This window comes from Barbus barbus (assembly GCF_936440315.1).
Source record: "Barbus barbus genome assembly, chromosome: 31".
NCBI lineage: Eukaryota > Metazoa > Chordata > Actinopteri > Cypriniformes > Cyprinidae > Barbus > Barbus barbus.
Genome location: NC_136759.1, coordinates 25,793,801 through 25,937,979, shown reverse-complemented (window position 1 = coordinate 25,937,979; position 144,179 = coordinate 25,793,801). Strand labels below are relative to the sequence as shown.

The 144,179-nt window shown below is 38.2% G+C and overlaps 4 protein-coding genes across 6 annotated transcripts; all 4 read right to left on the bottom strand.

Moving 5' to 3' along the window:
- Window positions 1–501: 501 nt before the first annotated feature.
- LOC306851760 (transmembrane 4 L6 family member 19-like) lies at window positions 502–12,233 on the bottom strand (the record flags this gene model as incomplete). The annotated part of the gene is made up of 6 exons (XM_079388193.1): window positions 502–516; window positions 994–1,186; window positions 1,864–2,018; window positions 2,194–2,262; window positions 2,862–3,056; window positions 12,054–12,233. The coding sequence occupies 6 exons, from the start codon at window positions 12,231–12,233 to the stop codon at window positions 502–504; spliced, it is 807 nt and encodes a 268-aa protein (XP_079244319.1).
- Window positions 12,234–22,017: 9,784 nt separating this feature from the next.
- On the bottom strand, window positions 22,018–28,421 carry LOC306851695 (E3 ubiquitin-protein ligase rnf168-like). Its single transcript, XM_079388129.1, has 7 exons — window positions 28,342–28,421; window positions 27,496–27,877; window positions 27,333–27,403; window positions 26,014–26,184; window positions 25,108–25,202; window positions 24,915–24,990; window positions 22,018–22,993 (listed from the first exon to the last, which is right to left on the bottom strand). The coding sequence occupies exons 1-7, from the start codon at window positions 28,396–28,398 to the stop codon at window positions 22,349–22,351; spliced, it is 1,497 nt and encodes a 498-aa protein (XP_079244255.1). The 5' UTR covers window positions 28,399–28,421; the 3' UTR covers window positions 22,018–22,348.
- A 25,792-nt stretch (window positions 28,422–54,213) lies between these two features.
- On the bottom strand, window positions 54,214–76,278 carry ano7 (anoctamin 7). Its single transcript, XM_079387798.1, has 24 exons — window positions 76,110–76,278; window positions 73,945–74,098; window positions 73,580–73,637; window positions 73,131–73,279; window positions 72,837–72,944; window positions 72,616–72,752; window positions 71,537–71,594; window positions 70,996–71,106; window positions 70,578–70,743; window positions 68,086–68,176; window positions 67,908–68,004; window positions 67,644–67,787; window positions 67,404–67,541; window positions 67,206–67,304; window positions 63,464–63,566; window positions 63,272–63,383; window positions 63,140–63,194; window positions 62,830–62,927; window positions 62,577–62,731; window positions 61,425–61,630; window positions 57,220–57,356; window positions 55,132–55,222; window positions 54,631–54,750; window positions 54,214–54,461 (listed from the first exon to the last, which is right to left on the bottom strand). The coding sequence occupies exons 2-24, from the start codon at window positions 74,032–74,034 to the stop codon at window positions 54,321–54,323; spliced, it is 2,664 nt and encodes an 887-aa protein (XP_079243924.1). The 5' UTR covers window positions 74,035–74,098; window positions 76,110–76,278; the 3' UTR covers window positions 54,214–54,320.
- Window positions 76,279–82,636: 6,358 nt separating this feature from the next.
- Window positions 82,637–143,556, bottom strand: ece2b (endothelin converting enzyme 2b). Of its 3 annotated transcripts, XM_079388071.1 has the most exons (20): window positions 143,482–143,556; window positions 143,307–143,383; window positions 117,599–117,685; window positions 112,890–113,034; window positions 110,415–110,630; window positions 100,203–100,327; window positions 96,972–97,118; window positions 96,788–96,850; window positions 96,487–96,675; window positions 91,784–91,926; window positions 91,398–91,512; window positions 88,431–88,541; window positions 88,132–88,230; window positions 87,901–87,978; window positions 87,116–87,219; window positions 86,927–87,037; window positions 86,774–86,841; window positions 85,534–85,724; window positions 85,266–85,361; window positions 82,637–83,819 (listed from the first exon to the last, which is right to left on the bottom strand). In XM_079388071.1, the coding sequence occupies exons 2-20, from the start codon at window positions 143,337–143,339 to the stop codon at window positions 83,643–83,645; spliced, it is 2,298 nt and encodes a 765-aa protein (XP_079244197.1). In that variant the 5' UTR covers window positions 143,340–143,383; window positions 143,482–143,556; the 3' UTR covers window positions 82,637–83,642. The 3 variants fall into 3 exon arrangements, with proteins under 3 accessions (XP_079244197.1, XP_079244198.1, XP_079244199.1); XM_079388072.1 differs by lacking the exons at window positions 143,307–143,383; window positions 143,482–143,556 and adding an exon at window positions 130,451–130,553 and having other exon boundaries at window positions 83,507–83,819; XM_079388073.1 differs by lacking the exons at window positions 143,307–143,383; window positions 143,482–143,556 and adding an exon at window positions 130,469–130,503 and having other exon boundaries at window positions 83,507–83,819.
- Between the last annotated feature and the right edge of the window lie 623 nt (window positions 143,557–144,179).

Here is a 144,179-nt window from a genome sequence, read left to right as displayed (position 1 = left end):
GGGGAGACGGAGCCCGCCAGATCCCGCCAGAATGGGCGGGGTTATCTGGCTATATAATCAGCCGTCTCGCCATAGTAGATAACATCTACTAAAACGAAGCATTTCAGTATCAACACATACACAGACATGAAATTAAATTACTATACAGTGCATAAATATTAAAGTGCATTCTGAATATATATTACAATAAAGATGATTTGAAACAGCTTATTTGTCTCTGTGCTTTTAGTGGATTATTCAAGGCATATTCAAGGATTGTTCAAGTGTTTCTGGGAGTTTACGGTCACTAAAATCACTCTCAGGAATGGATGTGTGTGATGACAGTGCAGTAAAACACTTCAGAGATGTGAAAACTGGCTTCCCTGATTCACTTCCCATTTCTATTTTTTTGTTTAAAAAATAAGTTTAAAATAATTTACAGTCATAGCTGAATTTTGAACCCCCCAAAAATGTCCTTCTCATTCTCACATGGAGAGGAAAAGAATAAAACATCTAGTCATTTCAAGCAGGAACAACCTAAAAAAAGAGAGAAAAGTAGATATTTTTAAATTGCTGTATAAATGCAAAAATGCAATTTGCTGAACTTTAGAGTGGATTTTTGAACCATTTAAGTGATACTTGCATATAAATTTATTATTTTTATCATTTATGGTTAACGTGTTCTGCCAAATGTTCTTACAAGCATGTTTGTATTTTACAAGCAATTTAAATATATATAATTTCTATTAAAATTTCTAATGTATTAAAAAATTACACTTTTGAAATTATATAGAATATTTAAAATGCATTACATGTGCTTTAGTATGCTAGTCAACACATCAAGATATAAAATGTAATATAATATTACAAAGTTCACTTAGGAAATGCAGTCATTAAGGTGTCCTTTTATTTAATTAATATTATATTATCTTACAGTAGATTACTGTGTGCTACAAGTGCACAGTGGATTCACTGAAGTGTTTTTTTTTTAAGGCTCTTTGTGAACATCAGTACCTTATTATTGCAGAAGCTGGGTCCGCACATGAACTCCAGTAAGGCGGTGAGGAGATGAAGAACACAGAAAATGAGCTGAAGGCCACTCGCTGCCATGAGGACGGAGAAAAGAGCCATATTCCAGATCACAACACCTCGAGGCTCCACACAGGCAGACGGCCACCGCTCCGGAGCATAGAGGTAAAGCTGCTCTCTACAACAACATGCGCTTGAGTTATTTGCATATAATATCATAATGCTTGAGTGCAATGGACACAAAACAAAAAACAGCACACATTAACACTACCAGTGTTGGGAACTAACTAGTCACATGTAACTAAATTAATGTAGTTTAATTGCAAGATAAATGTCATTGTAATCAGTTACAGTTACATTGAAAAAAAAAAATAATGTTAATGATTACAAGGGAGTTACATCAGATATTTTTTTAAGATCAACTGTTAGATGCCAGTGTTTCCTGTCATAACTGTGCAAATATGTGATTTCAAAAACAGTATCATAGCTACTAAACTATTTCTTGTTAATGGTTTTGAATCTGTATTTAAACACAGATTGATCAAAGTTGATCTGATTTTGTGGTGGCTATGCATTAAAATCAAATTATAATCTTATTTCAAGTAACCTTCCCAACACTGAACACAGCATAACATAAGCTTAACTTTACAGCACTTCAAAGCTAACTTCATGTGGCTTTAACTGGGTTAAAATCACTTTAATTCACACATAATGGACACCAGGTTTAATGTCTGATGTGTTTCTCAGTGAAACAAATCAATACCAATATTGACACTTTTGCCTACTGAATGAATAACAGTAAAATTAGCTTTGTAAAAATAGTGAAAGAATCTAGCGATCTGAGGTCTGACTCACCCAGTTTTGACTTGTATTAATGGCCGTCCCCACTTTAGGCCATCAGTGCTGTTGTGTAAACAGAGGGGTCCCAGCGCCAGCCCCGTCCCACTCACCACGAAACACAAGCCAGCTGCCAGAATAGCCAAACATGTGTAGCCCAACTTACGCAAAACCTGGACGCACCATAAAAAATATGATTTTTTTTTTTAAATCCCCAAAACACTGTTCAGTGATGTGGCATCATTAGGAAACAATATTTGTTCAAAGCATCATGTTAATCAATTATTGTTCAAATGATGATGGTTAAGAAAAATAAATAAATAAATCCAGACAATGCAATTCTCTTACCTCAGCAGGAAAATAACAGCATCCTTTCTTTTCATAGTGTGTTGTAAAACCTCGCGCGGCCACAAGCACCTGACAAAACACACAACAGCCATCAGAGCGATACTGGACAGTCTGACGAAAAATACACAACAGATGCCACATGACAGCTGCATCATGTAATATGACTAAAACCCTACAGATGGCCCTAAAAATAAATAAATTAAATACAAATATTTGTTTATTTAAACAAACAAACAACATATGTATATTAATAAATGTAAAATAGGTATATTTTGTTTTTTTCTGTTGTATATTCTATTATATAGTCTGTATTGTGATTGGCTGGCAGTTGTGCCTTAAAACCATTTAATACACAGGCTGTGCATTATCCCTTACTTATATATACTGTAATATACATAATTATATAATGTTTTATTCAATTATATATATAACACATACTTATAATATATATTTAATTACATCATTATTATTATTATTATAAGTAAATATATAATATAATAATTCATACTGAGTATAAATGCACAGACACACATTATGGAATACTACATTTACTATATTCCATTAATAATAATAATTCTGTAATTGTTTTAATATATAATATCAAAAGAATATAGAATAGTATCAGATCTCCAACAAACCGAACAAAACAAAAGAACAGATAAGCTCACCAGAAGCCCTGATGCCCAGATCCCAGAGCACCACATGGCCTCTCTGGTCACATGATTCTCTGTCAGGTACTGGTACTTCATATCAGGAAACAGCAGCAGTGCATTTGCCAGCATGCAGACGATGGCTATAGGGATCAGAGCCATTCCCACAGACCTGGAGCAGTGACCGGTGCACATCTCAGCCGCACAGTGATCCTGCATCAAAACACCACCAGAGAGCACATCAGCTCACTGCTTCACTGCTGGATCTACACTGCACTTTACTACTGTTGTTGTTTTGTTTTTGTGAGTATACAGTATGCAATGTTGCCCTAGTGTTCATGCAGTAACAAAACAAACTGTTACTGTATGAATTTCATTAATATTTCATTAGATTTTCATTGAATCATTAGATAAAAAAAGAATACATTATATTAAATATTAATATTAAAATACATTATAAATATATTTAAAAAAATTAAAAGCTATATAAAATGCTGTATATTCTTTTATGATCAAGTATCCAAATATTGGACTCACTGTGTATTGAAGTAATAAAAAAAAAAAAATCCTACCTGTTCTGTGACTGTAGAATGTCGTTTTAGGATGAAAAACTGCCGATAAAGAAAGCAGGTGTTGTGAGAGAAGCTCAGAAGAGTCTTCAGCCGCGAGCCTTTGATTATTCCAATATGAGGAACTTTGCCTGCTTAAATACAGCTGAGCGTTTCCTACCCACAATTATGTGACACGCACAAACAGCTGAGGATGGTGAAACTAAAGCCGTCATACTGCACTTATGAAAAACTGGAGTTTGTGTTTGCATACACACCATACTAACCACTGGCAGACAAACAAATCACCTCAATCACGCCATAAATGTACACCAGTCTGCAAAATTACAGTGTCCTAAATGTACAAACAGAGAAATCCCAGCAGTTTTACTTAATTGTGTTTTAATAATCTTTTGTTGTGCTTTAAAGCACACTTATTTTGTGTATTAACATATAAGCACATGTAAACATGACATGCAATACATGACATACAAGTTTCAGTAGAAACCACATTAGTTCAGTTTAACCACGCAGCAGTACTTATGTCCTACTTAAGTGGGTCAAAAAACACTCTTAATTTCAACTAATTGCAATTAATATTAATTTAAGCTATAATACATTTTCATTTAATTGCAATTAACATGCAGTTAAAGGGATAGTTCACAAAAGCAATATATTCTGAAGAATGTGAGAAACAGAGCAGTTCTGCGGCAACATTGACTTCCATAGTATCTTTTTTTCCTACTATGGAAGTCAATGGTGCTCCAAAACTGCCTGGTTATAAACTTTCTTCAAAATATATTCCTTTGTGTTTGGCAGAACAAAGAAATTCATACAGGTTTGGAACTACTTGAGTAAGTGTGTGCACTTGCTTGGCCATTTGTAGTTGATAAACAGGAAAGTGGGTCCAGCTGAATTGAAATGATGATTTGTTGGACTAGTATAAAAAAGGTTATTATACCGCGGCAGCGGTCGCGGCACTCGTCGTGTGAAGCCCTCCTAGTGTGAAGACCAAAGAGTGTAAAGACCATCAACTCTACCGTGCAACTCCACCGGACAGGGACACCGGCAAGGGATAGTAGTATCGCTTTTTATTTAATTGTTTCATTTATATGTTTATTATTGAAATGTTGTTATATGCATGTGTCAATTTTATTTAATTTCTTTATTTTCTTAAATATGTGGGTATATAGTATTTATAGAGTTGTAACTTTTTAGTTTTAGTTACTTTTTCTTATTTGTAAGTCGCTTTGGACAAAAGCGTCTGCTAAATGACAAAAGTAAAGTAAGTAAAAGTAAATGATCACAGAATTTTCATTTTTGGGTGAACTATCCCTAAGTGTCCAATAACATTATATTTGGTTCACAATTAAGTATATTAATGTAATGTATATTACTTCCAAGGACTTTTAATTAGAACTTTTTGACTTTATAAGTTTGCTACACTGTGCTTTTGTTCCACAAACAACAGCTTCAGATAATTATGGATAGTGTGCATGATTTTTACACCAGTGCTAGTTTAATGGTCTATTTTGAAGCTTGAAAGCTCCAGCTCCTATTCATTAAAATTGCACAGAAAAGAGTGACTGGTGCAACTCTTGAAAATTTCTTCCATGGAAGAAAGTAAGTCATACTGGTTGAGGATGAACAAACAATGCCAGAAGTTTCATTTGAGGCAACTATTAGGACATACAATAAGAGAATTGCAACAGTGTTTCTGCACTGACTCATTGTGATGCACCATTTGCACTGATCATACTTCTGCAATGTTCTTGCTTTGGTTCGAGTGTGAAGTTTGTCACATTATGCACAATCATAGACTACAACACACTCTTTATAGCTTTTTGAGGATTCCATATTTAAACTATTTTTATGTTGTGCTCCTTCCTTAAAATTTTTTTATTTATTTTTATTTAACCCTTATTTAACCAGGGAAATCCTTTGAGAACAAGTATCTTTTACGAAGGAGCCCTGGCCAAGAAAGCCGCAATAAAAGTTCCACATAGAATACAAAATATAAAAAATACATTGAACATACAAGACATAATACATTTACAGTACAATTAAAAAAATCATCATGACATCCCCCATTGTCACCATAGACTTATCCTAATTTGGGAAGCAGGGACAAGTGCCCATTGTGCCTGCTTCCCGGTACTTTACTAGCCTCTTAAATTGACCAAAGGAGACCAAGTTATCAAGTTTTAAGTCATTCAGTAACAGGTTCCACGCTGATGGGGCAGAAATTCTAAATGCTTGCTTCCCTAACTCTGTGCGAGCCCTAGGCACAACCAGGTGGAGATTATCATTAGACCTACATAAATAAGGGGGCAATGTCCCAATGATGGATTTATATATAAACAATCGCCAACGGGTTAGCCTGCGCTGAGCGAGGGAGGGCCACTGAACTAGCTTATACAGAGTGCACCATGATAAACTGAATCCAGTTGGTGCAAATATTTATTAGGGGCGTGCATATATAAAAAAAATCACCATAGTCCATAAGAGACAGGAAAGTAGCCTCGACCAGTTTCTTCCTTGTTGCAAGAGAAAAGCAGGCCCTATTCCTAAAATAGAACCCTAGCTTTAACCTAAGTTTCCATGCTAAATTTTGGATATGAGCCTTAAAAGTCAAATGGTCGTCAAGTAAAAGCCCTAAGTACTTATACTCAGCCACACGTTCTATTAAATTTCCCTGCAGGGTAACAATGTTTGGAGGGCTAGCTGTAGAGTTCCTATTATTTGAGAACAGGACCGTCTTGGGTTTTATTTGCATTCAACACAAGCTTCAAGTCAAATAGCCAAGATTGTACAGTGTCAAAGGCATCCTGCAGGTACTGAAAGGTCTGGTGAAGGGTTTCTCCACAGGTGTAAATGATTGTATCGTCAGCATAAAAATGAAACAGAGCATTGTGGACATTTGAACCAAGGTCATTTACATAAATAGTAAATAAAAGTGGGCCCAACACCGATCCCTGAGGAACCCCTGATACAACTTGTAAGAAACCTGAGGCGATACCGTCAAAGGTGACGCATTGAGTCCTATGACTGGATATCTGCAACTGCAGTCAAATGCAGTTGGCAAATGACCAGAGCTCCATCAGCTCACAAGACGGCTCATGATAAGCCCGCTCACAGGGGATTTTTGTGTCGGTCTGTCAAACCAGCAACTTCAGAATTATTTATATTTTTACTAGTGCTGTCAAATGATTAATCATAATCAAATGATTAATAATAATATATATGTGTGTGCATTGTGTATATTTATTATACACACACATACAGTACATATAAAAAAAAAACTTTTCATGTATTTACATGCAAATATTTATATTCATATAATCTATATACAGATGCATCTCAATAAATTAGAATATCGTGAAAAAGTTCATTTTTTCTTGTAACTTATTTCAAAAAGTGAAACTTTCATATATTTTAGATTCATTGCATGTAAAGTAAAACATTTAATTTTGATGAAAGTCAAAAATCAGTATCTCAAAATATTAGAATATTTACATTTGAGTTTCAATTAATGACCATCCCTACAGTATAAATTCTGAGTATCTCTTGTTCTTTGAAACCACAATAATGGAGAAGACTGCTATGATCCAGAAGACGAACATTGACGCCCTCCACAAAGAGGGTAAGTCACAGAGGGTCATTACTGAAATGGGTGGCTGTTCACAGAGTGCTGTATCAAAGCATATTAAATGCAAAGTTGACTGGAAGGAAGAATGTGTGTAGGAAAAGGTGCACAAGCAACAGGGATGACTGCAAGCTTGAGAATACTGTCAAGCAAAGCTGATTCAAACACTTGGGAGAGCTTCACAAGGAGTGAACTGAAGCTGGAGTCAGTGCATCAAGAGTCTCCACGCTCCAACATCTTCAGGAAAAGGGCTACCGAGCCACTTCTGAAACAGAGACAACGTCAGAAGCGTCTTACCTGGTCTGTAGAGAAAAAGACCTGGGGCCTCATTTATAAAGTGTGCGTATGCTCAGATTTGATCTTAGAGTATGCATACGTTTAAATCCATGCCAACGTTCATATTTATAAAAATGGTTTTTGACTGGAAAAGTGCTTAGCACTACTTCTGGTTTTGAGCAGACGTACGCACTTAGTATTGTTGGAGTATTATAGGTTTTTTAAATATAAGCTGTTCTTGCAGCTCGCTGTTCTAAATTATGATGATTGGTGATATTTTATATGTTAGTGATTGTAGTAGTGAGTGGGGCGGGGCCAAGAGCCGTGGGAGCGGAACGAGGCCGGTGGAGTGACTCACCGGTCTCGAGTCCCACGGAGGAGCTCCGGAAGGATAAAAGGAGGAGTAACGACAGTGGAAGACGAGAGAGGACCAGGCCTGGATTTTAGTTTGTGTTTTGTGTGCGGCAGTCGTCCGTGAGGGGCTGCCGCTGTACTTTTACGTTTGTTTATTTTGATTATTAAATTCGTGAATGTTTGCCGGTTCCCGCCTCCTTCTTCCGACCTACGAACTTTGTTACAGTGATATTAATTAGGAGTCGTTTACAAGGCAGAGAGCTTAAACCATTCATTTGCGCGCAAGTTCAAGATCATTTGCTATTCATAAATTTCACATCTGAAAGAGACACGTATGCGCGTTTTCTGTTCGTATGTTCATTCTATGAATCGCACGTACGCATATCTGAGAAATGATCGTAAGCTCAAATATAGGACGGTTTCTGCACAATATTTTATAAATGAGGCCCCTGGACTGTTGCTCAGTGGTCCAAAGTCCTCTTTTCAGATGAAAGTAAATTTTGCATTTCATTTGGAAATCAAGGTCCCAGAGTCTGGAGGAAGACTGGAGAGGCACAGAATCCATGTTGCTTGAAGTCCAGTGTGAAGTTTCCACAGTCAGTGATGATTTGGGCTGCCATGTCATCTGCTGGTGTTGGTCCACTGTGTTTTCTGAAGTCCACAATCAACACAGCCGTATACCAGGAAATTTTAGAGCACTTCATGCTTCCTTCTGCTGACAAGCTTTATGGAGATGCTGATTTCATTTTCCAGCAGGACTTGGCACCTGCACACACTGCCAAAGGTACCAAAAGCTGGTTCAATGACCATGCCGTTACTGTGCTTGATTGGCCAGCAAACTCGCCTGACCTGAACCCCGTAGAGACTCTATAGGGTATTGTCAAGAGTAAGATGAGAGACACCAGACCCAACAATGCAGAGGACCTGAAGGCCACTATCAAAGCAACCTGGGCTTCCATTACACCTGAGCAGTGCTACAAAATCCATGCCACGCAGCATTGAGTAATTAAAGCAAAAGGAGCCCCTACCAAGTATTGAGTACATATACAGTAAATGAACATACTATCCAGAAGGCCAACAATTCACTAAAAATGTTTTTTTTTTTATTGGTCTTATGGAGTATTCTAATTTGTTGAGATGGTGAATTGGTGGGTTTTTGTTAAATGTGAGCCTAAATCATCACAATTAAAAGAACCAAAGACTTAAACTACTTCAGTCTGTGTGCATTGAATTTATTTAATACACGAGTTTCACAATTTGAGTTGAATTACTGAAATAAATGAAGTTTTCCACGACATTCTAATTTATTGAGATGCACCTGTATATATATATATATTTAATATATAAACATAACATATTTTTCTTAAATATATTCTTGCATGTGTGTGTATTTATATATACATAATAAATGTACACAGTACACATATATTATCTAAACAAAAAACTTTTATTTTGGGTGCGATTAATCACGATTAATCACTTGACAGCACTATTTCTTACTCATTTTATTTAAAATGTTACCAATGAACTTGCAAGAAATCACAACCTCCCAACTCAGTAAACACAACTTTAGGTTGCCACAGTAGGAGAATGTTCACATTCAACATTGCATGATCAAATATGTGGCTGTTAATAACTTCAAATCAGGCATGAGATCATAACGGACCCTATTTACTGTACTTTCTTAATTGGTGTTCAGTAATTCATCCATGCTTACAGTCTACATTTCAAAAGGTTTGGAACAATATGTTTTTGAAAGAAGTTACTTATGCTCACTAAGACAGCGTTTTTGAATATTGTGAGATATATTAAAATTCAAACAAAATATTTTCTATATTAATATATTTTAAAATGTAATTTATTTCTGTGATCAAAGCTGAATTTTCAGCATCATTACTCCATCTTCAGTGTCACATGATCCTTCAGAAATCATTCTAATATGCTGATTTACATTTGATTGTAAGATTGGAAAGGAAAACTTTCATCACTTTTGATCAGTTGAATGCATCCTTGCTGCATATTTAAAACAAATAAAAAAGCTGGCCCTTTTGAATGGTTATATTTATGATTAAACATGTTTAAAAGGGTTTTTTTTTTTTGCAATTGCATTTGCTAACTTCACATTTAATAAGCAACTGTCATTCCACACTTTTTTTATTTGCTTTATTTTATTTTTATTTTTTTCAGATACATTTAACATCAATGCATAATAAAAAAATAAAAAGTAAAAAAAAAAAACATTCAACAACCTGCAGACACATAATGATGCCAATTTCACATAATTAATAGTTCAGAAATTACATGGATTTATAGGATATAAAATCCTGCCTTCAACAACTACCCATCATTCCACACTTTAAATAGAAACCATTTCCACACCATATATAGTTTATATAGAAAACATCACTGTTTTCTGTGAAGCACTGGGGGATTTTTTTGCCACCAGAAGTGAGGAATATTACTCATGTTGTATAAAGACGCACGAGACTCAAGCAGGAAGTGCTGCAACCAACTTTGACCCAAAAATATGGGAAATGCTAAAAGAAAACCATAATAGGCTATAAGCAAAGCCAGAAGGAAGGGATCTTGCCGTTTGAGTTGTTATAAAACTAACAGAGTGGAATATGATGAGGCAAGACTAGAGCGAACACACCAGCCTCACCGATCATCTGACGGACTGATTTCCAGGCTTCACATGACAGCTCAGTGGATAACACTTCTCAAAATACAGTGTTTTTGCAATCCTTATATAGAAAAATCCCACGGATGGCCATGACAATGCAGATCGTCAGTGGTTTAGGACAGGATTTGAGAGTTTCATTGTTCATATTTTGAATTACTCTAAAAATGTGGTAGCGAAACAATTATCACATGAAATTGCTACATATCAACCACATTGAATTTAAGGTGAAATTTAAGACAAACTTTATTTACTTGTAAACAGTGCATTTAAAATAATTAGGCATAAATTTAAGATCGATGTATTTAAATTGCACATAAAGTTCCATTCATTTGGATTACACAGTTTTGAAATAAATTAATAATTTTAATGTGATGCATATTTGTCTGCCATGCATAAATGAAACAGGTAGGATTTCTGCAATCTATTTTCAAAATGCTAAATGTTTAGAATCAGCATCATCTGTTCGTTGTGAAAACAATTAAACTGATTCATTAAAAAAAGTGTTGAAAAAAAATTAAATAAAATACAGTTCATGACATGGATTTTTATTATTTTAATGTTCCTTATATAACGTTTAAAAAGTTTTTCAACTGTGCATCTGTATACTGTATCCAGTGAAGACAAGATAGCGGCAGTGATTGTAATTCAGAAGTAAATGATATTTCATAAGTTATGCGATGTCGGAGTCTATAAAAAGACATGAATGAACATTGTAACTGTTACCCCTTTTGGGCTTAAGTTATACATCAGAGTAGGGATGGCAAGGCTTGATATTAACTTAGGTATAGATTAAAAAAATAGTTTGCTTTGGATTATCCAGATATATTTATGAGGAATCAAACCCAAGCTTTATGCTTATAAATGTATTCACCAACCCAAAATCTCAAACGTTTACATTATACAAAAATAAACAAAACAAAATAATAAACAAGGTAGAAAACAGGAAAACATCAATTACATCAGTCATCAAACAAGAAAAGTTAAGCGTCTGGGGATCTGGATTGGAAAAGTGAATGATTAAACTTAGCTGATGGTGAAGCTGACAAAGCTTGGTAATAGATGAAATGCCACTTGCAAAAGTCCACACTTTTAATTTGATAGTCCCAACATTGCAGATTGGAAAAGTGTCCTCCTATCTTCCACAAGTGCAATCCAGTGCTCTAGTGCTCACGTTAAACGTCCAGGCGTCATAATCCAAGCACCCAACCATAAAGCAGAAAGTTACCTGAAGCAAGTACTTTCACCCATGTAAGAAAGCACAGGAATAAAAAGGTCCATTGATTGACCAAAAAGGAAACACATTCCTCAATCATAGGACCTTATAAAGTCAAACGGAATAGCCCAAGAAAGCCATTGCTTCCTCTATCCACATGCTTGCCTACTTCTTCAGGTATAGTACCTGGCTAAATACTCATCTATGAAGATGATTAGCGCCCCCTAATGGTGTGGAAAAATATAACAGCTAAGGTAACAGAGTTAAAGCTGTTACATACCCCTCCGCTCAGAGGAAAATTTGTCATAACCATGGCACATTTTAAGATTTTGTACATGATAGGTGTCACATTTATCAGGGTGTGAGATAAAAAAACAACTGCATAGTTTACAGGTCCCAACTTTTTCTTAACCCTGGCCGGACCTTTCCACTTGGCAGATAATTTAGCCATTACACCTTCCTCAGCTCTGGATAGGGGATGATCCCGTACCCAAACCACATCTCCTTCCTGGAAATGAGCTGGTTTTCGATGCTGGTCATAGTATTTCTTCTGTTTTGCCTGAGCTCGTTCCACGTTACACGTGACAATGTTAAGAAGTTCACTTTGTTTGTCAAGTGTGGAATAGGCAGGGTGACTAGGATCTGGCGGTCTCTGGAACGCACGCTCCATTGGGCCTTTAAGTCTCCTTCCTAGGGCTATTTCCGCAGGAGTGAATCCAGTACTTTCATGAAAGGCAGTATTGAGGGCAAACCTGATTTCAGGAATCCATCTGTCCCATAATTTGTGATGGTCACCAACATATGAGGCAATCATTGTCTTCAGATTTCTGTTAACCCGCTCAGTAAGGTTAGTCTGGGGATGGTAAGCAGTTGTTAGTTTTTGAACAACGCCTCACTGTTTGCACACAAAACTGAGGAGTTGAGAACAGTGGCGGATGCAGAATGTGACAGATGGTTGGGCCTGGATTAAGTTGAGGTGGGCCTGGTGTTCCGAAATCAAGGCTGGGTTTCCCGATAACGTTGTCTCTTAGCGCGCTACGAAGACTCTTAGGGGCCATTCACATATCGTGCCTAAAAACGCGTGGAAAACGCTAGGCGCGCCGCTTTCTCTTTTTTTTCAAAGCACTCGGGCGGTTGCGCTGCAGAGGCGTCTGTCGTTGCTAAGCAACCATCAGCTGCGATCTCCGTTACAACAAGGAAATTTCAGCAATGGATTTCCAACACCGAAAAACACTTGCTGTAACTGTTACAAGATTTATTTACTAAGAAAAGTAAACGCCGCAGTGTTTGGGTGCACCCCATACTTCAAAAACGCTGCTGAGGTTTCAAAGTAACGGAAAAGGTGAGGAAGCTGATTGGTTGGTTCTTGTCACATGACCTGCGGTGCGCTTGCGGCATTCTGAAAAGTTGAGATGTTTTTATCTCGATGCGGCGCGGACGCGCCTGGAAAAAACGAGTGCGTCGCACCGCGACCGCGTTGCTTCCATTATGAGCGCGCATACCGCGCGTCTCCATTTGAAATAACGAACTTGAGCGCGCAAAAGACGCGATATGTGAGCGGCCCCTTAAGGTATAACTTATAAAGGCATACCATTTCTAGGCGTGTTCCCCGAACAATACATTAGGAAGCTGCTTAAGATATACCTTCTTACGTGCGACTCTACCAGGTGCTGTCCGTGGTGATAGTGCTGAATTGGTTGATATCGATTCCACGGCTCCAGAATCAATTATTCTCTGATGCACGGGCTGCTTCACTGCGTTATGTGAGAAAGCGGTGTTCTTATCACTTCAGAAATAGTTGAAATTGCATGTATTAGGATAGCCTAGCCTACATATTTTAAAATTGTATCATATATTGCTGCCACAATAACCATTTAAATTTTTTACATGCTTTAATCTTCTAGTTCACATTTTTTGTTTGTTGTGGTGAAGCTGCGATTAAATATTGTTCTTGTAAATACTTTCCAGCATTCCAGTAAAAAAAAAAAAAAGTGTAGCCTAAATAAGAAGGTTTCGGGAAACGCTGAAACCTTGAGTCCTCTGACGTTACTAGGTGCTGTAGCCATTAAAGAAAACGTATTTAGGTTCATATATATGTTCAATATACCTCTTCATAGGTTTGTTTTGTAGAAAGACTTTCTTTAAAGTGAATTTCGTTTTGTATAAATTGTATCTTAATTTTAATAAATTTTTCATCAACCAATTGCCTGGATTTAATGAATAAGAAGCAAATATACCAGACAATATAATCATGGAGGCGCCCGTGTGGTCACTTGCACTGCACATTAACTGGAGCGCATCTCATCCTAACTTAACCAAACTCAGTGTATGCCTCACACAGACATGAGGGATACATCAAATGCACAAAGCTTGAAATGTCTTTAAACAAAATAATTTAAAACGAAAAAAACAAATTAAGGTTATAACGTGGTGTTATTCAAAATACGTTTTCCACTTGTCTAGTTCAGGGTGCTTGCAAGAAAAGTTCTCAAAGTGATCATAGCTGAAAGCTGCTCGGGAATACTTTTCTCATTAGAACCATACTGTAACACAATGAAACATACAAACTGCTTTATTATGGTAAATAAATGAGTGAGAGTAACTTGTTTGGCCATACTAAGAAAAATCAAGATACCATAAACTTCTAGCGAATGTTATAACCATTGGTTTTTCGCGTCATAGATGGTTCGTGCCAGATTACAATAGAGCGTGCTACGTTGATGTTGCATTGACCAATGAAAACACGTCACCAACACACTTAAATTTTAAAGTTATCAGGCTTGCTTATAATTTAACTGTTTTTAACATAACATGTTCTAGATGAAATACACCACATAAAGTAGTATCCATGTTTAACAATACAGAGTAGTATTTTATTTTATTTTTTTATTTCTGATTGGGCGGGCCAGCTGTCAATGTGGGCGGGCCCAGGCCCGTCCAGGCCCACCCACAGCTCCGCGCCTGGTTGAGAAGTAAACTGTGTTCCCCGATCAGACACTAGGTATGCTGGTGTGCCCCATCGAGTAAAAATCTCTTCCACCAAAATTCTTGCAATCTGCGGAGTTTTCGCTGATCTAAGTGGGAACATCTCCACCCACTTAGAACAGTAATCTACAATGACCATAAGATACTCATTTTGCTTGCTGCTTTTAGGAAAAGGACCCATTAAGTCAACACCCAGCATGAAACCAGGTTCAACTACAGGTGTAGATTGCAGTTGACCAGAGAGTTTAGAAGGCATTGGTTTGTATCGTTGACATACCTGGCATTCTTTGCAATAATTCCACACATCTTTCCTTATGGTTGGCCAGTAAACTGTTTCCAAAAGCCGAAGAAGAGTTTTGATCTTACCAAGATGTCCACTAAGCGGATTATCATGAGCATACTGGATAAAAGCCAGACGATGTATTGGTGGGATGATAAGTTGAAGCTTCTGCCTGTTCTATCCATCAGGAATACTTCTGAAAAGAAATCCATTTTCAATTATATGATGTACTCTAGAAGTATCAGGAGGCTGGGACTGGTCACAGATGGCAGAAACTATGTCTTGATCATTATTTTGGGCAACAGCAATCTGAGTTAAATCGACTGGCATGCTGGCAGATGGAGGTACTTGATTAAGAGCAATGAGATTAGGTGAGCTGTCAACGTTTGGGATTCTGGAAAGCACATCTGGCACTATGTTACACTGGCCCTTTCTGTACTTGACAACAAAGTGGAACCCTTGGAGCCGAATGGTCCACCTGACCAGACGTGATGATGGCTTGGGATGGTTAAAGGCCCACGTCAAAGCTGCATGATCAGTTATAATTTCAAATAGGCTTCCCTCTAAATAGGGTCGCCACTTTTCAACAGCCCACACAACTGCCAAGCACTCTTTTTCTGAAACTGAGTAGGCTTTTTCTGCCCCCCTCAATAACCGTGATGCATAGGCAATGACACGCTCAATTCCCTCTACTTCCTGGGTAAGTACAGCTCCTAAACCTACTTCACTCGCATCCGTCTGGACCCTAAAAGGTTTATCAAGATCAGGTGCTGCCAGAATGGGTGCTTTGGTTAAATCCATCTTGAGTAGATCCAACGATTGCTGACACTGCTCTGACCAAATCCAGGTTGTATTTTTTTGTTTTAATGCATGAAGAGGTGCTGCTTTTTCTGAGAAGTTGGGAATGAATCTATGATACCAACCGACTAATCCCAAGAATATTTGTACTTCTTTCAGGGATTCAGGCGTGGGAAACAATTGAATAGCTGAGACTTTGTCCGGATCAGTTCTTATTCCGTCTCCTGAAACTAGGTGACCGAGAAACTTAAGAGATTTCTGAATAAAATTGCATTTTTTCATATTGAGGGTGAGACCAGCTTTGGATAGGCAATGGAATACCTGTTGGATGTGCTTGAAGTGCTCTTGTTCGTCTTTGGAGTAGATCACCACATCGTCAATGTATATCATACAGCATTTCCCCTTCAGATCTCTAAGCACATGCTCCATTAATCTTTGGAAAGATGCTGCCGCATTTTTCAGGCCGAAAGGTAAACGTTGGAATTCATATAACCCTGATGAAGTCACAAAGGCTGTTTTATGAATGCTGTCATGATCCAAATTCAAATTCAAATTTTATTTGTCACATACATATACATACATAGTATGACATGTAGTGAAATGTATTGTACGACTGTCCAACAAATTGTCCAACAAAATTAAGAAAAACCTCAAGTTTACAAAAATACAAATAGAAAAAGTACAGTAAACATATATACAGAAATAAACTAGCAATAAAATAAAATAACAAATAGATATGAGAATAAAAATAGATATGAAAAATAAAAATAGAATATGATTCTATATAGATTCTATAAAAAGTAAAGTGTATGTCAGTGATAAAGTGTCCGTGTGCTGTGCAGTGCAGTAAAGTGTATAAGTGAGTAAAGGGAATACTAAAGACAAAGACAAATGGTATGTAAGTCCCACTCATTTATCCTTACGTAACCTTCTACAAATTAGTGCAGATTGTATTTGAAAATGTGCAAAGTGGAAGTGTGGGGTGATGTGATTAGAGTGGAGAGTGGTTAAGACTCCGAATGGCCTGCGGGAAGAAGCTCCTCCTCATTCTCTCTGTGTTCGCCTTCATGGAGCGGAAGCGCCTCCCTGAACGCAGCAGAGAAAAGAGTCCATTGTTGGGATGGCTGAGGTCCTTCACTATCTTCCTGGCCCTGGTCAGGCACCGCTTGCTGTAGATGTCCTGCAGGTCAGGGAGCTCGGTGTGGATGGTACGTTCCGCTGAACGCACCACCCTCTGGAGGGCTCGTCTGTCCTGCATAGTGCAGTTCCCGAACCAGGAAGTGATGCTGCCCGTCAGGACGCTCTCGATGGTGCAGGTGTAAAAAGTCTTAAGCACCCGAGAGGGAAGTCTAAAATCCTTTAAGCGTCTCAGATGGTACAGACGCTGCCTGGCCTTCTTTACCAGGGTGCTGGTATGACAGGACCAAGTCAAGTCCTGCGTGATGTGAACACCCAGGTATCTGAAGCTGTCCACTCTCTCCACTGGAGTCCCGTTGATCGTGATCGGCTGGTATGACCGCTCCTGCTTCGTACTGAAGTCCACTATCAGCTCCTTAGTTTTGCTGATGTTCAGGTGTAGACTATTCACCTGGCACCAACTCTCCAGGTTCTTAATCTCCTGTATGTAGGCCGTCTCGTCGTTGTCTGAGATCAGGCCCAACACAACAGTGTCATCAGCAAACTTGATGATGGTGGTGGAGTTGGAAGTGGCCACACAGTCATAAGTGTACAGTGAGTACAGCAGGGGGCTCAGAACACAACCTTGAGGGGCTCCAGTGCTTAGGGTGATGGAGGATGAGGTGTGTTTACCCATCCGTACGGCTTGCTGTCTGTCCTTCAGGAAGCTGGAGATCCATTGGCACAAGTATGTGCTGAGACCAAGGACCTCCAACTTGGAGGTGAGTGTGGAGGGAATTATGGTGTTAAACGCTGAACTGTAGTCCACAAACAGCATTTTTACATAATTCCCTTTTTTCTGCAGTCCAGGTGACTTGTTGTGGTGTGGAGGAGGTGTGAGATGGCATCCTCCGTGGAGCGGTTATGCCTGTATGCAAACTGTTGTGGATCCAGTGTGTCTGGTAGTGATGCAATGATGAAGTCTCTGACCAGTCTCCCAAAGCAGGTGGGCTGCGGTTTCTTGGGGACAGGAACAATGGTGGACTGCTTAAAGCATGAGGGGACTATGGACTGTTCCAGGGAGAGGTTGAAGATCTCAGTGAACACCGGTGCTAGCTGGTCAGCGCAGGCCTTCAGAACCCGAACCTGTGATGCCATCTGGTCCTGCTGCCTTCCTGATGTTCACTCTCCTGAATGCCCTCCTCACGTCATGCTCCGTGATGGTGAACACGTTGTCCTCACCGGCTTCCTCAGCGTGCATGCAGTTAGCACTGCTAGCGCCGCTAGCGTGATTAGCTGCAGCCTCGAAGCGAGCATAAAAAGTGTTCAGCTCGTCAGTCAGAGAAGCGTCCGCATTCCCCGATCTGGAGGGTGGTGTTTTATAGTCCGTGATGGTTCTAAGTCCCTGCCACAGACTCCTAGAGCCGCCATGTTGGAATTGCGACTCTAGTTTCCTCCCGTAGCGCTGCTTCGCCTCCTTCACCGCTCTGCGCGCGCTGTAAGATGCAGCCTTGTAATCATCCATGTTCCCGGTGATGAGCCCTGTGTTGTAGGCAGCGGAGCGGGATCTCAGGGCGTCGCGGATGGTTTTATCCACCCACGGCTTCTGGTTGGGAAACGTCCTGATGATGGTTTTCTGCACCGTATCATCCATTAGTTTCTCTATAAATCCCACAACCGCTTCCGTAAACAAGCTGACGTCATCAGAGCTGCGCCGGAACATGTCCCAGTCTGCGTCATCTAGCGCGTCCTGCAGAGCGGCCACCGATTGGTCCATCCAGCGTTGGACCTCCCTCTGCACCGGGGCTTCCTGTTTCAGCCTCTGTTTGTAAACAGGCATGAGGAAGATGGCGGCGTGGTCCGATTTCCCAAACGGTGGTTGTGACTGTGCCTTGTAGCTGTTCTTGTATGGGGTGTAACAGTGATCTAATGTCCTTTCGCCCCTGGTGGGGCAGCCGATGTGCTGATGGAAGTTCGGCAGTGCACGCTTGAGGTTGGCACTGTTGAAATCTCCCAAAACAATGAATGCGGCGTCCCGGTGCTGTGTCTGGTGAAGGTGTAGTGTTTCATGTAAATCCCATATCGCAGTGTCCGTGTCCGCTTGAGGTGGAATATAAACGGCACTGACGATGACCGAGCTAAATTCCCGAGGGAGATAAAAAGGGCGACATTTGATGGTCAGAAGTTCAAGATTCTGTGTGCAGGAGCGTGAGAGGGGTACAATGCTCGCGCTGTCGCACCAGTGTTTGTTCACCATCAGACATACTCCACCTCCCCTAGTCTTCCCCGAGTCCAGCGTTCTGTCCATGCGGTAAATCGAGAAGAACTCGGCCGGCTGGATGGCGTGGTCTGGTACCGCTGGGTTCAGCCATGTCTCGGTGAAGCAGAGACGATTGCAGTCCCGAATGTCCCTCTGGAACCTGACTCTTGCCCTGAGGTCATCGAGTTTGTTATCCAGCGACTGGACATTGGCGAGCAGGACACTTGGTAAGGGAGCGCGGTGTGCGCGTGCCCTCAGCCTGTTCCTGACGCCGGCTCGTTTCCCTTGAGGACGCCGGTATGGGTCGCGTCCTTTGTTCCTCCTCAGGATCTCACTCGGCCAGGATGGGTCCAGGTTCAAAAACGGCGAAAGGTTAGTGCATTGTGCACCAATAGAAATAAGAGTGGCCCTGTCGTATGTAAGAATGGCCATCTTACAAAAAGAAACCGGTGTTTATACTTAACAATACGAAAAAATAACAAAAGAAGACAAAGTTTGGTCGGAGCAGTCGTGACGGCAGCCGATCTCACCGGCGCCATCTATATGTCTAGTTGCTCCATGTCTAGTTGCTAATACCCACTCTTCAGATCAAGGGTACTGAACACGGAGGCTCCATGCATAGACTCCAAAATGTCTTGGATCTGTGACATGGGGTACGCATCCAAAGGTGTCTTGGCATTAAGACCCCGATAGTCCACACAAAAACGTGTCCCACCATCTTTCTTTGGTACCACAACTACCGGCGAAGCCCAAGATGAGGTAGATGGACGTATGATATGTTTATCTAACATCTCTTTTACCTGTTCATCAATGAAAGCTTGCTTCTCCTTTGACACTCGATAAGCTCTTTTTCTTACAGGCACCTCATCAGTGGTAAGGATTCGATGTTTAACCAATGTTGTATGACCGATGTCATGAGTACAAACTGTAGGCCAACCCAACATCAGACCTTCTAACTGAATCTGCCCCTGTATGCTAGTATCTGCTTGGGCAGCCAGACTATGGATAGCCTGAAGATCCTCTTCATTGCGTGATGGTAAAGACAGGGCAAGGTAGAAATGGACCGTATGTGTCGTCAGGATGGTATCCTGCCCCCTAATGGTATGGAAAAATATAACCGCTAAGGTAACAGAGTTAAAGCTGTTACAACATGCATAGGCAAAAAACAGCACTCATAGGCAAAAATAATATTAATAATAATAGTAATTTAAATCACCAATTTATTTTTAGTTTTCCAGATTTGTTTTTTTTAGCCAACTTTGTATAAAGATGATTCTCAACTATGTTATAACAGAATGATTTGATATACCATTTTTCTTTCTTCAAAATGTGTGTGAAATGGCCATATATTTGGCAATATATCTATAAACTACATCTAATTTGCATATTAATGTGTTTTTGGGGCAAGAAGAAGTGTAATAATGAAGAAGTGTAATGATGAAAGTAATAATTGACAAGATTTTAATAATAATATAGAATATTTCATAGAATATTTAAATATAATTTCTTTCCCTATTCATTTATGTCTCCCAAAATTAGTAATAAACACGCTTTAAGTCCCGGTATCCTCATATGAGGACATGTATGAAATCGTCTTATTTTGATTTGAAACCCCATAACATTTTCCTGAGATGTTGATTTATGACACACAATTTAAAAAATAGGCAGATTTAAATAATAATTACAAAATATCATATTTCCACAAGAGTGTCACTAAATTAATTTCAGACATATTTGAAGACCAAGGAGAGGGAGTGGTCGTGGTGAAACATGCAATCATTTGGTATCTCTGAAAAGCCCTGAATGTGCTCTGTACAGGACATCCAGACTTAAAACTGTGGCATGTATAGAAATTCACTCAAATATAATGTCCTCGTGAGGATGCAGGGTTTCAGGAGGTTAAGTTATGAAACTTGCAGGATGTTTTAATGGTACAAAGATCAAGGCAAATTTGATTTATAATGTCATGACCCCTTTAAATTCAGGGCTACATGTTTTCTTTTATTAAATAAAAAAATCTATATGTAAGCATTTCTTTTTTATGTATTCATTCATATTGTCTAGATCAGAGCACTTATACACATTATATGTGTTCAGCAGGGTTTAGTACAAGCACTCAGTTAATGAGTGACTTGTCAGACGTCCAGAAAGAGCAACCCTGCAAACAAGCCTGCACTGGCTCTTCACGGGCCCACTTAGTGCTGCCAGCGCTGGGCCCCTGAGAATTTGCTCATTGGCAAAACGTTGGCTCCTTAGCACTGGTCCTGCATGGGCAGCCCTCACTTAACCTCCAGGAAGCCTAAGCGCTCTTTTATTGAAAATAATCAAGTTTGAAGTCACCGTTATGGAGGTAAGTGTTTGCTTCAGTTGGGTTCTTGACCCTGGACTTCTTCACTTTAATGTTTCTCCGGCTGCTATAATTGTGTTTCCGAAGCACATTTTTTATAGCAAAAGTAAGACAAACTGATCAGATGATGATGGTTATTTATTGATGATTCACTGATCTCTGAGAATATTATTTAGGTTTAACAAATTCACTTTATAATAGCCCTAGAATACCACTCCGTGAAATTGTCAATCAATGAAAAGCTTTTTTTTATGTTCAGAGTTGATCTGAATATTTTGTTGACTGTCACCATTGTTGAGATTCATGTGCTGAATCTTGATATCTGTGCGAGTCTACATGCTCCCATCCAAATTTCTACATAGCTTAAAAATGCTCAAAATATTAAAACAGGAAAAAATATTAAAACAGATCGCGGTAATCGAATATGGTTTTAATGATAATTAAAATATGAAGCGGTAATACTAACCGTGGGGAATTTTATCATGATTTTTTGTCAAACCGGTAGTCGTTACATCCCTAAGTGACAGATCCTGATGATCCAGTTTCTACAAAACCCAACATCTATGAAAGAGCTGCAACTGCTAAAACTCCCCTAAACACCCAAAATTATTTAGGACATTGCTTTTCATTCACTTGTCAAATAACCACACAACACATTTATTTTTTTTGTAAACCGAACCGAAACTCTCCTTTTATTTAATCAAAGTGAAATGCCTGCAAACGCTTACAAAATGATTTTCTTCTGCAGCATTAAAACCATTTCAAACTCTAAGCTAGTCATGACTTTAAAAACGTTCTAGAAACCGAAACATTTCATCATGACTTTGCAGTATGACCCTCCCTGGAAAGGCACTGAAGGAGTGTTAGCAACATATGAGCAGAAACCGAAAGACAACGGAAATCTTCTAAAGGACGTCCTTTAGTAGCAGCGCAGCACCTAACAAGAGTTTCAAGTCTGAAGGCCGAGTAAGAAACCAGATAAAAGCAGCAGAGCAACCTTCAGCTGCTCAGGTTGGGGAACATCTCAGTAAGGGTGGTCTGCTTCGCCCCCTTCTTCAAAGCAGGCAGGACAGTTGTAGAAAACGACACAGGGGTCGTTCCTACCGTTCCAGACAGTCTCTTTTCGGTTTTCTCGCTGTCCCTGCGTCCCGCGCTGTTCCTCGCAGTCGCCCGTGCACTGACGCTCTTTCTGGTGTTTTCCTCCTCATCTGGGTTTGTGCTTGTGGAAGGCGGAGTGGGCTTTTGCCGGAGCTGATAGCTGTCGGCTGAACCCTTCCTGCGGTCCACAGAGTTTTCACGGTCCAGCTCCTTCTGGAGTCGCGTGGCCAGTCTGCGGTCCTCCTCCTCTTGCTGCCAGCGGCTCCGTAAGGCTTCCTCGTGCCACGCCACTTCAGTCAGGAACGCGCTGTCGGCTGAAGGGGACTCACAGGGCCTTTTAGTGAGCAGATCTGCTTCAGTCTGAAGCTCCACCTCTGAACTCTTCCTTTTCAGTGAGCTGCTGTTCGGACTGTTAAAAACAAAAGTGTGTTCTGAGCAGCTGGAGCTGGAGGGTTTCCCGCTGTAGTCCTGCACAGGTGTGCTCAGTTTGCTTGTGTCCTCCACAGACTGTGCTGAGAGGGGTTTTGGAGGGCTCAGAATGTTCTCCTGAAAAACAGGAACACTTATAAACTTGTTTTGAAACTGGAAATTGTCCAGAAAGTATTTTATTTCAACTAAACATGCATGAACTTTGCACATACACTATTCATTCAAAAGCGTGTTATTTTTTATTTTTTTTATTCGGCAAGGATGCATTAAGTTGATAAACAGTGACATTTATAAAAACATTTATAATGTTATAAATGATTTCGATTTCAGTTCTTTTGAACTTTCGATTCATCAAAGAATTCTTTTAAAAAATGATCACAGTTTCACAAAAATAAATTACATTTAAATTACATAGGGGTGTAAGAAAATATCGATACACGTGAGTATCGCGATAGTTTGTTTGGCGATACTGTATCGATTCTCAAAAACGGAATATCGATGTTTATAAAAAAATAAATAATTTTTTAAAAATCATACAGGATTCATGGCAGTTGTTTCGTTTTGAGTTCATATCCCGACCGCTAGATATCAGTCTTCATCTCTGAACCTAAACAGTGACAGGAAATACTAGCATTAGAGCACACCACTAATGTCAGCGTTAATATAGTTCGCTGCCAGTAATGGAGGATGAAAGAATTGTTCCAGTTCTCGTTTCGGTTTAGAAAGCTGAAGTGTGGCGTCATTTGGCCTTTTGTGGTAACGTCCGGCCTGGGACCGCGGCGCGAGCACCACCTCGGTTCCGCCACTTGCCACATCCCATGTGAAGAGGGCAGGTGGTAGGCTCGCTGCGCGGCTGCAGCTTTCTCTCGTAACAGCTGGGGCGGTGCTCGCGTTGCGGTCTTAGCGATTCCACGCGGAACAAATACAAACTGAAAAACCTGTGAAATCCAAGTTGAAAGGTTCTGAAAATGTTCAATATCTGTATTTATTTGATTGTTTTACAGTTGTTTTGTTTTCTTTAGGAATCCTGCAATCACTTTATTTTTCATAGATATTAAGCAGATGTAATTTTTTGTTCAGATCAAAATGTTATGACATTGTATATTATAATTATAAATTTAAACTGTGAACCTTTAAAGCAGGGTTTAAAAATAGATATGGTCTTTTTATATAACACTTTTTATATAAGAATCCTGCAAGCAATTACATTTTTCCCCTTTACTCGTCCTGCACAAAAAGTGGTTCAATAATGTTGAATGTTATAGGGACTGATTATTGCAAATGCAGATCCCAGTGTGTTCTGGTTAAACTATTTCTATTTATTTATTGCTAAGGTTTGCATATAATGGTGTGCTCTTAGACAGCTTTCCTAAAAAATATATATATCCTATTCATAAAATAAGAAATATCCCAATTTATCGCCTTGCTTACAGTATCGCAATATATCGTATACAACCCCTGTATCGTGATGCGTATCATATCGCCAGATTCTTGCCAATACACAGCCCTATTTAAAAGAGAAAACGGTTATTTTAAATTGTAATAAATATACCACAATATTGTTTTTTTACTGTATTTTTGATTAAATGAATGAAGCCTTGGTGAGCAGAAGAGACGTCTCAATGTAAACACAAGTTTACGAGTTTGTTCCCAACAGTTATTTTTGTTTTTACATTTTTAGGTCTATTAGGTCTATTTTTTACATGAATGCATTTTAGAGCAAAACTAATTTTAGTTTGGTACAAAAATGAATAATGTAATTTTACTTTTATCCTTTTCTCCTGTAAACATGTGTTGTTTCCCTTACATAATATAAAATCAATGTCTTTCTTACAAGAACACAAACAAACAAGAAAATCCTCACTAAAACAGTTTACATAAGATATATCAATCAAACAAATAAATAAGAAATACATTCAAATACAATACAGCTACTGTTCCTCATGTAGTCATTTAGTTATTGAGTATTTTTCTTTTATAACTGAGCGATTCTTCTATGAATTCATTTGCAATCAAAGTCAAAGCATAAAGAGATCACCTTATTAGCCGTCAGAGAGGAGTCTGGGCTGCTATCAGAACTGCTCGGCTGTTTATGAGGCACTGGACGCAAAAACCTGACATATAAGACAAAGAGCATTAAAAACCTCTTTCAGTATGTTCAACAACAGCCAGGTCCGAAAGGATGACGAGTTACATTACTGATATACTGGGGCTCTATAGCAGCTACTCACTTCTCAATATCGCCCATGTTTGGTTTGGTCTTCTTCGCTGGTGTATTATCAGTAGGTTTGGCGGTCCGTGATGTTTCAGAGATCGGTCCTGAATTCTGCACAAACAACACAAAACAGTATTACATCCTCTCTGATTACTGACAGGTTTGCGAAGGAAACTACAACTGCAGCAGCATTTTAACATTTAATGTCATGACTTTATGAATTTAGGACTTCCTGCTCCAATTTAAGACTTTTTTAGGTCTCAATCGGTGGAAGGGCGAATTAAGACTTTTTAAATACTTTAAGATTCACAGAAAATGCGTCATTTGTTTTTGGCAAGATTCAATTAAATAAACAATGTATGTTTTGTTTAAAGGTACTCTAAGCAATTAGTGTACCACTAAGCCGAGGTTGTGCCGTTTCTTCTTGTTGGGTGAGTAACGTTGATTTTGCATCGTTTCACACAACTTATCTATGTTGGCTTTTGTTTAAATAGGTCATTTTCGCTTGTTTCTGCGATCGTCGTTATGCCAGAGTTGTGTACATATGTGTGGAGTGGAGATTTCAAATGGGTCGTGTTTGTTTTGGGGTTTTCAAATACCATCGTTTCGTTTAGTGCACCTTTAAGAACAAGTCAAACAAGAAGCAAAAGAAGGATGCAGAATGTATGCAGATTCAGCCTAAATAATGCGGTCACTTGGTAAGGGTTTGATAGTTCGTCATCCAGTTGTTTTGTAGTTAGTGATTATCTCATTAGCATAAAACATAGCAACCTATCTATAGTTTGAAGGTTGAGCTCGTCAAATGCAGTCAGTGTGTGTAAAACATGAGATTATTCACTTGTGTTCAGACAGTCCAAATGTCTGTTGTCAGATTTTATTGGTGTTTTGACATGTTCTTAAAGATAATGATGAGAAAGCTCACCAGCTCTTGGCTCAGCAGTCTGGCCAGTTTCTCATCATTCTCCAGCTGCTGCTCCTCCCGCCTCCTCCTCTCCTCTGCCATACGCTCCTCCTCCTCGGCCAGGAGGCGCTGGATGTACTCCTCACTGGCCCGCCTCTCAGCTTCCTCTAGAGCTCGCTTCTCCTCCACCAGCTGTTCAAAACCGGAAATGAGATCATTCATGACCCTTCACAACAACACAACATGAATCACAAATTATGATTTTATTCACTCTGATTGATAATGTGCATACAATATACAAAAATAAAAAATTAAAGGATTTTAGCAAAATAAAAATGTATTCATATTTAAAATAATAGGAAATTAGTCTTCAATTGTACACCACTGTTCAAAGGTTTGGGGTCAGTTTTAGTTTCAGATCAGAAATTAATACTTTATTTAGCAAGGATGCATTAAATTGAGCAAAAGTGATAAAGATATTTATAATCTTACAACAGATTTATATTTTCAATAAATGCTGTTCTTTTGAATTTTCTATTCAAAGAATCCTGAAAATTTAAATGCATCACAGTCTCCACAAAAAGCAGCACAATTGTTTTTTAACATTGATAATAAGAAATATCAGCATTTTATACTGATTTCTGAAGGATCATGTGACACTGAAGACTGGAGTAATGATGCTGAAAATACAGCTTTGATCACAGGAATTACATTTTAAAATACATTCAAACTGAAATCATAATATTTCACAATATTGTTTTACAGTATTTTCAATCAAATAAATGCATCCTTGCATAAGAGACTTCTTTCACAAACATTACACAATCTTACAGACACTAAACCTTTAAATGGCATGATTTCAGATTTCCTCTCTAATCTCAAAAGACCATGTATTGAAATAAAGTTTCCATAACTGAAATACTATAAATGGAAATATATTTATTCAGGATCCTTTAAAATGTACAACAGCAAAACACAAACAAATAAAAACAATAAATTATAATAAAAAAAGTACATAATATTAAATTAATTAAAGTATTTAACTGCAATTATCTGCACATCTAACTATAAATGATATGTGTGGAAACAAAAAAAAAAAATCAAATTAAAAGACAAAATGAACCAAAGAGTCAAAAATGATTTCCGATCTTTCAAAACGCCCCACAGCAGCACAGTTTGTATGCAGCATTATGCAGGACTGGACACACAAACAAAAACTATTGTGTTGTTAGCAGTACAACAATACGGCCCATGTGTACTCTGTAATAATGTGCATTCAGGGAGGTGCAACTGCCATTTCATCAGATAAAAACGCTTTTTAACCAGCCTGAATCTCTCACCTTACTGATCTGATCCTCATACTCTTTCCTCAGCTCTCCTGGCTGACACACGCGAGGTCTCGGAACCGTTACTGGGAAAAAAGATTGCATAAGTAATTAAAATCAATGTAAAACGCATTCATATGAAAAAAACATAAACATAAAATGAGCACAATCCTGCTACCAGCATCATCGTCGTCCTCGATTCCCTGCACTCTCCGCTCACACTGAGTGGGAAAAGCATCCTGTATGCGTTTCCACAGCTCCATATTCACCAAGGTCTTGTTGCGGCTGTTGAGTCGTGCCCAAGTGGACACACGCTTTCGGCAAAGCGGACAGCACATGTTGGATTTGTCCACGGTTTCCAGAAAGCAGGGTTTGCAGAAGGTGTGCATGCAGGGCAAAGTGACGGGCTCCAGGAATATGTCCAGACAGACCGGACACAGGCAGTCTGAACGTTTAAGACCGCCGGAGCTTTCTTCAACCGGACCCGTGTCCAGTCCAGACACAGGTGGCATCCTGCGGCCCGTCTCTATCCGGTTTCTCTCTCTCAGGTTCAAGAGCAGCTGAAAGACAAAACAACAGCAATTATTACCTACCACAACCTAGAAATGTACTACATCAAGTAGTTAACTAACTATTCTTTTAAAAAGGTAATACTTTTATTTATTAAAACATGCACAGCAACGAATGAAGTCAAACTGGTTTTGAGAGTTTTGTTTACATCATGCACAATTTATATATGCCATTAACCTGTGCGAGTTATACCATAAGACGTCCAGAAATGCTTATTTTATAAGCCTTTTCAATTAAAATACATTGTCAGATTGCGTCCAAATGAACTGATTATTTGACAAAGTTCTTATGCTAACTTACAGCTGGAGGCTAGCGAACTAGCAACTTTGTGGAAGAGAGAGTAACACTGACGTAAACCTTTCATTATTCAAAGCATATAACGCCTTTGTTGTTAAAATGGTCTATTAATGCGAGTATCAATCAGCGAATAAAAGTATTACAAATTCACACTTACTTGTTTATTTCCAGACCCCAAAATCCCGGGAAAGTTTGCGCCCTCCTCCTCGCGCATGTGAAGCCCTGAGTGCCAATGACAGAACTGCCTTTCAAAATAAAAGTCACTCGGTTTTACTGTGGACTGCATGGAAGCCCGTTTCCGCCAATGAATAAAAAATAAAACATTGTGACTTTTTTCACAGAATTCTGACTTTTTTATCTCGCAATTCTGACTTTTTTTTCTTTTCTTTTTTTGTATTATTTTAACACTATTATTGATAGCTCATCGGCAGCTTTATTTCCAGAAATCCCTTTACGTGCTGGTAGCCTACAGCAGAATCCGACTGTCCTTCAAGAGCATAATACTTCATTCATACTTCATTTATACTGCAAAGTTTAGCATCAATCCAAATGCACACGGTTCAGCTATAAATCTGAATAATAAAAAAAACAACAGTGTTTTTGAGCAGAGTTGGAACTAAATTCTGCAGGGCTGTGGTCCTCAAGCAACTGAATTTTGCACCCCTGAATTAGATGGCATTTATCTGGAATATAGGCTTCCTGTGTTTGGACATTTTCATAAACGTTTTCCTGAATAAGCTTCTAAGATTTTACACTAGTTTACAGCCAGAACTGCAACCAGAACGAGACCAACTTATATTATTATTGTCTATAGCAATGATAATTTAATCACAGATATAGGCCTATATGAAGAGTTCAGATGCAAAAGCCTCGAAGTGCCATCTGAAATTTTCTACAGGTACAGTAGAACTGGTACAGTTTCTTTTCATTGTCATTAAAGTGAAATAACTGAACATAAACGAAAAATGCTCACTTGAGAAGAACATTTCAGATGGCATTTAAGCTTTTGCATCTGAACTCTTCATATATAATTGACTAAATAATAATAATAAAAAATTACATTATTTAAAAATAATGAACCCTTAATTTATTTATAATTTTCATTGGGGATGTCTTGCTTGGTTCAATATCTTACAACATTAAATACAGGAGATAAGATAATTCTATAGCAAGAACATAGAGATGAAAGCGCGCGTGCCAGAGTGAAGGAAATTCATATCCACTCTCGTGTTACAATAATACGCTCTTTACTTGACAGCTGTTATTAAAATAACACGACAGAAGCTGCCTCAAACTCAGAACTATAAAGAAATGAAGAATGTTGTGTCTGAAAGCCCAGCGGTAATGGTACTGTCCAACACGAGCGCAAAACATAGAAATAAAGAATAATGAGTCATTTTTATGGTTGTTCAAAAATCATATTCGGACGCAACATTCATCTAGTTCAATATATAGTTCAGCTATAGCAAATTGAACAAAGTATTGCAAAGCCTTACACGGAGAGTGGTTTGCTATGGTGCGAGTAAGTCAGAGTTGTGAGATATAAACTCGCAATTGCAAGAAAAAAAGTCAGAATTGCGAGAAAAAAAGTCAGAATTGCGAGATAAAAAGTCAGAATTGCGAGAAAAAAAGTCAGAATTGCGAGATAAAAAGTCAGAATTGCGAGAAAAAAAGTCAGAATTGCGAGTTTATATCTCAGAATTGCGAGTTTATATCTCTGACTTGCTAGTTTATATCTCTGACTTGCTAGTTTATATCTCTGACTTGCGAGTTTATATCTCAGAATTGCGAGTTTATATCTCAGAATTGCGAGTTTATATCTCCGACTTGCGAGTTTATATCTCAGAATTGCGAGTTTATATCTAACTTGCGAGTTTATATCTCAGAATTGCGAGATAAAAAGTCAGAATTGCGAGAAAAAAAAGTCAGAATTGCGAGATAAAAAGTCAGAATTGCGAGAAAAAAAGTCAGAATTGCGAGAAAAAAAGTCAGAATTGCGAGTTTATATCTCTGACTTGCGAGTTTATATCTCCGACTTGCGAGTTTATATCTCAGAATTGCGAGTTTATATCTAACTTGCGAGTTTATATCTCAGAATTGCGAGTTTATATCTCCGACTTGCGAGTTTATATCTCCGACTTGCGAGTTTATATCTCAGAATTGCGAGTTTATATCTAACTTGCGAGTTTATATCTCAGAATTGCGAGTTTATATCTCCGACTTGCGAGTTTATATCTCCGACTTGCGAGTTTATATCTCTGACTTGCGAGTTTATATCTCAAAATTGCGAGTTTATATCTCCGACTTGCGAGTTTATATCTCTGACTTGCGAGTTTATATCTCTGACTTGCGAGTTTATATCTCAAAATTGCGAGTTTATATCTCCGACTTGTGAGTTTATATCTCTGACTTGCGAGTTTATATCTCCGACTTGCGAGTTTATATCTCAGAATTGCGAGTTTATATCTAACTTGCGAGTTTATATCTCAGAATTGCGAGATAAAAAGTCAGAATTGCGAGAAAAAAAGTCAGAATTGCGAGATAAAAAGTCAGAATTGTGAGAAAAAAAGTCAGAATTGCGAGAAAAAAAGTCAGAATTGCGAGTTTATATCTCTGACTTGCGAGTTTATATCTCAAAATTGCGAGTTTATATCTCCGACTTGCGAGTTTATATCTCTGACTTGCGAGTTTATATCTCCGACTTGCGAGTTTATATCTCTGACTTGCGAGTTTATATCTAACTTGCGAGTTTATATCTCAGAATTAAGAGATAAAAAGTCAGAATTGCGAGAAAAAAAGTCAGAATTGCGAGAAAAAAAGTCAGAATTGCGAGAAAAAAAGTCAGAATTGCGAGTTTATATCTCTGACTTGCGAGTTTATATCTCAAAATTGCGAGTTTATATCTCCGACTTGCGAGTTTATATCTCTGACTTGCGAGTTTATATCTCCGACTTGCGAGTTTATATCTCTGACTTGCGAGTTTATATCTCTGACTTGCGAGTTTATATCTCTGACTTGCGAGTTTATATCTCAAAATTGCGAGTTTATATCTCCGACTTGCGAGTTTATATCTCTGACTTGCGAGTTTATATCTCCGACTTGCGAGTTTATATCTCTGACTTGCGAGTTTATATCTCTGACTTGCGAGTTTATATCTCAGAATTCTGAGAAAAAAAGTTAGAATTGCGAGTTTATATCTCTGACTTGCGAGTTTATATCTCAAAATTGCGAGTTTATATCTCCGACTTGCGAGTTTATATCTCTGACTTGCGAGTTTATATCTCAAAATTGCGAGTTTATATCTCCGACTTGCGAGTTTATATCTCTGACTTGCGAGTTTATATCTCTGACTTGCGAGTTTATATCTCTGACTTGCGAGTTTATATCTCCGAATTCTGAGAAAAAAAGTCAGAATTGCGAGAAAAAAAGTCAGAATTGCGAGAAAAAAAGTCAGAATTGCGAGAAAAAAGTCAGAATTGCGAGTTTATATCTCTGACTTGCGAGTTTATATCTCTGACTTGCGAGTTTATATCTCCGACTTGCGAGTTTCTGATGTTTCGAGGTCCTGATGACCTCGAAGACCTCGGAGAATGGCGGCGCGCAGTGGTGCAGCGGCTACTCAAGCTCCCGGGATTAAGCCTTATAATAACAGTTTTGAGGCTGTTTTCAGCACTAGTTTAGCACTAAATTTGCCTATAAAGTATAGTCCAACCGAACTTATGGTCATCATGGATAGTTCGGTTATCACAATCTCACCAAAGCTGAAATCCGCACTTGGAAGACAGCGGCTTCTGAGGACAACGGAGTGGTGTAGTAGAGTACGGGGAGCAGCGGGCAAGAGGAAACGATGTGCCCGGAGACAAAAGAGGGGAAAGCGGGCGGGCGCGCTGGCACAGTTAAAGGCTCACAAGCCGCCGATTCCAACTCTTTTTCTGGCCAATGTCCGCTCTTTGGACAACAAAGTGGACCTGTTACGTCTGAGGCTGAGTGTTTCCATAGAGATGAGGAACTGTGCTGTTCTCTGTCTAACGGAGACTTGGCTAAATCACAACATGCCGGACTCAGCCTTCCAGATTGACGGACTACAGCTTTTCCGGGCGGACCGTGATCACCGGTCGGGGAAAATGCGGGGAGGAGGACTCTGTGTGTACGTGAATGAAGGTTGGTGTACAAACTGTGGACTGGTAAAAAGTTATTGCTCTGAGGTGATAGAATTTATGACAGTGAAATGTCGGCCGTACTATTTGCCACGGGAGTTTACTGCTGTGTTTATCACCATTGTTTACATCGCGCCGGGTGCAAATGCTAATGCTAACGAAGTGTTACAGGAGTTACATGAAACCATCAGCTCGTTGCAGACTAGGCACCCGGAGGCGTTTTACGTGGTTGCGGGAGACTTTAATCACGTGAAACTGACGGACACTCTGTCCAGTTTTTACCAGCATGTTACCATTCCCACAAGGGGAGATAACATTCTGGACTGTGTGTACACTAACATCCGCGGTGCATACGGGGCTCTTCCTCGCCCCCATCTTGGCCTCTCCGACCATATCTCCATCCTGTTAGCACCAGCTTACCGCCCTCTGCTGAGACGGACCAGGCCAACAAAAAAGACTGTCACTGTGTGGCCTAGGGATGCAGCCTCTGTGCTCCAGGATTGCTTTCAGTGCACAGACTGGCAGGTCTTTAGAGACGCGTCTATGTGTGAGGGAGAGGTGGATCTGGAGGAATATACTTCCTCTGTCCTCGGTTTCATTTCTAAGTGTGTTGATGATGTCGCCATCACCAGGATAGTAACATGCTTTCCGAACCAGAAACCCTGGCTGAATGCTGAGGTGAGAGCTCTGCTGAAAGCTAGGGATGCTGCGTTCAGGGCAGGTGAGGCATCAGCGCTGAAAGTGGCGAGGAAAGAACTGATGGCAGGCATTGCGAGGGCTAAAGCCACATATGCTCGGAAGATTCAGGGGCATTTTACTTCCAACGACCCCTGGACCATGTGGAAGGGCATTAAGTGCATCATGGATTATAACACCAGGGATGCACAATGCCCAAGGGATCCCTCTCTACCAGATGCACTCAACAGGTTCTATGCTCGCTTTGAGGATCCTGACACCCCTCCCCCCTGCATTAGACTCATACCATCTTTTAGTGACACGCCCCTCAGTGTGTCCATAGCTGATGTGAGGAGGACCCTTAAAGGAATCAACCCCCGCAAAGCTGCAGGCCCCGATAACATCCCGGGGCGGGTATTGAAGGACTGTGCATACCAGCTGTCTGAGGTGTTTACAGACATCTTTAACACTTCACTGTCACTGGCATCTGTCCCCACCTGCTTAAAGACTGCCACTATTGTCCCTGTCCCAAAGTGTTCGCCAGTGACAGGCCTGAATGACTATCGACCTTTAGCCTTAACCCCGGTAGTCATGAAGTGCTTTGAGAGGTTGGTTATGGCCCACATTAAAGATTCCATCGACGTCACTGTGGACTCCCACCAGTATGCCTATAAGAAAAACCGCTCCACGGATGACGCCATTTCATCAGTGGTTCATACAGCCCTCACCCACCTGGAAAGTAGAAACTCCTATGTTCGTCTGCTCTTCCTGGACTTCTCCTCAGCTTTTAATACCATCATCCCACAGACCCTGGTACAGAAGCTCTCCTCCCTTGGTCTGAGTTCTACACTGGGGAACTGGGTTCTGGACTTCCTGACCAATAGACCTCAGACTGTCAGGATCCACAACACCATCTCCTCCTCCATCACTCTCAGCACTGGCTCGCCACAGGGCTGTGTGCTGAGCCCCCTCCTGTTCACTCTGCTGACGTATGACTGCTCGGCAAGACATCCTAGCTGCCATATAGTGAAGTTTGCGGACGACACAGCAGTAGTGGGACGCATCATTGACAATGATGAGTCGGAATACAGAGAGGAGGTGGAACACCTGATGCAGTGGTGCAGAGGAAACAACCTCTGCATCAACGTGAAGAAGACCAAGGAGATGGTGGTGGATTTTAGAAGAGACAGGCGCCCTCCTCCTCCTTTGTACATTGGAGGAGTAGCTGTGGAAGTGGTCTCTAGCTTCAGGTACCTGGGTGTGTATATAACCGAGGACCTTACCTGGAGCACCAATACCATCCGGCTGGTCAGGAAGGCCCACCAGCGTCTCTATTTCCTCAGGAAGTTGCGGCGAGCTGGACTTGGGAGCTCAGTCCTGAGGAGTTTCTATCACTGTGCGGTGGAGAGTGTCCTCTGCACCTGTATTACGGTGTGGCATGGCAGCTGTACTGCTGCTGAGAGGAGGGCTCTGCAGAGGGTTGTAAGGGCTGCACAGAGGACTATGGGGAGCAGGCTTCCCACCATCACAGACCTCTACACAGCACGATGTAGGGGGAGGGCCCTCCGCATCATGAAGGACTCTACTCACCCTGCACACGGACTCTTCGAACCCCTCCCCTCAGGCAGACGGCTGAGGAGCATCCGGAGTAGGACCACCAGGCTCAGAAATAGCTTCTTTCCTGAAGCTGTTAGACTGTTGAACTCTAGCCATGCTCTGTAGGCATTCCATCTCTCCTTTTGAACACTTACATATACACACATACATACATACACACACTGATCTGCATTACAAACACTTTATCCACCTTAAATGTAATATTTATTATAGGCGAAATACTATCGATTATCTCCTTTTGACAATTTCTTCTTGCTTTTAAACCGGGACCTGAGTTCTAATTTCGTACCATAACATGGAAATGTGAGTTGGTATGACAATAAAAGTTCTTTGAATCTTTGAATCTTGAATCTTATATCTCAGAATTGCGAGTTTATATCTCCGACTTGCGAGTTTATATCTCAGAATTGCGAGTTTATATCCAACTTGCGAGTTTATATCTCCGACTTGTGAGAAAAAAAGTAAGAATTGCGAGTTTATATCTCAGAATTGCGAGATAAAAAGTCAGAATTGCGAGAAAAAAAGTCAGAATTGCGAGAAAAAAGTCAGAATTGCGAGTTTATATCTCTGACTTGCGAGTTTATATCTCTGACTTGCGAGTTTATATCTCCGACTTGCGAGTTTATATCTCCGACTTGCGAGTTTATATCTCAGAATTGTGAGACAAAAAAGTAAGAATTGCGAGTTTATATCTCAGAATTGCGAGAAAAAATGTCAGAATTGTGAGATAAAAAGTCGCAATTACCTTTTTTTATTTTTTATTCATTGGCAGAAACGGGCTTCCATAGGACTGTGTACCTGATCAAGCTACAGAAGAACGCACATTAAAGAGTTAAACAAAGAAATGCTCTTCTTCGTTTGATATTGGTTTGATTGAAGCATAAATAAATCAATCATGAATGAACTGTGACACTTTATATGTTCTAGGAAATGCCAGCATTATGTTTATTATTAGAAACCTGGTTTATTGAATGTTTACTAAAAAATCTGTGGTGCTTGGCATTTACTATGATTTGTAAACCCAGACAATGATATTAGCTGAATAATCACCCAAAACCAGCAGTTCTTGTAGAAGATTTTTTATTAGTCAAAATATGAATTAATCAAGTATAATTAATGTGAATTTAGCCATTTATGTGTCAAGTTATTCTTCCATTATAATCATATATATATATATATATGTATATATATATATATATATATTGCCTGTGTGTGTCAGAGGCCTGCATAGATGGAATGTGCAGACCCTCGAGATAAGACACATCTGTAAAAATATAAAGGGGGTCTCTTGCCTTACTATAACACGTCTAGGAGCCCCTTCTTTCTAGGGAGGAATCAAATTGTATGTATAAGAAAAACACAGCCAAAAAAGGTAAAACGCATATGTATGAAATGTATTGAACACGCCTAGAGGAAAAACTATTTAAAGAGGACACAGAAAACATTCTGGAGATCTTTTCTGCAGAAAACTTCTCGGCTTTATTCTCATTTTGTAATAAAGTCTATTTTCTGGCATCAAAAACCCCAAGAATTTGAGAGTGATTCTTCATAGAAAAAGCAGAAGCCACCACAAATTGGCGCCCGAACAAGGACTGGAAAGGAGCAACAGGGTGGACGACCACTTTGGGTGAACTTTGACAAGCAGCACAAACAGTGGCCACTAAAAAAAAAAAAAACAGGTAAGCAGTTTTGCTTTTATAATTAGTCTGTGTTGTTTACTGGTCTGCCCTTGGTGGTAAGGACACTTAAAATTGCTCTTCCAAATTTAAAGAACAAAGAGAGAAAAAAAAGAGGGGGGTTGATTCCAGAATAACTGATTGAATGCAATGATCTGTGTTTATTGTTTAGTGGGCCTTGAAGGAAAGCAATTAATGTTAAGCAGATAAAGTATAGGAAAGCGCGCAAAGTCCTTCGGTTACCGCTCTGTTAAAGTTGTAGGGAGAATACAGAGGTCTGAACAGGAAGGCAAAAATCCTGCAGAGTGCTGCTTTTTTACTGTGTTGAGGAAGTGTATCAGTGAAAGAGCGAGTAGAACTGACAAGGTCACTCAAGAAGAGTGTAGTGTAGTCTGTTTTAATGTCTGTGTCTGCGTCTGTGTGAATGATTGTGGTTGTATGAAAAATAAATAAATTCCGTATTGGGTGGGTAAAAGCTGCGCATCCCCTCCTGGACCTCCTTTGAGTGGGACGCAGCTAGTGCCGCACCTGAGAAGGATGAATGACTGTATGAGCCCTATAAATAAGGGGACAAAGAATGAAAGAATGAGCCCTGTGTGAATAAAGGGACTAGAAGGAGTGAATGTGTTTAGGAAAAATTTGTATCAATAAATATTGAATTAAGATCTTTTAACCTGTTAACGTTCACCAGAGCGACCTCGCACTGAACGCTCTTTGTTTGCATGTGTCATTGTTTTCTAATAGAATAAATGAAACGGGACAAAGTTAATCTTGTCAAACTATATATCATTCTGAGGGTCTAAGCCTTAAGCATCGACGACAGATCGCTGTTTTTCGATGGAAAGCTTATAAGGAATGAGTGGCACAAATTTTCTACATTTGTGTAAGCAGTACACATCCAAACACGCAGAATAAAAAAGCAGTACGTACCTTTATCATTGTAATAACGAGCCACAAACGCGTCCACTGCTGAAATCCCAGTTTAGTTAGAGAGGTAAGGGTCCACAGAACAACATCCCAGCGAGCACTTTTAGTCCAGCGAAACAATAACGTTGTAATAAGGATGAATATCCCTTTGTTTACGTTTCATTTCTTCAGAGAGTTATTGTTCGCGTCCATTATGGAATAAATTACGCTCAAAAACAGCGTCTTGGTGCTAAAAAAACAAAATGATGTTGCAGCATACGGTTTTACAAAAATAATGAGACCGTCTACGGAAAAAAAAGTCTCAGAAAAGCGGAATATAGATTATTTGAATTTGGCGCTCCCTCCTGCCAGCTCTGACGCGGGCTATGACGCTTCTGTCATCTGAGCGGGGCGTAACTTAGCGATCTGCTTTATCCATAAAAAACTGTTTTTTTTTTCTTCTACATTTTTTATATGTGTGTGTGTGTATTGTGTGGGGAATGTGGCCGTGTCTGCATGATTATAATATGTATGGACGGACATCAGCGTGTTTATTAGCGACTCTATGACGGCTATCATTGTGATTCATTGATCAGCTATTATTGATTATATGGCCCATCTGTTTGATTATAATCTGAATGGAAGCACATCAGCGTGTGTTTACTGACTCTATGACCATGTCTGGCAATATCACTTCACGTCTGGCAGTGATATTTATCATTGTAATAACGAATAACGAAGAATACTTCAGTATACATACTATATACAAAGCATTTTTTTTCTATTTTTTTTCCTTTTTTATTACTCAAATAATTATTTTTGTATTTTTTAGTGCTCAAATAAATCTGTCTATTATTTTATAATTGAAAAACTATGCAGGAACATGTATAATGACTAAAATAGCTTGTATAATTCTGCAATCCATTTGGTGGTTATTTTTCCTCAAACAGGGGGGTGGGGGGACTATAAATAGTTTCAGAAAAAATATTGCAGGAATCTCATTTTTCATGGTATCTTCTTCAAATTTGAAATATGAACTTATGAGACACATGGCTTTCGATCCATTACTTTTCTGGATTGCTCCAGGACTTATTTCATGTATTTGTATATGAAATAAAAAAACATTCAGTGTGGAAAAATATTTTTCAAGGCACGTCAGTGCCTATAACTTTTTATCTTTTTGAGCATTATCAACTCTGGATGATAGATAGTAAAGCCCAGAGTCTCTTCTTTCCAAAGATACCTAATTTGTTTGTGTAAGCACACTTTGTCACAAACTGTTACCATTTTAATTTAGGTAGGTTATTTTCACCTGCGAGGCCACAAATGGAGGTGAAGGTTAACAGGTTAAATGCTTTTACATTTTAGAGATCTGTGTGATAGAAAAGGAGAACAGTGCTGAGATCAAAGCAGCAGAAGTGAGATCAAGGCATTAAGTTAAAGTATATTAAAAATACTTTTAAGGGTGGACAAAAGAATAAAAAAAATAGAAGAGATGTAAAAATAAATATAAAAATTATTTTTAGTAGTTTTGGATATTGAATGATTATAAAATAGAGTTGAAACTATTAACTCATACAGAAAGTGTACATGCATCAGGCAGAATAAAAAACTAGGTTTAAAGATACAAGTCACAAAATAAAGACTATAAACAGGAGAACATTGGTTAAAATGGTTAAATTACGTGGGAAAAATAGTAAGTTAATTGGCTATAGAGAAATATATAGAGTCTTAAATATTGGATTGTAAGATTATAGGAAAAAGTATGGCAGCCACTCCGGTGAAAATATTAGGATTAAAATATCCATTGTGTAAAGAATTGATAAATAAGGTCTCAGACAAATGGCAGAAGAGAACTAAGAATATGATGACAAAATGGCCAAAGGAACCCTGCAAGCAAGTCCACTTGGAGAACATGGGCCTCACTTGGGCTAGTTGGGCTTCGGCTGGGCATGGGCTCAGAGTGGGCTTTGTTGTTGGGCCCCATATGGGCAGTAGATGGGCTAAATTAAGTGGGCTCCAGCTGGGCTCCACTCCTAAGATATTACCTAAGTTTTCATATATAATATATTCAAAATTGATTATGTCAGACATGTATGCTATTTTTAACAATAGCCACTGGGCTAGGTCCACATTTTATACAAATTTTATTAGACTATTAAGCTATTTAGAAGCCATAGCAATTTAATAATGGTCTTAAGCACATATGACTTTCAACAGACAAGTTTGCCACAGCAGGTTTCCCCACAAAATATTCAAATATGGTTCAAACCCTAAAGTAAGCAGTGCGCACTCTGTGCAGCGCATATCCGGAAATATCGTGGATTAATCGACAGTGTTTTCCAAAGTTCCATATTGCCATGCACCTTAGCTACATAGGCCGACTAATGCAGGGGTTTTCCTGCATTTTTTCGCGGCCGCCAAAGCCTTATTTTATCGGTTAATGACTGCTGTGTGCCTGGGCGAATATAAGAACGAGCAGAGAGAGAGAGAGAGCCCTGCCTGGTCTCTCACTCGCACTCTCACTGTCTTCAAACAACATGAGCGCTGTCTTGCTCTCTCTCCCTTGCACATATTAATCGAAATCAATTGACACACGATAGTAAAAGGTTAGGCCTTAACAGAGATTAATGCTATCTTTCAAATAGTGTACTGATCAAATTGAAGGCTACTATAAGAACAGTTGGTAAAATCCGTCACATTAATACATGCTTCACCAAACTATATGATTTGCAATTGTAACTGTTTGTCATTCCTGATCCCCTGTAATCATAGCTAAAAACTAAAATGCTTTTTTTTTTTTTCTCTTTTTTTATAGATTCTAGAAACACAGGATGAGATGGAGACTCCCTGTGCGAGCACATGCGAGTTACTGGTGGACTTGTCGGTGAATGGTGGATGGTAGATTCGTGAGAAGAATTGGATTTACCGGACGCATCATCAGTAGTGTTCCTCTGGGTCATGGGGTGTTTCGGCCTTTGACACTATACACCCTCTCCAGAGGCGGCCAGCTCTAGGTTGATCAGACCTCAGCTTGCGTCCCGAGTCCAATTAACCATGAGAGTCACCTTGTTGTCAAGTGGACATCTCAGGGGACTGTGCATGGCAGAGACGTCCTGTTCCCTGAGCCAAGCCAAAGCCGACTTATCTCCTGGCACACTACTTGGGGGCCCAGCTGGGGTCGTTCCTCTTCAGCCAGAGCCACTGGCTGCTTCTTTCTGCTGCCTCTGATGCAGCTTTAACGGCTGTGCGCTGGTTCTGGCCCTTAATTCCCAGGTCCCTCAGCAGTTTTGTGGTAGATGTTCCCACAAACCCTCTGCACCCAACCTCCACTGGGCGGACTTCCACGTTCCAGCCACAATGTTTTGCTTCGGCGGCTAGGTCGGCATACCGTAGGTGCTTCCGCTCATATGCCTCCTCCATGGAATCCTCCCAGGGTATGGTGAGTTCGATTATGTAATAATGGAGTGTTCAGAAAGAACTAAAAGGAGGAAAATATCAGCGAAAGTGGAGGAACATTTGCGTCTCCTTGAAAAGGAGTCTATGATTGATGATTTGTTGACACATGATTCTGAAAAGGAATACCCACTGGATGATTTGTTAGACCATACTGAAAGCGAAGATTCCATGGACACTTTCTACGATGCTTGTGATAAGAACTGTTTTGAGAATTCATCAAATGATTTAGAAGATGAAAATTCCTCAGATTCTTTTTATGATTTTAACATTTCCTCATTTGATGATTTGGATTCTGAAAACTGGGTGCCAGGTGATATGCCTGGTTGTGATAGTGACTGTGATTTGCATGGAGATGAATGTTCTGACTTGGAAGATGATAATGATGATGATTCGCGTGGGCTTGCAGAGTGGGCTGCAGAATTCAACATACCACAAACAGCGCTGTCTGCACTTCTTAAAATCCTAAGGAGAAAGGGCCTTGATATCCCAATGGATGGCAGAACGCTTATGTCCACTGACAGATCTTGCAATGTGGCGAATATGGCTGGGGGGTCCTACTACCACTTTGGAATCGAAAATGCTCTCATAGCTGAACTAACATCATTAGGACATTTTGCAAATGTGACTGATACTCTCACACTTCGAATTAACATCGATGGATTGCCCTTATTCCGTAGCTCCAGTATAAGTCTGTGGCCTATTCTGGGTATGATTAAGGAAATTCCAGAGTGTAGTGTCTTTGTAATTGGAGTGTACTCGGGTGCGTCCAAACCCGCAAATGTGCAAGAGTATTTACAAGAAGGCTATCAACAAGGCTATCAACAGCACCAACTGTCAGCCTCCCCCCTAAATGATCTGGGTATAGGATTAGTTACCAGTTTTGTGTTAGATTATATGCACCTTGTGTGCTTGGGGGCAATGCGTAAATTAATATTTCTTTGATTGAAGGGGCCGCTGAAATGCAGGCAATCTATGAAGTTTTTTGTTGTAATGTCAGCATATATGGTTTCTATCAGGCAATATTTACCTAGCAATTTTGCAAGGAAACCACAATCCTTGTTTGAATTCAGGACAAGGAAAGCTACAGAGCTTTGGCAATTTTTACTTTACACTGGCCCTGTTGTTCTCCTCAATAATATACCCAGTAGAATGTACAGAAACTTTTTACTTCTATCGGTATCTATGAGAATTCTTCTGAGTCCTGCCTTATGTTCTCCAGACAATTGTGAATATGCTGAGGAGATTTTGAAACTCTTTGTAACAGATTTTGACTGTTTTTCTGTAGGGGGAAGGATTCTTATTGCGCGGAACATTTTGTCACATTCTGGAACTGTTAAAGTCCTGTGTAATTTCTTTGAAACTGCCAAATCCTTTTTCACCTATCCAATGGACTCATCATGTCTTGGAATTCTGTTTGTTTTTAATTTATCTGAAGACTTGCAGTTGTTAACTGTGGAGGAGTTAAAAACAAAAATGGTGTTATTGCCACTCAAGACTGGATACGTGGCATTGCCACTCCTGCACTAGTGTGCTATTTTGTATTTTCACACCCATGCTTCTGGCAGTTCTTTCATGTTGAGTGGTTTACTCCAGTGAGCAATATACTGTAGATAAATTTGCTTTGTATTGCCTTTGTTCCCCCTCAGGTTGCAGCTGTGACTGACATGGGGGGGGGGGGGGGACTGTTGACGAGGCCACAAAAAGGATGATGACCTTCCTCCTAGACCATGCCCTATCCAGGCAGTATAACTTTCTGGGCCGAAATGGGAAGAGAGAGTTCAAGGTAGGGCTGTAGTACTCGAGTCCGGTCTCGGACTCGAGTCCGGACTCGAGACGTTTTTCTGTCGTCTCGGACTTGTCTTGGACTCGTTGGTATTTGGACTCGGACTTGTCTCGGACTTGGTCATTGGACTCGCCAAGTGTTCTAGTTGGTCTCGACTGAGTCAAATGCACGGCTGCGTCATACGCCTGGCTCTGAGTGTGCGCGCTGCACAGAGGCATAATTCATTTTTATTTTGGCCACGGACACAATGTCGGCGAGTTGCATAATACAGTTTGGTTTTACAAAGTTCGTTGGAGTTTTCCCTCTCTTCCACCTGACTTTACTTTGCTTTTATATAGCTTATAAATGCCCGCGCGCAATTTACTTTCACCGCATATCAGCGCACATGATTAACCGCTCTCTTGTGATGCTCTCTATGCCATTCACACAGAATGTGCATTTGTGTTGACAAAGATGCAACGCGGGCAGTGGAATAGAAAAAAATGCAAGAAGATGGGAGTTAAACATCTTTTAATAATTAGAGCGCCGCGTTTTTAGAAAGCCGTTTCATGCACGAGACGCTGCAAGAGACGCGAGCGCAACAGTCAAACGCGTCCATGTTTACATAGAAAAAACAATGGAAAACAGCATAATCGAATAAAAAACCTGTGAATAACTACTACTGTATGTCTGATATTTATGTGTGCATCAGGGTGACAGGCTGAAAACTACTGTTCATTGTTTTTACAGAGCATTTATAGTTAATAATAGCACTCTAGGTGTTATACCTTCAGTCATTTTGAATTTGAATTACTTGAGAATTTTTTAAGCATTTTTCTTGTATTATTTCTGAACATATAATATGCAAAAAGTTTGTACAAGATGTAGTTGTAGTTCATGCATCTTTTCTGCAAAGATATTTAGTGATTTGTTTAACATTTACATCATGATGACAACTTCATGTGTGTGGTGCACTTAGAATAGAATTTTCTTTAACTAGAGGTTTAATAAAAAAAATAGCTTGAATCATGTTGTAGTTATATTTTCAAGTTGACTAGTTAAAATTGTACAAAATCGAGAATTGGTCAAATATTCTATGAAAATCAATTTATTTATTTATTTTTTTGCCACATGGCCCAGCCTAGAAACAAATAAAAAAACCTTCCAATTTTTAATTTCTTTAATTTTTCAATCTTTAATTGTCTGTTCTCTAACTTAACTAAATTATTTTTATTTCTACTATTAAAAATGGCCTCATCTTAACACCTGTAATACTGTCTATATCCCCCTATCCCCGGGGGACATATATGACACCTATATTATATGGCCTAAGGTAAACAGCAAACAAATGCATGTGCAGCCACACACAGCTGAAGGTGTTTATATGCTACACAGCCTTGCTTGGGAGGGTTACATTGTACTATGGTTTCTTTAGGACAGGGGTCTCAAAACTTGGTCCTGGAGGGCTGGTGTCCTGCAGAATTCAGCTCCAACCCTTATCAAACACACCTGAAACAGCTAATCTAAGCGTACTAGAAACTTTCAGGCAGGTGTTTTGAGGCAAGTTGGAGCTAAACTCTGCAGGACACCGGCCCTCCAGGACTGAGTTTGGACACCCTGCTTTAGAACAAGTAACAAGTTCAAGAATGGGAACATGTAGATTTATTTTTTAGACTTATGTTGCTTGTTCTTTGTAATATTTTCCATTGGCAGCCAAGAATGTGATTGTTACACTATAATAAAAATGCTGAAAATGTGAAGTTGCACTTCAGTGTATGTGACTTTAGTGAAATTGCTAAACCTAAAGTAAATAAAATAGCCTACTTTGATCCTACAGTGTTGCTGCACATGCTTTTAGATCATTACAAATAATAATGCAAAAAGATTATCTTAGAATAGAAGATATGCTGTCTCTCGTGTCACATAAATTATCAATAGTTAAGTATGTGGTTTTGAAGAAGATGCTTTTATTTTCTTTCTCCATTTTGACTGTCTCATTTGGACTTGGACTTGACTTGGACTCAAACCTCTTGGACTTGGACTTGACTTGGACTCGAACCTCTTTGGACTCGGTCTTGACTCGGACTCGATAGTCCTGGTCTTGGACTTGTCTTGGACTCGACAAAGGTGGACTTGACTACAGCCCTAGTTCAAGGCCTTAAAACTGTATGAAGTAATATATGGTAGGTGTGCATGTGGATAATGTTTTAAGTTGTACCGATAATAGAAAGGTGTCACAATACCCTAACGCAGAGGTCTTCAATCCTGCTCCTGGAGGGCCACTGTCCTGCAAAGTTTAGTTCCAACCCTAATCAAACACACCTGAATCAGCTCGTCAAGCTCTTCAGAATCGCTTGAATATTCAAAGGCAGGTGTGCTGAAGCAGGTTGGAACTAAACTCTGCAGGACAGTGGCCCTCCAGGAGCAGGATTGAAGACCTCTGCCCTAACATTATAAACATGTCGATTTTAAATATTGTGAATGGAGCGTTTGTTGTCCTGGCTGAGCAGTGTGTTCGCACATGTCTCTCAGTTGCTTAGCTTGTGTGTTCAAGAGAATGTGTGTATTTCTAATAATCTTAATTTATATAGCTCTTTTCTTAACATAGTTTTCTTTACAGTCCTGGCTGAGAGTTGTGTTGGCACATATGAAATAAGTGACCGTTATATTTGTTTCTTGAAGGAGGCTTAAAGAAAAACGCCATGACCAGCCAAATCACCCGTAAAGATGCCGAGAAGGCGGTCTCCAAGTGGCTCATTGGTGCTAGGGACCGGGGGGGGTAATAGACAGGCCCGACAGGCAACCTCAACAAGGACTTCAGACTTCAGGCTCATTTGAGGTGGAAAGAAACTAATTCTGTCTGTGACAGTGAGGGAACACTGTACAAAAGCGTGTTGTCATACATTTTACTTAAATAAAAACATAATTAATTGTATTACTGGTCTCTTTATTGTAGCTTGTTTAACCCAAGGTTTTCGGGTCTGTGGGACCCATTTTCAATGTTTGCTAAAATAAATAAATTATGCTATTTATTATTTCTTCTAACTCAAACTCATTGGCCGTGGCTCATTTTCTGTGAAGAACATAAAAAACAACTTATTTTCAATGACTGCACATGGTACACCCTCCTACACATAACTATTACATATGAGGTGTTCGGGTCTACTGGACCCGAGTGTAATAATTGTAGGTGCTATGAAACTTAACTGTGTCCTCCTCCTAACTGGACCTGCTGTGTGTGTCTTGTCTGTGTGCGCGAATGTTGATCAAAAATCTTGTTTCTTTTTTTTTTTTTTTTTTTTTTTAAGTGAATTTCCTTGTTTTCTCACACAAAAAAAAACGATCATATGATCATGTGATCTCACAGGGGTAAATCGCAATAAGAACCATAAATTATGTATTTGCAATTGGTAATATTGAGCTAAAGTAAACATCTGTTAAGTATTTTTACATAAATTGTTATGGTTGTATTGATTTAAAAGCCTAATAATATGGTGGGTCCACCAGACCCGGGAATATTGGCTGTGTATAAAAATATTAACATCGTACAATTGTTAAAGAACTGTATGGGCTGACTGTAAAATAAGCCCCCAAAATGAATTTGTTAGCATAATAATAATGGTTATTACCCATATGGGTAGAATAGCAGGGACCCATAATCAGCCCATATAGGGCCCAGTTAGTGTGGACCCCAGATGGGAGAAACCTGGGTTGCCCATGTGGGTTTTAACTAGGGCCCATGTGAAGCCCACCTTCAGCCCATCTGGGCTTGCCCACATGGGGCCACCATGGAACCCCCGGACAAAATTAACTGGGCCCCATCTGGGCAGCCCAGATGGGGCCCACTCACCAGCCCATATCCATCCCTTATGGGCCCCACATGGGTGTGTTGACAGGGAAGGGACATTTGATGTAGCATTGTGTGAGGAAATGGAAACTCTGATAAGAAACTATAAAACTAAAAGTATCAGTAAAAGAGAAAAGAGAGAAGCAAAAGGGGAAAAAGAGAACGAAGTGGTAAGCATGTTTAAAAAGGAAGGGAATGACACATGAAAAAGTATAAAACAGGAAACAGAAAATACTAAAGGAGGCAGACAAAGAGACAAAGAAAAAGGAAAAGTTGGGAAAAGTTGTCCAGAGGGACAGTTACCAATGCTTAAAGGTACGGTAGAAGTGTCGGGAGAAATGCAAATGGAAGTACAAGTAGAGTTGGAAGAAAAAAAAGGAACCAGATGTAAAAACAAAGAGACGACAGAGAAAAGAAAGTGAAGGATATTTACCGATAGATTGTTATAGACAGGCACGCATAGCATTAGAAATGATGAAAACAAACCAGGAAGGCAAAACAGAATATGAGGAAGTGTTAGCAGAGATGAGGAGAAAAGATTGGGAAATTGAAGCACAATTAGAGGCTATGGAAGAAGAAATAGAGAAGAAAATTAAAAAGTCAGGAAAAAAGATACAAGAGGTAAATAAATTGGAGAGAGGGAGAAGTAAGTTGTTCAACAGTAGTGAGGATGTGAATGAAGGTGAGGAGTCATTTGATAAAGGAAAATGGGAACAGGGCAGAGAAAAGGGGACCCTCAGACTAGAGCCCTGCGCGGGACTGTTTTCTTCATCCCGCCCGCGCCTGCCGAATATCTGACCATTACCGCCCGCTCCCGCAACGTGTGTGTTACACTCCCGCCCGCACCCGCAATATGTATGTCCACTCCCGCCCTGCACCCGCAAAACTCTGAGAATTTATTCCCGCACGATAATAGAGATGCATTGATTTTGTGTCTTCTCCCGTCCCGCAGGGAAAAAAAAAACGTATTGTATTGCTATTATTAAAGAGATTCCTGTTTGTTCCTTTCCCTGACCTGCATGTATTCTGACGCACTGGTAGGGAAGATGAATATAGCCTGGGCTATCGGGGACATCTAAAACGCTTAGGCTACCGCGCGTTTCTTTAGACTTCAAGTACTTTGATTTTGTTGACAATGACATCATGTCGCTAGGTTACCTCCCGATCCCGCAGTGTTTTTTTTAGCCGCCCATTCCCGCCCGCAGCAAAGTTCAAACCGCCCGCTCCCGCGAGATTTGCGTTGGGTCCCGCGGGACCCGGCGGGTCCCAATCCCAATGCAGCCCTCTACCTCAGACCACTGGCTGCACAACTCCCAATTTTAATCAAGGTTGCACAGGGACAGTATGTCCCCTGGGCCTCACAGGTGTAGGATATCAGAGACTGAATCAGACAATTTTAAGATGCATTAGAACACTGAAACATGAGAAGCTGGAATGCAGAGAGGCCTTAAGGAACAGGACGTCATAAATCTAGTTTGGAGCAAGCAAATCCCAACTAGCAAGCCTCTGTCATCAAACAGCTTACAACCTTGAGACAAAAAGAAACACTTATTGATAATTCCAATTCAAGAAGGAGACTGTCAAATTTGTTGCAAGTAATCAAGACTGATGTTCACACGTAAACCTGTGATAGAAAATCATTAGCTACAGACTCTTTCGGGCGTGTCTCCACACATAAAAGACCGTCCAAACCAACATTCCTTCTCTAAAGAACATGCATTCGTTCTCCTTAGAACTATACAAAAACTTTCTTCTCATATGCACATAAAATCATCCTAAAAGGACATTTTTATGTTGTACCCACATATCATGTTTTAATCAAATAATATGTATGTCTTTTTAATCATTATTGAATAGCTCGAGCCTTAAAGATAAATATTGCATATTTAGTATGTATGAGCTCGAAAATTCATGCTGTGAATGTTTCTTCCAATCAATTCTTTGTCAAATGCATCATAGTCTTGTTATGAAATCATGTTCAAAAAGGTATACTTTGCCAAAGCCTGTAAAATTCGGACCATGTGACTGATAACAAGCTGATTTATGATGTAAAGAACACACCCTAGCTAAGCAAGGACAGTTTCTAATTGGTCAAGACGTCCAGATGGGACGGTCCAGAAGCTGAGTTTAAAACCTCAGGACATCGTAAAATACACTCTCTTACTCTTCTCTCTGTTACATCACTCTTCGTACCCTTGTCCCTCTCACCGCGTGCGTGCTGCTCTTTGAGCGTGCTCTGGCCCACGTGCCATAATGAGAAAGAAAACAACCTAGTCTCATTACATCATTGTATTTTTTATTCTTTTACTTTAGTTTATTTTCTTTCCGTGGAGTTTCGTGTTCTAATGTAAGTTTGCTACAAGTCCAGCTCCGACCCGCTTCAAACTTCAACCAGAAAGAACTCCGCATCCTCAGGCAACGCCCAAGAGACATCACTTCAAAGACTACTGAACTTCCAGCCAATCAGACACTTCGGGGAACCCCCTGTCTGCAACGAGGACACAACCCCGTTACACAGGAAAAGCAAGCAACACACCTCCAGATTCTAACAGGTTCTAATTGGTGTATTTAATATAATTTTAGCCTCATTGAGAAACTCAAAGCGAGGGTTAAATAAGTGATTGATGGTTGTTCAGGTCTATGCAATAGCACATATTGCTGTGAACTTGGGATTTCACATTTCCATTCTCTTAAACTCATCCTTTCCTCACTCTCTCTCTTTCTGCAACGTGTGAATGCTGTGAATGCTTGTGTTCATGTGTTAGATTAGTTTATGTCTTAGGTTTATATAAATAAAATCTGATTTATATTTTAAAAGAGAAGTATCTTGTGTTTTCTGCTCACAAGTTAATGCCTTAATCTGTCGATTTCGTTACTGTGCTATTTAATAGTGTTTTCACTATATTTTGGATTTTAATATCCAGTACAGAGTTTGTCATACTCTGTACTGGAATCGCCGTTCAGTGAATCGCGGTAACACTGATTCTGTTCAAATCCCTATAAAATCATACATGATTCCCTTTGAGCTAAATTAAACTATATTACGTATTAATATTAATATTATAAAATGTAATAAACCCCTACACAGGACCTCGAGGGGCTGGTCACTCGCCTCCCAGATATTCATGAGGGGGCTGAAAAGTGGATTAAGGTGTTCAAAGAAGGAACTATGGGCAAACGTTTAGCTGTGGGGGACATTAAAGCACTTCTGGCAAAGATTATGGGAGGAGCAAAGATGGAAGAAATTCTTCAAGCATCCAATCTAGACAGAGCTGTGGACTACATGGATGGAACTCTTTTTGATGCGTTCTGTCCAGCAGTGTGGCAGGCACTGCGAGCTGAGTACCCGATCAGACTAGACCCTAAATCATTAAAGGGAGAACAGCTGGGGGTAACAGAAAATCCAACCACATATGTTCAGAGACAGCTGAAAAGATGGAAGCAAGAAACTGAAAGAAATCCAGAAGGAGACCCATTAATGGCAACACTGTTTAGAAATGCTGTGATTGATGCCATGCCACAAGCTGTAAAGAGCAGGCTAGAGGACATGGTCAGCTTAAACTCTAAAACACACAAATCGTTCTGTGACCATGTATCCCATGCAGTGGAGCAGCACAGGAAAAATGAACAGAAGCTCAAGACCCAAGAGAACGAGCTACAGAGAAAATGAACTCAGTTACAACTTGAAGAACTGACAAAAAAGAACAAGAAAAAGATTCAAGCTCCAATAAAGAAAGAAGAATCAGAACAAATGACATTGATGTCTCTAGTAAATACTCCTCCAGCAGCTATTCAGCCGAGCCCACCTGCAGAAGTCCCTCCAAATGCACACCACATTCCTGTACCCATCATTAATGTCTATACTCAACAACCAGATACAATGGGATGGAAAAGAAAACCAGTACAAAGAGGACAGAGAGGAAGAGGCAAGCCGTATACTGGTCCTCCAGGAATGTGCTGGGGATGTGGACAACTCGGACATAACAAAATTGATTGTCCCACCAATCCATGGCAACAGCCACCTCAGGGTGGAAGGGGGGAGAGTTGGCAGCAGCCCACCCAGGGTCCATCACAGGGCCCAATAAACCCTTGGGGAGGTCCCAATCAAGGCTATTAGGGGTGCCCAGAGAATCCTACAGGGGAGAGTCAGCTTCCAATTTTAACAACTAAAGCTGATCAAATGCCTATTCTGCAAATTAAGATAGAGGGAAAAGCCACACCAATGATGGTGGACACAGGAGCTGTTTATACTTATGTAAATTCAAATTATGCCTCACATCTCCCCTTGTCTGGAAAATTCGCAAAGACAATAGGATTCTCGGGACAAATGCAGCGAATTCCAATGAGAGCTCCAGTGTGTCTACAAACAAAAAATAAAAGTGTAACAATGCCCATTCTTGTGTCAAATCAGACTCCTGTTAATTTGTTAGGGAGAGATTCATTATGTAAATTGGGCCTACAAATTTGGTGTTCTCCAGAAGGAGTCTATATAGACACAATAGGAATATAAACTCAGATGACAGTTGTAGAGCCAAAAGCAAATGTTTATTGGATAGGACAGATAGAACAAGATGTGAGACAGACAGTCAATAAATGGAGAAAGTGTATTGAAGCTCAGATACCAGAAGCACAGTTTCCAAAATCAGAATTTCATTGCACAATGATGTTTGATCCAGAGAAAGATTAAAAAAATAGAACAGAAATGGCAGGAAGAAACTGTAGGACAAAAAAATTAAATAGGCTCACAGTACATCATAATAGGTAAACAGGGAGCAGCTTTAAATATGCCAGATTGTGAATTTGTTAAAAAATGGTTCAGTGTAACTGATTCTGTCCCACATATTGCAGTATATGTAGGAAAAAAAATGGGAAGCAAAAGATTTAGGACCAATGATGAAAAAGGCAGAACAAAGCAAATGGGAACCAACAGAACACCTGTTGATTTTTCACTCAGCTGACAAAAAATCACATCAAAATTTTGTGTGCAACTAGTTTGATGGGAATTCCTCAGGAAGTGGTTATTGGTCAAAAGAAACTCACGCAGATGACTGCAACATCCGAATTGATAGACACTCCTGACACTGAACTATTTAAAGTAGAGCGTCAGGTACCAACTGAACTATGGTCTCAACATGACTCAGATATAGGATTGATAAAATCAGAAAACCCCGTGAGTACAACTTAAGCCAGATGCACGTCTGCCAAGAAAATCACAATACCCTTTGCGTCCTGATGCTGAAGCGGGTATAAAAAACACTATTGAAGGGTTAGTGAAGGCAGGAGTATTAATAGAAACAATTAGTTATTGTAACACTCCAATTATGCCTGTGATTAAAGCAGACAAAAACATGTGGCGTCTTGTGCATGACTTATGAGCAATCAATGAAATAGTAGAGGATATGCCAGCTGAGGTACCAAACCTGCACACGCTACTGACGAATGTCCCTCCTGATGCAAAATACTTTACAGTAATTGATCTCTGTTCAGTTTACTTCAGTGTTCCACTAGCAGAAGAGAGTAGATATTTATTTGCATTTACATATGCTTGTATACAAACAGTATACTTATACCAGAATTCCAAAAGGGTTTAAACATTCGGCACATTTATTCAATCAAATTCTAAAGGCAGATTTAGAAGGTCTTATGATAGACAGTACACTATTACAATATATGGATGATTTGATTATTTGTTCTTCTTCACTAGAACAATGTCATAGACTCTATTAAGGTCTTGACAAAATTAGCACAAGGAGGTCACAAAGTGTCCCAAAACAAAATACAGTATTGCCAGCCTCAAGTTGAATACTTGGGAAGATTGATTGCATTTGGCACACGAGCTACACTGAAAAACAGGTTTACTGCTGCTTTTACCATCATATTTGACATGAAAGAAAATTACCTCTAGTCTAGTTGTTAAAGTTGATCATTCATACACTGAACGCGGGAAACTACTAAAGTTTAAATAAACAATAACCAGGAAATGTGACTGATCTGATTACTTTAATCAGTCTTTCTGTTTAAACACTGTCTAAAATACGACATAAACATTGTTTATTGCTTTTATTTCTTATATGTGACCCTGGACCACAAAACCAGTTAAGGGTATATTTTTCAAAATTGAGATTTATACATCATCTGAAAGAATAATCTTTCCATTGATGTATGGTTTGTTAGGATCGGACAATATTTGGCTGAGATACATCTACTTGAAAATCTGGAATCTGAGGGTGCAAAAAAATCTAAATATTGAGAAAATCATCTTTAAAGTTGTTCAAATTAAGTTCTTAGCAATGCATATTACTAATCAGAAATTATACACTCACCTAAAGGATTATTAGGAACACCTGTTCAATTTCTCATTAATGCAATTATCTAATCAACCAATCACATGGCTGCTTCAATGCATTTAGGGGTGTGGTCCTGGTCAAGACAATCTCCTGAACTCCAAACTGAATGTCGGAATGGGAAAGAAAGGTGATTTAAGCAATTTTGAGCGTGGCATGGTTGTTGGTGCCAGACGGGCCGGTCTGAGTATTTCACAATCTGCTCAGTTACTGGGATTTTCACGCACAACCATTTCTAGGGTTTACAAAGAATGGTGTGAAAAGGGAAAAACATCCAGTATGCGGCAGTCCTGTGGGCGAAAATGCCTTGTTGATGCTAGAGGTCAGAGGAGAATGGGCCGACTGATTCAAGCTGATAGAAGAGCAACTTTGACTGAAATAACCACTCGTTACAACCGAGGTATGCAGCAAAGTATTTGTGAAGCCACAACATGCACAACCTTGAGGCGGATGGGCTACAACAGCAGAAGACCCCATCGGGTACCACTCATCTCCACTACAAATAGGAAAAAGAGGCTACAATTTGCACGAGCTCACCAAAATTGGCCAGTTGAAGACTGGAAAAATGTTGCCTGGTCTGATGAGTCTCGATTTCTGTTGAGAGATTCAGATGGTAGAGTCAGAATTTGGCGTAAACAGAATGAGAACATGGATCCATCATGCCTTGTTACCACTTTGCAGGCTGCTGGTGGTGGTGTAATGGTGTGGGGGATGTTTTCTTGGCACACTTTAGGCCCCTTAGTGCCAATTGGGCATCGTGTAAATGCCACGGCCTACCTGAGCATTGTTTCTGACCATGTCCATCCCTTTATGACCACCATGTACCCATCCTCTGATGGCTACTTCCAGCAGGATAATGCACCGTCACAAAGCTCGAATAATTTCAAATTGGTTTCTTGAACATGACAATGAGTTCACTGTACTAAAATGGCCCCCACAGTCACCAGATCTCAACCAAATAGAGCATCTTTGGGATGTGGTGGAACGGGAGCTTCGTGCCCTGGATGTGCATCCCACAAATCTCCATCAACTGCAAGATGCTATCCTATCAATATGGGCCAACATTTCTAAAGAATGCTTTCAGCACCTTGTTGAATCAATGCCACGCAGAATTAAGGCAGTTCTGAAGGCGAAAGGGGGTCAAACACAGTATTAGTATGGTGTTCCTAATAATCCTTTAGGTGAGTGTATTTATGGTAGGAAATTTACAAAATATCTTCATGGAACATGAGCTATACTTAATATCAATGATTTTTGCCATAAAAGAAAAATCATTCATTTTGACCCATTCAGTGTATTTTTGGCTATTGCTACAAATATACCCCAACGACTTAAGACTGGTTTTTGTGGTCCAGGGTCACGTATTTAACTTGCTTAAAAGTCATGCTCTTTTAAGAATACATGGAACAGTATTTACAACGCTACAATGGGCTACAGTCCTTTGAATTATAACTTAAGTCTAACTTAAGCTAACCTGTTTGACCCAAGTATGTTCAGCATACTTATTTTCAACATATCATAATGTTTGATACACAGTGATTGATTCTTGTGTAATTTAAGACAACATTAAAATTAGGATGCAGGGTAGGTCTCTGAATTATTTTATAATGCCTTTAGAGTTCAGTTTACAAAAACATCTATACATATAGAGTATCACCAGCTTGGTATATAAAAAGCGTCAGATATCAGAGTGTCAGACTGTAGGTTTGTCTTCATGTTCAGGAGATGGACTGGAGGGAGACGAGATGTTGTTCATAGGACTCTGTGGTCTTCCTCTGTTTCGCAGCTCAGAGATTTGCCTCTCCATCTCCTCCAGGACAGTTCTACTCAAAGACTGAAGAACGACACGAGGGGAAAATGTGTAAGAAAACTGAGAAAAACACTTGCTTTAAAAAATGCAAAATGCTTTAATTGTTAGATTAGAATAAGAATTGGTTATTAATTATATATATTTTTTTCCCATAACAATTGCATCCATCTATGATAGTCTATATAAAACTCACCTGATTCTCAGCCAGTGCCTCTTTGGCCATGTAATGCTCTCGCTTGATCTTAATTTCCACCTCTTCAGGAATATCTGGCACCATCCAGTCAATAATACGCCCAATCAGAAGAACAACATGCTGGGGGAAAAACAACATGATTAATGTTTAAAGTTGTGTTCTGTCTTCATTTTATAATCATCTATATCAAATATATAGTAAGGCACTATATACTAAAAAACGAAAAACGTTTATACAGTACATAAAGTGTATATTACTTTTAGTGGTAATTTCATAATGAAATAAAATTGCTAATAAAAGTAAAATACATCTTAAATACTGTACTAATGTTTTTAGTTTTAGGAAGTAACATCATGGGCTAATTTTCAGAATAAATGTACGTGCAAAAATTATAAAAGGATGTTTGGCAAAACTTATACACAATTTATTATTATTTTTATAAAATAATTTATTTTTATATTATAAAAGGATTTTTGGCAAAACTAATGCTAGACTGTGCACCTCAAATATAATGACGAAACTCAGTCGAATGGCCAGCAAATTATAGTAATCTTGTGTGGGCTGTCCTTTATCATCTCTGAGGCCTCGATATCTGAAAGAAAAAAAATACATACTCTTAATCAGCCTCTTTGGCATTTCTAACCTTGCATATCTCAGCACTAGGAACTACTTCTGCTATTTAATGGTGTGATTTCTATGTGTTTTATAGAGTGGTACATCTTTGTATGCACATTTCATTTTATAAAACACTACTACAAATATACATTATGATTCAGAGGTTTGGAGCTCAGTAATATATATATACTTATATATATATATATATATATATATATATATATATATATATATATATATATATATATATTCCCTTTTGTAAAGAAATTAATACTTTTATTTGGCATTAAATTGATCAAAGGTGACAGGAAAAATGTACTGTACATTGTTACAAAAATCTGTTTCAATCTCTATTCTATTTCAAATAAATGCTGTTCTTTCAAACTTTCTATTCATCAGACGATTCTGAAAATAGTATATAATGGTTTCCCCCCAAAAATCAGCATAATTGTTTTCAACATTGATAAGTTTCTTGAGCAGCTAATCAGCATATTATACTGATTTCGGAAGGATCATGTGACACTGAGGACTGGAGTAAAGATGCTGAAAATTCAGCTTTGATCACAGCAATCAATTACATTTGAACAGATATTCACATAGGAAACAGTGGTTTTAAACATATCACAATATCTCTCTCATTCTCGTTTGGCTCTGTTCGAAGGCGGTCGCATTTTTCTACCCTCCCTATCCTGAACTTCCCTGCTTGCTCTCTCGTATTGTCTTGTCCTTCTTAAGAGACTCTCGCTGCACTATTTACAAAACCGAAATTATGGATCTGATCAACTGGTCTCTTAACGCAATTAACACCATCTTCTCGACTAGAAGATCGGGATCTGGAGAACCGGAATGTCCTGCTGGGACGTTTGCTGCTGGCTACACGATGGACGCATGGGAGAGATGGTGGGTCGTGTGTCTGGCGGCTCTCTCCGTGGAGGACATTGAAGACATCTTCTTATTCGGAACCATGATAACTGGGTTTCTGCTGTTTGGATTAGGTGTTGCCCTAAACTATCGGAAAATTAAGGAGACGGGACTGGCTATCCAAAACCTCTCAAGGCTGCCCGTCATGATTGAGGCTGTTGGCAGAGCGGTCGCCTCTGAAACAGAGACGATTAACCGCAATATGGATTCGATCACGGCTAAGCTCTCGGCTTTGGAAAGGAAAATTGATGGACAAGGAGATCAGAATGGACAATGAGAATAGCTGTGAAACCAGAAGACAGCTGTTCGCCCAAAGTCAAAACAATCTTATCTCTTTCCGGCTTCCCAAAACAGAACGGCTTGGCAAGGCCGCTCTGGTATCAACTCTCCTGTGAATACTGCAGGGAGACGCTCTTTCTTCCCTCCCCCATCAAACACCTTGTTATTGTCGGGTGCTTGGGCTCTGGCCAAGGTCGTTTCCATGGCAATTGCTATGTCGCACCACAACCTGCGAACTGAGACATCTGGTTTGGAGTACTGGCGCAACGGATTTCAAGGCATACGAACTCACACGAACTTACACATACACACACTCATACGCTCATATATACAGATTGTCATCCACCTCCCTACCCCCATCCCACGCCTTCGTCGCTTCATCCCGTCAGTTGATAACGGGTCTGTGTTCGCGCTGTAATGGCTGCAGGCCGGATGGCTTTTTCGTCTGAATTGGATTTTATGCAAGTTATGTTCCTGTGTTGACTGTGCTCTATGCTGAGGTTTTTGTCTGTTCTCACACTGCACTCTCGTTCAGGAGCATAGTGTGAGGACTATTTTTTTCTCCTCTCTTTCCTCATGTTGTGCTGTATTCTCTTCTTTATTGCATTTCGTTGCCTTGTACCTACATGTGCAATGACAATAAATTGAATCCAATCCAATCCAATATCTTGGTAAGCAGAAGAGACTTTTCAAAATATGAAACAATCTTACCAGCATCCAAACTATGGAACAGTAGTGCATTATAGAAACAGTAGTGGCCAGTTTGATGTTCACCTGCATGTCTTGTAGCTTTGGGTGAAGTTTGCAGGGGCAACTGAGAGCATGAAGTTGACATATCCACTCATGCTGCCTGTAGTGTAGCGATAAAAGAGCCGCGGCAGGAAATCAGACGTGAAGGCAATCAGGAAAGCCTGGCAAAAGTACAAGGCATCAAACAAGATATGCAGCCTGTCTAGTTAACTTTATTTTGGACATCAAAAGCTGTAAATAAGCTCACAATTCAGTGCTGATCAGACTAACAGTGATAGCAGGACAAAGCCAAACAATGGCTGATCTCAGAAATGTGCCAAAGATACACAGGGTTGAGGAGTAACAGAGGAGTACAGTTAAAATTGCCCAGTTTCAGTTATTGAAGGGATTACTTAGAATTTTACTGTCATTTCTTTCTGTCATTTTGCACTGATCTCAATACGAGCCATTATTAAAAGGACACTGATGGTTAGAAACATTGAGACATTTGACAAACCTTATGGATTGAATACCCCATCTCCCAATCACTAGAATATAAAATTCACTTTTAACACTTTAACCTTCAACCCCATTTAGGGCCTCGCAGGTGAAAATAACCTACCTGAATTAAAATGGTAACAGTTTGTGACAAAGTGTGCTTACACAAACAAATTAGGTATCTTTGGAAAGAAGAGACTCTGGGCTTTACTATCTATCATCCAGAGTTGATAATGCTCAAAAAGATAAAAAGTTATAGACACTGACGTGCCTTGAAAAATATTTTTCCACACTGAATGTTTTTTTATTTCATATACAAATACATGAAATAAGTCCTGGAGCAATCCAGAAAAGTAATGGATCGAAAGCCATGTGTCTCATCAGTTCATATTTCAAATTTGAAGAAGATACCATGAAAAATGAGATTCCTGCAATATTTTTTCTGAAACTATTTATAGTCCCCCCACCCCCCTGTTTGAGGAAAAATAACCACCAAATGGATTGCAGAATTATACAAGCTATTTTAGTCATTATACATGTTCCTGCATAGTTTTTCAATTATAAAATAATAGACAGATTTATTTGAGCACTAAAAAATACAAAAATAATTATTTGAGTAATAAAAAAGGAAAAAAAATAGAAAAAAATGCTTTGTATATAGTATGTATACTGAAGTATTCTTCGTTATTCGTTATTACAATGATAAATATCACTGCCAGACGTGAAGTGATATTGCCAGACATGGTCATAGAGTCAGTAAACACACGCTGATGTGCTTCCATTCAGATTATAATCAAACAGATGGGCCATATAATCAATAATAGCTGATCAATGAATCACAATGATAGCCGTCATAGAGTCGCTAATAAACACGCTGATGTGCGTCCATACAGATTATAATCATGCAGACACGGCCACATTCCCCACACAATACACACACACACATATAAAAAATGTAGAAGAAAAAAAAAACAGTTTTTTATGGATAAAGCAGATCGCTAAGTTATGCCCCGCTCAGATGACAGCGTGCGTCACAGAAGCGTCACTGCCGGCAGGAGGGAGCGCCAAATTCAAATAATCTATATTCCGCTTTTCTGAGACTTTTTTTTCCGTAGACGGTCTCATTATGTTTGTAAGACCGTATTCTACAAAATCGTTTTGTTTTTTTACCACCAAGACGCTGTTTTTGAGCGTAATTTATTCCATAACGGACGCGAACAATAACTCTCTGAAGAAATGAAACGTAAACAAAGGAATATTCATCCTTATTACAACGTTATTGTTTCGCTGGACTAAAAGTGCTCGCTGGGATGTTTTTCTGTGGACCCTTACCTCTCTAACTAAACTGGGATTTCAGCAGTGGACGCGTTTGTGGCTCGTTATTACAATGATAAAGGTACGTACGGCTTTTTTACTCTGCGTGTTTGGATGTGTACTGCTTACACAAATGTAGCAAATTTGTGCCACTCATTCCTTATAAGCTTTCCATCGAAAAACAGCGATCTGTCGTCGATGCTTGAGGCTTAGACCCTCAGAATGATATAGAGTTTGACAAGATTAACTTTGTCCCGTTTCATTTATTCTATTAGAAAACAATGACACATGCAAACAAAGAGCGTTCAGTGCGAGGTCGCTCTGGTGCAGGCTAACAGGTTAAAGTGATTTTCTTTCTCAGTATTTTTGTCTTGTTTTCCAGTGCAGATGTCTAAAGATTCTTCAAATCAAGATACATTTGCTTAAGTCTTGATTTCTGAGAAACAGCTAAAAAAAAAAGAAAAAAAAAAGTAATGAGTTTATTAAAACAAGAACAAATATCTGCCAGAATAAGTTCATACCCCAGTGAAAAATATCAATTTGTATCTAAAGTAAATTAATCTTGATTTAATGATTTTTAGAAATTTGTACTGGAAAACAACACACAAATACACAATGTATTATTATTGTTGTTATTATTATTATTATTATGTATTTATTTATTTTTATATTTTTTTGTAAAGCATTTAATGCCATGACTATGAATTTGAGATTTTCTGCTCTGATTTAAGACCTTTATAAGGCCTTAATTTGTAGAAGGGAGAATTAAAGGGGTCATATGATGTTGCTAAAAAGAACATTATTTTGTGCATTTGGTGTGATGCAATGCAATGTGTTTATGCGGTTTAAGGTTAAAAAAAAAAAAAAAACATTATTTTCCACATACTGTACATTATTGTTGCTCCTCTATGCCCCACCTTTCTGAAACACATCGATTTTTACAAAGCTCATCGTTCTGAGAAGCGAGGCGTGCTCTGATTGGCCAGCTATCCAGTGCGTTGTGATTGGCCGAATACCTCAAGCGTGAGACGGAAATGTTACGCCCCTTACCGTATTGTGATGCTGTGTCCTGGCGCGACAACACAAAAACAATAAAACCCATTATAAACTAGGCATTTGTTGCATCCAGTGGGGACATAATTACTGATTATAATGACTTATACTGTCTTTTTACACGGCACGATGTAAACATTACTATGTCTGCATTTTTGATCGGAGAAACACCAAATAACAAGGGCTACTCTACACTGCTCAAAACTGGCATTTGAATAGTCCGTGGCAAATTCTTTAAATATGAAAACATACTTACAGGCTGTGACTGAGAACCGCCAGACTGTCCTTGCAAAGTTGGAATTGCCCCACTTTATAGAAACAGCCTTTGAGCATAGCTGGCTGGCTACTCCCATGTTCAGGAAATAGTCCTCTGTAAAATGCGCTGCACACACTCTAATATTTGGGTTGAACTGTTCTGGAACAGTGTTGTAAATAGAACTTAACCACTGATTTCTAGTTGTGTCCTCTTTTGGAAGCCCAAACAAAGTAATTTTGCTTTCACAAGCAAACACAGCGTCTCCACGACATGGTGGCGGCAGCAACAACACTACAGCGAGAATAAAAATCACGCCCTCTTTCTTTGCGTATACATTTGGGCGGTGTTTTGCAAATCTTCCCACACCGTGACATAGACATGTGGGGGCGTGTTTGAATTAACCATTTTAGGGGGGCGTGGCAGAGTCTTAACTTTTATAAAGAATATCTCTTTGGTTTTGAGACTTTAGTCTTTGCAACTTCGGGGATCTTATCTATGCACAAACTGCTTGTAACACTCCAAAGAGAAAAGGAAAACTTGAATTCGCATCATATGACCCCTTTAAGACTTATAGGGCCTTTTTATGACCCACTGAAACCCTGTTATACTTGTTAACCAAAAAATCCACCAGTTTTGGAGTAACATATAAAAGTATTTCAAAGTATTTAGATTACATAACTCACCTTGAGTAATCTAAGGAAATATGTTGCAGATTACATTTTACAACATGTATTTGTTATCTGTAGTGGAATACATTTTAAAGTCAAAGTGTTGTGAAACTACAGCCTTATTTTCTGTATTGCTTCATCACCATCAAAATTGTTAATTCATTACATGAGAATTATGTGGTATTTTATGAAATGTCTCAAGATAATCCCAACTCCGTTTTGAGATGATTAAATTGTGCCAAAATTCAAAATGCCATTTTTTTTTTTCTTGACCAGTGGTTTAAACATTTTTAGCTAAATTTTAGGTAAATCCATGAAAGTATTGAATATACTGCTGGAGGCATTAGGAGAGGGGTGGAGAGGCACTTTAATCACTTGACCAAATTGTACAACTTTTCACGGTTTTAGTCTCTATTTGTGCTTGGTCCTGAATGATCACTATAAATGACAAAGACACTTACGTTGCTGATGACAGCCAGGTAGGAGATGAACTTTAGGATTGTCAGCCAGATGCCAATGTCTTGTGCTCTTTCCACAACGGGCCTGCGGTACTCACACACAAATTTCTGGGCATCGAGACGCACCTCCACCCAGTTATTTATCAAGGCAAACAATGGAGCCAAAGGACAGGCTGCTACAAAGATGGTTATGAAGCCAAACTGCAAAACTGACAAGATAAAGAGTTTCAAAATCAGCCTTTGATCTGAGCTAAACGGCAATGGCATTCAATTTGAAAGACACCAAAATTGTAGTTTTTGATATGATGGTAATATATATTGTGTTTCAAATGAGATAAAAAAAGCATACTATAAATGTATTCAAAATTAGAAGCCACAATAAGAACAAAACATAATACAACTTTGGATTTTAAACATGAAACTGGGTCATTAGAAATTTAATAAAATGACTTAAAATGAAGATTTACAACACATAAACCAGTCTAAAGCAGTACAGATGTGAATTTACTAATCTGACAGAGCATAATTTCTGTTGAAATGTCAGAGCCAATAGCCACTGTCTGTGGCCCTAATAGAATGAAGACCAGGATACCTGCATTCACTGGACAACAAGTAATAAAACAATATTTTTGTATTTTAAAAATATATATTATGTATATTATTTAATCAAAAGAATATCTAATGCATACATATGTGTCTGATCATAAGAGATCAAACTTAAATAACAAATTATTAGTATTTTCATAGAGACAGTTCAGGTTAGTAAGATTTTTTTAAAGAAATTAATAATTTTGTACGGAAAGAATGCATTAGATTGATAAAAAATTACTGAAAAAAGACTATTCCTTGGTTTCAAATAAATGCTGATCTTTTGAATTCCACAAAGTTTCCACAAAATATTAAACAGCACATCTGTAAAATCGATAATAAAAAGAAATGACATGTACAGAATAATTTTTGAAGAATCATGTGACACTGAAAACTGCAGCAATGATGCTGAAAAATTAGCTTTGCAGCACAGGATTAAATTACATTTTAAAATAAATCCAAATAGAAAACAGCTATTTTAACATATATAATTACATATATAAATATCATTATATTTGTACATCTAAAATTCAGTCTAAATAAGATACAAGAGACATAAGGACTCACCCATTTCCAGATACTCATCGAACAGCCCCTCACACACCAGCAGTTGATAGTTTGCTTCCCATGGGCTGAGCTCTGGCTTGCTGTCTGGTTCGTCTATCACCTCCTGACTGGGAGCTGGCTTCAGCTTCCTCCTGTGCCACCATGTCTTTAATTTACTGTTTGAAAGAGAGGGGTAAATCTTGACCCTAATTCTTTATATATAACAATGAGTAGACAAGTTGTTTAAGAAGATGCATTGAACATAAAGACCTACGGTAAGACAAATTCCTGGATGTTGCTGATGACCTGTTTGCCTACCATGATGACTAACAGCTCTTGAGCTAGTTCAATGAGACATCCAGAGGCACCACACTGCATAAAACAAGGACAGAACCAAGTTATTAATAATTCTTAAAAATTAAGAGTTAATTATATTCCAGAATCTGTATATTTTGTCACATTTTATGATTTTGGGGGAATTATTGCAAAATTGTGTATTTAGATATGGCTGACAGTGTAAATTGTGGTTTATACCAACATGTGAAAAGGTAGAAGTGTGGCTTTCCAACAATGTAAACACTTACATCCTCATTTCGAATTCCTAGGAGTGTGTTATAGTTTCCAGGGTATCCAACAAACCTGTAGAACAGATCAAATATTAGATGAATATTGAATCTTCATACATATTCATTCATTCATACTGCATAGCTACCCACCTGCCCTTGAAAAACGCAATGTAAACAGGAGATGAGTAGAAGTTGACAAACTGGAAGATGAAGACCTTGAGGATGAACGCGTCCTCATATTTGGTCTGGGTGCGGTGCATTTCTAATAGAAGGAAGTGGATAATACTTTGTTGTTGTGTAAAGAAATACCTAAATACTATGTGTAAATATGAAATAGCTTACCCCATCGTGTCATAATTTTGGCCAGGTAAGTGTAGAGCCGTGACAACAACAGAATAACCAGCAAATTTAGCATTGAACCAGTAAGGCTAGCTATCCTTCCAGCCTGTGGGGTGAAAAAGCTCTCTTAGTAAGCAAACTATTATGTAAAAATTGCACTACAATATCTGATCTAATCAAATTATTTTACATCAACTTTAAGCATTAGCAAATAGCGACAACTTTTCAATCATAGTAAGTGAATTCTATCTAGTCCAAGCTATTTGGCTAATCTTGAACGAGAAATGAGTGAATTTACTATATTCCAAGACTCAGCAAAAAATGTAATCTGCTGTTAGTTTTCCCCTTGCTATACTCCATTTTAAACCTTCCCTCTACTGTTTAATGGTTGCTTTGTCATTCCTACATTTTGGCAGGTTTGGAACTTTTGCATTGTGGAACATTGCTTGTGAAAAAGAACACTACTAAATTATTGAATTGTAGAGTACTTCAAATCTTAAATATATATTTTAAAACTGTACTTACAGATAAAATCATTTTAAATGACCCACCCGTGCCTCCATGATTCCTGGTAAGGTCTCGCTGGGCAAACTTGTCCCAGCTAAGAGGCCAGACAAAGAGTGATCCCCCATAATCCCCTGACACAAATGAGTCAGAACAGTGAGACTCAACCCAAAAGTCTAGAATAGGGATACCAGGGCCCTCTCCTGGAGCCAGGCCTAGGAGAGGAGCTCGCAGATTACCATAAGGACCTTGTTGCGAAATATAGAATGTGATCTTTCTGGTGGGGAAAAAGCTGGAGGTTGAGCATTAACAGCTAGATATAGTTGGCCTGACTTCTATGCACAGCTCTGGCTCTGGAACCAAACTCCTGGATAGAAGTTGCACTGTCTCCTTCTTTGGAATCACTTAGAGTGAGAGGTTCCTAGCAAGAGTTGGAATACTCACAAGTCCCCAACTCGACTTCACTGTGTTGGAGTTTAGCCTGGTAGATGAGAGGGTCCACTAACTGCAACTTTGTGTCATTGGAGGGGACGGCTCTGACTGTGTTCTGGGGGGGGGGGGGTCCGAGCAGTGCTTTGTTATTGGATTTATGTGCTTAGCATGGATTGGCTATAACAAAAACCATGTTTGAACATGAGGTGGTTCATAAGTGTGCTTGGCACCAGATCATTTTAATGGGGTTTGATCGACTTTGTAGTGGTATCATTGAACCTGTGGGCATATGTTCTGGACACTCAGGTAAAGAGAGGAGTGGAGCTGTCAACTGATCAGCCACTGACACCAAAGCTTCTTCAGCTGGTATAGAGGTGAGGACGGGTAGGAAGTGGAAGGCCTAGGAGGCAGCCAACCAGCACAGTGTGCTGGTGGGGACAGTGGCATCAGGACGTGCAAGGCTTTGCTGTAACCATAAACCTTGATGTGACAAGGCCAGGTATCAACTGGTCCAAGAAGAAATCCAAGCAGGGGTGGAGGAAAGACGTATTAGCAGGATGGTGGGGATGCGACAACAAGGTGCATGGACTCAATGGGAACAGGTAAGATCGTGTGGGCTGAGTTGTGGAAAGTGAAGCCACACCTGATCCAGTTTCTTATCCAATCAGTCTACGATGTCCTCCCCAGTCCAACTAACCTCATCTCGTGGGCCTGAAAGACACCCCCTGCATGCTTCCTATGCCAAAAAGAAAGATCCCTGGAACACATATTATGCTGCTGCCCTAAAGCCCTGGGAGAGTGATGTTATTGGTGGCACCACGACTAGGTACTGAGGGTCATCGCAGGAACCCTCAGCACAGAGATCGCTCTCAGCAAGCACCAGCAGCCAGCACAGTGCTCAATCGCATTTGTCAAGGCTAGAGAGAAAACACAACGGAGCAGGAACTTGGCGTGGAGACTTCTGGCAACATCTTGAGACTGGCAGCTAAAGGAATACCTGGCAAGGCAGCTCAAATTCCCAGAAACCATCGCCACAACCACGCTTCGGTCTGACATGGTCTTTTCAAAAGCATCAAGGCAGGTGGTTCTACTGGAATTTACTGTGCCCTGGGAAGACCAGATGGAAGAGGCATTTGAACGAAAGAGGACCAAGAAAGAGAAGTTGGCAGGTGAATGTCATAGCAGAAGATGGAATACCCACTGCCTCCCTATTGAGGTTGGCTGCTGAAGGTTTGCCGGCCAGTCGCTCTGCAGGGCCCTCAAGCTCTTGGGAACCAGGGGACCACATAAGAAGAAAGCCTTAAAAGAATCTCATGGATGCCACTGAGAAGGCATCTAGATGGCTGTGGATCCAAAATGGCAATCCGAGGACCACACAAGCTACCTAGACACTAGCTTGTCAGTAAAACTTTATAACGCCATTGGATCTCTCAGCGAATCTTCGTAACTTCACCCTGCTTCCATTCTGATTGACGCACTGTGCACAGCCTGGAGGAGACAGATCTCTGCTTTTTCGCAGTGCAAGGGTAAATAAATAATTGATGTTTGAATAGTACTGTAATGGGGTGAACAAGACGTGAGGCATGCGGATCCATCTGCAGAGCTTTATTGAAAGGCGTGGTCATGAAACAAGCATTGGTTGATACACAGCAAACAGACATAGACAAGGCAAGACAAAGAGTATTCCTAGGACAAGCGTGGGTCTTCGATCGGCGAACAATATCCAACAGGGCAAGGCAAAGAGAGATAATCCAGGTACACAACCAATAATCCAGGCAGGGACAAACAATCCGAAACAGTAAGGCAAAGGGTTAAACCAAGATACACAGGCTAGAATCAAAACAGGCAAGACTATGAAAACTACGATAGGCTCCGTAAGATAGCGATATGTGTTTACAATACTCGGCGATGACAGAGAGGAAGTCCAAGGCTTATAAAGCCTGTCTGATGGGATTCAGCTGTGTAATCAGTGCAATGTGTGATTGGTGATAGCTGTGTGATCAGTGCAATGGATGATGGGAAATGCAGTCCAGTGTGACATGCAACAGTCTGTGTGGTGTGAGAGTCAATATGATGGAAGAGCGACCTCTGATGGCGAGTGGATGGAAGACCACGAACCAGATTCGTGACAAGTACAGCGTTTTTTTTAACAGTATGTCTGTAAAGGCTAATGTTTTTGTCTGCTTGAAGAGCGGAGAAGAAGTAGGTTATTTGCCGTCTAGCCAATATACTTTTGTACGTTTTAAATATCCTGTGCATAAGCGCTTAATTTGACATTTTGACCAACTGTATTAAACAACAAGAAAAACTAAGCGCCCATATAGTTACAATAAACGTTATATAACCTGTAAAAGTTGATAAAAGCATATAATGCGATGCACTTGCTGACTCAGATAACAGTTACAGACGTTTTATTGACACTCCATCTCCGTCATTCGCTAGTCAAAAACCTTGTTAACTCCATTTGAACTTGAATTTCATATAATGTTAAGTGCATTAAGTGCACACTGATCAGTAAAGTCTAATACAATACCAACGCTGGGACGCAGTGTTGTTAAATTATTGAATTTTTTCCCCTTTTGTTTTTTATATATCAAAACTTTGAAGTTTTGTTTTCATAATGAGCACTCTTATTAAATGTGTACTTTTTTTTCACAAGGCTCTTCAAGTTAGAAGTGTTAGCTAATGTAAATGCCCATCTAAATGTATATGCAAATTATCTAATCTAAAAGATGTCTGAGCAACAGACCTTTAGTCACTATGTAGATAATTTGGTCAGGTCTCAAAAAAAAAACTGAAAGAAACCTACTGAAAATATGAAGAAGGCATTCTGCGATCTGTAGATAATGATGCTTAGGATGGTTCGATACAGGATAATGGCTATTAGGAATATCAAAACAATGGCAATCTGCAAGCACAAAGAATAAATTTGAATCATGATGACATTGATTTTTTGGGATTACTGAAGATTTCTCAAGAGTTGTGAGATGGAAATCCATTGACTAACCATTAGAATGACAACCATGTTGCCAGTTAGAGTACGACTCAGTCGTTGAGTCTCTGGGAAATAGGGCTCTTCTGCCCCAGTGATAGGATTACGAACCATCATGGGCGCCAGTGCTGTGAATTCTGGTCTTGGCCTCTCCTAACATCAGAATTAATATATTATGGAAAGCAAGAGAGGTAAAGCATTGGCAAGTTTGAGGACTAGTAAATATTAAAGACACTCTGTAACTAATTTAATCACCTCTATTTCTTCAAATTCGGAGCAGTCCCATCGGTGGGAGAGTATGGAGCTTGTGCGTTTCCAGTACTCCAGGAAGGTGACGGCCCACAGTGACATGAATATACTGAAGAACACAGTTCCTCCATTGTCAAATAGCAAGCCTGCCTATTGCAAATTTATGAACAAGTATTTTAAGAACAAAATGTGATAGCTAGTTCGCAGAGAAAGTTATTTGTAGCTTATTTAAAATGTTATACATAATTGAATAACTTGTATGAATGCCACCTTGTAAGTATAGCAGATGCTGGAGAGTTTCCAGTAGCTGCAGATGTTGCATAGCGGACACATGACAAAGGCGTCTCCACTGGTGCACAGCTCTTCTCTGTGGGGTCAAGGGTCAGGATCAGTGCTAGGTCATCAATATTATTAATGTTATTAACAATTCGGTGATAATAATACTCACGCTGCCACATCAGTTACCATCAGCCATATACCAAACAGAAATATTATAAAGCCCACTACTGCTGCTGGTAATAACCAGCCTGTGTAGAAACCTACAAACAAGAGAAATAAGGACAGAAAGTTAGCCATAGCCTTTTATGATGAAAACTGTAGAGTGTATTAGTTAACAAAATTTATTACATTTTTTGTTACATATTTTTTATTTTATGTTTAATTTTAGATTTTATTTAATTTTGTCTTATTATTAATTCTTCCTATTCAGTAATTATTCAATCATCTACTTATTTCTAGCATTAATAGTAACACTTTGCATCAACTAACATGAACTAATAATGAGCAACGCATTTGTTACAGCAGTTATTCATCTTGCTTAATGTTAATAAAAGTTAATAAAATCACAACTGTTCATTGTTGTTTCATGATAGCTCAAATTCATTAAATAATATTAACAGATAGAACTTTTTTTATTTAAATTATGTATTAGTAATGTTGAAATTAACATTTACTAAGAATAAAAAATGCTTAAGAAGCATTTCATCCTTAGTTCAATATAATTAATGTAGTTAACTAATGGAACACTATTATAAAATCTACTTATGATAATATGCATTATAACAAGAAATAAATACAGTAGTCAACATTTGAAGTGGATCAAAAAAGTTAATCAAAGTTTTTGAAAAAAGGTTTTGATCCACTTCAAATGTTGACTGCTGTAATAGTAATAATTTTTCTCTTTGGCTCTCAACGAAGGTGGTCGCATTTTTTCTCCCTCTCCTTCCCTTACCTTCCGTGCTTTGCTGCTTCGTCTCGTCTCGTCTATTGTCTAATACTTGAGAGACACGCTCTGCACTGCTCTCCGAACTGGAAATCATGGATTTGATCAACTGGTCTCTCAACGCAATTGACACCATCTTCTCGACGAGAAGCTTGGGTTCGGGGGAACCTGACTGCCCTGCCGTAACGTTTACAGCTGGCTACATGATGGACGCAGGGGAAAGGTGGCGGGTCGTGTGTCTAGCGGCTCCTTCTGTGGAGGACATTGAAGATATCTACCTATTCGGAACCATGATAACAGGTCTTCTGCTGATTGGATTAGGCTTTGCCCTGGGTTATCGAAGAATTCAGGAAACGGGAACAACTGTCCAAAGCACCACAAGGCTGCCCGTCATGATTGAAGCAGTGGGCAGAGCGGTCAGCATTGAGACTGAGACTATTAAAACGCAATATGGATACCATCACGGAGAAGCTCACGGATTTGAAAAGGAAAATTGATGGATTTGGAGACCAGAATGGACAAAGAGAGTAGCCGTGAAACTGAAATGCGGCTACTCGCCCCAAGACCAAACAATCACAATCTTATCTTCTTTCGGCTCCCCTCAACCAGCACTGGCCTCGGTCAAGGTCGCTGTTAGAAAAACAACCCCAGGAAGAGCTCTGCAGTGAGACGCTCTCGCGTTCCTCCCCCCTTCCACACAAACTCTTACATACAGACACACACACACACAAACATACATGCATTCACCTCCCCACCCCGATCCCTCGCCTTCGCCGCTTTTTACCGCCAGTCTGACAAGAGGGTCTGTGACCAGCGCCGAGAATGGCTGCAGAACCGGATGGCTGCTTGCCGGAGCTGGATTACCTCCCCTGTTGCAAAGTCGTGTGTCTATGTTGTATTGATTATGTGCTTTTGTTGCTGGGGTGTTTTTTTCCTGTTCTCACACTGTACTCCCAAAGGAGCATAGTCTGTTTTTGTTTTTTTTTCTCCCCCCCTTCCTCATGTTATGCTGTATTTCTTCCTCAATTCCCTGTCTTCCTGTCCTGTCTACCCCCTTGTCATATTGTATGTATGTTGTGTATGTATGGACAGGTTGATGGCTAATTTTGCTGGTACTTGTGACTAGTGACAATAAAGGGCTACCACTACTACTACTAATAGCAGTAATAATAATAGTAATAATAGCAGATAAAAACATTGTAAAATAATATAATAACAATAAAATAAAATACACTAATAAAGTGCTGGGTCAAATATACAACCTAGCTCTGGGTAAAATATGGACAAACCCAGCTATTGGGTTATTTTGACCCAGCGGTCAGGTTGCCACCCAGAAGGTTGGGTTAAACATTTCACCCAATCGCTGGGTCAAAACAACCCAGTTGTGGTGCCAATAGCCTCGTGATTAGTGCATTGACATACAGCGCAGCTGGGCTCATGGCAACCCGAGCTTGATTCCCGTCTCAAGGTCTTTTGCCGATCCTGCTTGTCTCTCTCCACACAATGCTTTCCTGTCGTCATTCTACTGTCCTATCTAAATAAAAAAAAAGCCCAAAAAATAACTAAAAAAAACAAACAAACACCCCGTTGCTGGGTTTGTCCATTTTACCCAGCAATGGGTTTTATTTAAGCCAGCATTTTTTAGAGTGCAGATACAAGATAAAACATGTTTACATTTTTTATGTCTTGGTATAAACTAAATGTAGGTCCTGTCATACCCAACCATGCAAAGTAGAGTGCTATCTTCTCGCCAAAGTATTCACGAATGTGATCCAGAGGTTGGTATTTCCTCCAGCAAGCCCAGCGAGCCCAGCAGTGATGCAGGATCTGTCTCATGTTGAGAGACTGTGGATCTATTGGAGTCTTCGGCATCTCAAATGGACCCTAATGAGAAGAACACAAATCATCAGCTGTTCAAAATCAACATGAAATAGTGCTTGCATAGATTATGGAAAGATTGTAAACACAACTTTCTTTTTCTTTTCTTTTTTTTATAAATGGCACAGATCATGCATTAAGAATGAATGAACATGCATAAAGAGATTTGGTTTTTAGTACTGTAAATAAAGAGAGAAATAAGCATAATTGGTGTTTGTTAAGGTAATGTTCAGACATTATGTAGAAAACTCTTAGTACCTCATGTAAAGGAAAAGCAGCAGTGAGAACACGCTCACTAACCAGCCTGCCAATGCCAACCTCCCCTCTCTTCAACGATCCATATGGAGTCCTGGCTAATATCTCATATAGCTTCACAACAAGGAAATTACAGAAAGCAGACAGATCAGTGTGAACAGCTTAACAGAGAAAGAAAAATTATTTTGTCCATTGTACAGACATTAAAAGTGCACTAAGCATTTTTTTATTTATTTTTTGAACATGTAAGAAAATGAATAGTGTTTTTTTACTTCATGTCAGTGCCTAAAAAGCTGATCTGTGCTATGCATCATGGTTGTCCTTGCAGAAAATCTGTGAAATACTCCCAATGTGTGAAGTAAATGAATCATGGGTAACAAATATGCAAATATGCTTGTGAATGTTTCGACAGTGGATTTGGTAGTGCTAACTTTCCCCAGCAAGAGATGCCAGTATAAAGCTCAAGACTTGTCGTATCACTTAGCAAAATAAAAAAATTCTTAGTGCACCTTAAATTTCAGGGGGGAAAATGCTCAAAACTCACTATCTGGTGCCTCTGTGTGGTCTTGAAAAAAGTATCCTTGTTTTCATGACCAAGAAACCTAAAAGCAGCATTAAACAAGTTAATGTATTCTATTACACATTCTCTTTGCACACTCTTTATAACAGTGCATATGCATGCAAAAGCTTACACAAGACTCTTCACAAAACAATTAAACTAACTTAAAAAAAAACTTAATTAGGACAAACTTGTTGGCTGTGTTGAAAATGGCACTACTTTATATTAGTTACATTTTAATCATTAATATTACTTTTTATTTAACATCCCCAAAAAACTTTGAATATAATTTAACCCCTGGGCCACAAAAATACACATATTAATTTTAGGTGAGTGTGAGTAAATATACAGGTCACTTGACACAGCAGGCACTTTGCATAAGTGTGTGTTGGGAGTATGTGATGTGTTTGTCTTTAAGGAGGTGCTGACTCTTTGCAAACACTAAAGTGTATGAACTACATGTTACGTGATAGGCTCAGATCCTCTTTGTTAAACACACAGGGTTTGGATACATGTTTACCATTTTTCAGTTATCAAGCTCTCTTCCTTTGTTCACAAAACACCAAAGTGTGAGGTGCATATTCTTGAAGTAGGGCTGTCAATAGTTTCCCTCCACATATTTTTATGCAGATTTTGGGGTACTGCATGAAAAAAACATTGGGCGGAAACACAAGATGCGCATAAAATCTTAAAATGCATATAAAATGTATATGCTCCGTTGAGGTGGCTATTTTATTAAATTTTTTCGGAAAAAAACATACACATAAACTACGATGGCATCACATTTACTGAATAAATTCCTGAATTATGTAAGAAAAAATTCACATGCTTCCTCTGTTGCAGCATATTTTCATTATTTTATTACTGATACTTTGCAGCAGTTTCCCAAGAATTTAAGATTTTGCTCTCTTAAACACATGGGATAGAAATTGTGCTTATTAGCTATTTTTTAATGAAATATTCCAGTTTAATTCGCAAACTTTGGATGGAAACATGACTAATGTTAATTTGATGACCAGTAGAGCCCAAAATAGAAAGATGCTGTCCTTTTTTTGCATCAGTACCTCTCTAGTTTATTGCTGCGGAACTGGCAGGTGTAGTAGTCCGGTGGAAGGTTGGGAACATCTTGTGCCATTATATTTGGGATGTGCAGTTTTTCAAGGATCTTCTCAGACCAGTTTGATATTGGAGTTGTCACAACCTGAAAACACCCAACAGAGGAGGACAGTAAGATATACTGAGTATATAATTTATTTTGTGATATAAAAGATCAGGTATGATTTACCTGTAACGGCACTCGAAGACTGATCTCCTCAGCATAGTAGCACAGAACATGCCAGGGAGCACTCAGAAGGACGTAAGTGGTCTTTGTTTTTCCCTGCACAACCTCTTTCTGAGACACATTCACAGCAGGAGAAAGACATTACATTAGAACTTAATATACTAAAAATTATTTTAAGGTCATCTAAGTGTACGCAACTGTGCTATTTTGAGACACCATGACTGCAACCCAAATTGAGATGCAAATGGAACTTAAACAGAATTTGATATGCATGAAAATGTAGTCAAAGTTACATACCGTCTCCTGATAAAGTCCAGCGGTCTGGAGTCTGGAAAGAAACTCTGTCCTCCACTTCCTGTGAGTGTCACGCGAGGAACCGGACGATACTTCATCTGATTCTGCCGACTTCAGGGGGTTCACAGATTCCTCCCAAACCAAGACAAAATCTGACGACACATTCACAACAATGTCTTCATATTTATCAAAGGCATTCACTTTTTATGTAATATCAATTTATCAAACATTGATAGTTTGGCATACAGATGAATCTATTACAGGAACCACATGGGAAATATTGTTTGTAGAGAAAGCGCACAAAAAATATCTCTAAAAGACATTTTTTTGACCAATCCTTTCTCAAAATGACTAAATTAAGATTTCTGAATTCTGTGTTTAAGCAAATCTCATTTTGTAATAGACACAGAAGTCTTTTCGTTGATGTGCTGGTCTCTGGTCCCAGTACTCACCGATCCGGGTGACCCCATCACTGAACACGTTCTTGTTTTCCTGAGTTGCCACACACGTCTGTGAATAACATGCAGACATCTCCATTATCAATGCGCACAAGAACTGACATTCATGCGTACAAGAACATCTTTACAAGAAAATTCCTATGAAAAGCCTGTAATGCGTGTCTTATCAGGGTAATTAGGGTGGAGCGGTGGAGGGTGAGAGATGTGAGGAAATTTGCCATGTTTGTCTTGCATTGTTAACTGCTAATTAGCTTCCTCTCTTTGTGACCGCTGATGATTTTTGTAAACAACATGCACTTATATTTTTTTTAAAGTGTTCGCACACACACACACACACACACACACAGGCGGTTGTGTACCTCAATGCTCCCATAGGTTTGTTCAGGATGGTCCGAGAGGGCGATAAGCGTGGTGTTGTCCTCTATTAAATTCTTCTTCCTTTTCATCATTACCCCAAAACAGCCAGTTTACCTCTGTGTTTTCTGACCACCAATCTGAGAATCTTCTGCCCCTCTTTAAAACATAGTGCATGGTGATTCAGTTATTATTTTGTAATAAAATATTTTGCACTAAATCTGCCATGTACACTATATTGGTAAAGAAATATGTTTTAGAAAGCCTCTTCTGCTGCAGTTATGTGATAAAAAAAAAAATGTGATAGTAAATAAAGCAAAACTGTGTTATTACAATTTAAAATAACTACTTTCTATGTGAATATATTTATTGCTGTGATGTAAAGCTGAATTTTCAGCATCCTTACTCCAGTCTTCAGTGTCACACGATCCTTCAGAAAACTTTCTAATATGCTGATTTGCTGCTTATTATGATATGCTGATCATGTTGAAAACAGTAGTGCTGATGAATATTGTTTTTGTAAATATTATAAATGCAGCCTTGGTGAGCAGAATTGTTTTTTTTAAACATTACAAATCTTAATTATTCCAAACTTTTGACTGGCAGTTTAAATACTGTAAGTATCAATCTATGTCAGTATAGTTTTGAGGTATGTAAATGGTCTTGGGTCAAACAGAGCATGAGGGTCAAATACTTCTCAAAATAAATGTGTACATATATCTGAACATCATTATGTAGATAAAGTGAGATGACTAATTAATGAAAACAGAAGAGGAAACACTGAGCATGAAATAACTCAATTAAAGATGTGCACTATGTACTTAAAAAAGCTCCCTAAAGAGCCTGGAGTCCCTGAGAGAACATCATACACACAGCAACAGTACAAACACAAACACTTACATAAAACACTAATATATTCCATATATTCCAAAAACTATGAGTGTTACTGCATTTCAATAAAATATCAAATCGCATGGCATTAAACACTCTCTTTGAGACATTTTCTGTGTCATTACAGCAATGTTGAGTCTGATGTGTAAATCAGATGTGGTACAGAACAGTGGAAGAGGATGTAAGTGAAGGGGTCAGTGAGTGCAGCGCTCACCAATTAAACAGTCTGAGGGGCAAATCTGGGTCAGGTGTCACACTAATGCATGTTTGAACATATTACATCATTTCATTATTTCAGAGTAAAGTTCAAAACTAAATAGATTTGATGTTATTACTAAATGGATTGTATTAAGAGATGTTATAAAGAACCTTAATGATATACAATAAATAAAAATAATTATATAATGTAAATTAAAAAAGCTGCTTTATCAACAAATATTATTATTATTATTCATTGTACATCAGAAAAGTTCATTATAACATATTTTAATTGTTTAGAACATAAAACATGGCTTAAATCACGATTTCAATAATAATGTCATTTTTGAACACCATTGTGTTTTGGAATCAATGCTTAAAAATAAAATTTAATTAAATTAAAATTTCTCAATTACAGTGCTCTACCACAACACTTGATGTGTAGGCAAACTACGTGCCAGGTGTGTGTGACTTCACACCGGTCTGTGGGATTCGAACCCTAAGTTTAAGTCAAACAGGAGAAAAGCTAAGTTTTTGTATTTATTCATCATGCACTTTGATCAAAGCTACTTAAAAATAATGTACAGAATCAGATGCTTATATAACTCATATACAAACTGTGAATGTTGGCTTGACAAAGCCTTGTCAGAAAGCTTAAAAACCTTTAAAGTTTGAGGATTATGTAAGCTTTACTGACAAACATCAAGGAAAGTCTGAGGGGATTTGAGGGATTTTTTGAACATCCGCTACATTAAAAAAACTAAGTCGGTTAGAAAAGATGAAGGAATTATCGCCAGAAATGTACAATGTAAACATATGGGATTTGGGGGGTATTTGATTTTCTGCTAAATTTTAGTGGATTAAACTTGAGTTACAGTTCAAAATGTTGCTGTCAGTTCATGTTTCTCAAGAAAGCTTTGTCAGTGTAGCGTAAACATTATTTCAGTTATTAATAAAAAAAAATCACATAAATCCATGCCTAAAGAAGCATGCTCTCTACACTCCAACTTCCTGTCAACTATGTCTAACAGTTGTTGTCTGGGTTATTTGGCATCTCATCTCTCTCTTTCTCTCTGCTCACCTGTAGTTTCCTTCCTGGATCTCTCTCTCCTCCTCTCTGCATCGGCTGACCGTTGCAGCTCCAGTTCTCCTCAGATCAGAGAAGGTGACATTATGTCTAAAACCTTTACCCAAAAAATTTCAAGTAGCTCCTTCCAAGACTCCAGAGCAGATGCAGGATAAAACTCTCTGTCAGAAAGGAGGAATAGAGTGCAAGTGAAGAGGAAAAGGAGGGGTAGACTCTGCTCGTGTTTGCTGTTAAGGAGGAGTTTCTCTGAACTACACACACATTTTCAAATATGGACACACAGACACACACTGAAACCAAACAGTAATAAATGACTGAAATACAATATCAGTGTGTCAACCTTACCAGATGAAGAGATCTGCTTTAGTGAGTGAGTGAGAATGTGTGTGTGTGTGTGTGTGTGTGTGTGTGTGTGAGAGAGAGTGTGTGAGTGTGAGAGTCTGTGAGAGTGTGAGTATGTGTGTGTGTGTGTGTGTGTGTGCATGTTTATGTGGTTTATGAGAACACACATTTGTATAATGACATGGGTATGACAGAGGTATTACAATATGAAGGTGGTTTATGAGGACACTGCCTATGTCCCCGTAATTCAAAAGGCTTAAAAAACATACTAAATGGTGTTTTTTTGAAAATCTAAAAATGCACAAAGTCTCCTGTGAGGGTTAAGTTTAGGTGTAGGGCAATAGCACACACAGTTTGTTCAGAATAAAAACCATTACGCCTATGGAGAGTCCCCATAAACCACAAAAACCAACGTGTGTGTGTGTGTGTGTGAGTGTGGGAGAGAGTCTGTGAGAGTGTGAGTATGTGTATATGTGTGCGTGTGTGTGTGTGAGAGAGAGAGAGAGAGAGAGAGTGTGTGTGTGTGTGTGTGTGTGTGAGTGTGAGTATGTGTGAGTGTGAGTTTTGTGTTTCTGCCCCTGCACAAGGTTGTAGCACTTTAATTCATAAATGTGATCTGACAAAGAGGTACAGGGCAAATATTAACCATATATACTGTTTATATTGCTTGTAATTGGGATGAAGTAAACATCTGTTGAGTATTTTAACATAACATGTTTAATTATGTTGAATTAAAATCCCAAAACTGCAGGGGGTCCACCAGACTCACGAACACTGGCTGAATAACAAAAATATGAACACCACACAAGGGTTAAAACATAAGCATTTTAATTAGTGCTGTCAAATGATTAATAATTCATCGCATCCAAAATAAACGTTTTTTTGTTCACATAATATATGCATGTGTATTTAAGAAAAATTGTATGTTTATATATATGAAATATATTTACATATAATATAAATTATATATATATATATATTCAGTGGTGTGAAAAAGTGTTGGCCCCCTTCCTGATTTTTAATTTTTTTGCATGTTTGTCACACTTTAATGTTTCAGATCAAACAAATTTAAATATTAATCAAAGATAACACAAGTAAACACAACATGCAGTTTTTTAATTAAGTTTTTTATTATGAAGGGAAAACAAAATCCAAACCCACATGGCCCTGTGTGAAAAAGTGCTTGCCCCCTAAACCTAATAACTGGTTGGGCCACCCTTAGCAGCAACAACTGCAGTCAAGCGTTTGCGATAACTTGCAATGAGTCTGTTACAGCGCTGTGGAGGAATGTTGGCCCACTCATCTTGGCAGAATTGTTGTAATTCAGCCACATTGGAGGGTTTTCGAGCATGAACCACCTTTTTAAGCTCATGCCACAGCATCTCAATAGGATTCAGGTCAGGACTTTGACTAGGCCACTCCAAAGTCTTCATTTTGTTTGTCTTCAGCCATTCAGAGGTGGATTTGCTGGTGTGTTTTGGATCATTGTCCTGCTGCAGAACCCAAGTTTGCTTCAGTTTGAGATCACGAACAGATGGCCGGACATTGTCCTTCAGGATTTTTTGGTAGACAGCTGAATACACGGTTCATTTATCACAGCAAGTCTTCCAGGTCCTGAAGCAGCAAAACAGCCCCAGACCATCACACTACCACCACCATATTTTACTGTTGGTATGATGTTCTTTTTCTGAAATGCTGTGTTATGTTTACGCCAGATGTAATGGTACACACACCTTCCAAAAAGTTCAACTTTTGTCTCGTCAGTCTACAGAGTATTTTCCCAAATGTCTTGGGGATCATCAAGATGTTTTCTGACAAAACTGAGAGGAGCCTTTGTTCTTTTTGCTCAGCAGCGGTTTTCGTCTTGGAACTCTGCCATGCAGGCCATTTTTGCCCAGTCTCTTTCTTATGGTGGAGTCATGAACACTGACCTTAACTGAGGCAAGTGAGAGAGTGGGAACACTTTTTCACACAGGGCCATGTGGGTTTGGATTTTGTTTTCCCTTCATAAAACAAACCTTCACTTAAAAACTGCATGTTGTGTTTACTTGTGTTATCGTTGATTAATATTTACATTTGTTTGATGTTCTGAAACATTAAAGTGTGACTATTTTTAAAATAAAAAATCAGGAAGGGGGCCAACACTTTTTCACATCACTGTAAATACACATACACACACACACACATATAAACAAAACTCTAAAATAACATGCAACAACATTTAAAAGCTAATTAACAGAGTTCATTTTGAGCAACAAAAAAAGGCCTTTGAAAGATGCAACTGCTAATGTCGACAGGTAATATAAAAGTAATAATATTACAGGTATATAAAATATTACAATATTTTATTTAATTAAAAAAAGTAATAAATTAAATATGTTTTTCTAATTTTATTAACAATTTTGCAAATAATTGCAGAAACATTATGAAAAGTCATTTTCAAAACAAGAGAATCAAAACAAAATTATCACACTCTCAGAAAAAAGCTGTCATGTGGCATGTGGTACTGTGACAATAGCCTAAGGTGCAAAAGCTACAAAAGCTGAAATGTCTTTATACATTATATACCCCTAAATGGTACATATTAGTACCTTAAAGGTGCATAATAGTACTGTAAAAGTACATATTTGTACTTTAAAAGTACTTACTGTATTAGTACCTTATGAAATGGTGCAGCCCAGGGACAGGTATGCACCTTTTTTTAATGAGAGTGCACTTTTTCCTCCAACGTACCTCCATCAGTTACACCAAATATATTTCAGCGGTAACAAGGGGAATATTTTGAAAATAAACCAATTGACACAGTCCTTTTTATAATATAGATCCTTTATTTTATGTTCATTGAGAGTTTTCTAGGTGGAATGTTGCACTACATGCCGGGCAGAGCATTTGTCCCTGTCAACTAATATTTCAGGGAATGTTTTTTTTGTGTGTTTTTTTTAATGAGACGACAAAGAAAGAGAAAAAAAGAAAAGAAAGACACAACTCTAAGACAGTGTAACCTCTCAAACATCAATGTCATCAGTACAAAAGGGATGACAACAAACTACAGTCGAGTAAATGATGAACATACACTCTATAAATTAAATAAGGCAACATCTTCATAAAGATGGGGAGTTTCAGTATTTAACATGAGAAGGTGGACAGTATCACCCTGTACCATCCCATAATTCTGAACGGAATGCGGTGTGTGGCACATTTAATGACATTCTGGTAAATGATGATTCACATCTACCATTTCTTAAAGTTGAGCTTCTCTGAAACCCCTGAAAGTGAAGTGTGAATGTCAGGATATGATAGATACCTCCATTCCACTCAAGCCAAAGCGCAATAAATGGCTTTCATCCAGCAAAAACATTTAGATAATCAGTCAAAAACCTCTTTCAGGTCTCAAAAGGGAATTCTGAATTGGCAATTTGTTATTTGAGACTCAAGTCGCAAATAAAGCAGGTACACAACACACTTAAATGGTATTTACTGGCTATTTAAAGGCTTTGAAACATTTCAAGTTTACGTTTGTTCTTTGTACTTGAAATAAATCTATATACATTGTTTTCGGTAAGTCTACAGTTAATAATTAAGGCCAAAACCAAATGCCTCTCCATGGCAAAACTTCAGACTGGCATCTGCCCCACAGTCCTCATGGAGCCCATCAACGGTAACGCCAGCCGAAAATATTCATGGTATTTGATAAATATACAAAGTGGAAGCCATGAGGCGTTCAGTCAGATGTACATTGTTCAAGCAAACAAATCAATTAAAAAAACTTGACACAGAGTACAACTTGTGTTGATGGACAACATGAAGAAAGACTGACTAAGCAGTTAAAGCAATAATTCACCCAAAAATGAAAATTCGGCCATCATTAACCTCATGTCAGTCCAAATCAATGGAAGATGATTTCTGCCACAGAATAAGCAAGGTACGACTTTATCTCCCAATATATAGAGTTATTCTTAATTCTGAAAAGAAAAGTCACAATTGTGATATATACAGTATACTTGCTGTTAGAAAAAAAGTCAGAGATTTGTGAGATTAAAAACAATCAACCTTTTTATTCTTTTATTCCGTGGCAGAAATAACTTGTCGTACAAACCGGTATGACTTTCTTAAAAAAAAAAAAAAAGATGATATTTCAAGAAATGTTCATCCTGCTCATTTCCATTCAACTACAGCATACAGTGAAGCACATACAATTTAAATTTTTGGGTTAACTATTCCTTGAAAACCTTTCCCAAAAGTGCACGTCACAATATGTACAGTGATTGTTAACAGCTAGAATCTGTGAATTTTTGGGACGTAACATTTAGCAGGTAAACTTAATCGTAGCTAATTAGTGCTCTCGGCCTCTAACTATGCAGAAAACAGAGTTGAAATGTGGATGTTTATATGCCAGCTGTGGGAATAAGATGCCAAACACGCACCCCTGCACTGGCCCTTTACAGGCTGCCAGCGCAGGGCCCCTGAGAATTTACTCATTGGCTAAATGTTGGATGGGATCATGTAGACTCACAGATATCAAGATTCAGCATATAAACCTCAACAATGGTGACAGTCAACAAACTATTCAGATCAACTCTGAACATCAAAAAAAAGCTTTTCATTGATTGTCACCATTGTTGGGGTTCTAACGCTGAATCTTGATATCTGTGTGAGTCTATATGATCCCATCCAAATGATTTCTGCATAATGACTTAAAAACATTCAAAATATTAAAGCAGAACAAAGTTTCATGCAGTGGTATTCTAGGGCTACTATAAAGTGAAAAGATTAAACCTAAATAATGTTCTCAGAGATCAGCCTCTGGATGAGATCAGTGAATCATCAATAAGTAACCATCACCATCTGATCAGTTTGACTTCTCACAACTTCTGCTATAACAAATGTGCTTCAGAAACACACAATTATAGCAGCCGGAGAAACATTAAAGTTAAGAAGTCAAGGGTCAAGAGCCCAACTAAAGCAAGCACTTACCTCCATAACGGTGACTTCAAACTTGATTATTTTCAATAAAACAGCGCTTAGGCTTCCTGGAGGCTAAGTGAGGGCTGCCCGTGCAGGGCCAGTGCTAAGGGGCCAATGTTTGTTCTCAGGGTCCCTGCGCTGGCAGCCCATAAAGGGCCAGTGCAGGCTTGTTTGCAGGGACAGGTTCGGCTTTTATAATGGTGCAATTCAACTCTGGTTTCAAATAAAAAAACAAAAGTGAAGTCAGCAGCATTGAAAATACATCAAATGTCAAAACTGGCCTGCTGTAGGGAAGCAGAAGCCTGATTCAGAAGAAAAGCTGGTCTAATCACACACTCCAACAGCACAAACATTCAGATTAAAATGTACTTGCAGGTCAATTTACAGCAAATTAGGAGATGGAATCGGAGATGGAATCGCATACGGCAGCAATCCCACCTGAAACGAGCGATTTAACAAAAAATAAAAATACAATGACGTCTGATGCAACTCCCTGAAACACACCGAGCATGCTGGGAAGTTTAGCAGACGATAACAGAACGCTTTCGGGTGAATCGAGAACATGTCATATTTCAGTCCAAAATTAGAAAATCAAGCCCATTATTAGGATTTCCCTGACTAAAATCAGTTTGATTTTTAAATGTTTTTGAAAACTCTCTTAAGCTCACAAAGGCTGCATCTATTTGATTTAAAAAAAAAAATACAGTAAAACTGTAATATTGTGAAATATTATTACAATTTTAAATAACAGGTTTCCTTTTGGATATATTGTAAAATGTAATTTATTTCAATGATGTAAAGCTGAATTTTCAGCATCATTACTCCAATCTTTAGTGTCACATGATCCTTCAGAAATCATTCTAAAATGCTGATTTGCTGCTCAGAAACATTTCCGATTATTATCGATGTTGAAAACAGCTGTGCTGCTGCAAATTTTTGTGGCAATAGCGAAATTGGATTTGCTGATGAAGAGATAGTTCTGAATTTATTTTAAATTTAATAGTTTTCACTGTCAGTTTTGATCAATGTCATTTTAATGCATATCTATCTATCTATCTATCTATCTATCTATCTATCTATCTATCTATCTATCTATCTATCTCTGACCTCAACCTCTGATTTATGCAGATTTGAATAAATATTGTATTACATTATTGTATTACTGTAATGCATTATTTACGCAGTATCATTTTTAATGAAATCTAATGGATTTGGGGGGGGGGGGGCATGCTAAATTGACATTAATTTAAGGTAAAAAAAAAAATCTTAATAGTTCCAAAAACCGACATTTTTATGCAAATAATAATAATAAGCTTTAAATTATGGAGTGAAATATGACTGGAGAGGTGGTGAGATTCACCCTTTTAGTGGTTTTCAGAACGCAGCATGACAGCACTTCAGCAGAACTGACAAAGCTGAGCACAACATGGAGACTGAAATACATCCTTCACACACACGAGTCGCCGTCTGTAGGCAGACACAGTGGAATTACACTGGAATGGAGTTACTGAAGGCGAAGCAGTGCGGACGTCCACGTTCACTTACACAAGGAACAAACCTAAAACTGGTCTTTGGCAAAAAAGCAGTTTAAAATGAACATTTCATTTCAACTTTGTCAAGATCAAAACATGACACACAGGATCAGACGAACAAACAGTGGCTCGCCCTGTCGTTTAATAGCGTTTCTATGAAATCACAATTGGGAAATGGGCTTTCATCCTTGAAAGCTCTTCCTTCCTGTGGGGGGTCACAGATGCACTTTAGCACTTCCTGTGAGGTCACTGTGAGAACGTGAAACTTCCTGTGAAGTCATCGCAGATGGAGCCAAACATTTCCTGTGAGGCGTTCCCAGCGGCATCGCAGTGCTCGCATCTTCCAGATCAGAAGACGAGGAATTGGGCTTGTTGTGAATCAAGGTAAGAAGCGCACAAACACACATGTAAGCATGGGACAGGGCTCCTAAAGTGCCCCCAAGTCCAACAAACAAATAAATAAAGCGAGTCTGATATGGCGGCGGTGGAGGAGGAGGAGAATTTGATATGGGTTGAACATCAACGTTGGCAGGCGCTCGCTTCATCCTCCTGCTTTCAGCACAACTCCTCAAATAACTCGGAGCACATAAATAAAAAACAGCGCTTGACAAAGAGCCACAGCTGTCCGTTGAGTGGTTTTTGGCCGGGCTGGTCTGTGCAAGCGCGCTGGTGTCTGGCGGGCGAGGGTTCACCACACCTCGCAGCGGTGGCCTGAGTTCATGGGCGAGCCCGGCGGACACTGGAAGTGCTCTGCGAAGTCGGGCGAGTTGGACAGAGTGCCGATTACGCGGTATTTGGGTGGGCTGTGAGGGTCCGTCATCAGGCCCTCGTGAGCGCTTTCTGGCGTTCGGACTGAACACCACACCTATGGAGGAGAGCCAGAGGAACGTGCGTCTGAGACCATGCCTTTACAATCAGAGCTCTGCATTGTGTTGTTTCTATAACTGCTGTATGTAAATATAGCTAAAGTATATGTGACCCTGGCTGTGGAAATCCAGCTAAAATCTTTTTTTGTGTGTGTGTGATTTACTATTTTCTACTTAAAATCATCCTTCATAAGGTAAAGATGATTCTTTAAAAACATAACCTTGATATCTTTAATATAGCCGGAGTAAGGCTATGTCAAAGATTGAAATCATAGTGAAATTAATGGTTGAAATCAAAATTTGATGCTCGTTATCTCATAATTAGATTTTGAGACTTTAGCCTGGATTTGACAGAAAGGGTCACATATTCATAACACCTTATACCATGTGACTTATTTGCTTTTTAAAAATCATCTGTTAAAATATTGGCGACACATTACAATAAGGTTGTATATGACTTACATCATATATTAGTTGTTATTAATTTAATTATATAAATAAAATTCTAGTATATTGGTATACATTACAATAATAAAATTAAATTATATTTCATATTAATTCGTTTTTATTTTATTTCTTATTTTAATACACCATTTTTATATATTTGAACATTAAACAAAATTTTTGCAATAAAGTTTAACCTAAATAATACTTTAATATTAATTAATAATCAACATTAATTTCTACATATCTTACTATATTAACATTGTAAGTTATATAACATTAATGTTAACATAACAATCGTTTATAAAGTATACAAATAACTTCTAATACATTCTATTATTATATGTTAACATTTACCAAGATTAAGAATGATTTTAAAAAGTCTCTTATTCTCCGTTTATTTGATAAAGAATCCAGTCAAAACAGCAATATTGTGAAATAGTATTTTTTAAGCTGTTTTATATTTACATTTGTTCAAATGTAACAATTTTAAATTTTAAATTTTCAGCATCATTACTTCAGTCTTCTGTGTCACATGATCCTTTAAAAATCATTCTAATATGATTTTCTGTATTAAAAATGTTTCACAGTGTTTCTGTTTTTACTGTATTTTGATTGAATGCAGCTTTGGTGCACATACTGTAAGAGACATATTAATGTTTAAAAAATCTTAATTATTAGATTGTTTTAAAAACAACATATGCATATATACATTTGTGTTATAAATGATACTTTCTAGTATAATTTAAATCTATTAACATGATTCTATTAAATGTTCTTAGTACGTAATACCTAAAGTGTGTTCATGTCTGTTAATGTGTTATTTTATTTATCAAATGTATTATTTTGTCACTATATCATATACGTGCGGTCTGACATGTAAACTACGGTTAGTATTTGGTCTCACAGCATCTCTTTTGCAGTTACACAGTGGGTGTAGCACATCATACTTGTTACTATTATAGCAAACGTATTTCTTTGTTATGTGTGTCTTGTCATACCTGCGCAAAACCTACGAAGAAGAGCTGGTCGTTTGTCAGATTGACAGCTGGGAGTCTCTTCTCTTCACCGTTCTTCTTCACCCATGAGCGATACGACTGCAAAACAAACAGAGCGATCAGTCTGTATTATCTTTACTAAATTTAACTGCAATGCTTGCTTTAGCTTGAAAAGAAATCAATGTACGATGATTCATATCTATGACCAGGGGGAGCCTTGTGAACAACAGAATCTTCAAGAAGAAATTTATACCCTTGAAGCGTAACCTACGTGATAGGCAGCTTTCAGGCCGCCGTTGTCTGCGATGTTTTCTCCCAGCGTCTGTTTGCCGTTGATGTGTTCTCCGTTGATGGTGTACTGCGTGTACTGATCGATCATACACTCGGTGCGGTTCTTAAACGCGTCCACCGAGGAGTTCTGCCACCACGGCCGAAGGTTTCCATCTTTGTCATACTCTCTGCCTGAGGAACAGAATTAAAGCGTTATATAATGAAATATTGAATTTTCCTCAGTCTACCAACTTTCAGAACTCAAATAGACCTTCACTGAACTGAAGCAACAAACGGTTAGATGTCTGCAAACAGGCATGGATTTGTTCTGTTATCCTGATACAAGCTATGCAATCTTTTGTGGAGAAGAAATGCACTTAATTATATTGAGTGCATTTCAAATATTAAAGGATTCATATTTATGAGTGAACTTAGAGACATTTTCATGACTGTTGTTTCTAAACACTAACAAGTGCACTTTGTAAAAATATTGAATCAGAAATGTTATTTAATCGTTTGACAGCACTAGTTTAAAAATATATCATATAGGTTTCAATAGAAATTATATTAAAGTTAGATTTTAGTTTACCATGAATGCTTCTTCTACTTTAATTCAAAGATAACCGATTTATGAAATTACACATGAAGATGAAGTACTTAAAGGAATAGTTCACACAAAAAATGAGAAATCTGTCATCATTTACTCACCCTCGTGTAGTTACAAAAAGTGATTTATGAAGAATAAATAGAAATTACTGGCAGACATTAGTATTTTTTTCCTCCTAACATGGAAGTCAATGGCTACCAGAAACTGTTTGGTTCCCAACATTCTTCTTTTGTGTTGAACAGAAGAAACTAACTCATACAGCTTTGGAACAACTTGAGGGTGAATAAATGACAGAATTGTAATTTTTGGGTGAACTGTGCCTTTAAGTGAGTCAAGAAAGTATTCTGAAGTTGAGCTACTTAACAGTTTATATTTTAATATAGCTGAAATGAATTGCAATTAATATGCAGTTAAGTGTCAGAAAACATTACCTTCAGTCTCGACTCTTTTACAGTATGTAGTTTCCAAATGTATTACATTAGTGTATTATTAAAGGTGGAAAGTTTCATTCTAAGGGTCAGAAAGATGGTGGAAGATACATTTACAAGATTTCTTCCTTTTTGTTGGAAGAAATCTTGACTAACAATATGATTGGGCATCAGTGGAAGACAAACATGAATGAAGGTGTACTAACCTTGGTCATCAAAGGCATGAGTTAACTCATGTCCCATCACCACTCCAATGCCACCAAAGTTTAAAGCTCTGTGAGACACACACATCATCAGAGTTATTACAACCTCAGGAAGAAAAACAGGTCTGTTAGTGACATGCAGGCATGTCTGCTCACTTGGGGTGATCCTGGGCGTAGAAGGGGGCCTGTAAGATGCCGGCGGGGAAGACGATGCCGTTCTTGGTGGGCATGTAGTATGCGTTCACCGTGGGTGGAGTCATGCTCCATCTACAGCAGTCAGAAACCAGCCGTCAGCTTACAGTACGTCTCACATGCTTCTCTCTAAACACACACTCTTACACTCACTGGTCTCTGTTGGGCGGCTTGCGCAGCTGGTCTGCCATCACTCGTGCTGAGAAGTTATAGAAGTTGACCATATTCTGGAAGAAGTTGTCTTCTGTAACCTCATACTACAACAAAAACACATCACGTGGACTGTTAGCTGGTATATTTGTAATATTAATGAAAATTGACGGAAATTATTTACTTAATCAGTTTATAATATAATAAAATAAACCTCTTGGTATGATTATTTATTTATTTATTTTGTTTCTTCTACTCACCCAGGCGGCATTTATTTAATCGTTTATTGAATACAGTAAAAGCTGTAAAATTGTGAAATATTATTACAATATGTGAATATATTGTAAAATGCAATTTATTGCTGTGATCAAAGCTGAATTTTCAGCATCATTACTTCCAGTATTTAGTGTCACATTATTCTTCAGAAATCATTTGCTGCTCAAGAAACGTTTCTTATTATCAAAATATTTGTGGAAACTGCGATACTGATACCGATTCTCTGGAAAAAAACGCATTTATATGAAAGATATTTTTGGAACAATGTAAAAGTCTTCACTGTTGGATTTGATCAATGCATTATTTTTGTATTATTTCTATCAGGAAGAAAAAAAACCTTTGAATGGTACTGTTAAATTTGATTAAATTGAATCTAATTACTAAATCAGAATTCGTATTATTTTAAATATTTAAACTATTTAAGCTTCTTTCAGTCATGCTGAAAATCATTTAAAACTGGAAAAAGGTCGTGTGAAACTAAAAATTGAAACAAAAGACATTTGCTGACTCACCCCGTCATACACATCATCAAGCTCTTTGGAGTCCAGAATGAAGTCTGGAAATCCGATCATGTCGTAGATGGCGTCGGCCTAGAGCCAGAAAAGACACCTTATCCTGATTTTTTGGCAAGCAATGCAAAGTGTTTACAGTTAAGCTGCTTTTGCAGTCTTGAATCCCAGGGAAATCTGCACGTTCGGTTATCCGGTCATGCTGCTGTCTCTGTAATTCTCACTCTTGCTCACCTTGTCCTTGGCAGCTTGTCGGGTCTGTTCATCCATCCAGTTCAAATCATCCAGCGCGTCTTTGAAAGCAGTGCGGATTTCATTGATCATCCCCTCCGCCTGCGTTATGACAGAAAGATGAGGTTAAGAACTGTAATTTACTCTAATGCCACATGGTGGCAAACACACTCCACCGATGAGAGTTTGAATTAATCATAAGGACAGAAACTTGATGTTCAACATTAAGAAAACAGTACTTTGGCGTTTTCAAATACAGTAGTTTTTAGTCTAAACGTGACATATGGTTTTACGTGACTCACTATTTCTTTGCTCTGTTTGTCGAATGTGGCTTTGACGAATAGAGCACCCAATGCAAAACCAAGAGTGTCATCTGTGTTCCCAATGCACGTCTGCCAGCGTGGAGTGCAGGACTGAATATGAAACAGACATATTGACAAATGACATGCAGATGAACTTAACTGACAATCCTGAAACCCCATCTGAAAAACAAGTGCACTTCCATAATGTACTTAAAGTGCTCTATTTTTGCACACTAATTTTGTACTTAATATACTAAAAATGCATCTTTAGTACTTCTTAAGATAAACTTAAGATCATCTAAGCGTACTCAACTGTGCTATTTTGAGACACCATTAATATGAACTAAAATGTGCTTTTAACATACTCTCTTTGTACTTAAAATATGTATTTAGTTACCACTTGAGTGTACTAGTGTATGAAAGATGGGTTCAAGTCTACTACAAGTGGTAACTAAATACATTTTTAAGTACAAAGATAGAATGTTAAACGTGCATTTTAGTTCATATTCACGGTGTCTCAAAATAGCACAGATGAGTATATCTTAGATGATCTTAAGTACTAAAGAAGCATTTTTAGTATATTAAGTACAAAATTAGCGAAAATAGAGCATTTTAAGTACATTATGGAAGTGCACTTGTTTTTCAGATGGGACAAGCAATCGTAAAAACACAAAATGGGCACCAGATTTGTACTGTAGTTAAGTCATCTTGAAACATCTTCCAACTGAACAACAAATCACAACAAAACAAATCACTTTAAAAGTAAAAAAAAGTTTTTTCTTTGTTCTGTTAAAATTGGCTCAACCCTCATGTCCCATATGAAAAAGTGTGCCTAATTGTATTAACTTTGCACTTGTAGCGTACATCAAATCTTAAAAAGTATATATGTATTTATTTTAATTCTGTACTTAGATAATATACCCCCGGTTTCATAGACAGGGCTTAGCCTAAACCAGGATTAGGCCACAGTTCAATTAGGACATTTAAGTAGTTTTTATAAACATGCCTTAGAAAAAAAGCATTACTGGTGTGCATCGTAAAACAAAGGTGGCTTAAAACATGTTTTAAGATCAGTCAGTTCAAGTTTCTTTCAGTTGAAACAACTCATATTTACATTTGAGTCTAGGACTAGGCTTAAGCCTTGTCTGTGAAACCAGAGGATAATGTTAATAAAATAAAAGGCCACTTACAGTAAGTCCACTTTAAAAAGTACACTTTGTAATGTTGAATTAAAGTTTTACTTTAAACTACATTTTAAATCATTGTTTATTAATCTTTTGTTGTGATTTAAATAAGTACACTTATTTAGTTTTAACTGTAGTGTGTTATTTGATATTACATTTAAAGTTAATATATTTTAAATATACTACAATTTCTAAATGTATTACAAATATACAGTATTTAAATACATTACAATAAAACTTCATACTTAAGTCTTTCTCAAGTGGTTTTAAAAAGCACCGCGTTCAACTAACTGCATATAATGTAAATTTAAACTATACTAAATTTTCGTTAACACTTTAGAATAGGTAACACTTGTTAACTATTAACTACGACTTTTCCTTCAATAAACTCTTAATTTGCTGGTTATTAATAGTTAGTAAGGTAGTTGTTAAGTTTAGGTGTTGGGTAAGATTAGGGATGTAGAATAAGGCACTAATATGTGCTTAATTAGCGCTAATAAATGGCTAATATTCCAGTAATATGCATGCTAATAAGCAACTAATAGATGTAACCGTAAAATAAAGTGTTTATTGCAATTAATATGCGACAAAGTGTTAGTACATTACAACCTTAAACAGTTCATTAAGTTTGCACTTAAGTATATATATTATTTCCATAATAAGAATTATTTTTAAAAGTATACTAAAGTCAAGTGTACTTTTTCACAAGGGGCTGACTTCAAGTCTATACCATTTTAGCCTCGTTCAGACTGTCAGCCCAAATCTGATTGTTGTGCAAATCCGATTGAAATCCGACCATATTTAGATAGTCGGAACAGCAACGAACTGCATGAAATCCGATTTGTGCAAATCCGTTTCGAGCTACATTCGTATATGGCTTGGAATCCTATTCAAATCGCATTTCTAACCTTAATCCGTTTCAGTCAGACCGCTCAGATCAGATTTAGCGTAGCTTTTCCACATCCTCACGCCACGTAAAACGTAAACACGCCAGACGTTTTTGCAGAAAACAAGCTGAACATCTTTGCAGAAACAAGCTTGTGTCATTGCAAAGTGCAAGTCAAGCAGAAAAAAACAATATACTGCTAGTATACGTACCTCTTTGTGTTTTGAAAGTAGCGGAGACAAAAAAAAAAAAAAGGAAAATAGCAGCACGGAATAAAGCCGCACATTCAAGCTTCCTGCATTTCTGCTGCTGCCTCACAAGACGAAATATAACAATACAACGCAACTGCGATGACAAGACAACATCTGCATTGCAAACTGTATTGCTGTTACTGTTGTTTTTAGCATAGGCATAACAGGGCAATGGCATCACCGTAGAAACCAATGCACATTCAGTAAAAACGAAAGAGCGCTTATGGACACACAAATCGGATATGAACAGTTGCGATATGCTGTGTGGACAGTCAGTTATTCAAACCCGATTCCATCCGGATATGCACAAAATCGGATTTGGGCTGACAGTCTGAACGAGGCCTTTCTTTCTTTTTAGTGGATAATGACTAAAATTTCTGCTCATCACACAAAGCATGTAATGTAACATTGTAATATTGCGTATGGACCTTTTTTGGTATTGTAAGATGTTTTTTTTCAAAGCTTGACATTCCTAGTCCCCATTCATTTCTATTATATGGGGGGGGGGGGGGGGGGGGGGGGGGGGGGGTGTTCCATGAAACCGTTATTCAGGTTTGGAACAATGTGAAGGTGAGCAAATAAATGACAACACAATTTTCACTTTGGCATGAACCACTTCTTTAACACACAATCCAACGACACACACCTTCTTAGTGCCGTAGAGGCTCTCCAGCAGCTTATCCTGAGCATTCTCAAAGCGCTGGTCCAGACTGGATGCTCCTTTCTGCACCAGATTCCAGATCATGTAATTATTCAAAAGACTGGGGAAGAAAGAGAGAGAATGCATCCACATATCTAAAAACGGGACCATTTCTGCATGTATATTCATTTATTTATACAGGTAAAGAGAGAGATGGTGTTAAAGTAGCAGTAAAAATACATGTATTCATATTCTCAGGCAGGAAGACAGAAACAGAGAGAGAGAGGCTGTTATTAGCACTGAATGTTCTGATACAAAATCTAAACAGACGTCTGTGAGCGGACGTCCTCTTCCTGAACTCTGATTAGCTGTAACCATGGAGACAGCCGTACCTGTGGTCGGTCTTGTTGATGAGATCTGAAACCTGTTGCAGGTATTCTTTAGCGTAGACCACCACAGGCTCAGTGTCGTTCAGCTCCAGCGGTGACAGGACGAAGTTCAGATAATCCAGCCAGTCAACTGCCGGAGCCAGCAGCTATGACCGAAACAAACGGCATAATGTCAGCAGAATGTTTCCATCCGAATGCACTAATAAACGGTCAAATGGACCTTTTTCACATTTCTGGGTTTCTCAGCAGTGGAAACCATCATAGTTGGGTTAACTTCAAGAGCAATTAATGGGAGAGTACCACAAATATATATTTTGCATTCCCATTTGCTCAAAGAACAAAAGAAAAACTCCACGATACTGTTTTCATGACTTTCAAAAAAAAGAAAAAAATATTATAAAAAGAAGAAAGAATGATATTAAATGTACCGTCCCTCCCATAGACGCTGCATTAGAAACACCCTCACATTAGCTAGTTTTTTTGTAATTTCATGCAAAGGTGATATAATGCAAAGTATAGTGTTATAAATGTACATACATTTAAAAAATCATAATAACAAACTGTTGAGGATTTATGATGCTGATGACCGTTAAACATGTCATCACAGTTTTGTGAACAGGATCCATTATGTTAGGAACGATTTTGGGCCATTTTGGCACCAAAAAAAAAAAAAAAGTGAGAACCGCCCTTGACCACCACTGAGACCTGTTGGTGTTGGTGCAGCATTACACAACAGCAAAAGATTTCAGTTTTCACAATGCGCCAAAATTATGGAAGCCCATTTCCAAAATAAAGAAAGAAAATTTGAATTGTAACGATCTTAGAATTATATTAATATTCCCAAAATTGCCAGTTTAGTTCTCACTATTGTCTTTTTATCTCACAATAGCCGGGTTTCCATCAAAAGTTGCACATTTAACTTATATGTGCAATAAGTTGCGCATAAAACATTTGCGAATAAGCACCGTCTCCATCCAAAGAGTTAGAGATAAAAAAAATAGTCACTTCCTGATAAACTGGTGCTAAATACCACTAAGAAAATTAGGAGAAGCCACTGAACGTAATAATTGTCATATATAATAAACTATTTGCGCCTCAGAGCGAGCAGTCATTGATTTCGGGGGTGGATGCCTGCTGTTTGTGAAGTCATGTAAGAAGTTCTGGAAGGCAATTAGACAGAAATAATTAAATGACAGACTTTGCTCAGGTATTTCAGGATCACCATAACAACATTTCAGAAGCTCTGCAACGAGATCGGTCCACTGGTTAGTCAGGTTTTGCCATCCCAAAGAGCAAAGTCACATGATTTTTTGATGCAGGAGGAGGAATTCATTCAGCAAATGCATTTCCCTCTCCCATTATTCACATTAACCCTTTTTTCGCACAAGTCAAAAACCCACCTCAAGCGAGCGTAAAATCTATTTTGCAAATTAAGGGTTTTTTATTCGAATTTACTATTTCTGATGCGATACTTAAAAATTACAGTGTGACTTTAAATATCATAAGTGTTGTGTTGCTTTCATTTTTTTTTCCCAACTGTAACTATATCTCACAAGGTGACTTTATATCACTCATGATTATTACTCTCCAGTTGAAACTTCGATACGAAACTACGATAATCAAGCGAGTAGTACTCGTGAAGGGGCGATGCATTTCAATAAATCTTTTTGTAAGCCACCAATATATGGAGTGCTCCTTTTAATTTTGATCATTTTCATTTTTCCATAACCTTGGCTGTAAGAGCTCTGCTCATCTCGACACTTTCCCTGCCATGAAAAGGACACAGAATGCATGTTCGGATTCGCTCTCGCACAAAACGCTCAAATAATCAGCAGGCTAGAGCCAATAACCCGCATGTTTGCATTCCCGAATCCTGGATGCAATTCCAGCCTCTCTGCCCTTGGGTGTAATACAACACAGACCTCCATCGCAAACACACAGCTGAACGCTTCACTCAGCACACAGCCCTCATCTCCACCGTGGATTTAGAAGATGAAAACAGATTAGCTGACTAAAATGGACTGTTTTCTCTCTCTTATGGTTATGAGAATCTGTGTTGTTTTTTAATAAACTCCAAAACCAAGTGAACCCTTGAGGGTGCTCTGCATAAAGATGTGCGAAATAAGAATTGACTGCTGCAAGTCTTGGCTAATGAGAGTTGAAAAAAAAAAAAGAAAATCAATTCATGCAAACAAACACCTTAAAGTATGAGTATGTAAAATATGTATGCATGCTAAAATATGTATTTTTTCTGTTAAAATAAGGGCTGTCAAACTCAACATGTTAACATATGAGATTAATTCATATGTTTCATGCGGCTAAAATAACATATGTATTCAATTTCACTTTATACATCAATCCTTCTGTATTGTATGTTTAACACAAACTGCTACGGATCTGGCGGGAACTGATCGCAGGACACACTAGTTCCTAGAAAAGCCTCCATTTACCAGTAAATGCTGGAAACAATGCTTTTTAACATAAATCTCAGTGTAAATGGATCTTTACACATATGAGATTAAATTCATAAAGTGTGAGGAAAGGTGTTTGTTATTGAATTACTGTAGTGTTCCAGCACATTCTGCTAAAGTTGAAGAAATAAAATCTGTTGTTTTTTTGTTGCGAGCAAGAAGAGTAAAGAGCACTGCTATAAATTCACAAATCGTAGAACCTAAAAATGACATGCGCATGTTATTTCGATTTCTTTTCTCACATAAGAACTCAGCATGTTAAGTCAAATGTAAGAATGCTCCTGGGTGTCACCACACATCTGAGCTGCACGGCTGCCAGAGAGGTTTGCTCATCACATGCACGGGAACAGTGATATGAATGTATAATGTATCAGGCTTCAGCGTCGAGGCAGTGGATTGAAGAACTGCTGGTAATTTTGTAGCAATTCTGTTAAATAGTTTTCTTTTGAATTTGAATTCAATATTGTAAGTAAATGAAAGTATACTATAAATGAAGAACACATAAAATTGCTACAATTTTATATTTACATAATCGACTGTGTCTGTTTAATCGCATAAAACAACTAGACAAAATTGGACTCATTCGAAAGATGCATGGCCTTATAAAGTTCCCTTGATACTGACAGCAGACATCATTTAATCAGTGAGCAATCAGCTGTCACTGCCACCCCTCCACCTCACTATTTCACTGTACAGTTGCTCAGCAACTGTTGCCACGGAAATCACAGGAGCCTTCACAAAACAAAAGTTTCTTCTACGCAGGTGCTCAAAGAAAGAAAATCTTGATAATTAAATGATGGAAGAAAGCCAGAAGACACACACACATACAAAAAGAATGAATATTGATATGCAGGGAAGGATGAAGGAAAAAAAGAGAATTGGTTGCATTCTATTAAGCTAAGATTAAAAAAAGACAGATAGATAGTTAGATAGATAGTTAGACAGACAGACAGACAGACAGACAGACAGACAGACAGACAGACAGACAGATAGATAGATAGATAGATAGATAGATAGATAGATAGATAGATAGATAGATAGATAGATAGATAGATAGATAGATAGATAGATAGATACAGACAGATAGATAAATAGATACAGACAGACAGATAGATAGATCCAGACAGACAGACAGACAGTTCCAGACAGACAGACAGACAGACAGACAGACAGACAGACAGACAGACAGACAGACAGACAGACAGACAGACAGACAGATAGATAGATAGATAGATAGATAGATAGATAGATAGATAGATAGATAGATAGATAGATAGATAGATACAGACAGACAGATATATAGATCCAGACAGACAGACAGACAGACAGACAGATAGATAGATAGATAGATAGATAGATAGATAGATAGATAGATAGATAGATAGATAGATAGATAGATAGATCCAGACAGACAGACAGACAGACAGACAGACAGATACAGACAGACAGATCCAGACAGACAGACAGACAGACAGACAGACAGATAGATAGATAGATAGATAGATAAATAGATACAGACAGATAGATAAATAGATACAGACAGACAGATATATAGATCCAGACAGACAGACAGACAGACAGACAGACAGACAGACAGACAGACAGACAGACAGACAGACAGACAGATAGATAGATAGATAGATAGATAGATAGATAGATAGATAGATAGATAGATAGATACAGACAGATAGATAAATAGATACAGACAGACAGATAGATAGATCCAGACAGACAGACAGACAGACAGATCCAGACAGACAGACAGACAGACAGACAGACAGACAGACAGACAGACAGACAGACAGACAGATAGATAGATAGATAGATAGATAGATAGATAGATAGATAGATAGATAGATAAATAGATACAGACAGATAGATAAATAGATCCAGACAGACAGACAGACAGACAGATCCAGACAGACAGACAGACAGACAGACAGACAGACAGACAGACAGACAGACAGACAGACAGATAGATAGATAGATAGATAGATAGATATTATGAACAGACTCACAGCACTGTATATTATTCATGAACTCTATCTTCTCGTATCTCATACAAACACCTTTAATAAGCAATATGTGTGAAACACACTCATTATAATTTAATGATTCTAACTAATGATCCCAAGCCTTCAGCTCAGAACTTCTGAGCCTCATCAGCACACTTTCATGTGTTTACCGCAGCACTTCTCCAAACTCGATGAACCCCTCAGGAGGCGGCACACACACCTGTAGATCAGCTATGGTTATCTTGTGGTAGATCTTCTCCTCGTCCCGCCGCTCGTCCTGAGGCACTGTGATGTTAGCCAGCGCCGTCTCAAAGTCCAAAATCTGCTGCATCTGAACTCGGGTGGAATTCTTGTCTCCTCCCAACAACAATCCCAACTCGACCATGTAATCCAGGTAAGCCTTCAACACCTAAACACACACAAACCAGCACAGACAGCATTAGACATGGACTGAAAGCTGCAAAAGACTCAAAGCTCTTGACATTCCAGTGTAAACTGAGACGTTAAGTTCTGCTTCATACCTTCTCATTGGTCTTATTGAGGTAATAATCTCGGGATGGGAGAAAGAGTCCTGATTGGTCAACCTGAGGAAACAGGAAGTTTACACAGGTGCGCAAACACCAGAGGCGTGATAAATACGACAAGTACAATCAAACAAACACTGCCAGCAGAGTTTATTAAACTTAATACAGTCACAAAATGTACCTGAATGACATTACTGTTGGAGTTTTTGGGATCAACGCTGACACCGACAGTGAAGAAGGGCTGAGCCCTGTAGGGTCCAGAAACTATCTTTAAAACTTCCAGAAAGTTGTCTTTGTCCCAGGACTCTGTGATGTTCCAGCCCCCTATCTACACACACACAAAGATAAACATCAGTTTTGGCAAAAAGACTAAGGTGGTACTTGTCGTGGACTTAACATGAAATCAAAAATTGACCCTATTTACATTCTTTATATTTGTTTCTTGTCATATTGTGTATGATTCTTCATCATTTTTGGATAAATGTGTCCACCAAATGTGTAAATGTTAAATCAAGGCTTGGAGCAAAAATATCAAAGGTGTTTAAAATGTGGGGGCAACAAATGCCCATATACAGTGAATCATCTTTGTGTCTATAGATATATTATCTAACATACAGTACTTCATTTATGTTTAATATTGTGAATGTGCAGAATGTGAAGAAAAATGTCATGATTTCAAAATTTGAAACAGTGATTCCATTCAGATTTGCATATTTTGAGTTAAAAAAGCCAAGGGGTAAATGAATCAATGAATGAAGGAATGAATGAATATGAATACATGCTGTAATAGTAACACACACAACATAAAATAATGCAATAAACGACCAAATTCATATAGCAACCTTAATTCTTCATGACTGAATAAGTAAATCTTGATTTTATATTTTAAAGGGGAATTATTATGCAAAAATCACTTTTATAAGGTGTTTGAACACAGTTGTGTGGACGCAGTGTGTGAAAACAACAGCCTATAATGTTAAAAATCCACCAACTAATATTTTTATGAAACCAATAAATCATAAACAGCCTCTCCAAAAGAGCTGTTTCAGATTCTCCCTCTGTTCACGTCACCGAGGGGAAAAAGTCCTGATCATTTGTGACGCTCTCTGTCCTAATAGCATAAACACAGCCCTGAGTGAGAAGCTGCGGTCCGCCATTACTGGAGATATATACAATATCAGCACCAAAGAGGCTTTACAAGTGTCGTGTTTTAGGATGCACTAATGAACATAGGAGTCACCATAATCTTCCCCGATCTGAGCCGAGGACATATACCGGAAAACAATCGGTAACGTCCCCTAAATGATTATGAATCAATACCAACGCTTTGTGCACGAACGTCAGCTCCAGACAAAGTAAGTATCAATTTTCCAAATTGCCTTTCTGAAATAGCTTCTTGGCACTCTGTAAGGCTTATTGCTAAAGCTATCATTGTCTCTGTGTGTTTTCACTGACGCTGCCTTCAAGTGCTATCAGAATAATCGTGAATAGGAATGTGGTAGTTAAAAGTTGCATATGAAAGCAATGGGAGTCGATCGCTTGAAGTTGTCGAGCTCATAATCAGAAGTGGGACTTATAAAGTTAGTGATAGCATGAGACCAGCTATGTTGTTATTTTTATCCTGCCGTGCTCCCGTCTGTGTAATTCATAAATGCAAATTTATTATGCACAGTACAATCAGATGACTGACTTTGAAACGGAGTATGTTTTCTGTAAAGATAACAGGCTTGTATTAATAGTGGAATGTTGATTTGCAAAGGCTAGCACTGCTAATGCCAGAGCTCCAGCTCTTGAAGCTCCGCCCTCTTCTCCGGGAGCAACAGCTCATTTACATTTACATTTATTCATTTAGCTGACGCTTTTATCCAAAGCGACTTACAATTGCTATAGGTCAGAGGTCGCACGCCTCTGGAGCAACTAGGGGTTAAGTGTCTTGCTCAGGGACACATTGGTGTCTCACAGTGGATTCGAACCCGGGTCTGTCACACCAAAGGCATGTGTCTTATCCACTGCGCCATCACCACCACCATTTAAAGCAACATACTCAAATTCAGAGCATTTTGGCAAATACCCTAAAAGTGGCAATTTTAACAAGCTATAAAAATGTAACTGTAGGATATATTTAGTTAAAACTTCACATATACGCTCTGGGGACATCAGAAACTTATTTTACATCTTGTAAAAAGGGGCATAATAGGTCCCCTTTAAATCTTGACATTGATGTCAATATTACTAAATATGATCACAAAAATATGCCTTGATGATGGTAAAAGAAAAATACACTTAAAATCAATTTGGGGATGCATACATACAGTTTCTAGCAACAAGACTTAAATAAATAAATCTATGAAAATCAATTACAGGATGCAAGATGCTGTCTTTCCATATGATATATATATATATATATATATATATATATATATATATATATATATATATATATAAACACCTCTCCACAATTGATGGCAAATTCACATTCAGGTCTCTCTCTCTCTCCGTTCTCATATGGAAAGCCAAAGCTCCAGCTCACATTGGTTTTCTTGCTGAAATATGTCAAATTATGAAAATAACATGAGCTGCGGTACGAATGCCATTTCATTCTAATTTTTAAATGACTAGACGAAAAGTATTTAGTTATGCAAGTGTGAAAAAAGGCAAAAACTTGAGGAACATGACTCTGATGAGTTCAGGCCAACACCTCATTAAAGCCAATTAAATCTGTCTCACCTCTGAGAATAAAACTATTCTCGGCTCTCTGCAACACTATTTGCTCTATCCCTGTGATCCAGATGACAGAAAGAGAGGCAGAATGACAGAAAGACAGAAGAGATGGGCAGTGTTTGTGTTCAAAAGGCAGCTCATCAGAGGCACTGTACATATTTTTCCTCCATCTTCCTCACCATACCTCTTTTAAACATTGCAGGAGGCAGCTGTGTGTGGGGAGGCTGTAAATTAACAAGATGAAGTGCTGTTTGACATCACTGCTTTGTGTCTGTAACACGGATTAATCTTTCAGGTCTGTGCCGAGGGTTAGTTTCAGAGCTTTCTTCTTCAAAATGGCTGATTCAGAGCGATAGAAGTGCATGAAAATGTCTCTCGCTGAAGGATGTCTACATAATTTCAAGGCTCGCTGATTTTAAACCGAAAGGAATTGATAGGATCGGTGCTCAGTTTAAATAAAGGAGTCTATTTTTAGGAGATGCACAGAAAAGCAATCAAAAAAACTTAAGCATCAAATTAAATCAAAGGTCATTCAACAAAATTGCCGTTTTTGTGTCCCTCATTAACATATGTAAAAATGACTGCAAATGAATAGGAATACACAGAAAGAATGTTACAGTAATGAACCGACACTGACTGAGTTTGCACTGTTTATCCTCCACACCAGAGGGGGCGCCACAGAAACACTCACCTTTGCAATCAAGTCGATGAGTGGTTGGGCTCCAAGCTCTTCTATTCGCTGTTCATTAAGACAGGAAAGGTAATAGGACTGCGTCTTCCTCTCTGCTTCACTGCTTGAGTTAAACGTGCCGTTTTCTACAAGAACACATAGGATAATTCAATTTGAGTTGCATCACAAAATGGTAACATTTGCTAAGTAAATGTTTCAGAGAGGTCCTATTATGCCCTTCTTATAAAATGTAACAAGTCTCAGGTGTCCCCAGAATGTGTCTGTAAAGTTTCAACTGAAAATACACCACAGATCATTTATTATTCCATGCTGTAAATACACCTTTCTTGGGTGGAAGCAAAAGCGTGCTGTTTTTGTGTGTGTTTCTTTAAATGCAAATTAGGTGTTGCTCCCCGCCCCCTTTCCAGAAGAGACAAGCTCAACAAGCCAACAAAACATCTGTTTGTTTTTGATAATCATCTCTATTGTGAAAATGTAAATTGGGAGACAAACTCAGAATTGCAAGATATAAAGTCTGCATTCTGACTTTCTTTCTTGTAATTTTGAGTTTACATCTCGCAATTGTTTAAACGAAATTAAAATAAAAAAAGGTTACTGCAACTTATATAAAAATACAGTTTTCTTCTCAGATTTACAATTCAGTTTTATATCTCACAATTTTTTATTCATCTCGCAATTCTGACTTTATATATTCAAAAAGTCAGAATTGTGAAATTAAAAGTCGCAAATACCCTTTTTTTGTTTTAATTTTTTTTTTTGTATCCCATGGTGGAAACAAGCTTCCAGACAATGCTCCTTCAGTCACTGTATGCATTCATCAAAATGTTCTTCAAAATTACAACTTTTGTGTTTGAAACATTAGGGTGAGTAAAAGATGACAATTTTTCATATTTTTGAGCAAAACTGTCAAAACTGCAAAACTGTCCCTCACAGTAATAAAAGACAGGACATGAAGGATGAGAGAAAGGAAACAAAAACATCACATAGTTAAGGGGGGCAGCTTGGAGCACCATCGTTAGGGTAAACAAACATGACAGCAGGGAGAACAACTTGCACAGGGTCAGCGCACAGGGTCATGAAACAGTCAACTGAGTTTCTCCAGCTGCCTGTCAAGCTGACACAATGGTGCCCTCTGATTGGTTCCCATCACGACGCATGGAATTATGGTACGTAAACAGTGGCAATGCAGTGCAGGTAAATGGAGTCCAAAATGGAAGAACTGCAACAAAGGGTCCTGCCATCCATCTTCTTAATGTCACGTCCATGACAGCTGCCTCGCACGACAAAATGTGACAAAACGCAGATGCCGTTGGTGAGCCAAACGAGCAGGGAGGTTTTTATCCTCAATAACCTCTGCCATCAGTCGCAGTCAAAACACTGTGTGCCACAGCTGCCAGCGGGATGACAGGCAGAATGAAAAAGCACTGCCACTCTCATGCTAACTTCATTCACATGAGAAATGGCAAAATTAAGTGGAAGGGACCAGAACAGGTGACTGGCAGTACTGGGTGAAAATTGGACTCAACAGAGAAACAACCAGTGAGAGCCACCCTGTAAGTACACCATGCAGGTTGACTTCCTGAGGAGAGTAAACACTCTTCAGTTTACACAACATACTGTGAAAAAAAAAACACGTCTCTACCTTTCTTTTTTCCTCCCAAAAACATGCCTATGCACACAGTTCACTGCACTTTACAGTCATGGTCAAAAATATCGGCACCCTTTGTAAATATGATCGAAGAAGGCTGTGAAAATTAATCTGCATTGTTAATCCTTTTTATCTTTTTTTTTTTTTTTTTAAATCACAAAAATCTAACCTTTCATTGGATAATAAGAATTTAAAATGGGGGAAAATATCATTATGAAATGAATGTTTTTCACTAATACACATTGGCCATAATTAACAGCACCCATTCAATAGTTTTTGAAACCTCCATTTGCCAGTTTAACAGCTCTAAATTTTCTCCTATAATACCTGATGAGGTTAGAGAACACCTGACAAGAAATCAGAGACTTCATCCAGAATCACTCCAGACCCTTCAGATTCACAGCTCCATGACGGTGCTTCTTTTCTTCAGTTCTCCTCACTCATTTTCTACACTCATTTTCTACAGGGTTCAGGTCAGAGGACTGGAATGGGCATAGCAGAAGCTTGTTGTTTTTGAGGTTTGTGTATGGATTATTGTCCGGTTGGAAGATCCAAACATGGCCCATTATAAGATTTCTAACAGAGTCAGTCACCTATTGGTATTTGATAGAATCCATGATGCCATGTGTCTAAACAAGATGTCCAGGACCTCCAGCAGAAATATAGGCCCCACAACATAAAAAATACAGCAGTATATTTCATTGTACACATGGGGTACTTTTTATCCCTGTGTTCACCAAACCCATCTTGAGTGGTTGCTGCTAAAAAGCTCTTTTTTTAGTTTCATCTGACCATAGAAGCCAGTCCCATTTGAAGTTCCAGTCGTGTCTGATAACTGAATATGCTGGAGTTTGTTTTTGGATGAGGGAGGATAATTTTTCTTGAAGCCCTCCCAAACAACATGTGGTGATGTAGGTGCTGTTTGACAATTTTCTTTTAAAGGTTTTCTGACCCCGAGACTCAACTATTTTCTGCAGTTCTCCAGCTGTGGTCCTTGGAGAGTCTTTAGTCACTCAAACTCTCCTCCTGACCGTGCATTAGGACAATATAGACACACGTCCTCTTCCAGGCAGTTTCGTAAACTTTTATGTTGATTGGAAATTCTTAATTATTGCCCTGATGGTGGAAATGCTCTAGCTCTTTTCTTAAAGCCACTTCACTAATTTGTGAAGCTCAATTATCTTTTGCTGCACATCAGAAATATATTCTTTGGTTTTTTTATATATTCTCATTGTGATGGATGATTAAGTGAATTTGGGCATTGTTTTCCCTCCTATTTATATTTCTGTGAAACAGGAAGCCATGGCTGGTATATTTCATGTTCATAATCACCCTGGAGTGCTCAAAATTGTGAATATGAATGGGAATATACTTCAGAGATGTTTTACTCATAAGAATTTCTAGGAGTGCCAATAATTGTGTCCAATCTGTATTTGAGAAAAACATTTATTTCATAATGATATTTCCCCCATTTTAAATACTTACTATCCAATGAAAGGTTAGATTTTTGTGATTTTTTTAAATAAAAGATCAGAAGGATTAACAATGCCTTCTCTGATCATATTTAAGAAGGGTGCCGATATTTTTGGTCATGACTGTAAATGAGTGGCCCCAACAACTTTTATTCCTTTCCAAATTAATTATGATTACAGGGTAGATTACTGATTAATAAAGACTTATTTTCCTTGCACAATACTACGTTATGATCTGAAAACACTTTTACTGTAGTTCAGGATTTGTAAATTGGATTACATTATCAGCTGCATATGTATGGCTTTTCTGACATGGTAAACTTGCTTTGTAGCGCACTTTGTATAGCATTGGACATGTGATGTGGAGCACTTGGGTATCAGACCCGTGAAACAAGTCGATAAAAAAGCTTAAAGACATATACACTCACCTAAAGGATTATTAGGAACACCATACTAATACTGTGTTTGACCCCCTTTCGCCTTCAGAACTGCCTTAATTCTACGTGGCATTGATTCAACAAGGTGCTGAAAGCATTCTTTAGAAATGTTGGCCCATATTGATAGGATAGCATCTTGCAGTTGATGGAGATTTGTGGGATGCACATCCAGGGCACGAAGCTCCCGTTCCACCACATCCCAAAGATGCTCTATTGGGTTGAGATCTGGTGACTGTGGGGGCATTTTAGTACAGTGAACTCATTGTCATGTTCAAGAAACCAATTGGAAATGATTCGAGCTTTGTGACATGGTGCATTATCCTGCTGGAAGTAGCCATCAGAGGATAGGTACATGGTGGTCATAAAGGGATGGACATGGTCAGAAACAATGCTCAGGTAGGCCGTGGCATTTAAACAATGCCCAATTGGCACTAAGGGGCCTAAAGTGTGCCAAGAAAACATCCCCCACACCATTACACCACCACCACCAGCCTGCACAGTGGTAACAAGGCATGATGGATCCATGTTCTCATTCTGTTTACGCCAAATTCTGACTCTACCATCTGAATGTCTCAACAGAAATCGAGACTCATCAGACCAGGCAACATTTTTCCAGTCTTCAACCGTCCAATTTTGGTGAGCTCGTGCAAATTGTAGCCTCTTTTTCCTATTTGTAGTGGAGATGAGTGGTACCCGGTGGGGTCTTCTGCTGTTGTAGCCCATCCGCCTCAAGGTTGTGCGTGTTGTGGCTTCACAAATGCTTTGCTGCATACCTCGGTTGTAACGAGTGGTTATTTCAGTCAAAGTTGCTCTTCTATCAGCTTGAATCAGTCGGCCATTCTCCTCTGACCTCTAGCATCAACAAGGCATTTTCACCCACAGGACTGCCGCATACTGGATGTTTTTTCCTTTTCACACCATTCTTTGTAAACCCTAGAAATGGTTGTGCGTGAAAATCCCAGTAACTGAGCAGATTGTGAAATACTCAGACCGGCCCGTCTGGCACCAACAACCATGCCACGCTCAAAATTGCTTAAATCACCTTTCTTTCCCATTCTGACATTCAGTTTGGAGTTCAGGATATTGTCTTGACCAGGACCACACCCCTAAATGCATTGAAGCAACTGCCATGTGATTGGTTGATTAGATAATTGCATTAATGAGAAATTGAACAGGTGTTCCTAATAATCCTTTAGGTGAGTGTAGAAGCAAGCTAAAATGACACAGGTGCTTCAGAAAATGCATGCATCACATTTGCTTTTGTTAGTTCTGTTTTGCAGAAAACTTGTGTGTTAGAGAGAGAGAGAGAGAGAGAGAGAGAGAGAGAGAGAGAGAGAGAGAGGGGTTTGCAGACCATTTCCATTTTTTTTCTATATTAATATTTTGACAAAATGACTTCACTGCTTTTTCATCATAGAAAACAAATTAAATTACCTTAAGAGTAATTGTAAATGTTGTGTTTATAGTGTAACTGAAAAGATACACTTTATCTTTAAACATCAATAAAAGAGGAACCCACAGGGGTTTGAACAAAAATATAATAGCACACGAATGATGAGTCGCAAATATGCACTCACCAACCCACTCTTGAACACACAATTATGCCTGTCATCGTGACCTTTGATTGGTGCTCTTAGTTGTTGTCATGGCAATACACTTCACGCTTCTTCAGAGGAGGAATAATTCACTCTTCTCTTTGTGTTTTACACACATCTGTGTTGTGTGAAAGAGAGACGGTGTATTTAATCTACAATATAATCATTCAAGCAAACAAGTTGCAAATCCCTAAACCAGCTCTTAGTTTCACATTCCCCTCTGTTCTTGCTCATTTGTCTTTTCCGCAGTATTTTCTCCTCCTAACAGTGCAATTACATTAAGAAACAGGAGGCAGGAATATTCAAGTAATAAATTCTCAGAGGAACAGTGGCAGTCCAATTACCGGTCAGCAGGTCTAGTCTAGAGAGAGGACACACGGTGAGAGAGAAATGAGCTTTGGCACGATTCACTGCTCGTCGAGCAGAATTCAGAGCTGATCTCATTCCGTTTCCAGAATTTGCTTGTGTTTGTTTGCGTTTGCTGGGCAAAAGGTGACAGTCAGCCTGGTGCATTGGCACAAAGCGCTCATTTGTCTTTTTCAGAGGTGCTCTATGTGAGGGCAAAGCACACTGTACTTCTTTGCAAATGCATACACTTGCAAACACATAATCTGACTTTACGACTCTCCGCTTTTGCTTTTGTTTAAAGAATAATGTACTCTCAATTGGGTGTGTCATCAATCCTTTCATTCTTTCTATTTTAGTCACTGAACTATTCATGTCTGTTGGGCTTTTTAAAAAAAGTAGCCTTTACTGGTTGACACATTTCTCCCATTACACAGTATCCCACGAAGCCCATATTTTAATAAGCAGAATTTATTTCACCATATTAAAATAGAACACATCTGCAACAATAGGAATGTAATAAATATGACAGTAAAGTATGATATTTTTATTAATATTTTTAATAAAATAATGTATGAAAATGCCATCATAGAGAGTATACAAGAATATATTACTTATTATGACGCTTTTATGACTGTTTTGAGTCAATAGTGACCTAGTAACCACCCCCATAACAAACTAGTAACACCCTACCTGTCACCCTAAACACCTTAGCAAATTCTCAAGCAATGCTCTAGAAACCATCTGTAAAACTACGGCAACCACCCAGAAAACCCTAGCAACCGTTAGAAACGAGCTGGCAACCCGAACACCGTAGCAACTACTTAGCAACACCCTGGCAAGCACCTAGAACACTACAGCAAACACCTAGCTATGCTCTGACAACCACCTATAACACCTGGCAACCATAACACTAGCAAACAACCAGCAACCACCAAGAAAACCATAGAAGCAATGCTAACCTAGCTACGTTCTTGCAACCACCAATATAGCACCCTAGAAATGCCCTGGCAACCAACCAGAACACCACAGTAAACACACAACCACCCAGAGCACCCTTGCAACACCCTGGTAGCCACCCACAAGACCCTAGCAACCACCAAGCAACGCTCTAGAAACCATCCATAAAACTATGGCAACCACCCAGAACACCCTAGCAACTACTTAGCAGCACCCTGCCAACCACCTAATGACCCTAGTAACCACCCAACCAGAACACCACAGCAACCACCAATGCACAGGCATCACCCTATAAAGCACCTAGCAACCAACCAGACCATACTAGCAAACAACCAGCAACCACCCAGAAAACTATCGAAACGACCTTGCAATGCTAACCTAGCTATGTTCTAGCAACCACCTATATAGCACCATAGCAATGCCCTGGCAACCAACCAGAATACCCTTGCAACACCCTGGAAATCACCCAGCAACACCCTAGCAACCACCTAACAATGCCCTGGCAACCACCCAGAACACTATAGTAAAATCCTAACAACACCGGTAATCACCCAGAACTCCCTAGCAACCATCCAGAACACCCTGGTGGTAACCACCTAGCAATGCCCTGGTAACTCCATATTAGACTCTTTAAATATAATAAACGTCATAATTACATTTGATAATTTTTGCAAAATAGAATCCCTGGATGGAGTGTGATGTCATGTCCTGTTGTCCATATTCACAGTGGAGCCAAAATAATTTCACAAGCTTACAATCTAGTGTGAGCACATACTTTATGGCTTCACTTATTCTCAACATATTCTTCCTTTCTATTCTCTCTCTCTCTATCTCTTCTCTGACACAGGTCATTAGGGAATGCTCTTCATTTACTGTTCACTGAAGCGCAGCGTTCACCTCGTGCTGCACACACTCACCCAATCACATGCACACACAAGAACCCCAATTCACAGAAGATGGATCATATATCTGAGAGTAATATGAGATCAAAAATATGTTCATGTAAGGTGAGTGTTATTAAATGTGCAGAAGGCTGAGAGAAGTGTCATGTGATTGGATGAAGCTGGCTGCGGGGGTGATGTAACACACAGAGTCAATGTGATGAAGTGTCATCAGGGCAAAACGGCCGCAGGGACCGCAGTGTGAGAGCGCATTCATTAGATAGAGAGAGAGTTTGATCAAAGCCAGCGCATTACAACAGCTTATTAAATAAAACAGGCAAAGTCAAATAGAGCAACAATTAGAGAGAGGAATGAAGCAATGCATTCAAACGCAAAAGAGACTACATTAGCATTTCCTGTAGGGATCACTAGAGCTTGCAAGGGAGCAAATAAATAAATAAATAAATATAGCCAAAGTATTTGTTTTGTTTTGTTTTTTTTTGAAAAATGAAAATCTACATCCTGATTTACAGGAAGGGAAGGAGAGGGACAGTAACCGGGTTTCCATTACAGATTTGTGCAAAATGTGAAATTTTATAAATGTCTTTAAAAACCTATTGTGATTTTCACTAACTGATGTTATGTGACTAAAACAGCAGCCACTGCACCAGCCATTATTTTCGAAGGAGATGCATGTGTGTATCTTTAGTAAAGCAGTGTGGAGAGTCACTTCTGAAACGTGCCACAGCACGACTAGTATAAACACAAGCATTGACTATTATAGTGGCCGCAATCAACCCCGGTGTCGGAGTCATAATGTGCCGCAGACTTGTGCAGTGTAAATGAGGGGTTAGCCAAGCATTAATGGCAAGGAAAGCCCTTTATACTTGTGAGCAGCCACGTATGAGGTGTTTCTTGGAGGTTATAGTACATTAAAGAATGATCATGTGACTTTTACGTATGCCAGGTGACCTGTAAATGCGAAATAAACTGTTTCATTCCTGTTTTCAAATCACTTAAAAAACACCTCATGTGAGCTTAAAAACTTTTTTGCAATATTTGGGAGTTTTTGTGCTTCCATTGAGCTTATTTTAAATTCACTGAAAATCATTTAGAAATGTTCTGGCAACCATCGAGAGCAACACAGAAACCATTTAGCATCTGCCTGGCAATCCAGAACTGTGTAGCAACAATTTAGCAGTGCCTTGGAAACCACCTAGTGCATTGTAGCAACCAATATAGAAAAGCCATGGCAAGCACCCAGGCCCACTGCTCCAGGTGGGTGTTCACGGTGCGTGTGTGTGTGTGTGTGTTCACTGCACAAATTCTGAGTATGGGTCACCATACTTGGCCACACGTCTCTTCACTTTAGAAACCATCTAGAAATCACCCAGAACAACCTAACGATTATTTGCAGTGATCTGGCATCCTAGAATATCCTAGAAACCATTTAGCAACACCCTAGCAACCATCAATAACACTATAGCAATCACTCAGCAACACCCTAGCAACCATTAAGAACACTATAGCAATCCCTCAGCAACACCCTAGCAACCATTAAGAACACTATAGCTACCACTCAGCAAGAACTTCAAGAACAATGTAGCAACTAACTAGCAGCACTTTGCAAACTGTCCAAAACACTCTAGGAAAAGACATAGCAATATGCTAGCAACTCCTCAGAACAACCTAGCAACCACCTAGCAGCAACCACTCAGAACAACTAGCAACCACATTGTAATGCCCTGGGAAACAGAAAGAAAACCCTAGCAACAGCCTGGCAATCAGTAAGGAGTATGCACATAGCAACCAAATAGCAGCATTACACTCTAGTGACCATCTAAAACCACCCTGGTAACCACATCACAATGCCCTGGCAACCATCAAGAGCTATGTACAGTAGAAACTTCCTAGCAACACTTTGGAAACCTTCCAGAATGCTAAGACCTATGAAGTATGCGATTTCGGACGCACCCCCTAGTAACACCCTGGCAGCTACTCAGAACACCATGGCAACCACCTAGCATCATCCTAGCAACCTCTCAGAATACTTTAGCATTGTGCACAGGCACAAATCACTCTACAAATGTTAAAGTTGTAGGTCCCACTTTATATTTGGTGGCCTTAACTACCATGTACTTGCATTTAAATTAATCATTTGATGCAATGCACTTATTGTGTGCATACATGTTTTTACATTGTACTTATATTTTAGAAATGGCATCTGTAATTACATTTATAATTACTCTATCCATTACACCTTAACCCACCCTTAAACCTACCCATACCACCAAACCTGTTCCTAATCTTACCCGTATCCCACCTCAATGTGTTTTTCAACAGTAAGTACATTGTACTTTTTTGATGTAAGTGCATGGTAGTGAAGGCCACCTAATATAAACTGGGACCAAGTTTTAAAGTTTTTAAAACGCTAACCTTACATTTCTTAAAAAAAATGTAACTGATAAAAAAAGACTTGCAAGCGCTCTACTGTAAATCCATGAGAAGTTGACTAATGGAGGCTTTTACGGTTAAAGAATCGGAGAACGATTGCAGAAAGCCATTGTCCTTTATCGAACAAACAGACAGGGACGGATGCTCTCAGAGAAAACAAGTAATCAGGACACACAGAGCAGAATCGATTAAAGTTTCTGAGCAGATCTACAAAAACAACCCGAGCACAGAAGAGCGTAAGTGTAAGACTCTTCAAAACGCATGAAGGCAGCAGTTTTCTATTGAAAAATCAAATAAATCATTTAGGAGTCTTTCTAAATATATACTGTTGTGTGAACACCGAGTGAGATTTACTAAGCAAATCCCATTTTACAAAAAGGATAAGCATGTGTGTGTGTGTGTGTGTTTTCCGGCACTTACCCAGCAGGTGTTTGAGCACAGCCTGGTTCTGGTCCCAGATGCTGTTAAATGTGCTCCAGCGGGACCGGCCATCTGGCAGGGGGTTTTTGCGGACCCATCCTCCACAGGCGTACTGGTAAAAATCCTGACATGGGTCGGCAGAGCGGTCCAGAGCTTGCACGATCTTACTGGCCACGGTTACACATGCCTCTGTTAGACAGATACTACGGGCGGGATCTGGGGTTAAAGACAACAGGACATGGTATTTGCAATGCATTAAACTTTTAAAAAAAATGCAGATTATCTTGATTTCATCCATTTTAGTGGTCTGATTTAGTCTGATTTTCACACTCAAATCACCAACAAGAAATAGTTTTATGTAAAATCAGTGGGTCTGGTATGTGACCAAAAGTGTGAATCATATCCACTGTCCAGTTTTATACGCAGTGCGATGGAAAAGGGATTAGTAAAAAAATAAAATAATAATTGTCACATTGAAGGCTCGCAAATATTTGTCTTTGAGGGCAGACACATTAACAGGTGTTCGTTCAAATTAAATGTTTAATTTTCACACCAGGACTTTTTTACAGGAATTGAAAGACATTTTGATGAAACATTTTCTTCTTTAGAGTAACATGCACACAGTCTATGCAAGTGTGTGAACCCACATGCTTCTAGTTATGATTCTATTGCAAGTTTACACAAGAATGCATTTCCATAATGCAACCACCTACTTGCATGCCAAAAAAGTACAGCTAGGTGTCAGAAATGTTCATCTGCTTCTTCTGGTTTTTTTATGCACCAGGGCATTTCTGCCACTAACTGGACTGGAGTGTGAAGCATTCGATGGAGCAATGGTAGCTGCTATTATTTTAGAATTTCTTTTTTTTTTTTCTCACAAAAACTAATTGGAGTGGAGTTTTGGTCAAGGAGCAACTCTGTACTTTAATGACATGCTTGAACATACTAATTGTTACAATGAGTCATGATGATGTATGGCCATTGTATTCAATTCCCCCAATTAGATATTTGTTATCTCTCTGTGGTCTAAGAAAAAAGTCAGCTTGAAACAATGGTGAGCAATATAGAGAAAAAAAAATAATAATAATAAGTTTCTTATATATATATATATACACAGTGAATTCAGAAGTATTCAGACCCCCTTCACTTTTTTCAATTTTGTTGCAGCCTAATACTAAAATTGTTTAAATTATTTTTTTTCCTCATTAATCTACACTCCGTACCTCAAAATGGCAAAATGAAAACAGATTTTTAGAAATGTGTGTAAATTTATTATAAAGAAAAACTGAAATAACCCAGTACTTGGTTGAAGCACCTTTGGCAGCAGTTACAGCCTTGGGGTATGACACAACCTTTGCACACCAGGATTGGGGAATTTTCTACCATTCTTCTTTGCAAATCCTCTCAAACTCGGTCAGATTGGACGGGGACCACCGGTGGCCAGCCATCTTCAGGTCTCTCCAGAGATGTTCGATAGGGTTCAAGTCAGGGCTCTGGCCAGGCCACTCTAGGGGATTCACAGAGTTGTCCCTTAGCCACTCCTGTGTTACCTTGGCTGTGTGCTTAGGGTCATTGTCATGTTGGAAGGTGAACCTTCTGCCCAGTCTGAGGTCCTGAGTGCCGTGGAACAGGTTTTCATTGAGGATATCTCTGTGCTTTGCTCCATTCAGCTTTCCCTCAACCCTGACCAGTCTCCCAGACATCGGTCTAGACAAGGTTCTTCTCCATCAATTGCTCGGTTTGGCTGGGCAACCAACTCTTGGAAGAGTCCTGGTTGTGCCAAACTCCGTCCATTTGAGAATTATGGAAGGCACTGTGCTCTTGGGAACCTTCAGTGCAGCAGACATTTTTTGTAGCCTTCCCCAGATATGTGCCTTGATACGATCCTGTCTCTGAGCTCTGCAGGCAGTTCCCTTGACCTCATGGCTTGGTTTTCAAGCTGATATGCATTGTCACCTGTGAGACCTTTTATAGAGAGCTGTGTGCCTTTCCAAAACATGTCCAATCAATTTAATTTAGCACAGATGGACTCCAATCAAGGTGTAGAAACATATCAGGAATGATCAAGAGAAATGGGAGGCACCTGAGCTAAATTTCAAGTGTTGTTGCTGAATACTTATGTAAATGTAATATTTAAGTTTTTTCTTTTTAATAAATTTACAGACATTTCTAACAATCTGTTTTCACTTTGTCATTATGAGATACGGAGTATAGATTAATAAGAAAAAATGAATTTAAACAATTGTAGAATCTAGGCTGCAACATAAAATTGAACAAAGTGAAGGGGGTCTGAATACTTTCTACAAAGTAGATATCAAGGTATCTACAAGGTAAGCACAATAACACCTGGGAAATTCTACCAATATTAATATACTTAACTGATGTCTTATATCTGTTTAATCAGTGTTACTTATCTTATTTATCAGTAAGTTATTATGTGTTACATTTTACTCCATCTGTGTGTGTGTTTGTTACCTCTGGTATAGCGGACTCCCAGTGTAATCGCACAGCCAAACAGAGCTAGAAGTGAAGCGAGAAGCAGACCGGCCAACACTACTTCCAGCTGAGTCCTCCTGCCCAGTGGACCAAACAACTGAATACCACCCTTACGGAAACCCACCTGAAAGAGAGTCAAATATTGATCACTGAGTCTGTTGTTACTATTTGCTGGGAAACATCCCAAACTATGTAGACAAAAAAGTATTTAAAAGTTTGGGATGTTTTTGGATATATAGCATGGTAGTACAATTCTCTTTGCCATATCTTGGATCACGTTATGTAAATACCATGCTAGATGAACTTAAATAGCTTTTCCGCTTTAGGGTTAGGTTTTTTTTTTCCGCTGGGGTCATTCAGTCCCATGATATACAGTGCCCTCCAAAAGTATTGGAACAGTAAAGACAAAATTGCTCTGTTGGCTGTGGAGTCAAGACATTTACAAATATGATTAAAAGATGAATATGAGACAAGAATACACAATGTCACATTTTATTATTGGGTGATTCAACACAGATGATTTACCAGCTAAGAAGTTCAGCACTTTTAGAGTTTCATCCCTCTATCTGATGTGAGCATAAGTATTGGAGCAGTTGCCTCACAGGTCTTTCTAAGTGATCAGTGTGTCCTGTTGCATTAATTCTTCAGATATTAAAAGCAGGGAATGTGTCGTATCAGTTATATCCATTACTTCTATATTCTGAATCTTGCATTCGATGATGACAAACACAAACCAGGATGAAGATGAGGGAGCTGACTTTGAGAGAAAAGCAAACAATTTGGATGCTAAAAGAAAAGAGGAGCTCTGAAGAAGAGAGGGCATGGAGAAATCAAGAGTTTGGAAACCACCAGCGACACCAGCAACCAACAACGGCTGAGAAAACAACAGTAGTTGATGACAGACAAATCATAAAAGCTGTGATAATGAACCCTAAAAGACGTGTCTGTAAAATCACCAACAACTTCCAGAAAGCTGGGGTGATGCTCTGACAATCTACTGTCCTCAGGAGACTTTGACACAGAATTACAGATGCTACACAGCAAGATGCAAACCTCTGACCAGCACCAAAAATAGAAAGGCAAGATTAGAGTTTGCAAAAAAGCACAAAGGTGAGCCAGAAGAGTTTTGGAACTGTGTTTATGGACCGATGAGACTAAGATGAACCTTGATCTAAGTGATGGGAAAGCAAAAATGTGGAGAAAAAAAGGGAACTGCAAATGACCCAAGCATACAGCCTCATCTGTAAAGCATGGTGGAGGTGGTGTCATGGCATGGGCATGCATGGCTGTCTCTGGAACAGGCCCTCTCAACTTTACTGATGACTTAATGTATGATGACAGTAGCAGAATGAATTTGGAAGGGTACAAATCCATCTTGCCTACCAATATTCAAGAAAATACCACCAGATACATTGGGAAGTGCTTCATATTGCATCAGGACAATGACCCAAAACACCCTGCCAGTTCAGTCAAGGAATTTATAAGAGCAAAGAAATGGAAAGTCTTAGATTGCCCAAATCAATCTCCAGATTTAAATCTGATTGAACATGAATTTCACCAGCTGAAGAGGAGAGTAAGGGCAGAAACTCCCCAAAACAAACAATAATTGGGATTGGCTGCATTAAAGGTTGGGAAAAGTATTTTAAAGGGATGAGACCAAGAGTCTGGTGATGTCTATGGGTCACAGACTCACTGCTGTGATTGTGAGCAAGGGATCTGCAACTAAATAATAGCTTTTAATCTTTTATATCTGCCTTATGTTCAACTGTCCCAATACTTATGCTCACATCAATGAGTGGAATGAACAATGAGTGGGAAGTACTGTTCTTTTTATTTGGTAAAACATGTATGTGTTGAAATGGCTAATAATAAAATGTGACATTCTGTAGTTTTGTCTCATATTCATCTTTTTTATCATATTTGCAAATGTCTTGACTCCACAGCCAACAGAGCAATTTTGTCTTTACTGTTCCAATACTTAAGGAGGGCACTGTATATCTGAATACCATGGCATTACCATCTGATACCAACACTATAACATGACAGTACATTTTTGTGAGAATAAATGGCTGACAAATTGTGGCACTGCAGTTTAATTACTTGAAATGCTCACATGGTGCAAGTACTCTGGCCAGTGACTAATAGTGATCTCATTCTCCCTTTCTTTCTCTAATAAAAATATTCTGTTTAAACACTGAAAAAAATATTCTCAAAGATATTCTCAAAAAAGAGCAATAGCTTCTTGAGTAGAAACACTGGGAACATCACGTAAGGCTTTTGTGTCAAAATATACTGCATGTCTCTTAACATCATTCAACACCCAAAGAACAAAGAACAAGTTGCCTGGGGGATACTATATCAAATACATGCGTCATATCATTGCTTGCATGGCAAACCAACAGAAGAGATGTCACATTTCCTGTTTGACATAAAAGTGAGCAACAAATGAAAGAGGCCACATGAATTTATATGAATAAATATCAAATGTCATTCATAATTCAGTTGAATGGGAATAGGAAATTCCCTGGAAATCTGACCTGCTGTTTTCTTCTGCTAATAAGAATATGTCAACATTATAAATAATACTGGAAGAAAAGCTGCGGAATATTTCTCATGCTGTTTCTCTAAACTCATGCTGTTAACTGTGCTTTCTTTCCAATTACCATACAGTACCATAAGTAATACTTTTAAAAGGTGGCGATACAGGTTTTCTGTGTTTTGAGAACATTACTCATACCTGGATAATTGCTCTATATAACAAAAAAAATAATTATTAGCTCCTAATCCACAAGATGTTTGCCCATTTAATCATAAGTCATTACGTAGTAATGAACCATTTATGACTAATTTTTCTACTGTACATTTATGACTTTTTAAAATAATGACCTCCATTATAATTGGCTCATCTTCCCATACCAAAATACCGTTGCTCATTGGGGTCAAGTTGATGAATACTGAATAGGCTGATATATAAATGAGAGTGGTAATACATTAATGCTTTAATGGTTGTGACATAATAGCTGTGACAATTCCTGCTAGGCTGGCTTTAACAGCTTAATTTAGGTTGGATTATTCTGATTTGTTACACTGTAGAGAAAGAGACGAAAAGAACAAGAAAAAAAAAATCACATCCACTGGAGTACTTCAAGGTTCGGTACTTGGTCCCTTCCTGTTCTCTAAATATTTACAAACCATCAGACCTACAACTCTTAAAAATAAGGATTCTTAATTGGCATTGATGGTTCCATGAAGAACGTTTTACATCCACGGAAGCTTTGCAATGCACAAAAGTTTCTTTATAGCGGAAAAAAAACCTTGTTTAGATTATTAAGATCTTAACACCGCCTCTCATGACCTTTTATTAACCTCTATTATAATTGGCTAATTAAAATATCGTTGTCCTTTGGGGTCAATTAGCTGAATACTGAAATGTGGATGATAATACGTAAATGTTTTAATTGTTGAGACTTAATATCTTTGACAATTTCTGCCTTGCTGGCTTTACCAGTTTAGTATGGATTAATTTGGTCTGCTTCACTGGAGAGGAAGTTTTGTGAAATACCTCAGTACATTTTAGGAACTGCAAAAGTACAAGAGGAAATCGTGTTTTCCATGATACATCTGCTGTAAAGAGAATAAAAGTTCTACAGCTTTGAAAAAGACTCAATGCTAACTGCACACAAAAATGTTCGCTGGACCTTAATCCCAGTGACAAAGCATATACTCTACCCACTAGACACTGGACATGGGTAGATTCTGGATGCTGACTTTGAGGGAAGCAGTACCTAAATAATATCAGCTAAACACTGGTGTACCTCAAGGCTTGGTGCTTGGCCCCTTCCTTTTCTCAAAATATTTACAAACCATGAGATCAACACATTTAAAAATGAAGGTTCCTTTTTGGCATCAATGGTACCATGAAGAACCTTTAGCATACATGGAAGCTTTCCAATCTACAGAAAATGTTGACACACGAAACGGTTATTTGGGGAACCCAAAATGTTTTTTCTATAGCATCACTGCGAAAACCCCCTTATGGAACCTTTATATCAGGGGTGATTAAACTTGATCCGGGAGGGCCGGTTTCCTGCAGAGTTTAGCTCCAACTTGCCTCAACACACCTGGCTGGAAGTTTCAAGTATACCTAGTAAGACCTTGATTAGCTGCTTCAGGTGTGTTTGATTAGGGTTGGAGCTAAACTCTGCAGGACACCAGCCCTCCAGGACGAACTTGGTGACCCCTGCTTTATATTAAAGAGAGCATTGTCAGTATTTCCAACTACCTCTATGTTTACCCTTTCATCTAGTGTTCTCACATTATCTGTATGTATCCCGATTTGCCTGGATATCTCAGCCTGGAAGAAAGAACATCACCACCAATTCAAGACAGATTTTCTTTCATACTAGCATAGCAATTCAACACAACATTACTGTCAGCTAGATTTTCTGCGGTAAGAGCATCCAACCAGGCAGGAAACAGCTGAAATTTACAGAGTACATCACAACTACCCAGCAATTGTTGTTTTTCCGTGTACTTTTCAAAGGAATTGTGCAACAGCAATACTTTTCACGGTCTCTGAACTAACAGCTTAAATTATTGGTTTCCTTATTTGTATGAGGCATTGTATAAAATGTCTGAATGTAAACATAAAATGTACACATCCACACTGAGCCCTGACCCACACCCACCTCCACACTGTCAGGAGAGATGGCTCCATCTGCAGGGACATCTGTCCCGTCCTCCTCCTCAAACGTTGCACGCTTGTAGTTAGACATCTGAAAGAGACAGAGAGTACTATGTATAAGTACACACATATATATATATATATATATATATATATATATATATATATATATATATACACTGAGATGTGATGTGAACAGCAGCAGACAGGGAAAAATAGTCATTTTTTTCTGTTTTAAGTGACCTTAAAAAACAATTGGTAGCACTGGTAGAACATCTACTAAAGAAGTATTTGTGATTTATATGTCGCTTGCGAAAAAATATTTCACACAGCTACTTTAAAGTATCTGTCAATTGAGAAAGATGCACCATGAAATCAAAATAGACCCTATTTACTTTCTTTATATTAAGTTCCCACAGAATCTACAGAAAACAATTTTGAAGGCCTTGAGGCGAGAGACTGAGCTAAGAGTCTGAGGACAAGAGATACTGCAAGAGAGTGTGAAATGGAGATGAATGCTGGGTGTGGGGGGGGGGGGGGGGGGGGTTCCTTGTTTCCTCACCCCCATCTTGGACGTCAGAGAGGAATTTATACAAACACATTTACACACACACACACACACACACATACACTTCTCTCACTGTTCACAACTGAAGAGGTGGCAAATCTACACCCGAGGGCAGCACTTTGCTGTGTAAGTCTCACTGATATAAGCATTACCCTACAGAGAACAGAAACTCTTAGTTAAATCTAACATTATTTACGCTGTCCATTGAAATCTCCCTGCCTGTGCTGACAGCCATGTAGACAGCAGACAAACAGCCCTACAGCAAAACCTACCACGCAGGTTAACAAGAGCAGACTAAACAAGACAGCCAGAGAGAATCTCTCTCACACAGTGACTTAATGAATCTTAATTAGAGCGACCATAGACTTTATAAATATGCAAATAAATTATACATATATCTATATATATATATATAAATTAAATAATCAGAAATAGTACTGACTAACACATCACACATTGTGCATTCCTAAAATAAAAAAAAATAAAAAATTGTTTTATCAGTTGTTTTGTCCCTGGAGGTTTTGTTAAATTTACATAACTTCTGAAGGCAAATTTGTCCAGAAAGTCTAGCTAAGTAAACATACAACAGACATAAAACACAAGAGATCTACCCAGAGGAGAACTGTACTGCTCAAAGTTAGCTTTTTCAAATCTTTGGAGACTTAGTTCTCAATTGTTTCATTTGTGTGTCAGCTTTAAAAGAAACAATGTGAGACTAGTGTGTTTTTCCCAGGAAGAAAATGTTTGCTTTCTGTTTATTGCTTTATTCTGTCTCATTGGTGATACTCAAGAGATCCTGTTTGTAACTTTGTGTTCCTGAGAGTATGTCCCCCTTTAAATGACTGATAACAATTCAGATATCTAAAGAGCAAGATGACAAACCCACTGCAAAAAAAAAAACATACACAAAACTTGCATTAAATGCACAATTTATGCAACATTAACTCAAAATTCCATATATAAAAGTGAAATGTTTATCTAAGGATGTCAGCAGAATTAGAATTAATATCAGAAAAAAAAAATTCTTACTAATGCAAACTATTTTTGTTGGGTTTTAATTTACATACTTTCATCTGCTAAAAGCCCTTGTCTAAAAGACAGATGACTCTATTGAAGGCTTTATACACACACACACATACACACACACACACATACTAGTATTGTTTAGAGCAAGACACAAGAAAGCACTGGGAGCCCTTTGCAACATGCTTTAAAGTTCAAGCGGAACGCCACACTCAATCATCTCGGCTGTTAGTGTCTCAGCTGAATAAATGTTGTATCTTCGAAAACAGATTTGGAGTTTCAGTAAGCTATTTCTCAATGGGCTTTTACAGGAAACCCTAAATGAGATTACCAAGACAAAAACTCTGACTCATGTTGATGTGAAACAAATGCACATGCTAAGCCCACACAAACATGCAGTTTAACGACTGCTAATCACTGAGTTGACATTTTCCCGTAGTTGAGTGTTTCCTCATAAGCAGTCAGTTAACACTTTAGTTGTTAGTCATAGCTTCCCATGATTCTTTGAAATGCAATGGCAGAGGTTGAGAAGGGGGTGTAGTTTTAGGAGGTCAGAGCCACAAGAATTCCATCCAGAGGGCTGGACAAGATTCACCAGATTCCTGGGTGGCAGGTCACGGACACTTCTCAGAGGAAGGAAAAACAATGTAGGATGACTTGGTGTGAAAACCATCCATGCGTACTAGTACTGAAGTTCCTCTTTCATGTCTAACTGACACATTCATGACATACTATCATGTGAAATTCAGCATTTTTAGTCTCAAAGTTTATGTTGGGAATAGCATACTAAATTTACTATAGCATTTATTTTGAAATCACCTTTTTTCCAAATTCTGATTCATTTATTTTTCACATTTTTTCCATCCGTCTGGATTCTTTCTTCTGATTATTAATCATTATCTTTATAGATTCAATTTCAATGGTTGAATGCATTTTTAGCAATCAGAAAGCATATCTAATTAATTGAAATCATGAAACTTTTATAATTTAACATCAAATATTTACATTTTTAGGGCCTTATGAAATGTGTTTTGTTTTTCCCAAATTCTGTTTTCCATTTAAATTTTTCTGGATTCTGTTTCAATAGTTTAATTACATCTATATAGTCAAAAAGTAATTTGTTTTCATTAAATTTGCCAAATTCTGTCACATTCCACTGTAAATTCTATTTCTATGACTATAGATTCCACGATTCTGTACATATTTTCCTTTGCGAAGTCATAGGGCCCAACGTTTCTTTAGAATATAATATTTCTACTGTCCATAATATGCAAACTGTCTTTATGCTTAAGATGATCTATTACAATTGTCAAAATATATTACTGCATATTGTATCCCACAATGCAATGCACTACTCTTGACCATTGTGATGAATAACCTAGAACAGGGGTCGGCAAAGTATGCCAAGACAGATAATCGTGTAAGCGATAGTGAGAGAAGTGTATTAAATGAAATCCTTCAAATCTGCATACCGACATACAGTACATTAGAGGAAGTTATTCTGCATAATCACACAGTTAGGAAGTCAAGTTAAGAGCTATAAATACTACTAAAGTGTGTGATTTTATTCTGCGCTAGTTAACAAGAGTGACCAGCTCTGATAAAACATTTGCACATACGAAAGTTTAAAGCCCACTTTATGAAAAATTGCTTTAGAATATTTACGATTCTGTACTATTTATATGATAATAACAATTTTTTTTGTGATTACTTAAGTTTGCTGGGGTAACATGGATCATCAAGTTTAAACTATTCAATTTGTTAAATTTTGAATCACCCATATATATACACATTTATATTTCTGGATTCATTATTTGATTCGACTGGCAAAAATTAAGATACAATTCTGAATCCAAAATGTAATAAAACCTTTTTAGTTTTGAGATGAAAACTGAACACCCTTTGATTAATAATGATGTTAAAACAGCCTAAGAGCCGGTTAAAGACATTTAATTTAATTTGCCGCTTTAGTCTCCCATCTTGACCAACTGATAATTGCATAAAATCCATCTAAAATCAGCCAAGCTTTTTTTCATCAGTGATATCAGCCATGATTTTTACATCCTTAACTCTTTTGACTGGATTGGCAAAAGTTAAAATTAGAGTCAAAATGCCTGGCTGCAAGACATGCAAAGCATATGCAGTGTGCAGTATGCACTTCATTTTGAACACAGCCATAGTCTTAAACAATACCAGATATAGAGTGTTATTACAGACTCCAGTCCAGCTCAACAAGCAAACACATTGACCAGTGGTCACAGCAGACCAGATAAAGCCACTGATGCATGGCCGAGACTCACCGTTCATCAGCGCAGTAAGACACCAGCAATACAAAAGCAGAAGTGAACTGGTGCCACTGCCGTGGAACGACTGGAATAAACCATCGACTGGAGAACAGGGGGAGGAAAGCCAATGTTTTGTTAACATGACCCAGAAAGGGCAGGATGCTACCGTGGGAGAGGGAAAGTTGCTGGGAGTGAGGAACAGATAAACCTCACTTCCGAAAAGGAGACTCCTACCTCGCTTACGTGGGTAAGAGAGAAACACATGCATACGGGGAAGCTGTAAAAAAGTCACTGAAGTTACAGTAAACAGTCGTTGTGGCTTGAACCAAAGGTGAACGTCTGGGGATATGGGATAATGTGTGATGCTAACCATATGAAACCAGGAACAGATCATGGCAAACACTCTTCTGCATTTATTCCTGCTGTATTAGCACTTGAAGAAGTTCCCAACACATCCCATTTGATTCCAATCAAAATGACTTGAATGCACATCATATCGTAATTATGACTTTTCAGAAGGATTTGAAGATGGCACAACGCACATTCATTAACAGAATTTATGCTTTGACAATAAAATGCTCAAATCTTGCCAAATATTCATCTTCATCTGTTCCATCTCCCTCTCGACGGACCTCCAGACTTCTATAAACGTCCTCAGCCTCTCGAGAAACAGCCTGTATGACTCAATCTGCTACTGTTTAATAAATATTTCTGAAATACATTCATAGCTCACGAATGACCTCACATAGGTCATAAAACCACTCAATTCACAAGCTTACCAGAAAAGGCATTTTTGCAATCAAGTAATATTTTGCTTACATCTTGAAAACATGTTAGTGTAGACATCTTAATCGTTATTATTATATATATTTATATATATATATTGCAAGGTTAAAACGTACTTCATCATACATAATTCTTTCTTTATAAATATCTTAGTTTTTAGGGAAGTTGTAGCACATGACATTTTACAGCTATGTAATAAAAAGATCAAACTATCAGATATTTTAACAGACATGTTGACCTGGATGATATCATAATTACATAATAGCGCGTTTCTGCGTATTGGTCGCACTACATGAATTTGATGGATAAGGGGTTTTGATACATAATATTTTAACAAATAAAAAGTTTGCTTTTAAGAAGATCAATTGTACCACCCTGACATGTTTTTGGCTTCATCTCCTAAAAATATCAAAGTTAATTAATGATATATCAGTGTTATTTAATATTATTAATATACTATTACAGTATTCATTCATATTTTACATTTTTAGTTTTACTTTTTAATATTTCTGTTAAGCTTTAACTGATTTTTATTTGTTTAGGTTACTTATTTTCTTTCATATTTTTAAGATTTTTATCTAATATTTATATCAAATTTATTTCAGATCTATTACAATTAAAGAAAACTATTTGTAATCATTTATTTCCTTATTTTCATTAATATGAATAAATATTTGTAGTCAACATTAGCAACACTGGAGTCCGTGTTTACATGAAGTGCACTGTATTCATTTTCGGATAAATGATCAGATTTCAGGGAGAACTAGACAGGGGAACAAATCCCAGTGAGGGACCCAAATCCTGCCTTGAGTTTGCAGGCCTGTTCATCGGCCCGTGTGTGTTTGTGTGAAACACACAGCCATGGCTAAAGGTCAGGCCGTCATACACGTTCTCACTGCCCATCCCATCACCATGGCAACAAGCCCCCATCAAACGAACCATCACTAATTCAATCAATATGCTCTGTATCCTTTCACGGGCTGTTTGATTGGATAGAGGCGCGGCCAATCAGAAGCGTTCAGCAGGAACAGCTGTGAGGTGGTGTGGGGTCACGAGCAACCTTTAGTGCACCACGACACAATGACGCACAAAAAATAAACAGCAATATAGGGGTAATAATAGAGAGAGAGAGAGAGAACATGCACATGGAGGTTATGAAACCAGCTATAATTGTTATTTATGAAGGCCTTTTTAAAGCCTTGACGCAATGGAGAAAAACGGAAGGTCTCTCTACATCAGCCTTGATACTTTTAAAGGTAAACATGATATATTATATAAACAGGGAGCAAAGAGTACGGTTCCAGTGTTAGGAAAGAGGCTGAAGTTTATTTTCAAGGTCCTTCAATATTTCAATTCAACATAAAAGCTGCACATAAAATATCTCCATATATGCTCAGATATTACTATTACGTGAAAAAAATAATGTAGATAATGTAGTTTCTACAACTTTTCATCGATAAATCAATCACACAGTTGAGATTTGTGATATTGTACATGCATAACATAATAATATCAATATTAAAATAATTTGATAAATATTAAAAATTAGATGGAATATAACCATGCATTATTTTTTTCAACGCAATGTTGAAACCTCAGGTTCTATATAGAAAAAAAATACAATTCTAACCACGGCCAGTGCATATTAGACAATCATAAAACACTCAAAGTGAAGGAGGTTAACTAATCATAACAGAGGCTGTTTACAAGTGCTTCAACAGATCACAAAATCACCATAATATCATTTTTCAGCAAGAAAAAAATATATTTTATATCAATGTAACTTTGCTTTCCTATTGCACACTTGAATTACTTCTTCACAGTAAAAACTACTAGCCTAGGTTCAAACATGATTTAAAGCATAGATAAATACAGTGTAACAAAGTTACAAATAAAATAAGGTCTAACAACATTATTCAGGTACAGAAATGTAATAATTAAGTGTGAAATAAAACTGCATAGTGTTCACTATATAAATCCATCATAGAATAATCTTTGTTACAGTTGTGTTTTGTTGTTTGATTAACATTAATGGGGTATTTATAGGCTGCTGTCCCTTTAAGACCGAATGCACAGATCTACTTGATACACATCTGACTTCTTTCTCAGCTGTTTTTATTCACATAATGCACTGTTTATGAGGATTATTGCTGAGACGGGTATCTTGATTTAATTGTATGAGAGTGCTCGAGCTCAGGGAGATGTGAAAGACGAATCAATTGGGTGTTTGCGTGTTGTCTGAAACGCACCTGTGTGTTTGTGCGCATAGAAAACAGAAAAAAGAAAATCTTTTTTGCCTCTCAAAATGCTTGACGGTTTAAATTGACTGTTAAACTTTCACCCTGTGATGGTTACATTTTGAAGGTTATCCGCAAATTTGAACCCCTGTCATTTACATTCAGAAGTCTTAAAGGTACAGCATCCCAAAAATGGTGATGTAATTCTAAAAGCAAACAGTCACATGTGTGTTTAAGTTAAAGGCCAACGAGAAACATATGGCGAGACGGAGAAAAAGAGCAGCCTTGCGAGGGGAAGGGAGAGGTTTTCCCAAGTTCCAGGAGTGGTGCGGCGCTTTCTCTGCACGGAATGTGATTGTTTGAAGTGGTTTCCTGAGGAGTGTTTTTAAAAGGAAACAGCTCGCTGGGGGGAGGCTGGCATAGCCCAACCTCTGCCCCTGAGAGCCACAAATACCCTCACACTCCTGCCCTGAGAAACCCACCCAAGCCAAAGCCACCTTGAAGAGAGTGAGAGAGAGAGAGAGACAGCTACATAACACACACACACACGCTGCCACACACATCCCTGCCGGCCCTCAGAGACCATCCGAGGGAAAGATGAGGTAACAAAGCCTGCTTTACACAGCCAGCATGGGCATTACTCCATCCACACGAGAGGAATACTGAAGAGAGAGGGTGGGAAACAGCGCGAGTCATCGGTCTGCAGTCCCCCAAATGAAGGTGCTCAGACAGTCTGTCGCCAGCAGACGTGGGTGAGGTCCCAGAACAAATAATCACACACACGTGCATAATTACATACACAATCTACATTGTCTGACTTGATCAAATATGAATGCATTTACAGATGAGCAATTACTATAAATACCCTTTACGCAACAGTAGGGCTGGTTAATATTGTGGGGAAAAAAACTAAATGTGATTTTTTTGCTAAAAACTGTCAGTTAAAACACAAAAATCCAGATTTGGGCAAATATAAGCAATTTTATTTAATTTTACATTTAGTTAAATGTTTAAAAACATCAAGTCAAGTCTGTGCTTGTTTGTAGGGGTGCACAATTTGGTGTGTTTTTATGTATCAATGTTGCTCCCAAATAATAATAATAATAATAATTATTATTATAGTAGTAGTAATTATTATTGTTATTATTATTACTACTACTACTACTACTAAAAAAAATACAAAACTTGCAAAAAAATATGCACAAAATAAGAAATACCTATCGTAATATTTCACTGCAAAAAATAACACTACTAATAATAACTATATTTACAATGTAAAATTGTAAAAATTACAACACTGATGTTTATGGCTTTTATTTTGATGGAAAACTGCAGGAAGCCTGTAGAGGTTCTCTAAGCTATATGACAATTTCAGTTTTATTTTGATTATTCAAGATTCATTTGATTTGTCATAAACTCAGTTTTATATATATAACCAGAAGTGAAATGTAAGTCAGGTCCGCTCCATAGTTTTTATGGTAATAAACATGGAGATAAAGATAATAAGACTGTACAAAATAAAATAAAGAGCCTGAGAGTACAGGACATTACACAATAACCAAAACCTTAGAAAGGAGAAAATACTTGTCATACTTTTTTATCTATTAAATATTGCATAATACTTTTAACTGTAAAACATATAAACAGCCTTAAAACAAGATTTACATTTACTGGAAAAATGTTGCATGAGATTTTCATTTATTTACAGAGAAACTTTTTGCTTGTGTGTTTTTATGTAGTTTTTCTGTATGTTTTAGCATGAATCTATCAAAGTGTAGTGAGTTGGCTTAGTAGCTCTACTTAGCAAGCATAGTAGAGATGCTTACAACATGCAATAACTACTTGCCAGTTGGCTCAGTTCTACCAAAAAAAAAGTTCTCCCATTGACTGCACCCTTGTATTTCAGAGGAAGTGAAAGCATTTTCCAGTTTGATCAAGGCTTTGAGGTGTGACCACACACACACACACGCACGCACGCACGCACGCACGCGCACACACACACACACACACACACACACACACAGTAAAATCTTAACAGCACATGTCAGGGCCTAAGTGACATTGCCTGATCATTTGAGGAAATGGAATTCCTCTCAGGGTGTGGATTACACAAACAAAACACACTTACACACGGAAAAACATTGCCTTGCCAAAAGTGGATATTGAGCAGCTGGAAAAGCTCCGATAAATCAGATGACAACAGATCTGTAATTAGGCCAGCGCTCTACAGAGACTTCAACTCACCAAACTGGTGTCTTTTCTGCTCAAGTGTTAACTTCATGCAATCTTTGTATGGTTCTGTAACTATTGCATGAAGTCAAGAGCTTTTGTCTTACACAAAATGGAATGAACTCTGGAATCCCTCCAGTTCAATCCACCAAAACTTTTAAGCTTCGAAAAGTTCATGAAGACATCGTAAAAATAATTCAATTGAATCTTGGTTAAAGTCTTGTGAAGAGACACAATCATTTTATATGATGAACAGATGTAACTGAGACTATTAGTCACATATAAAACAGATCTAACACAAATACATAGAGCTCATCAAATATGATAAATGGAAGCTCAACTTTCTTGATGCACAAGAACAAACCTCATTCAGAAAACTTGGATTAAACCACTCAATATGTGACCCTGGAGCACAAAAACAGTCTTAGGTCGCCGGGGTATATTTGTAGCAATAGCCAAAAATACATTGTGTGGATCAAAATGATTGATTTTTCTTTTATGCCCAAAAATCATTAGGAATATTAAGTAAAGATCATGTTCCATGAAGATATTTAGTCAATTTCCTACCCTAAATATATTAAAACTTCATTTTTGATTAGTAATATGCATTGCTAAGAACTTCATATGGACAACTTTAAAGGTGATTTTCTCAATATTGAGATTTTTTTGCACCCTCAGATTCCAGATTTTCAAATAGTTGCATCTCGGCCAAATATTGTCCTATCATAACAAACCATACATCAATGGAAAGCTTTCAGATGATGCATAAATCTCATAAAATGGACACTTATGACTGGTTTTGTGGTCCAGGGTCACATATGGATTATCATGGAATCATGTGCATTATGGATGTTTTGAAACTTTTGGTAAACGAATGAAGGGACAGAAATTTCATTAAAAGTATCTTAAAGTGTGTTTCAAAGATTAACAGGTTTAGAACAACATGACTCCGTACAGCAATTTATTAATAGCAAAAATATTTTAGATACATTTCAAATTGTTCAAAAATTGTCAACAAAATTTGCTAAAATGTTAATATTTGAATCAATTTACGTAATAAAAGCTTTTAAAAATACATTTTCCCTCCATATATTTAATCCCATTCATGTCACATATAAAGAAAAACCTTATTTATTGTCTTTAACACATAACATATTTTAGTAAAAATGGGTAAGCGACATACTTTACAGTATTCCAAACAATTACAGTATTACGTTATATTACAAAAAAATTGAACATTAATAAATCATTATAAATCTACTTTTGACCTCTAATCGGCTATTCCATCCGCATTTTCATTTAGTCTGAAAATGTATTTTGGAATATTAAAGTATATTGGTATATATATATACACCTGTAAGTTTGAAAATAAATATAATTTCCTTTTTCATATTTCTTATACATTCATGCAGCAAGGGACAGAATTTTCATTTTTGGTTGCCATTATTGTAATATGTATGCTTGATTGCTATATTCTCACTGTCTCTGTAATAAAAGCCCAAATATGCTTTTTTAGTGTTTTCGCAGAAATCTAAATGAAGTTCTTAAAAATAATTCTTAAAAGAAATGCTAGAAACAAACCCTTTGGTCAATCACCAGATTGACTCCCACCATTGGCAGTCAGACTGCTAAAAAAACCTGAGAAATGTTTTGGAAGCAGCACAAGAGTCACAGTCTCGTTCAGGAAGTCAAGCTACCAATAGCTTTCGGTCGCTATTACACTGAAATAAACCAAAGAGTTTTAACTAAAACATAACACACTTTAAGCTTACACCTCATTTAGATTTGTTCCATCCGTTTTGTTAAAGTAACTGTAATGCTACAAACAGAGTGAATGTGAAAGGGTGAGCGGGTGAAACAAGGGTGTGAGAGTGAGAGAGAAACTGCTGGCCCGAGCTCTCAGTGGTGACACGAAGCGGAAGTCAGGGTTCAGCAATCTCCTTTTCCTCTTTTCTTCAATTCATGACCTCTCTCCATACTCCGACAGCGAGACCCGCTCAATAACTCGCACATGCACACACAAACACACACCTGTTATGCAGACAGAGCAAACCACTAATTATCTCTCAGACACTTTACTGCATCCAAACAGTGACTGTTTCTGCTTAGCAGGACTGATCAACATCTTTTGTAGGTATTGGTACAGTGAGTCCCAAACATAAGCAATGACTTCAGCTACAATCAGAGGGAATTGTTAGGCTGAAAAGAAAGTTTCGCAGGCCACTAAACCAAGCCTTCGCTGCGGAAAGAGAAACTACAAATGATAACTTATTTTAATATCTCAACTGTTTCTTTAAAAGGAAATTCAATTGAGAGCAAACTGGGACACCTACCCCTGGTTTCACAGACAAGGCTTAAGCCTAGTCCTAGACTAAAATGTAAATCTGAGCTGTTTCAACTGAAAGAAACTTGAACTGACTGCTCTTAAAACATGTCAGTGCCTTTGTTTTGGCTTAAGATGCACACCAGTAATGCCTTTTTCTAAGGAATGTTTATAAAAATCACTTAAAAGTCCTAATTGAACTATGGCCTAATCCTGACTTAGGCTAAGCCCTGTCTGTGAAAGCGGACCCTAAAGTCTCCAAACAACTTCATAGGTCCAGATATGTCACCCATCTACCTTTAAATGTAAAAATACATTTAAAAATGCACTTCATACAGAAAATGTCTTCTATGATAAACATGTTTCCATGCAGTCATTTCATATTTTTTACATGTGGTTCAAAGGAAAAAAATATATAGACTGTAATAAAGCCAAAAAAAGTCTTAATACAATGCTGAAATTCTTTCAAAATGATGACATAAGTGGTTTCTTTACAACTGTTTCCTAATAATTAAAAGCAGTGAAGCAATTTCTTTTAAAAAAATATTATTAATATTTGAAATCCACTATATATCTAAATCATATATATCCAAAGTCAGTGTGGTATAACCAATATTTTGAGAAAATCATTAAACAGAGATGCTCTTTAGACCCTCATGAGTCCAGATCAATAAGTTTTAAGATATAAATATTACAAATTCTGACATTTTTGGCTGTTTGTTCAGGTCAAATGGAGTAACCATCTTACTCTACGTTAATCTTTTGATATTCTCCAAATGTCATGATATTTAAAAATCTATACATGTTTGAATAGTTTATGAAGTTGAGAAAATTGAGATTAAGTTTTTATTTGATGGTTACACCACTTGACATTTTACTGTCATTACACCAAAATCTCGGTGTCCTGTAATAAATGCTTTTTTCAAAGTTGTAAATAAAACATTATTAGAGTATGTTCTACAAAATATACTATTTCAGTCTTTCTACTTTAACATTTTAAAATTGAATTGAACGTTGCTTGCTGTTTATTCTAATTATCTGTGATATTTCCTAGCAATTTCTGACGAAAACTGTTTCTATTTTCCAGAGTAGATAACTACATAAACATTGACAGATATAACATTTCTAAGAACTTGCCACCTGTTTTAATCTAGATTTTCTTTTAAACAAGATATTTTTGGGGGCTCGTTGACCCAAATGACTAGAGACACAATAGGATGTAAGTAGTGTTTGCACCAAATGAAAGCAGCTACAAATAGCATCTTGTTTTCATTAACTGCAAATACTTATAAATGCTATTCACACAAAGTGAAAGCAATATGTTGTGCTAAGGCTAAACTGTCTGAGCAATAAAGGCAGAAACATCCCCATAGCCATATTGAAACAGCCTGTAGTAAACACATACTTGTGCATATATTCTCACCGTCTCCGTTAAGTCAGCAACGGCTTTTGCACCCAGACAGCAGGAAAACAAAACAATAAATCAATCCCTCATTCAACGAGCCTCATCACACAGAACCGTGAACAAGTACTGTATGTTCTTCACACGCCACAAAGACAAGAAAGACACTGCCTCCCCCTTCTCATTTCCTTTTCTCTTCTCTCTCTGTGGTGGTGGCCTCCGTCACAGAGAGACCATAAACAGCGAGCAGAATGCTTTCAGACAGGCGGGAGGGACGAATGAGAGCAGATGAATGCGCAGAAAACAACACAAACAGGGGAGTTTGAAAATCACAGTCAGGAGGGTCTGCGAGAGTAGGAGGGAGTTTGAGACACGAAAAAAGATTGCGAGAGAATCAACGGGGGAGTTTTCTGAAGGGATGATGATAGTAGGAAAAGTAAACAGTTTCGCCTATGAAAAACGCCTGGGGCGGCTTCTTGATTCGTGCAACATCATGACAAAGTGGAGGACAGTCCCGAATAAATTAAAGTATCACCCAGAGAAAGAGAGACAGTGAGCTGTAAAAAGTGGTTAGTGCACATTGATCCATGCTGCGCATATGGGGAACGTAGGTTCAAATCTTGCTTGCAACATTAATTTATCTTCTGCCAGGTGAAAATAGGAAATCTACAGAGTCCCTAAAAAGACACAGAGATAGTAAAAATAGAAAGATCGGAAATAAAAAAAAATATTTTAATGATTTAAATGTTTGAGTTCACCTGAGAAACTTTTGTGTTTGTGATGGAAATAATATCAGGTGGTTTTGTAATTGAACACAAATGTTCTGCAAGCAAATGCAGATGTTCTGCAAAAAAACCTTTGTGGGAACGCAATAGTTTTGCGAGAGAACGCCAATCTTTTGTGAGCGAACATAACATTTTTCTGGGGAATGCAATACTTGTGCAAAACAAATGTTTTGCGAGAGAATGCATAGTTTCTCGCAGGATCGCTACTTCCATGTTATCGCTTTAATATGTCATTTTAGGAGTTTGTTCAAATTGCTCAATTTTAATAAAGTAATGATGTTTGCCCAAAATAGAGCTAGTTAGTCAAAAAGTTAATTCTTTAATTATTTACACATGGTGTACAAATTCAAATCTTGCTCACAAAAATGGTAATTTCCCAGGTCTGACTGCAAAGAAAAAATAACAGCAAAACTCTCCTTTTTTAACATTTTAACACTGTCATTTCAAATCCTTTCTAAAGATGGACACAAAATAAGATGTTTATCAAAATAGTCATGCTTCCCCTTTAAATGAATGGAAAAAATAACATCACAGTGCACTAAAAATTTGCCTAAATGACTCATGCATAATATTTCAAATCTAAATTTGAACTATATTTCTGAATCATTAGTTTCAACATCTTCATTCATGTTTCACAGAAGAAAGAGAGTCGTAAGAGTTTTAAAAGAGTAAAACAAAAAAGAAAATACAAGCGGAAATAACATGGGCTCGACCATCTCACCGTTTATAACGTACATTTACATCAAGCTATTTAGAGTATCCACCGGGACATACAGTACCACATAAAAACAAACCGCAACCCTTCCTTTCCTCAGTACATATTCGCTGCACAGAAACTCCCATTCAAGATCGCCTCACCAGCCCCTATTCCCACAGTCCTCTGGCCACTCATTCATAGAGACTTCATTCAGGCTGCCGGCTCAGAGTGTGCTAACACTTCTGCACCGTTAGAGGGGGCTTCCATTGTGGCCAGTTAAAGGGTACAGGGACAGAGAGCCGTACTGTTGTGGTACAAAAGGCCATTCTGTTCTATGCCGGCGGCCCATCATGGCCTGATGTAGTTAGACACTTGAGCGCACTTCACACGAGCCCCCCTTTCCCTGAAAACCAATAAGCAGAACGTATGAAGACCTGCTGATAGCTGCTTTTTGTGAAATTATGTTTTTTGACAATAAAGTTAAAGCAAGATGTCATCTGCAACCAATTTTACTTCCACAATGTGAGTGTAACCTAACTGTCAATGTTGAAGAATGGAGGGCAGGACTTGATTTTATTTGCAGGGAACTGATTAGACATTTTTGGAATAACATGCACCAGTGAATCATACAGAAAACAGCTTGGAATGTGCATTAAGGAAGGGTAAATATTAAAATCATGCCAAAAGAAAGAAAAAAAATTATCTACATACACAATCAGTGTTGCCTAATTCTTACTGTTCACATTTGTGCCATTTTTTAACTAAGTCTATAAAGTCTGAGACCGCATTGAAGTTTTATTTTAAAAAATCCCGTAGCTAAAACAGTAGAGCACAGGGCTGGAAAGACCAAGGTCAATGGATTGATTTCTAGGGAAAACATGAACTGATAAAACATATACCTTGAATGCAATTTAAGCTGTTTTAGATAAAATCATCTGACAAATGCGTAATGTAATATGTAATATTTTAAGCACGTTTGTGACACTGATCATGTGTCACAAATGAACACCTTTGTACAACCTTTTAACATAATCATGCAGCTCGGGTGCTGCTAGTGAAATTGTGAAAAACCAAATACTAAAACATTTGGAAAGAAGTATATGTGAGGAATTTCATTCAGGATTTAGACCATATCATTGCACTGAAACTGCTCTTTTCATGATCATGGTTGCATCACTCTCTTAGAATTGCTGGTGTTTAATGCTTATAGTACTGACCACAACACTGTCTTAAATAAGATTGAAAATTATGTTGGGATTAATGGCATGGAATTAGCTTAGTTTACAAATTATTTAGCTGACTGTTATCACTTTGTAGGAAGAAATGTAAAGGTATCATAAATCACAATTTTGATATGGTGTGCTGCAAGGCTCAATACTAGGACCGCTTTTTTAATAATGCATTCAGCTCTATATTTCCTTGAGGTCACACAAAACCTACCAATACTCTAAACTAATGGACTGCAAAGATAATATTAAAAGCTGGATGACTAACTATTGCTTAATTCAGAAAAAGTTAATTACTGGACCAAAAACCTCCAAAAGTAATAATATAGAATAGTGTCTCTTGATGAATGGTTATGGTTAAGGTCGTGGTCTTCAGTTAAGAACCTGGGTGTGCTATTTGGTAGCAATCTGTCATGTTAAAGTCACATTTCTAGCATTTGTAAATGTTTTTGTGTGAAATGTGAAAATGTTTTTTTTTTTCAAATTAGAAATCTCTAAATTACAGTGTCAAATGACGAAAAACAAATGCATGCATCCATGACCTCAAGACTAGATTATTGCATTAATGGGTGGATGTCCTGCAGGTTTACTAGAATATCTAATTAAACAAAACATTCTGAAGTTAATACAAAGTGTTCACACTTGAAAAAAAATGCATTTGTGCTATGTTCAACAGCAGTGTTAATGTAGCCATTCAGGGTAAAATGGTACAAAAAGGCTTCTGCTTAGAGAATGTATATTCTCTTTTCCATTTGCTATGCCACCCTCGGTTTGAGTGTGTCATTGATTAAACAAAACAACACTCTGTGTGTGTGTGTGTTTCTGAGAAAGAGAGAGAGAGTATATTCCCCAGGGAGCCCGAATGACGTCACCGATCTGGGCATCAAGGTTACCTCACTACCCGCACGCAGACCACGAGAGGAAGAAGGGAGGAACGGAGGAAAAGCAGAAGGAAGGAAGGAAGAGAAAAGACCAAAGAGAGTGCAGGAGAGTGCAAAGAGTTTTGATGGGTTTGCAAGAAATAGGACAAAAAAAAATCAGATCACCTACAGAATCAGTCTCATATGCGCTTTAAATTGAGCACCAGACCATTATTCTTTCTTTAAAAAACACAAACTGTTGATCAACACACATTTGAAAGGAAAATGTAGGTCTCTGTGCACATAAGAAAATTACGCAAATACATACATCTTTTCTCAGAGCTACAGTAGAAATGCACCACAGGATTCATGGTAGGGAGCCGTCCGAACGTCACACTCCACTGTAGAGCTGTTCTTCACAGCATATCGTCATCTGTTAACTGCTTACTTCCTGTCTTCCTGTGAATTTCTGCTTGTGCAACCAGGACAGACTTCAAATAGCTTCCCTCCTGTTGTCTAAGCTTTCACACAGGTGTGCGCACAGAAACATTACACTGCAAAAAGCATCTTCTTAATCAGTATTTTACACAGTTGTCCAGTACAAATAATATTGACACACTAAAAAACAAGATACATTTACTTGAGAAGAAATAATGCGAAAAACACTTCCATTCAAAAAATAATAAAAATGTGTAAAATAATCAAATATATATTTTTATTCACATAGCACCTTTCACACATTAAATGTGTGAAACTCAAAAAGTTACACTAAATAAAATAAAAATATATTTTCTGAAAAAAAAAAAAAAAATCTTAATATCCTATGCCATTTTTGTTCTCAGGTGAATTGATCTTGTTTAGATTAAGGCGCTCTAATATTTAGCATTTGAATAGCCTGAATTTACATAGACTGCAAAACAAAAACTACAGTCTGCGAGTAAAATAATTAGCTGAAAAAGAAGAGAACAAATCATAATAATATTGTTCAGGCCTGGTAATAAGCAATCTGTAAGCGATCTAAACTGTAACTTTGCTGCGGGAGGATGTGATTAAGAGGAAGAGGAATTGAGTTCTTCACAGACGACAAGCCGCTAACAAAAAGAAGGTGAGATTGCAGCGGGCAAAGCCAAACCTCGTCCCCTCTCTCTCTCTCTCTCTCTCTCTCTCTCTCTCTTCTGTCATTTTCATGCCAGGTCTCAGGTACTGCAGTGCAGAGCTGGCAGAATGTTAAACAAGCAAACGATGGGAACATGGAGGAATAATGGGAACACAGAGAAATAAAAAAGAAAGTCAAAGGAAGGTATGAAATTGTACATGGAGATTAAAGACAGCGGGGTGCAATGCTGAGGGACGGATGCAGATGAATAAAGATAGCTGGTTTGAAAAGATGAAAGGATGACATGACAGACAGGACAGACCGGTCCCTATTGACCCATTTACTCCCTTAACCTTCTCATCAGTTTAAATCCATTTTAATAGCTGAAAAACATAATTAACATTGAAGAATCACTGTTAATATTTCATGATTTTTTTTTTTTTAATAATCTTATGAGAACTAAAATTTCAACTTGATAACACACTTCAAACATCCTCTATGAAACATATTACATTACTTATGTTTGGAGGCTCCGAGACGACAGATAAGCATAAATAAATGCAATGAAGACTGTCTGACTGACTGATATATAAACTGAAGAGACACTTTACTTTGATTTATTTCTCTACAGAAGCAGACGCAACATCATTATTTTTATTAAATAATAGTTGCGTTTATGAAAAGTCTGTCTACTTTGTGAAACAACACAAGATTAAAGCTTCAGTAATGTCTCTCCAGCGGGTTTTGATTAGATCAGAGGAACAAATTAAAAGAATCCGAAGGGAAAAGAAGAGGTTAATTGCAAAATTACTATCATTATTTTCATACATCCATCACTAGAGCCTCTGGGAAGCAAAACAACAGGAAAGTCAATCTTAAAAGAACACGAAGGTTAATGCACACTTCTGGTCTTATTACATGATTCATCTGTCAGTTTTTCATTAGAAAAAATTATTTTAATAATATTTCAGGAAATGAACGATCTGTTTCCAGTTTTGACTGACATATTAATTCTAGAATTTTTCAAGAAATATCTCTGAAGATCTATTGCAAGTAAATGCTGGTTAATATGAGTAAAGCTCACAATAGCAAATAACAACACATTTGCAAAACAAGTGTTATGAGTGAGATACATTAGTTAGTTTCTCTTTTAAAGAATAAGTATAGCTTTATAGTATTTGCCCTTTTTGAACTACACAATGTAAATTATTATCGGTTTATCATCAATGTTGGTAGTTTTATTATGTAGTATTATGGAAGTAAAATATTATTTGTCTATTTTATCAGCATCCAGCATTAAATATGTGTGCTTGTTGAGTGGTTTCCCCTTCCCCTCTGTAAAATTTACAAATACATACCCAGACTAACTATAAAATGTGCCTCTGGTGACAACGATAGCACTTGAAATTAAATGTTAAATGTCCAGACAAATGTTTACTGAAGAAGTTAATTCTTTATCACAGTTTGAAAATAACACACTACCTACACTAAACTCTACTCTAAACCTAGCCAATAGCATTAAAAATATATATTCTGAAGCAACCATGCCATTTTAGCTTGCTTCTGCAAGTCCATGAGCTCTTATATTGAGTGCCATGACTCATGTTTCACAGCACTCGTACCCAAGTGCTGCGCATCACAAGTGCAGTGCTGTACTGGGTGCGCTACCAAGCAAGTTTACCATGTCAGAAAATCCACACATATGCAGCTAGTAAAGTGAAGCAAATATAAAAAAAGTTAGTTTAGAAGTCCTGATAAAAGTTTTTGGAGGTCGTAGCATAGTATTGCACAGGGAACCTCACACAAAGATGTCTTTATTTATCGATAATCTGCTCCTGTAATCATAATTTGTGTGAAAAGGAATTAAAGTTGTTGATGTTTTATTGATAAAATTGAAAAAAACTGCAGTAAATTGGATGTAAAAGTGCATTTTGGGAGTTTTGCAGAGATGTATAGAAGATGAATTCCCAATTTGTTTCTGTATGTCTTATTCTGTGTTTTTTATTATAATGTACATTGGCTATTCAGGTATCTGCTATTTAAAACACATACTGATCAACCACAAGCCTAGATATCTAGAAAAACTAAATGCCCCAAAATACTCTGGTAAACACTATTCAAAAAGACCTTGTGTAAGACACATCAGATGGCGACTGAGAAGGTGGATTGCTAGATCGCTGACCTTAACTTGGACCCTGAACACACACATACACACTGATACCGATGGAGTCTTGGCGTAGACAGGAAAGTGTGTCCATCTCCCTGCTCTCACACACCCAAAGGCAGGATGTGCCAGCGCTCCTGAGCCCTGAGCAGTGCTTCAGGGGTCACGCAGGGGATGACTAGAGAGTGCACTCCACCTCCAGAGAGCTTAACGACCAGCCTTTCCCACAGCAAACCACACCCTGGAGTCTCCCTGTCTTTCTGATCTGGAGCCAGTGTTGCGCTCTCTCCAACGATGGTTACGGTTTGGATCAGGATTTGAGAAGCTGCTCCTAGATTAGAGCAGGAAAGGGCAGCTGCTACTCAAAAATCATGTTATTACTACCACCGTATGCACTGCTAAGCCTAAAATGGTAGGCTAAAGACAACACCATTCCAGAAAATGATGGGTTAATTTTCAGTAAACACTGATGGAGATAGTACGCATGAAGGAAAAACACGCAAACAGGATGATGCTGGTTACATAACATCTTTATCTTCAGGACCACATAATCCAATAACTGTAGACACAAGCCAGTGTGTCTCCGGCCAAATCAAACATCAGCAAAGCCTGGCCGAATGTTTACAGCAAGGCCCTGAAACAACACTACTAAACAATAGCATCGCTAAATGTGTGAAAACCTGCACAAAACAGACACTGAGACTATTTGCATGATGCAGAAAGTGCAGAAACAAAGAGGAAGTGCAGTAGAAGATAAGATCTTTAACTAATTTGTCAGTGGCTTTATACACTAGAGTTCATGCTGAATCAGAGAAACAAATGTTGCAAAAAGTTTGATGCAACGGACACCAACATAGCAGCACGCAATATGAAAATCAGAGAGGCGGGTCAGTGCTTTAGGAAATCCAGCTTGCCATATTCCCACTAAAATCACACTTTACTGCACCATCAAAATGGTTATTATTCATTCTCATCTGCCAAAAGCATCTTACATCTTTCCACGCCAATTTATTTTATTTTTTTTATTTGCCAGCCACCACCAGCATTTTTGATAATTTTCACAAAAACTTAATGGCACCCAAATAACTTTGTTTTATGAATATCTGAGCATGAAATATGTGAAGCAAACAGAAAAAAACTTCTATTTAGCTAGCTTCAAGCAATCTTTTATATATATATATATCAACACTTGAATGTGTAAGTTTCATGGGGGGGGGGGAAGCAACATTTTAAACAAAAGCTGAGAAAATTGTGTTTTTGTAAAAGATCAGATTCAGAGCGATAATCAAAACAGATTGCTTCCATCAACAGATCCAAAGCTTGCACAGTCCTAAACCACTTCATGGGTCATCATTTCATTGGGTAACACTATGCAGTTTTGATTAATTTAATGATTAATGTTTGATGATTGTGTTATTTTACATACTAATCCTTAGTGGGACATAAGCAGTTTATGGAGTCATATGAATTCATACAAATTTGCACCCAATTTGGCAAAATGTCAAAAATATTTCTATGAGAGTATATTGGAACAACATTCTACAAAACTGCATTGGTTTCAAATGATTTGTTAAATGTGTATACTTTATTGAAACTGTTGAAACATTCACTAAAATAACAAGGGTACATGCTCTACATTCGTTATGTTGAGGGGTAAGACTGAAGCAGTCTCTTCTCTTTACAGGAACTGTGGTGATCATTCATCATATTTTATGGTGAACATATAACATTAGTACACTGACCTGGAACACAGTGTACGACATGCGTCAGACTGCTAATTATGTTGGTTTAAACATAGTCTTATCTCCAGAAATGTTGTTTACTCTCATTGTAATCTATCGTCCCCCTTCTTCTAATTGCAGTTTCTATGAAAATCTTGATACTTTACTGAAAGAATGTGATTTTAACAAGGAGGTAATTATCATGGGTGATTTCAACATTAATTGGGAAGATAAATCTACTAGGAAAAATCTTTTTTTAGTTAGTTTAAGATAGTTTTGATCTTAAACAATTAATTAGTGGACCTACTCGAATAACCAATTCTACTAAAAGTCAAATTGATCTGATATTTACTAATAGACCTGAGCGAATTTTGAAATCTTGTAATATGTTAACTGGTCTGTCTGACCATAATATGATTCTGGTAACTAGGAAACTAACTAAGAAGAGGTTTAGCTCATTTGTTAAGAAATGTGAATTCTTTGGGATACCAAAGAATAAACAAGAGAATTTTAAAGGTGCTATTCAGCAGATAGAATGGGATAATCTATTATTCGGTATTGATTATGAGGAAGATTTTTACAAAAAGATTAGAAAATATTATTACTGATTATACCTGTAAATTTAATCATAGAAAGAAAAAAAATATGGTCCCATGGATAAATGTAGATATTCTGAATTTGATGAAAGACAGGGATCATGCTTTGAAAACCTCACTTAAAACTAAATTGAGTAGTGATAGATATCGATTTACTATGTTAAGGAACTCTGTGGTAAAGAAATTGCAAAAAGCTAAAGCCGATTTTTTTCCTCACTATGATAGAGGCAATCCTAGAATCATTTGGAATCAGTTAAAAAAATTAACAAGCCAACAAAATGAAGATAAGAAAATTCTAGACCTTAAAGTAAAAGGGAAATCAATAAACAATCCAGCTGAGATGGTAGAGATTTTTAATCATCATTTTGTTGATTCCGTAGAAACTATTGCTTGTTGTTTTCCGCCTGCGTATACTAATGTCTGTCCAGTTACAACAGTGGAACCTGTTTTTAGAATAAGGCCTGTTAGTGATTCTGATGTTATGAGAACAATTAGATCTCTTAAGTCATCTAGAGCAAAAGATAAATATGCCATGGATGTTGTTATGCTCAAAGAGTCTAGTTTGACCCTAATTAAACCTATTAGTAAAGTTATTAATCTGTCAATTTCCCAAGTGTTTGGAAGTCGGCGATTGTTGTTCCAATATTCAAAAGTGGAGACCCCCTTTCTATTGATAATTATAGGCCAATTAGTATTTTACCCACCGTTTCTAAAATTATGGAGAAACTAGTTGCAGAACAGATAAGCAGTTACTTGAGTAGTAGTTCATTTTCAATGCATCCAATGCAGTTTGGTTTTCGAGCAAAATACTCAACGGAAACCGCAAATTGTTTTTTTATTGAAAATATTAAAACTCTCTTAGATAAAGGTGGTGTAGTTGGAGCAGTGTTCCTTGATTTAAAGAAAGCCTTTGACACCGTTAATCATAGAATCCTGATGTCTAAGTTAGCTTGTTTTAATTTCTCATCACATACACTTAACTGAGTCATATCTATCAGATAGATTTCAGTGTGTTAGAGAACACAATCACCTATCCAATGATTTAGGTACATCGACTGGTGTTCCGCAAGGATCTATCTTGGGTCCAATGCTTTTTGCTATGTATATAAATGATTTTCATCTTTCATGTCCTGGCATTAATATACAAATGTATGCGGATGATACAGTGATTTATATACATGGTAATAGTCTGACACAAGTTGCAAATGAACTTACGAATTCTATGGTTAATGTGTCGGCATGGCTAAAACAGAATTGCTTGCAACTAAATGTGTCCAAAACAGTATGTTTTTCTCTAAGGCTAACAGTATTATTAAAGAGCCGGATGTTTACGTGTCAGGGGTGAGGCTGCAGACGTGCCTCAATATAAATATCTGGGAATACTGATTGATTCTAAACTTACATTTAAAGCTCACGCAAAAAAGGTTTGTAAGCAGGTTAGGTTTAATCTCTATAATTTTAAACTATTAGAGATAACGTCATTAGAAGCAGCTAAGATGTACTGTATTCTATGGTTATTTCCCACATGACTCAGTGACTCTAAAACCATTAGAGGTCTTATACAAACGTACACTTAAAGTCTTCGATAAGAAATCTGTACATTCTCACCATTGTCTAATACTGGAAAATTTTATTTAAGTTGGGAAAACATGATTAAGTATGCAAATGTATGCTTGATGTATAAAATTATTTATGGTTTATCTTCTCCCCCTCATGTTCATATTAGAACAACTGATTATCGCTCTACAAGAGGCGCATTAAGAGGAGACTGTATCATACCGCTGAGACGAAGTAAATTTAGTCAGTCTGCTTTTTCTGTCAAAGCTGCACGAGAATGGAATACTGTTCCGACAACTATAAGAGATCTAGACACATATGCTTTATTTAGGGTTCAATTGAAGAATTGGTTAATCAGTACTAGAATCTTATATCTGCTAGCCATCCTATTATTGTTTGTATTTTGTTGCATTGTTTTTAATTGATCCTAAATTGTTTAAACAGATTTTTATTGTATTGTGTATTTATTAAATTTTCTATTATGTATTTTTAATCACATTTTCTTTAGGGTGACTTGTAACATCTTGTCCAGGGACTACGGATGAAAAATAGCCTTTGGCTAATTCTGGTACATTTACAGGAATGTTTTTATTAATGTACAATGTCCCTGTCAAACTAAATTAAAAAAAATGTTCTTGCTGATCCAGATAACAAAGTTGTGTAAATGGCTCTTGCTCTGCTAGCAGTAATTGATTTACAGCATATTGGACGGGCTAATTAGAGCAGCTCCATCATGACCTCTGAGCACTCCTCCCAAATGACTGAAACGGTGCGTGTTTATGAGTGAATTCACATCCGCTCTGGCTACATTAAGTTTCAGTTATTAGTGGTGATTGCTAAGGATGGGTGATGGGTTCTTCAAAACCCCTTAACCTATGTATTGAGCTTCAGCGAGTTTCATACGGCGCTACCTGGCAGATACACTCTAAACAAACAAATCTGTAAAAATAGGCCACAATGTATTGTAGTAATTTGAAGCAATTTTCCACATGCATTATTATTATTTACAAGTGTTTCACTTTCACAGACTTTTTCATTAACTGTTCCCTCCTGGTGGAATGTCTTAGCCATCTAAAGACAACTCTTCCATCTTCATTTGACCTCTAACTCTAGCCCACTCTATTCTAATTATATTTGTTGTTGGGGTTTTTTTTTTCTATTGTCCTCATTTGTAAGTTGCTTTGGATAAAAGTGTCTGCTAAATGACTAAATGTAAATGCAAATGATTGACCTGTATTTAGAATTTTACCCTGCATTGTTTTGTTTTATTTTTTTTATAAGCAAAAAAATCTGAACTGATACATTTCTTTAGTTTATCCCAAAGCATTCATATTTACTCTGCCATTTTCATATATGTTTGTTTTGTTTTGTTCCATTAAATTCAATATTTCCACACATAGTAGGCCTACATTACCTATAGGTTATCTAACAAAACATTTTATTTTTGCATTGACATGACTCGCGATTTTATAACAGCCCCTCCAATGTTCCGCTTTATCACAATCAACAAACACGCATGAAATATTTTTAAAAAGTAACCTTAAAGAAAAGTAAGATTTCGCGGGAAAATGGCAGCTACATGTTACAGTACAGCGACCCCCCACCGCTCTAGTTGCCATGGTAACGTACGCCAGTCCGTAAAGCGTCGTGCAACTGAAGATGCTCTGGTAGCCACTCCCTGTAAACAAACCAGCGAAACCTCCAACAAGGAGTCAATGAATAAAAACCAGTCGGTCTTGTGTCGGAAACAGCTCTTCAGAGAGGAATCTGAGCTGTGGGTTCGGTCGGTGTAAGTGTCACTCAAGAACAGCGTTACAATAGTTTGTTTGCGACAGAGAGCAGCGCTAACGACTGTTTGTTTTCCTTAAACAGGTTCTTTGTGATTAATGAAACGCGGAAACGACCGTGGGAACCCCGAATATAATTAAAACAGTTGGTTAAATAAATACATCTGCGTTGTGCGCGAGTATAAGATGATTTGTCGCGAGTTTCGTTACATGAGTCGAAGAGTAAACATTAAAAACATCTATCTCCAAATGTGCAAAATTCGCCTTATTCCGTGCCAAGAATCAGTTTAAAGCAGCTCCGCTCCCTTCACCCCGTGTTCTGGCGATGAGAAGGCTTGCAGATGTTTTGTGATTTAATGAAAAGACTCACGTTATTTCGTAAATCTTGCAGCGCTACACTCATCGTGCAGCATCGGCGCTCCGCACGCGACTAAACCATCCCTGCGCCTGAAACAAACATGAGTGTTAAAGCCAGCCTTCATCCATCCACAGCCGCAGCTTTCCATCTGCAAACACTGAAACAGACGCGATGCGTTATAGCCTACCGCTGAACGCTTCAGAAGACGGCGCGCATGATGCTGTGCCACCGCCAACGACCAGCACGTCCTCTGCTCTGTGTGTTACAACATAGAAAGATGTCTGAGAGAGAGATAGATATAGATCAGCCTGTGCTCTCTCTCTCTCTCTCTCTCTCCGCCCCTTCGCTCCGTGTCCGTGATTGAAGGCGCGCTCCCGCGCCGCATCTGTATGGACTGGGTTGCTGACTCTGTCATAGGCATCAAGTGGGATGAGCGCTAATACCCTCTTCATGTACACTTAAAAATCTCAATTTCCCCCGTATATAGTTCTTGAGCTGCCGTGTGGTTCTTTAGGGATTTGGTTTGTGTTTGTGGAGCATTACTACAGTTTCTAAAGAACTATAAATGGAACTGGAAAACCATGTAGGTTCTAATTTAAATGTAATTCAAAATAACTAAGAATTATTATTATTTAAAACTGTAGGCCTATCTCCACTAGTTGTAAAATATGTAGGCTATAAAATACAACATAGACATATACATTTAAAATATATCATGTGACTATAGACCACAAAACCAGTAGTCATAAGGCTCTTTAAAAAAATGAGATTCATACATCATCTGAAAGCAGAAATAAGGATACGGCTATATTTGGCTGAGATACGACTATTTGAAAATCTGCAATCTGAGGGTGCAAAAAAATTAAAAACAAATACTGAGAAAAT

Excerpts from the sequence above, each read along its gene's own strand:
- LOC306851695 (XM_079388129.1), bottom strand. The coding sequence starts at position 28,398 with ATGCGCGAGGAGGAGGGCGCAAACTTTCCCGGGATTTTGGGGTCTGGA. Across the intron at positions 25,203-26,013 it reads GACTGCTGAGCCAAGAGCTG|AATTCAGGACCGATCTCTGA; the intron begins GTGAGCTTTCTC and ends TTGTTTGTGCAG. Across the intron at positions 22,994-24,914 it reads CCTCTCTGACGGCTAATAAG|GAGAACATTCTGAGCCCTCC; the intron begins GTGATCTCTTTA and ends CCTGTTTTTCAG.
- ano7 (XM_079387798.1), bottom strand. The coding sequence starts at position 74,034 with ATGATGAAAAGGAAGAAGAATTTAATAGAGGACAACACCACGCTTATC. Across the intron at positions 73,280-73,579 it reads TGATGGGGTCACCCGGATCG|ATTTTGTCTTGGTTTGGGAG; the intron begins GTGAGTACTGGG and ends ATGTGTCGTCAG. Across the intron at positions 68,177-70,577 it reads ACTCTACTTTGCATGGTTGG|GTTTCTACACAGGCTGGTTA; the intron begins GTATGACAGGAC and ends TCTTGTTTGTAG.
- ece2b (XM_079388071.1), bottom strand. The coding sequence starts at position 143,339 with ATGAGTGTAGCGCTGCAAGATTTACGAAATAAC. Across the intron at positions 97,119-100,202 it reads TCATCGACTTGATTGCAAAG|ATAGGGGGCTGGAACATCAC; the intron begins GTGAGTGTTTCT and ends GTGTGTGTGTAG. Across the intron at positions 83,820-85,265 it reads TCTTCGTAGGTTTTGCGCAG|GTGTGGTGTTCAGTCCGAAC; the intron begins GTATGACAAGAC and ends TCTCCTCCATAG.